Source organism: Centroberyx affinis, unplaced genomic scaffold (genome assembly GCF_046629955.1).
Source record: "Centroberyx affinis isolate AG114_WGS23_722 - 3 ecotype Tasmania unplaced genomic scaffold, CSIRO-AGI_Caff_v1 ptg004576l_1, whole genome shotgun sequence".
Taxonomy (NCBI): Eukaryota; Metazoa; Chordata; class Actinopteri; order Beryciformes; family Berycidae; genus Centroberyx; species Centroberyx affinis.
The window spans coordinates 71,392-215,570 of NW_027282199.1; the positions used below are offsets into that span (position 1 = coordinate 71,392).

A 144,179-nucleotide genomic window follows, 5' to 3' on the forward strand; every position below is an offset into this window, starting at 1 on the left:
TCGTTGTTAATGGGAATGTTGTTTGTTGTTAAATGTTGCCTGTCTTTTATTTCCTTTAATAATGAACATTTGTATATCTGAAGTTTCATTTTATCCCCTCCCCTTTCTCCCAAGAGACTAACCTCTTATCGCCCTTAATATCAAACATTTGTATATCTGAAGTTTAATTTTATCCCCTCCCCTTTCTCCCAAGAGACCAACCTCTTGCCAGGCCGTCCTTGTAAACAAGAATTTGTCCTTAAGTGACCTCAATAAAAATTTAAATCATAAAAAAAAGAATAGAGACTGTAAACTATGCTCAAATGTTTCCTGACAGCAAGATGTCTACATGACCATGGCAACAGTGCTGAGGCAACGTCTTGGGAACTTACACAGTGGCTTGGGTAAATACTTGATTCTGATTGGCTGGATGGGTGTCAATACATTTTTTCTGGTAGAGGTTGACAAAAATTTGAGAAAAGTTTGAGAAAATATGCTAGCAAGACCTCAGAATACAGTGACAAACATTGTAGTTAGTCAATTTATTTGATAGATTTAGTTATGGTCAGCTGGTCAACTGATTCTGTGTGTGTGTGTGACTGATCCAATCAGAGAGCAAGAGGCAACATGCAGTTTTCTGTACTTTCTGTACTACCATGGTATCATAACAGTCCAGTTTATTGTGAAATCCTGCTAGCAGTGTAATGTGTGTAAACATAACCATGTTTACCAAGGTTTGATAAGAAGACACACAAGAAACCATAGAGTTCCACAAACACTGAAACTCTGTTGTTTCCCTCCTATGTCTTCTAAATTGTATTTATTACATTTGAAAAGTGTACATATAATGTATTTTATTCTATTTATATATTCTATTTTATACTGTTATTTACTCTGCCACTTTTGCCAGTTTGTATTACTTCCTACTGAAGGTCACTTTACCATTTTGCACTGCTATCTTATTACTGCATTGTTTGTATACTTTATTTGTTAACTTTGTTTACATTGTTGTGGCTAGAGAATTTCATAGCTAGCATTATCTGCATCTTGCTGTTTTGCTATGCTTATGACAATAAAGAACCTTGAAATCCCTTACCACAAACTTCAACTAAAAAGTCTGTCTGATTCCTCATGTCTCCCTTTCAGATTTACTTTCTTACCAAATCCTGTCATATTATGTAACATTTTTACCACTTTTTATAGATCCTTACATCTTGTGTCACCCTAATGTTCCTCTATAACCAAATCCTATTCATAAAGGGTAATGGCTGTCTACAAAAGATGACTCGAAGCGCTCAATTCAGGCTCAGTGAGGATATCTGCTGTCCAACAGGACTTATTGCAACACAGTGCAGAATATGTTTTTACCTCAAATTGTAAAAGACTCACTGTAATGTAGCCTATCATGTGGTGGTGTGACGGCCCAAGACTATTTTATATGCAGTGCTTAGCTATAAACATAGCAGCCAACAATTATTCGTCCAACGATTTATATAAATAATTTAACATTTACCCATTTGTGGCATTTAGCTCACACTCTTATCCAGAGCTTGTCCTGTCTTCCTCCAAGACATTTCACAGGACGCATGCCTATTGATGGATAGTTCAAACCTGTGACTTTTTAATTACACAGCATCTGTTTATCAACAAGGCCACCCTGCCACAATCATATAAATCCCTGAAATGATGCATAACATTTATCATCAGGCTATTGCGTGAATGTGATCAAATTATCTTTTATGTGGGGAAGGCATTAACACACATTTCTGCGCTTGCATGTGGCACCAGACTTTGATGCTTCAGCTATTTGGAAGGGTGACATGGTGATGGAAAGCATTCATAAGTCCTAAAATGTACAATTTTGTATTACAGGTCTGTAAAAGTCATGTAAATGGAACATGCATGTCTAAAATATTTTTTGTACATTTCAGGCAAAGTTTGTTGCTTGTTTGTAACCAGTCAAGTGATTTCGCCACATCAAGAAAGATCTGGTAACCTTTGAAGGAATAATAACCCAAATAATGAATTTCCTGATTACTTAAGTCCCAGGCTAGCTAACCCAAACCTATTCAAACCAGTTATTTAATAAAATGTTGATGCCAACATGAATACTGATAAATACAAATATTAATGAATTATTGAAGTTCTCTATACGGTTTGGAATTGAATGGGAGTGAATGAGCCCAAGAGGTATGGCAAAACTGATTAAGCTGTCACAATAAACATTAAAGGGATGGAAAATGTAAAAACTGAGCAAAATATTCAAGTGATTGCATCACAGTGCATGCAAATGTTTGCAGTGAAACTTATTTATGTTTTGTGAAAGGCATGTGAGAGCTCAGACTGGGGAAGAATCCTTTCGTTACAAAAATTGTGGCAAAATATTTAATTAGACGGAGCATCAATTTAGTTTTAAGGGATATTGTAACACAAAAAGAGAAATACAATGGAGAAACCATACAACTGTTCACTTCCCGATTCACTCACCCCACTCTCACAGATGAGACCTATAGACTGAACAAACCTCCTGGATGAATGTTCCTGCTTGTTTGATAATGTCCTGAATTGTTTTTGCTGAACTTTGTACTGTCCTGAGCTTGCATGATTTTAAGATTATGTATTTCATATTTTTACATTGAATTGTGCTTTGTTTTTGCCCACAGCATTCATGGAAAAGGCCGCTTAATCTCATTATGTTTCCCCGTATAAATATATGTTGTTGAACTGAACTGAATTTAATTTAATTTTTTCACATTTTTCATGAACTAATCCTCATGTCTTATATTGCACTTTTTGACTATTTGCCCACTAGATGGCAGCAGTGAAAAGACTATCTTGACCCATGTGTTCAGTGTTGCCCTTGTCTGGGGTACAAGCACAATCTTGATTGATGGTGGTGGTGGTGATGATGATGATGATGCTGATAATGATGATACACATAGTTACTGCACAATTAGCATGGTAGAAAAAAATGCTTTTAATCAAGTTTGTAAAAATGCATGCAATGATTTAGGAACCATGCCAGTGATATTAAATAAACATTATCAACTGCCTCAAAGGGTTTCTCATTGTTTTATCACAACTCTTGTTTATCAGTGTTTTAATCATGGATGGGGGTCAAATGTCTGGGGAAACAGGGCCATTAGCCGCTTTCAGGCAGAGGCACTGAAGATATTCATCACAGGAAGTAGGCTGTACAATGGCCCTCTTTATGGTGCTTGGCCCTTCATAAATATGTAAAGGCAAGTGATACGTGCTTTATTCAAAGGTTACAGCAGCGGGAAGTGTGGGAATCACCCTCAGACACCTACAGAGTGCTTTAGATTAAACTTGTGGAGAAATTCGGTTTTGAAGCTCTTACCTTTGCCTTTCACTGCTCTGCCACCAACTGAATCCACAGATAAGAGTGATAGTGATATGTTAATGTGTCGCACTGAAACAAGAGAATAGAGCCACTTGGGTTACTGCAGTCACTCCACTACTGGCTATGTTGAAGTTCTTTTCTTTTTTTTTTAACTTTTGACTTGTGGTGAGATAGTGAATGTTCCATTATTTTAGATTCCAACAATGACTATTTCCAGTTATTGAAACCAAAACACTAATGCTTCACCCATTAAATCCTATCTACATAGTGATACATTCTTAGCAACTAAATGCCTTAACAGCCTTTGGTTAATGGTAGTATCAGTATCATACAATGTTCCATTCACAAAATAAGATACTACTATTCACCACTAATGGCCTGGAAATCTTTTTCTATCCAAGACAACAGCTATTTAAGATGTGTCAAGACCGTGGGAGTATTGATGGCTCTCTCACCTAAGAGTGTTACCCCACTTCAAGTCAAGAAAGGAAAATTCCACCCTTGCATATTCTTACACTGTTGTTATCATCAATCTGTTACTTTGACTACATTATTTTGTGATGAAGTGTTGCAATAAAACGTTTTGTTATACCCACTTGTTTACTTCTACTTCAGTTTAGTGATTCATACATTTCCCAGAATGCCCTCTGACATCGCCCAGAAAACGGGCTTGAACTTGTTCCATTCAGCTGCGACTTATATACGCGTAGGTGGAGAGAGCAATAGCGATAGCGGTAGTAAGAGCAAGAGAGCCAGTTTTTCTAGCTGAGAAAAATCGAGAGTCACGCCCCTTATGTGAAGCGCAACATGTCTTGTGGTTGCACTGCATTATGGTCTATCGAGGTTACTGTAAGTGGAGGAATTGGTCTCTCTGCCTCTTCTACGATGGATTTCTATCCTGTATGATTGTTGAACGTCAACGCAAAATAGTGAGAAAGAAGCCCTTGCTGTTTGATTCTGGGGGATTGACACCAAAACCTGACGTTTACTGTTGATGTTTTCGTTGAATACATTTCTGCCATTAAACTCCATTGTTGCTGTGCTGGAAATATCTCAAAGTGACATCACATCGTCTATGTTTGGCCAGTTATCTACAGAAATAAGAAAAATACACCAATAAGCACCAAAATGAGCCCAGAAATGCAAGGCACACCACCAATAGCTTGACCCTCTGCCATGTAGGAAGGAATACACAGGTTTTGATGACACTGTCTCTTGTGCACAGGGGTTAGCGTTAAAGGAAAGGGGTGAGAGAGAAAAGGATGCCATCAGGGTTATCATGTGGGCCCCTCCCACCACAGATGTTACATTGAGTTTGACTGACAACACCTCCAGAAGCCTCAACAGTGAATTCTGGTGTCCTAACCCCCCTCTTAAACCTGCTCTCAGCGCTGATGTCACCCTCACTCAACCACCAAATAGGCAATGTTTCCCCATTTAACCCCTCCATGTCCATTTAAAGACTGTTGTCTCTTTCTGTCGGTGGAACCGCAGGCACCTCCAATCAGCACATTGCAGCCTGAAAGATCAGGCAGAGGGAAAATGTCATTCCCTGTCCCCCAGCCGTTCCTGGTACTCTAAGCTTTTAGCACTTTAATCAATACATATAATATTTGAAAAGTTTTGTTTTAAAATGAGATATCAACACTTTGAAACCAGTGATACCTTTTTTTATAAAATGATCAATAGCACAAAATTCAGACAAATCATGGTTCTTTTTAAGGGAAAGCAGGTTAGTTAAGTCTTTGGTTGAAAAATGGTAGTACTTTTACAGATTTTATATTTCGGAGATATTGAATGATAAAATTCAGGTACTTTTTTCCAAATGGGTACATCCCAATGAGCAATTTTATATTGATATGCAATTTACAGTAAAAGATGTGTAATTGGTTACAGGTGTCCAGGCTAAAATTAGGCTATATAGGGTTTAAAAGTGAAAGTTTAGTAGACATCTACATCTTAGACTACATCCTCTGAGGCATGTGACAAAAATATGGATATGGAAAAATATGGACTTCTGTTGTGCATATATTTGATATTTACAGCTGTTTATACATTGTTTAAATATGTAATAATGTAGTTACTGCTTGGTCTAACACTGGGCTATGCATGGAAAGATTCTGGGTTATATGAGAGCTAAAGCAGAGAGGTGACGTTGAAATGACGTCTAGAGCTCAGTGGGATGAATCACCTCTGCAGATATTTGTCCTTGTGATGCTGGTGCAGAGAAATATCACCTACTGTACTAAGCTCATTAGAGCCTGAAAGACCAGGCCTCACTTTATTCCATCACACATTCAATGCTCCAGGACATTTCTCACAATTCAACAATAACGTTAGTTATAGAGCACTGTTCAGAACAAACGTCACAAAGTGCCATACAGTACAAAGCCACAGTCATAAGAGCAAAGACAAACAACAAAACAATGAGGCAAGCTGAATTTAGCAGTTCAAAGCCATCCTGTAAATGTGACTTTTGAAAGAGATTTAAACAAAGTCAGTTTGCCCACAAGCCATTCCTCGTCTTAGTTTCCATGGATGTGGCCTCAGATGCTTGTGTCACACTTGAAAGATCATTGCCACAGACTGTAATGTGCATTAGATCATACATATCACTGGTGACTGGTCCAATAGCGCAATGACTGTGGCCTCAGCTGCTTGTGTGCAAAAAGACTTCTAGGGCTCCCAGAAATTGACGTGACATATACAGTACTGTAAGTGGGACCAGTCCTGTGAATATATCCTGCTATATTAACAAAGAAGGCTTTGTAGGAGAGGGGGTCAACAGTAGCTGCTTGGTTTGTTTAGTTACCTATGAATCACAGTGACTGGTAGTTCACATAAAACTGCTGCTTCTTGTCACTGCTCTTCTCAGTAGACTGTGTATCTTTGTGCAAACCGGTGATCCATTTCATCGTACATTTTAGGCGTTTGAGCTGACATTCTCATCCAAAATGACTTAAAATAAGTATGTCCGTGGAATATACTTAAATTCTTAGATCGCCAACAATGCAAACAACTACTAGTAGTGCAAGGGTTAAAACTGCAGCCCCCAATTAGTAGATCCAACATACATTCCTGTCTCCAGATTTTCATGTGTCACAATGAAGTGCTTGAAGAGCCACACAGAAAATGTTAAGTTCCTTTTTCTCCCTACAGTTTGTGAATGAGGAGTCAGTGGTTGGTTGATACATTCAGGATTCAGAGATGTGACTATGTCTAATTTTATGAATTAGTTTAATGAATGGATCTTCCTTTTTTGACAGGATAATCATAATAATACTGTGATATGTTATTGAGCCCTGAAGGAGAAAGTTTTCGCTTGCCCCCCATACCGGGCTCTCACCCAATCCTCTTTCCTCTAACGCTCAAGCCAGGTTTTATTGGCCTTCCTCCAAGTTTAATACCACAAGGGACAGTTACATTACATCTTGCATATTGATAAATGAAAAGTCGCCACACAAAGCAGCTGACTTGCCTCTTGCACTGTCAGTTTGAAGCGGACCACCCACACATCTCCCCAATCCACCCGCCTTGTGTTTGCTTTTGTTTTTGTCTACTTGATGGCTGGAGATTAGCTTGTGGACACACCGCCGAGAAGTCCTGCACATGTCCATGGGTGTAAAGTTTGATGAGCAAACAGTAGCCAATGTACACTGTAGACTAAAGATCTTGATTGACTGTTATGTGGCAGCTCTTTCTTTGGCATGTGCTACCTCACTTTTCAGATGCAGAAGGCCATCAGCTCTATTCAGGAATTCAGTACTGCTGTGAGTGACAAACTTCCTTAAAAATGATTGTCTCTTTCCTTCAGTTCCTCATTGTATTTCCGTCTGACCCGGAGGTAGAGCTAGTAGTCTTTAAAAATGTTCTTAACGTTCATAAACCACCCTGACACCAATGCCAGTCTGCGTCTTCCTAAGACATTTTGAAATATTCTGTGATATTTCACAAGTCCACATCTTTAAGCATTACCTCCTCATCCTGGAGAGTATCAGAAACTCTGACTCAGCACTTGCTGTGCAAAAAGTCCAAGCCCTCTATTCCCCTCTCTTCCTGTTGTTTGTCACTGAACAGGAACTAGAGACAAGGAACTAGAGAGAAGCTCCAATAGATTGCCTTTACCAGATGCCATGTCTGCCTGGGACACAGAGCAGCTGACTGTTGGATGTCTTGTTTTTCTCAGTAAAAATCTCTTCAGCACATGTGCTTCTAAAATGAAAAGTTTGGGAGCACAGGAAAACAATAATAATACATTTTTTAGGAAGCATGAATTTGTTGTTAGGGAGCACATACTACTAAAATGGTAGCACTGTAGAACCTTATAATTTTTATGACAGTTTGGGGGATTTGTATGGAAACACAGCTTCTACCCAAAAAATGGTTTCGGAGCGTGTCGGAGTTGATTAAAAGGTTGAGCATGAGCATAATGCTGTCTATGGCATCTCAAAGACAGCAAAGAAGGAATTTCTGAGTAACCAGGTTATGAAGAACAAATACTCATGTCTAAAAGACACACAATTAAGCTTTAAAGTTTGTTAAGCATACAGTAGAACAGCTTGTAAAAAATGCAAGGCAAATGTCCATGTAAATGGACAATAAAATGTGATGCTATCTTAAAACAAGTAAACCTCTGTTTGACAGAGAGGATAACAACTTATTTACAACCTGGTAAATGATTTCCCCTTTGCCTCCATTTTATATCAGTCAAGGATCAGATCCTTGATCACATGAGCTCTTGAGATCTGGGACAGGAAAAAAACGTAAGTGGATGAAAAGTACATTAAAAATGTAATTTGAAAATTAGTTGATGTTATAAAATAAGGTCATCTTACAACAGTTCTATAAAACATCTAATGTCACATCAAACATCTAAACAACATTTAACGGTCCCTTTTTTCCATCAGACAATTTTAAGTAATGTCCAAAAATGAAAACTAAATTAGCAGTTGGACACATGTTGTTCCAAAGATAAATGTCACTGGTTAACAAGAACACTGGTTATTGTTTTGCAGTAGATTACAGAGAGGCAGTTGGCCAGTACATAGACCAGTAGTTGATTTTGCTGATACCAGAAGCCTCTCCACCATGGAAATGCACATTCCAAGCCAAATCATGACCTGACACTGACTCAGCCAGTTGGCAATCAAGTCCAAAGCAGCAGTGCAATGCTCTGGATGAAGCAGATAAGTCTACTTTTTCTCAAGCATATTGCTGTTGCCAGGTCAAAACCTCAGACCATGGAAGTTTTCATGTAATTACTGGAGTTTAAAGATTACATGGTCCTCTATGGGATGACATTTCTTTAATAACCCTTGGACTTGTAAAACTGTTAAAAAAAACTATATATTTTCAAAAAATATATGATTGTCAATCTAAAGATAAAGCTGTTTTTTTTACATTGCTGAAAAGTGGACATTTTGGAAATATGAGGTTTCCACATGACAGCAGCAAGCCTGCAGCCTGTGATAGCAATACATGATGTTTTGTGTCATGGTTTATCTTTACACCATAATAGCAAAAACTTTCAGATTAGTCAGATTCGTTTAATTGAAAGGCTGAAAAATAGGCAAAATGTTACAATGGATCTCCACTAGAGATCACCTCAGCTGCAGTGGCGTGCAGATATAGCCCCCCAACCAAGTTGGGGGGCTACACACACACACCTTACGCAAGATTGTGTCTTTTAGTGGCATGGACACTTTCTGAGAAGGCACTTTTTTTTAGTGTTGTAAGGGCCGTTAGTGTTTCTCTGCACTCCATTTGATGAACAAACCAAACCCTACCTCCTTTCCAGGTTAACCCTAACATGTCACATAAACACCAGTGAATAGGTTAAAATAACAGGGATGATTAATCAAATCAAAAGTTGGATACCAACCTTCTCTACGATTGTTTTATTTTTACCCTGGTTAAATAAAGGTATAATAGGGTAAATAATAAGTAAGGTAAAGTACTTCTTACAGGTTAATGCATCAATTATTTTTGTTTCTTCAAAACGAGTACTTTTACTTTTATTACTTAGGTACCGGGGTCGGCCCCAGGGTTTTGCTGTCCCTAAATAAGAAATCTGTGGCCCACACACATGTGCATGTATAGAGCTCAAACCTGGATAATAAGTCTAATTCAGTTTCTTCAGTGTCATTCAGCAACAATGTTATACTTTCTATGCCTGTTCATCATTGCGTTCCATATTGAATTTATTGATAACCTCTGGAGGCCTAGCTCTCCTGTATGATTTCACTGGAACAGTAGATCTATATACTCAGGTGGAACACTAGTAGTCATATCAATGCTGTGTAGCGAAATCACAGTATACACTGTCAATAAAATGAGATGAAGAAACATAACTTAGCCAACTAAATATAGAGAGAATATAAAATCACTAAAAGTAATCAAGTAAAAGGGTAATCAAGTATGTGATTCTTCTCAAGGTGATCTTAAGGTGCGTTCCATTTGCACTGGGAAGTCGGAATTTCCGAGTTCCCAGTCAGAAATTTCAACTGGAACGCCCCCTGAAATCGGATTTCCGACTCAGAATGTCGGAAGAACCTCACCAACCCCGACCTCAAAATCCAAGATGTCTGCTCCGCGCCTCAAGCTTATTAGCACTTCTGTCTTATTTGTGTCTCATTAAATCAGTCGTACACACAGTACTGTCCAACTTCTATCTGCGGACATGTTGCTACAGTGTTTGTATGCGCAAAATACCGCATAATGTGTTGTTATCAACTGGTATTGCTAACAATGGCTAACCTGGCTACAGCCAGGTTACCCCACTTCCCAAACCCCGTGAAATAAAAATAACTAATTGGTTTTCCGACTTGTTGTACTGGAACGCGGTCAACTCAGGTGTGACGTCATTCCCAGCTCCGACTTCTGAGGTAAATGGAACGCAGCATTATTGAGCTGTGAGTGTGTTTTACATAGCTCTGGCTGTGTGTGGCTTTATAGAAGTTCGGGTATGTGTGGGGAGGGTGGGTTTAAAATGGGTGTTAGGGTGTGTGGGGGGGATGGTGGGTTGTAAACGGGGGTTGGTGTGTGTGTGTGTGTGTGTGTGTGTGAGAGAGAGAGCACAAGTGTTAGTGTGCTCAATTTATTGAGGTAATTCAGGAAAAGTCAAATGTTGGATGTTGTTGTTAGATGTTGGATCTTCTCCTGTTTCTTCTCCCTTTTCTTCTTCCTCCCTTTTGGGATCAGAAGCGTTATCAATCTCTTCATTGTGGGAGACTTCCTGGACGTTTTTCCTCCAGCCTCTTTCTCATCTTTCCCCATGCAGACCTTGAGCTTCATGGTCTGCTCCTCCATTTCTTTGATGAGAACCTCCATCTCCTTCTCTGTCTTGAGCCTGATCGAAAGCTCCTGGATGCTCAACTCCTCTTTTTGGAGTATCTTCAGTTTCTCCATTTCTTGGAGGAGGCCCACCTTCTCTTCCTTCTCTGCCTTGAGCTTGATGGTAAGCTCTGTGCTCAATGCATTCTCTGCACTGAGCCTTTTTTTCAGCTCCTCAGTGTTTTGGTCCAGTGTCTTAAGCAGCTCCGAGCCACTGAGCATTATGGTCTCCAGCTTGCTCAAGGCCTCCTTTTTCTGAAACGAAAATAAGGTGGCTTTGAAGGATAATGACCCACAGTAAAGATATTTATTATTGCTTTTTAATCTCTGCTGAATGACCCAAGACAGAACAGAACTTAGGTGTGCAAAGATGACAAACTGTGTGATTGCAATTTGAAAAGCTTTGCTCCAAAGTCAACAATCCACCGATGGAAACAAGTGACACCAACTCTTTCAAAAATTAGCTCTACTGCAAAATTAGGGTGCTTCCTCAAGGGAAGAGCAACTTGGGTCCTTAGTGGACAAAATAATACTTTTGCAGACCGGAAATTAATTAATTTGACAGGGACATTCTTAGAAAATAATTTTAGGTTTAGATATATCACCTTATCACCTCTGGTATATAAACCTCAGCAAAAATCCCTGATTCTCATTGGTCTAGCCTGAGTAAATAACAGACTAATATGGTCCATAGTCCTCACCTGATGTAATTAATTGTAGTTTAAGCATAAATATTAACAAATGTGAAGGTATGAAAAACAGTTCACATTAACAAGACTGCCACAGTCAAAAAAAAACATGTCCTCCTTTCTGGAACAAGCTTTCTCATGCTTGTATAATATATACTACTAAATATTGTGGAAGTAAGGGAAAGAGTGACTCACAGTGAGTCAGCATCCAAGCCACAAACCTATAGTGGGATGACTGGGCGTAGATCCTCATTGGGATCGTCCGTTTTTTAATGGCTTTTCTAGGTTCTGTGTCCCTCCCTGTAATGATAGGATTGCTCTGTGGTGTTTGTTACAACACAGACACTTTTGTGTGCAAAAACTTACGGCGGAAGGATCACTGGCTGTTCGTGTGCGTGTATGTGTGTGTGTGTATAGATATGTGATGTTGCATCAAATTATAGTTTTCACTCATTTTCCCGTTGCTATACCACTTTCCTCTTTGATAAAGTTTGTTGTCAGTTAGTTTCTGTTATCCAATTCAGCTGTGTCTTAAAATCTTGATTTTATTTGTTTCTTTTGAGCTCCTTTGTTTATCTTACCTCCCCCACATTTTTCCTCATTTTCTTTCTGCTTCACCAATTTATGTGTGCAAATAATTTTATCTTGACTTGATTTGATGACAAAGCAGCTGAAATGCTTTAACTGTCCAATCCAAACAGTATAGAGCAGAACAGAATGAAACATTCCTCAGCTGTTCCTGTCTGCAAAAATACACATACTGCACATTTATTAAGTTGAAGTTTGCTTTTCAGTGAAAGGCTTTATAAAGCTGTATGTTTTGTTTATTTCTCTCTGGGAAGTTTATATCAATGAAGCAAGGCAGAAGTACAGTTATTATATCTGTAGATAGTTGACACATTTTGCAGACTTTTTTCAACTCTGTGGTATCTATATATTCATATACCTCTATATGCTCTATAGTGATACTGATATCAGCTTGGGGAGGAAATAAGGACGAACTGTCTGGATTGAGGAACTGTTTTGTATGAATGATGATATTGGATAGTCTTATTTCCAAATCCTAAAACCTTGTTAATTTATTTGAAAGCATGTTTACTGGTCATTGCACAAGGAGCCAGGGGCTTTTGGTTTGATTCCCAGGTTCATATTACATTCAGCATGATTCCCAAACACACAAACCACAGCAAATGTGTTCCAAAACCAAGTGCTTCTAAGCAAAATATCTAGTTTTAGTCAAGGTCTACCGCTTTGCCAGATAGCGTTTTTTAAGCATCTATAAGTCAAGTCTAAAATAACACGTCTGTTTTTCTCTCACAGAACAGAAGGGAGCCACAGAAACGGCATGCCTACCCACACAGTGCTGGTGTATGTTCGGTCCACACAGAGGGGTGCCTGTGTGTTTTAAATGACTGAGGAAGGCACAAAATACCTGGGTTTCTCTGACAAAGTGACCCTTCTGCTGCTATATGAACTCAGCTGAGCTTTTTGACTGCTGTTCATGTTCTTGCTGCAGTTTCTCTTCCTCCTCGTTGTGTCCATTCAAAAAGTGTGGCGATGACCTTTGAAATGTAATTGGCCAACGGACGTTAGGGAATTTACAATACTTTGAAGCTGCAAAAAGTTTCTCCCTGTCCCAGTTATTTGTGAAGAGGATCTTGGATTAAAATTCTTTGAATGGACTTGATTTAATTCACTTATTAATTGTATTTAATTTAATTATTAGTTGATTGTTAATATATTCAATTATGTTCAATAAACAATGTGAATTTTTTATGCACTTTAAATTATCTATGTCCTCTGCATATGTGTATGCGTATGTTTGTATGTTTTTATGTATGATGATATGTATGTTCGTATTTTATTTTATTATACATGTATTGCTCTTGGCCTTGTGAAGCACACTGTGTTGCTTTCTGTATGAAATGTGCTCTACAAATAAATTTGACTTGACTTGACTTGAATTTAATCATTATGATATTCTGCAGTTACCAGTGGCTATATGACTTTAATGGCCTCTAGTGAACAATATGTTGAGGATGGAGCACAAATCTGGTGTCAAATAAAACTCTGTGCAAGCATTCTGTTGGCACCAAGTATGTCATGTGAACTCACCAGGTAATGGGATAAAGATGGCATACATAAATTATACCTCTACTATGCAAAGACCACCCCAAAATGTGTCTCTGCCCCACCTTGGCCACCCCGTGGAAAGTGTCCTCAGCACATCACTGAGTCACAAACCTCTGTTTACAGATGCTGGATTTGTTGTATTGCAGCTGTTGTAATATTTTTCTCCATGAGGAGCCAAAGGGCTTTTTCTGCAATAACAAATTTGTTCTCAATGAACTCGTCCCACTTGAAATGCACCAGATGTTGCCTCATCACTGGAATGTTAACAAGTTAGGAAGGGCTTTACCGTGGTCTTGATAGCATGTGAGGCAAATAAACTGTTAATACTGTGAAGGTTATGTGGAGATTAAGCAACAACTATAGGTTGTTTTTGTAGAAAACATATGCCTGTGTGTTTTTTGTGTTTAGTTGATTGTTTATTTTAACATTTTATGTTTAGTTTATTACTTCTGCTCAAAGTTATCTGTTGTATTTACCAGAATCCCCCATCACTATATCATGAGTTGCATTAAGGGTCCTATGCAGGTCTGGAAAGTTGTTAAAAACATAAAAAATGAATTTGATTATTTAGTATTAGTCTTGAAATGTTTAGGAATTGCATATTAGTATGGAAAATATGGCATTACAGCACACTTAATGTAGTTGTAATTCCCAATGTCACATATCGTGATATTTGTTGTTGTCCTGAATAATATTTGGCTATAGGTGTAATGGCCTAGCTGATAGTCACATTTCCTAGCCAGTATCAGCATACATGTTAACACATGTTAACTGAATCTTCAAGTCCAGAAAATAAATTATGATCTGGCAAAAGTATGACATTTTGAAATGGAAGCTGTACAGGAATCTTGTGTATTGAATACAATTTGCTGAAAGGGTGATATATTCAGATATTAATTAACACTGCTCTCCACTACATACTAACTCCTATACTTTGTTTTTAAACCATCAGTATCCCAGTTTCTTATTTATCTTGCCCTGTAGTTCAGGAAAATCCATTTGAACCTTATGAAAACTCCTGGAATGACAGCCGCTGTGAACATATTTTTTTTAGCACGAGCCTATTGTCTTTACCTAACCCTAAAGGCTTTAAAACAACCCTATATCATGTTCCATGAAAAGGGTAAAATGGGTTTGCCCCTTACTGTAGGAAGATATCCATGCCTACACATGAAGTCTCAGGTGTCAGAAAAGCAGCAGGAACTCCCATGTGCCCTTTGCTCAACTAATCAAAACAAGCAGGTTAGATTTTGTGTAAAGGGAGGAGCTCCAATGTGTGAAAAGGGTTTTTGCTGGGAAACTATTCAGGATAAGTGGATTGAGAGCCATTATTCTCCCTGAGGACTAACGTCACTGCATTGCTCAGCTCAAGTTCATAATGCTAGGTGGGTCTGTGCAAAGCCAATGAATAGGTGCATAATTTACATCAGTTTGACAAAGGTCTTGTCACAAGAAATGCAGATATTCTCAATGAGCATGTCACAGTTACTCAGAACTCAAAATATGATGATTCACTAGCAGGTGCAGCATTTCCTTGTAACCTACTACTTACTTTTTCTGTTGATCTCTGTAACCCTCCAAACAGCAGGGACTTTAGGCAGTACTGTTCAGTCAACATTTCAACAAGTCTTCTTCAGGAGTGTGCTACCACATGGATATATGGACTATGGCATGATTCTACCTTTATTTAACCAGGTATTCCCATTGATATTAAAAACTTATTTTAAAGGAGTATCACAGCCTCTCTGCAGGCACTTCCACTTTCATCTAGAATTTTTTAGATTGCACTGCGACCAGGACAGTATAGTGTATATAAGACACAGATAGTTTTCTTGGTCATTTTAACCACACTGTGACAGAGGAGGGAAAGTCTCTCTAATGACTCGATGCCTTTGATCTGTGCTGCTTATACTGTAGCTGTGGTGGGACAAGAGACGAACACAGGGGATTCATTGTTAGAGAACTACCCCCCCCCCCTTCCAGCTGTCAAATATGTTTTCTCTTTTGTTTCTCAGTCCGAACTTCATAACATTTTGTTCTTAACCGAAACCATGTCCTAAAGTTTCAGTGTCTTTTGCTATGATGGCAAAATTAAAAGGAGTGGCTACAGTATGCCTATGGTCAAGTACAGCATGTTCAGCAATGAGAGCAGTAATGTCAGTCAGTTGGTTGTGAAAGAAGATGTTTTTTCTTTTCTTTTTTTCCTCAGAGAATAGATCATGGACATAATGGATCAGCAGCAATTAAATGTCACAAGGCAACAGTCCAACTGCCAGAGGTCACAGAGAAAGAGCGAGAAAGAAAAGGCCTATTCAACAAAGAAAAAGACTCAGTCAATGACCTGGAAATGTGATTCCTCTTTATCCAGTGGATGCAGTTCCCTCAGTAAAGCCCCACTCCCCTTCATTCACAAACAGAAACACTGACCTCATATTACAAGTTAGGATTGCGTTATACAACCACACAATAAATGTACAGGAATTTGTCTCGGAGGCATTGGTACACTACTTACGCAGTGGCACAGTACATACAGGACCTCACATACAGTGATAGACAGGAGACTATACATATATATGGATTCAGTATTTGATCACTATGAGCACTGAGTGATTGTAAATACAAAGCCTTCTTTTGCCTCCCAGCTCAGCTATTGGTGACTCAGCAACAGTATCTGTTGGCAATGTTGACATGCTTCAATTCTTTTCACGCAGTATGTGTTTATCAGGAGGTGGTTGACTTCTTGTGCATCTTCACCTCATTGCTACATATTTACTGTGAGTCGCTGTTAGGTTAACACATTCAGAATTGTTGTATACAACACCGATAGCTTTGTCCCTCCATTATAGCCCTTAATTGGGTGTTGTGCACAATTCTGCATAAACAAAGGAAAATAAGCCCTAATCCTACTCTTCACACTCTCTGTCTCACACACACACACACACACACACACACACACACACGCACACATACAAGCTCCTCACCCCAGAAACAAAAACACATTGTTGTGCAATAGCTCGAGGCTCTTCTTATGCAACCCATGATCACTTCTTTAACGGAGTGTACCCAAACCCTGGTTGCACAAAGGAGTCAAAGCCTTGCCACCTGATTTAACAGTTGGGAAGGCCAACATTGCATCACAGACTTGAGAAATATTCACCAGTAATCTGATGATCTGTTAGTTTGTTTAATTGCCTCTTAATCATTCATTGCTGATGTGATTCCTGACTGAATGTCGTTGTGGTGGCATGCTGTTCGAGCGCAGAGCTGCGGAAAACTGAATTTATATGAAGGATGATATGTATAGTCTTACTGTCCATAGTATGTCTTGCACTGTCCCCATTCACTGTATATGAGGCTCTGTGTATCTGTGTATCTGAAACTCTGTAAGCCGTCAACATGACTCTTCCAAGAAATCCTATATATTTACTCTGGTAACAGTTTTACACAAAACTCAAGGAGCCACTGGTCACGTGCACAGCAATGTTTTTCATCTGACATTGTGGAGTAAGAAGATATTCATGATTATCCTGTGTGGCAGACAAACTGCTGCAGTGTTGAGCATTTACAGATGCTGCATTCTCCTCAGTGGAATATGAATAGGAGTATTTGGAAACATAACAACTCAGGCAAGAAGTTAGAGCACTCAGACGTTGTCCCTTTAAACATGAATGGTGTTCAGATGTGATTCAACATGAATAATATTGGTGGAATGCTTTACTGTCCCATGAGTGCATACATTGTTTTTAGCATGGATGACCATGATGTGGGAATCTAACAAGAAATGGATGGAAATAGAGTGGAAAATGGCATACACCTTGAAAGAGTTTTATTTTGTGTATCTAGATTCATGTCCGTCTGTGTGACAAGACATCAGGAGCATCATCTGTCTCATCCCAATTCCTCATCTTTCCCCGTTTTTACCTCCTCTCAATGCAGCGATGCTTCTATTGGTCCTAAAATTCAGTTTGGTCTAATTTTGCATTGTTTGTTAAATAACACTCCTCTCTTTGCACATCATGACTTGTGCATATTGTTGCTGCTGGGTGCAAACCTCTTCATTTTTATGTTTTCACTTCACCTGAAATATTAGTTGCTCCTCTATGGGTTGAGGAAGTTCTATGACCTCTTGGGCTTTTTTGAACCCTTACAAAACCCACTGGGTAAACTCAAAACTGCACTGTCGTCAAGCTAAAAATAAGGCTGTTTTTCTTAGTTCCTGGAAAATTGACCTTTTTGAGATACAAGGTATTCATACAACAGCGACTATATGCTCTAGTTTGATGGCAGTGAAACTGCTTTTCCTCATCTCCTAAATATGTAGATTAGATGCAAATATTTGTCACATACGCCCAGAACAACTGTAAGGGCCTGAAAAAGAAAACAGTCATAGAATGGTAGTGTTAGTTGTTATGACTGACATGTGGACCTAAAACAACAATCTTCACTGCGAGGAGTTACGTCTACTTGAAATTAAGTTCTTTTTTTCAAGCAATGAACATGTATTCTGTGTGCTTTTATGGCTCACTGGAAGAATAGGCCTGGGCCCCAAATCCCAAAAATCATACAGCTGTTTACTCTGCTTGACCATAGAAAATGTGTGGAGAGTTGATGAATTCTTTTGGAAAAGGACGCAGCTGTTTCTATTAGCTTCACTCTATAAATCTAGAGCTGCTGTAAACCATCAGTCAGCCATGCAGCCCAGATTTTTATGAAGAACAACTTTTTCTCTCTTTTTGTTGGACATAAGTCACTAATTCGATGGACCAAACACTTACATACAGGACCTGCTTTGCATGTGGTCTTCTGTTTTAAGAGGACTTGCTCATGTTGCTCAGAAATAGTCAGAGTTCTTGTGGAACTGGATCTGCAGCTGGGTTATCTTTCATTTTCCATCCTTGTGGTAAATGGACAGATGTGACGTAAGAGGAAGAACTCCTTTTCAGCAACTGTTGACATGTGATCACAGTTTATCCTACAGTTCAGCATACACGACACACACTCAACACCAGTATACAGACAGCATGAACAACAACCATATAAACTAATAAGCGTCTATCACAGTTATTCCTGAGAAAGGTCTCCGGGAAATAGCACAAAATTGCTCATATCGGCACCTGTTACTTGCGTAAACCCGTGACAATTGATGTATGACTAACTGGGTGGCTCTAACCTGTTGGGTGTCTGCACTTGCTTTCATGTACTGTGTTGTGCATAGCTGCATTTGCAACCCTTTGCGGTGAAGAGGAGGAATCCTCTTTGGCCAGTGCATGTTTGTGCTCCGTGCTTTTTGTCTTGTCGGGACATGCCGCCTGACAATAGAGTACGCTCCAGGCAAACAAGGAAACTTATTGTATTCAAAGTTCAGAAGACTCCCAAGAGCCCGGCTATATGTCTGGCTTTCGACAGGCAGACATTTTTCAAAGTTGTCGTGAGCTAAGTCAATAAATAAAATAAATATCAAAGAAAAGCTGGTTTGGATTATCTATGGTCCAGACCAAAGGCTTTGTCCTACCTTTTGACTTTATTGAGAAATCCTGCGTGAAAGCCTTGTGTGTTTACTAGTCAAGCCACATATTGAGGAAAAATGTCAAGATGTTATAGGTGTTACTGCTAAGATGTCAAACAATTGTGAAAGCAAGAAGACTGGCACATTGTGTGTGTTTTTATTTGAGAAGAAATGTCACAGATTCATAAAAGGGTTAATAGAGAAATTATATTATTTTGAAGTAGTATAGAATAGAACTGTAAATGTATTGACTGTAGATGCCCTCTATCACAGCTCAAAAAGTTGTGTTTGTTCTTCAGGTCTACCATAAGGCACCTTAAATCAGTTGGACATTTATAGTTGATGCATATGGGTGCAGGGTATGAAAATGTTTTAGTCAACTGGCCATAGTGGCAAATAGATTCAGAATTTCACCAGCCAATTAAACTTTTAAAACCATGCCTGCACACATAAACAAGCATTTGAAGACAAGTTAACTCCATAGATTTAGGTCTGAGAAGGTCTGAGGTCTGGTCCACTGGTGACACGCACCAACTAGCTCCAGCTTATCTTAATTGGTGATGAGAGGCAGAGCAGGCTTGCGTAGGTCTGGAGTGATGTACAAACTTTCTGCCTGGCTCTCATTCCTTTACCTGTCACATTCACAGACTATAGATAAATATTCAACATTCTTTTGTCTGAACATTGTGGCTTTGAGCCTTGCATTTGTTCCTATTGGTTGCCTGTGATGTTGGCAGTACGGCTTAACGCTTAAAACCAGAGAACAAACTGAAAGTCAAATAGAGCCAAGTAGGACTTGTTTTCATATCACGTGGTAAAGGACATACCTACACCTCTTTTACTCTTATTTCTCCTGAAGCCCTGTGCTCTTCAGATTAGTCATAAATCACACCTACTGCATAAGTTTATAGCCTTAGAGTGACATGAGGCAAACCAGGGCCAAGTTACTATGAATGTGATGCAATATGGTCTGATGTGCAGGTAGGTGGAGATAGCTACAGCCAAATGGATGCCCTTAATTCTATATATATCCAGATTTCTTTATCACACTATAAACTCATTTATGTTCAGCCTTTGTGTCGGTTAGGGTTAGGTTAGTGTTTGGTGTTTGGTGTTTGGTGTTTGGTTGCTGATTCTGACTGCTGTTGGTCACCATCAGGCACTTATCTGATAGCTTTTTTATTATTGGTGAATCCATGAAATAACACTTAATTAATACTTCATACTTTATTTTAACCTACTATTAAGCCAATGATCAAGTCACTGAACTTTTTTCTCTTATTGGACTGCCCATAGTTCACGTCATTGTTGTTTTTTCTACATTGTTCTCTGTCTATGGTACATTATAGATGTCTTGATCTTTATAACACATGGTGACAGGAGGCAATTGTGCAATTAGAGCAGCCAATGGAGATCGAGCTCACTGACGTATTGTCCAATGAGAAAAAAGGGGGATGTTGTTGGGGTCACAGAAGGTTGCCCAGTCTATCAGCATTAATAGCATTGTCCATCTGTTGCCGTGCAGTTTCCCTAGTCAGGACATAAAACTTATCAATGAGGTGAGTTTAAAAGAGCAAAGTCAGACCTGCCTTTCAGACGCATTCTTATGTCGCTCTTACACAATAGACTCAAAACAAGGCTAGACGTGCTATAAAGAAAGCTATAAACACTTCCCATTCCTGTCCAAATTCAAAGTCACTCTGTCCTTGCTTTGTATGGTTCTCAAGATAGTCATTTTGTTTGTTTGCTTATTTTTAACGGAAATGTTTTATTAGCCCCATTGTTCTCACTCACAGAATCATTTTTTCTGTGTTTTATAAAAGTAATATGTGCAAATAAATAAACTACACTACGTGTACAGTTTTGTTCCAAAACAAAATATACATCAATGGAAAAATATAACATTATGAGAGTTATTAGTTAGCCAGAGGTGTTTGCTTTCAAAATAGCAATACTTTTCAAGATGGAATTATCTCTATTTTTGACATATTGAGTGATTAACTTTTTTCTTTTTAGAAAATGCATATGCAGCATTTTGGATGTGAGGAAAGGCTTGAAGCTCAGGAGAACAGCGGTGTGACTTCAGGATGGGTGCTTGTTTCAAGTCAAGATAATGGTCGTACTTAAGGGTGGGGTTGATGGTGCTAATCCTCACAAAAAGCACTTTACTGGCATTATTCATGTTCTTCACATGTGCAAAAACATTAAAGTGTTTACCAATAGACTTTCAACTGTGAAGAGGGTCTGAAAGAGGTGAACGCATTCTCATTTATTTAGGTTCACTTACTTACTTGTGTTTACTTAGTTCCACTGAACTTAAGCTAGAACAATAGGGAAGTGAAGGGAAACAACCACATCCAGACCCAGCACACCTTAAAGGGGAATACCGCTCAATTTGAAAAGCTTTATTACTGTGATGTGGGACAGTCCATTCAGTGTTTGTGAACATCTCTGTCCCAACCCCAGAAACTGGAAAATTAGGACTATATATTGTGATGTCAAGATTTAAATCTGACTGTGAGAGCACCCAGGAGGATTTTCTGGGTATATAGGTACATTTTCTGGTTGTGAACTGATGACACTTCGATAAAAAACAGTCTGTGGGACCGCACAATCAGTCTCCCATTGATTATCTATTCAACAGCTCTAGATTTTACAATTAAATGACAGCAGAAATAGTTCAGCTCTCTCAATCTCTGGTTTGGCTTCAAATCAGCATCCAGAGTCTAACTATTTGCTCACAGACAGTACTGTCACCAACCATATCCTCTAACTAACAGATGGAAACAGTATTTTCTCACAGATGACCAATTTTGTAAGTCATCGTACTGGATATACAAGCTTTGTGAGAAATCCGGGACTCACACTCTTAGTCATGACTCCAGGAAAGAAAGATGTGAGTGATCTGTGTGCCCCTTCCCTTACAAATACACATTTACCTGGTTCATGGTGTAACTAGAAGCTTCTGGAGACCCCGAACCTCTCATTTAATTGGGGCTATGTTGATGACATCACCACTTAGACATGAGAGGGCCGGGCCAGATGGAATAAACACTACCTATCCCCCCCCACACACACACACACACACAGGCATACCTCCTTTCGCCCAAGTTCAGACTGTTTTGAAACGTAATACCTCTTGCTGTTCCCTCAATTACTCGGACGTGGAATTATCCAAATAGTGGGGTGAAAGTTCAGCACATGCTTTCACTGTCGACCCCTGGCCTCGGCATGTTAACCAGAACAACAGCAGTGAGTGACTGGATTGATGGGAGAAAAGATTTGTAGTTGCCCTCAAGCTGTAGGCTAGAGATAGAGAGTGTGACTTAAAGCTGAAAGATTAATTCAGTCCTTAGTACTGAGTTAACTGCAGCCATTGTCGCTGTGTGTTTTGGCATTTGTGTTGATGGTATGTCGAGTCATGTGGCTTCTTTTTATTGCTTGGACTGTCATGTAGGAGGGATATGCAAAAACATAAATTACAATTACCTGACTTGAAAAAAAGATTCACTCTATAGGGATATATTAAGGCTCAAACTGTATACTAACCTCTAAGTGTGAAACTCCTCTCTATATATCAAAACTCTTCACTTTCTTTGTATTCTCATAATTGTACGGTCACAAATCTTCCCCTTCCTCTGCAGTCTTTTACTACAGCCTTGATAGAGTATCTCATTTTCCCGTCATCCAAAGGGAATATACTTGCTGAATCAATGGTGATCTTAGCACTTTTACTCAGTCCATAACTCCTCAACCTCAGGCAACATGGCTGCCAAGTCTCTGACGCATTTATGACTCTCCGTTTGGCACAGTCATGCTGACATCACCAGAGCACAGTGTTGATGACAAAAAGATGTTGGGGTCTGATACATGGAAATAAGGTCAATTACATTTACGTTTTAGGTGTTTAGTTAATGCTCTTATCCAGAACGACGTACAGTGAGTGCTACAGTAGAATGAGTTTAAATTGCTGGATCGCCAACAATGAATAGAAAAGAGTGCAAGGGTAAAAGCAATACCGCCCAGACAATAAATGTAACACATGTCCCTATAACATTTATGTAAAATAGAGGAGTGCTTGGTAAATTGGGATTTTTTTGACAAGAGATGGGGTGTAAGTAGAGGGGGAAGGTAGAGGAGAGGGGGGACAGGAAGTGTTTCTTGAGGAGAGGAGTCAACTTCGAGTTTTTTAAAGTAACAGTGACGGAGCGCTGAGTTACGAAACCTCAAAACCAGATGCAGGCAGCTGTGGGGTTGAGTTACACGTGGAGGGCGTTTAGGGATAGGATGCACGTGCTTTTGGAAAATGTTTGACATAGTTTGTACTCTGTGTCAGGTATAAGAATGTTTATATTTGTGACCATGTTTTTCTTTTCTTTATTACTTTGGCTGCACAAGCTTGAATTAGCTAGAACTGTATCCGAGAACAAAGAGAATAGGCAAAGTGAATGCTACACATTTGGAGTAATAAAAAAATTAATATGTTATTATAAATCCAAGTCTCTTCCAAGTGATCAAGCGCAAAAGAGAAAGGGAAGGAAGTAGGACAAGGAGGAACCGGAGGAGAGAGAGTTGTTACACAAAACAGAGATAAACTTGTTGTACTGAAAATGTTTTAGTAATGTTTTTGAAATACTGTATGTGAAATACATTTCTCTTAATCTGATTTTAGATAGAATTATTGATAGATAAACAGACAGATAGACAGGTTGATTGTACTCAACAAGTCAACATGATTGCTTACTGTGATTGGACATGCCTCTTTTAAGAGACTTTCAACATGAATGAGATTGATCAATTGATTGATAAAAACAAGGAATTTCTTTCCGAAATGACATATCCACTATTTACACATGTGACACCTACGCTTTCAAGATGATGGCTGACATGAAAGTAAAACACATCATGCATTATTAATGAAAATATAAAGTAAGCAAAGGACATTTGCTAACAAACCCCCCCCCAAAAAAAAACATTTTAGATGATTTCATCAACTTATATTTCTTTGACATCCCAAATAGATATATAGCATTTTGGAATGAAACTCCTCAAACAGTTCTATCGGAATAATCACACACACACAATTTCTCATTCTGGCAAAATGCTGGAAAACAACATCATAAAGGTGTAGGTTTGGTGCAACTTATTCCACGCACTGACTTTTTTCAGTTTTCTATGTGTACAGTATATATATTTTTACTTTCCAAATTGCAAGTAAAAACAACAGTCGTTTCAAATAAGAACAAATAAGTTCTTCGGGAGCTGACCAAAGGCAACAAAGGGCCAGTGCTCTCTGTTAACCAAAGAAGTGTTGTAAGTGTGGGGGCAGGGGCCAGTAGGACACACAGCTAGGTCATCCTTAATAACCACAAGTTTCCTGTGCCTTGAAGTGCCCCTTTTTTCTCTTTCTAAATGGCTGCCTTTGCTCTCCTCTCTCACATAAACATGTTTGAACTGCCGCATCAAAGATTCAAACACTGGTCTCCTGGCCCTTGTAACTTGTTTGTCAGTGGCGTGGAACTCTTTAACTTGCCGATATGTCTCTGTACTAATTTCACAAATGAGAAGAGTTGCTGTGTATTTATTGTACTGTACTTCACAATTAAAGTGATTCTGATTCTCTGAGTCTGAAGGGTGAAGAGAGCTGAAAAGTGCAGGACTTCAGATAAAAAGAGGTGCTCCTGGAAAATATTAAAGCACATTATTTCAGTACTTCAAATTCAAATAGAGAGTCAAATAATGTGATAAAGGCAATTAATTGAAATGCCAAAAGATGCAAATCAAGCACCGTTCTCAATATGATCTAAGCAATAACTCATCTTTTCCTGTAATCCACGTAGCTATTTGAAAGAATAAAGCTCATTGATCACCTCTAAACTAACCTGTCATGACATTTAATCAAAATCAGACCTAAATTTCACTGACATATCAAGTTCATAATCACGATCAGCTGATGAACTGCCCTTAATAACCCTCTCTAAGCACTTTGTTAACGTTTTCACACAGAACCAACGCACCCAATTGACCGCTGTTTGTTTTAGGAGACGCACAGAAGCTGTTGTTTCAGGAGGGAAACCTGGAAGAGATAATCATCTGTAGGTCCCGCCATCAGTACACCCAACCCCCGATACCCTCACCACCACCATCTGTTCCGGGGGTAGGGCTGTCTGTTTCCATGGTAACCCTGTGTACCCCTCCTCCCTATAAGCACTGGGGGTTCTTTTGTGTGTCCCACGTGCAGTCTGTTCCAACTGTAACCCGACCATGCTACTGAGGGGTTGGTTGGTGTCGACTGCATGGCAGAGACACACTGTAGCGCGACCATCGAGGGACCTGGGCCGGGTTTCGCAATAGCATCTTAGCATCTTTTTCACATAGTGAAACAAAGATGGTGTTTGCGATGAGATGCTTTTTGGGGAAATCCAGCCTCGGAGTGAAACTGGACAACTCTATCCCATACACATACACACGCAAACCCCATTACTAAGAACATCAGTGCCCCTCCCCCATGCTAAAGAAGGTGACCTTGCAAATTAAGCCCACCCACCCCCCTTTAACCCAATGCCTAGTCAGCTTGTCCCGCGTACAGACTGTCCCAGAAATGGGGTGATAGGCGGGAATTATGTGGAAGTGGCGCCTTTTTAGGCGCTGAAGCTGCAAGGACTCCAGTTTGCATTTGAACTCATCATGTCACCTACTGCAGCAAGGGAGAGGCAATAAATCAGAATGCATGTATTTCAGAGAGAGAGAGAAAAAATGTACATGCATTTGTCCTAAAGGGGTAAAAGTTGTTTCTGTGAAGTGCAAATATAGATGTCAGTGAGAAATCTTATCTTTGTTGGAGGGCATGTATTTGGTAACTGTTCCTCCAGACAAAACATTTGAAGGGTTTTATTCCAAAATGCAATATATACAGTATATATCCACTTTTGAAAAAAATTGCTGAAATTCCTGAGTCAATATTAAGAAACACAGAGGATTCTATCTGCAAGAACATATTCTTTTATGCAAAGGTATTAAGATGATATAATCATAACTTTTTTAATAACCAATAATGTTTACTTTCATGCTAGCAATCATTTTGTTTAAGTAGGAGTCAGTTCGTTCAAATGGTGGATATCTTGCTTTGAAGTGACACTCTTCAAATATTGGCTGTTTTACTTGTAAACTCTTGATAAGAGTATGCGTTGAGGGTTGATGGCCGTTGGAAAGTATCTCCGAAGCAGCATTAAGCAAAATGTAGGTTTCTGTAACAGGTTTTTAGAGTGTCAGTTGCTCTACAGAGCCCCAGTCAAAAAACACAGATCTGCAAAGATAACGCTTGCTCCTCTATTACAAAAGCTCTTCAGGATCATAGTTATGAATTGCTCTGATTTTGTTTGACACGTACTGCACATAGACCTATCCACAGTTCTGCACTTCAATCCTAAACTTCATAATACGGCTGATTTTTTCTAAATTTAGGAGACTAGTGATGATATACTTAATTAGCCTAATCCACAAGTAGCTATAGAATATTTAATGTTGAATGTATAGGCTATCTGTAGACAGGCGTATATTTTATTGTCCATAGTGTGTGTTGTTCTGTTGTACTGTACTGAGATCATATTGCCCTTGTACCACGTGTGTCAGTATGTGGTGTGAAACTCAGTATGCTGCCAATATGTCTCTACCAATGACACCAAGTCAAATCCTTCTACATCTAGTAGCCTATACTTTGGGGTTATTCTGATCTGAGGCAGAACCTTTTAGGAACTGTGCAGGATACACAGACTACTAAACAACACACAGATGGAAAGCATTAGTCTTGCTGGCAGGAAACTCAACTTCCCTGTAGTACTGTGAATGAAAATGTAACAGTGTGGGCTAAGTTTACTGCTGAACTTAATTGCTCTTGTATGTTCCATGGTATAATTGCCAAAAACCTTACAGGTGCAAGTGATATTTGCTACCTGACATTATGAAAGACATACCGAAGATTTCACCGGTTTCTACATTCACCTTGCCTTTGTAGCTGAAGGCAACGGTGCCTTCAAGTTCACAGAGGCATGGGTGGTTGATAAGAGGATTTTGTAAAGAATAAAAAAACAACAGGAGTGGACAAATGAATAGAAACAAGTTTCATAACCGACAAACAAGCTGCAAGAGAAAATAATTCCATTCTGGTCTGCAGCGATGACTTGGCTGGTCATTTTTCTAAAGTCATTTTGGAACGTTGCCAGGTTAAACTTGTGCATAGTGCCATTCAACAAAATGGCTCTCACCCCTGCTCATTTTTCTTGGTGTGTTGGCAGGGAGATCGCCTCAAGAATGCGAGGGAAAAGATTGGAACCAGCAAGAGTATGCAGCAAGCATCCGCTCTGCTAACTCAAAGACCCAAATATGACTGTAGCTTGGCAGGTGTGTGCATGCACATGTGTTTCCAGCCAGACAATGGAGATGTGACTAATGCTGAGGGAAAGGCGTTGGATGTGTTACATGGTGATGAATACAGACATCGTCTCATACAAAAGGCAGCTGAGAAAATGTGAACAGCTGGGTGGTATTTATCTCTTTTTGCAGTAGATAAGATCTCAGTAAAAGATGAAAATACACTGCAATGCTTGCCACTGCAATAACCAGAAATTGTGCTTGTGCGTGTGCGTGTGCGTGTACTGCATGCAAACAATGTCATCCTTTGTCATGTTATCATAAATGCCAGAGATTGAGTTCTGGACTCTGGGACACATTTTTCCTTTTCCATGGCTCTCTCAAGCAGTTCAGCTCCTCCCGCTGACCATAACTGCCTGAAGGGAAACCATGGTGGCACTCCCAGCAGAACTTGCACAAGCGACAGGCACAAACCAGTTGTAGGGTGACTCTTTCATCAACAGATTGTGTGTTTGTGTGTGTGTGTGTGTGTGTGTGTGTGTGTGTGTGCCTGAGAGGAAAGCAAACATCACGAGGGGATGATTCACTGCGGGTCAGGTTCTGTAAGGGGCGACTCTTGAGTAAAGCCCTTTCACCTCTTTAGAAATGTTGCAACATCATATTAGTAGAGCTGTGAATAGAAACTGAGAAAAACCTAGGTTAGGAGGCAGTCATAAACGAGGGAGATTCACAGTTCAACATCAGTGGCTTAGACATGATGACATAAACTCTGTTAGTAATGGTGACAAAAAACGTTCACCTTCCATGCAGTATGATTCGGCCAGTCCAGACTGTGGTAAAGAGAACAAAGCAGAGAAATGAAGAGTGATAACTGGGTCAAACAAGGAGTGTTATACTACTAGTACATCAACAATCTAGACAAGCAAAACCGGGTGTGGTGTTTTTCCTCTGAGTGTGTTCACATGCAAAAAGCTTATTCAGGATAAGCTGTTATTGTGCATCTTGATATGTGACACAGCACATCTTGGGACTCAAACAGCATTTGGCAGATGAAGAGCTGTTATATTTACTTATTTTTTTATTCAGTTGGTATATTGTTTAATTTATTGTGTATTAGTCTATCACTATTGTCATTATTGATAACCTTACTGTGTTTAACTTGTGTTGATTTGTTTTTCACTGTCTATGTCATTCAACTGCTGGCTACAGCTGAAGTTCCCTTCTGGGAAAATAAAAGTCTATTCTATATCATGATCCTGAATACTCCTCTCTGGAAGAATAAACATAATATTCTGTGCAAAACAGTTTTCAAGATGTATGCCTCAATATGCCCAGCCTCCATATTAAGGATTATATGAGCCTGCCTGGGTGATTTTAGATTAATTTACTTGCTCGAAATCACAAACAGAATGCTTCAGTGTCAAGAATAACTGCACAATGGTCTTGAAGAACCATGAGTCTGTGTTGCTCAGGGTTTCCAGAAATCTCTGTCTCAGCAGGACATTGGGGTTTGCAGTGTGGTTAACCAGCGCACCCCAAATTACACCCTATGAATGAAAGCACGCTTGTAGCTCACAATAGAGCCTCCCTGCTCCCTGAGAAGGGGGGAAGGGCATCGCATTCCTCCACTGACCCCCTGTTTGCAGCAGATATTAAACAATAACTGGTGCTTTTATGGGCTTTTTCGACAGCCTTGGCCAGATATCAAAAAAAGATGAGACAAAGCCCAAGCCGTCCCTGATCTCTGCAAAGTCCTTTCAGAAGCAATTTGTGAAATTATAATAGATCTGCTTTGCTCGCATTTTTCTGTCCGGAGAGGTGGTTAAGCAATGAAGAAGCACTGGAGCTTCGCATTTTAGGGGATCTGGGAAAAACAATGTGATTATTCAACTTGAGTGACAACCACAGGAGAGCGGTCCAGACTGTTTGGATGCCTGCAACATTTCATCTGGGCACTGGACAGAACTCATTTAAGCCTCTAGGAAAAGTGCAGAGTAAGCCTATACTGGAAGTTAAACTGCTTAGAGGAATTCTCACCTTTGATTGAGTGTGAGGGCTGATATCATGGTGCAGATGGTAAATGCTGCCATTTTCCCCCACATTAATAGGAACCTGCAATTTAGCAGCTCCATACAATGCTGAGTTCAGACTATTAAGTGGACGTGATTAACTCGGTGAGTGTGGCAATTCATACCACTGCTGGATCCCTTTTATCCCTTAAGTGGGGACATAAATCACGGCCTAAAGATATAGAGCACACTTCCCTTTGTCTTTATGTGATGAATCTTTTAACTATACGTGCATCCTCTGGAGCGTGGCCACTATACTGGCAGAGGACACAGTGCCACAGCTATGGCTCTATATGTTCAAACAGGGGATAAGGCTTACATGAGGAAAAGCATATACTCGCCTGCCATTTCCGAAGAAAGTGTGACATGGAGGAAGGGTCTCAAATAGCAACAACTTCCGAACATCCACCTCAGCAGGAAGGCGACGCTCACTGAGGTGCCACTTATCAGCAAGGGGCATGTTGTTTCACATAAGCAAAGACAAAGGGTTATGGTGATAGGGCTACTGCCAAACACAACACACAAGCAAAGCATGACTCCTCTGTGACTGCTGGTATCTTTACCTGCTCTATGAAAATGGCAAGCAGCTGTAGATGACACCATACAGGTTACACAAGAGTATGAAAAAAGTTGTAATGTTCTAATGGGTTGTTGGTAACACAAAAATATATTCCCTCACATAAATTAAAAAACTTTCAAGTAGTTTGTGTGGTTTGAAGGTGTGTTATAGTGTAGTTAGGTGTAATTGTCTGTTTATTTCCAATAGCCTGAAATCTTGGACAGAAAATGGGATTCTTCTTCTTGCTTCCTACGCCCTAATAATGTCCTGGATTCAGTGACTGTGTGAGTTATAGTCGGCATCTGCAGAGGTTAAAGTTGTTAACAAAATACGAGGCAAGGATTGCATCAGGAATGTTGGGAGTTCTTCGTTTTTTTTCCTCCTTTCTGCGCAGATAGGGGGTGGGGTGCCCGGCTGAAACGGGGAGGAGAAAGGGGGTGTGGGAGGGGGGGATTTGGGAATATTCTTTGTCTTCATCCCGCATTACAACCCAGAACTGGAGGAGGACACAGGCGTCTCACAAAAACTGAATGGGTTGATAGGAACGCGGGGGCTTTTTTGTAAAGGAGGAAACGAAGGAAAAGCTGTCGGAAAGGACAACTTTTTGGAGCGGTCGGACGAAACCGAGGATCTAGATTGCACTTGAAGGTAAAAGCCCTCTCTCTAACAAAGCGTGCTAAGAAGAGACGTCAGTCCAGCATCACCACATAGCTTTTTCTTTTAGCCTCTGTTAGCAGCGTTAGCGTAAGTTTTATCTGTAACTGCTACACCTCTTATCGTCTGTAAACCTACACTTTATAATTTCAGTGTTTTAATGACATAACGGCCACGAAACCAGGGTAGAAAATGCTTGTTTAATGCTAAGTTTGTTCAGTGTTTTCGCGCCCTAGCCCGCAGGAGGCTATGTTAATCAAAGCACGCGAATTGACATTCTTGTATGGATTTACAATTACCTCACACGTACAATCTAATCCCATATAGCAACAGACGCTGAAACTATTTTGTAGTTTCAGTGTTTTTTTTGTTTAAGGGACATTGTGACGTGATTGTCGGCTGGGTTTGGTGATGGAGGAACGCACAAGGAGCCCCGAGACATGGATGGTGTCATATTTTTCCAAGTTTTTTTTTTTTTTTATCTGGGAAGTGACCCCCAAATCTCAGATTCACAATAGTTTAATGTAACTTAATTTTTTTTGTCATTTTGCCATCCCTTCACCATGGTATTCCCGTTAGCCTAATACTCGTCCATCGTTATGGGGCTTGTGAAGCATGTGGAGCACCGCGTTGTGCCCCGTTAAGCCACCAGGAGGATTTGTTGTTTTCTTATTCTCTGGAGCAAATTAAATTAGTTTTTCCATTTTAGAGATGGGGTATGATTGGAGTGCTTTGAACTAGGCCATCACCCTATTTTTTTTTATAAAGCTCAACCCATTTTCTTTTTTGCACTGCATGTCAATGTAGATTACAAACAACTTTATACTGAGTTTTATGTGATCAAGCACAATGCCAGGTGATATGGCGGACAGATTGGTTGACTTGGATGTTTTTTTTCCCCGCTGGGTTACAACACCACAGCTCACAAACCAAGTCACTTCTCAGTTTGACTGGGATATTGTGGTCCTGGCCGTTTCCCCAAGCCCAGGGCCTCCCAGCCGGAGGGCTTTGGGATGGAGCAGCGATAACTAGTCTCCCAGATGTGAGATCCACAAAGCCTCTCTGTTCTGCAGGCTTCAGTCAGTGTTGAAACTGGCTGCCAACCTCTCTCTCTCTTTTTGCTCTACTTTGCTCATTTCTTGGAAGCAGGGTTGTGTTTGAAGTGCCACAGATAAAGGGAGGCCAGGGCCCCTTCAGGAGATAGGACGTGGAAACACACAAGAAATGCAATCCTCAAGTTTCATGTATGTTTAGGCCTAGTTTCAGACAATGTAAGGACATATTTTAGTAGCTAGAGGCATTTTTTTTTATATCTCAGGGTATTGATGTTTGTTAACTTTGAAAAGATGAACACTGACATAATTTGGTAATATACTAACTTAATTAAGGCATTATAAGACTATATGAATAATTTGTGCTCAATACACATCAATCAAGTGTTCTTTTATGAGATCGTCTGAATTGGATCCATCTGTATCCACTGTAAAATTATATATATATAGTGCAAACTGATTTCTATTATGAACCATGCTGATTTGGTGCCTCTGGCCAGCTGCATGGGGGGCCTCTTGAACCACTGTGTGAGAGACACACACACACACACACACACACACACACACACACACACACACACACACACAGTGATAAGGCGGTTGCATGGGAGAAGGCTTTTCATAGCACATGGGTGCAGTGGCTCTTTGCTTGGGGCAACTCCTACTCATTAACCTACATTACATACTACATATGATGTAGCCTAGTATGGTATATAGTGATGTATTATGTATATGATGGTATGTTAAGCCCTTTGAGACATGCTTGTGATAAAGGGCTGTATAAATGACTAGACATTACAAATGACAGGGCTGTTGATTTCTGTTCCTTTTACATGTCTGCCTCGGTGTGAAAGGAGAGCCATAGTTATTTCACATTTCAGGCATTTGGCCTATTTGATCATGTTGAAATTATAAAATGTAACTGATTATACAGATCTATGATGGCTCAAAAAAGTTGTATTCCCTTTTACAACACGTAGACTGAACTGGTGGTAAATATTCCTCCAGATGAGGGCTGGGCGATAATTCAACATTATCGTTTATCGTCTTTCAGTGGAATCATATCGTGATGATATGAAGATATTTTGATATCGTGACACACTTTTCTGCTGTCTAAATTGATGATGACATGCAAATTTTACTTAAAAACTCTGATAAAATGAGGTATGGTAGGAATATTATTTGAATATTTCTGTTTTGTTTGACATCACACCTAACATCACCATTCGGTTCAATGAGATGAACATTAATTTGATTATTTAACATGATTTTGCATACATGAAGCATATCGTGATATATATTGATATCGAGAAAAATCCGTATGATTATCATGATATTGATTTCAACCATATCGCCCAGCCCTACTCCAGATGCATTTTCAGCTTGAAACCACAAGCTCCCGTTGAAGCTGTAGTGTTATCTTGCCCTAAGAAGTGGAAACCTGTGAGTGCAGCTGTTAAAACTGCGGCTTTCAGGTGTTTTAAACTGGTTGAACGCAAGGAGCAGCTGGGTACGAATAGGCAGCACTACAGAAGTCCCCATTTCATTGTTCCAGATTAAAAATAATCATAGTGGTCGTCACTGTGTAGTAGGCCTAATTAATCAAATAAGAGATCAGAATCACTTAATCAGTGGGGCGTGCTGGTGGCTTGGTTGGCTGGAGTGCATGCTGTGTGGCCACGGCCTCTTGGCTTTGTTTTTTGTTTGTTTTTTCTGAAACAATTCTATGGGTTTGGATCTGCCCTGGGACCTTTGCCACTTCTACTATTTCCTGTCTATCTCTACTGAGACACAGGAATTAGAGGCACCCCCCCAAAAAAAAAAAATCCAATTAAAAAAAGAATTACTCAGCCTAATTAATCAGGCTAGTAGTCAATGAATAAATGAAGGCTATAGGAAATTGTGTAGGAGACATTTGTGCAGAGGCATATTGACAATTAGCTTCACTGTACATACTGACACATGGTATAAGGACTATAGGACCTCACATGCAGTCAAGACATACTATGGATAGTAGAGTCTACGGTCCATACATGATCACTCACTATACAATCCCTTTCTCTATGCACTCAACATTTTCTTTTTTATGTGCATATTAGTTGTGCTTCACTCTTGATGTTGGCACCCTATGACACTCTATGACACCCATAGACTCAAAATCAATAAGCTCTTCTAAAAATCTGATAGAGTAACCATTTAGCCAATCAAGGAAGTGATTTTCTATGCAAGTCCGTCCTAATAAGCTAATCAGTCATCAGACTCTCCTGAGTGCCTTGAACTTAATTGCTGCAGCATAATGGAAACTCTGTGCCCTACTGCTAAGAGTGCTTTATTTATTCCAACCTTTATTTATCTAGGGATGGTTCCCTCAGAAGAACACACACTCTTTCTCAGTAACGCTCCGCTTCACATTCATACAGTTACACACACACATTCCCAGTAGAACCAGTTCTGTTGGCCACTAAGCATCTCCACTGGTGATGTTGGAGGTGAAGTGCTTTGTCAGCTCTATCACTGACTCTATAGAGCACCACTCTCTCACTTTCCCCTTATTTTTTGAACTGTTTGACTTCTCAGACTTGCAGCTCCTCCTTCCTCTTCTCCAGACTACAGAGGGGCATGTGCATTAAGGATTTTGTCATAACAGAAGTTAATTACAACCGGTTTGTCCGTTTTCTAGTGTCGGTGGTGTTAATGTATGTTCAGAAGCTTACAACAGCAGTAGAATTATAGGAGTAGTAGAGTATCAGGGTTAGATGTGGCAAGTAGATGTTTGCCTGAAGCTTTATGTGTGATGGTAGTGGGAAGCATATTTTGTAGTCATAAATTATGTTACATTCAGTTCCTCTAGGTTTTAGATCCCCGGTGTAGAGCGGTGTAGGAATAATTATGCAGAGGAAAGTATACTACCGCACCACTGATTTCATATCTTCAATATTTGTTTGGAGCAGTGGTGTCCAATCATGTGCCATGGAGGTTCAAGAGAGTATGCAGGTTTTCCTTCCAACCAATCACTGCACCAGGAGATTTCACTAATAAGTTGCTCCATCTCTGCTTGTAGTGTTTTGATTGGAAGGAAAATATGCTGACTCCTGGTCCTCCAGGGCATATGATGCGACACAACTGGTTTACAGCAACAAAAGGGCAAATCTGAAAAGGCCAGGAGGCAAATCCGTTATGCGATTTGCGTGCAACTTGTTGCTGTAAAAGACAGACGTGAAAGTAATTGGTCTGAAGTCTTCAAGTGAGTGGTAGAATGCTGTGATTTTTGTAAGTTACAATACATGTTGCATCGAGCCTGTTTACTAGGCACAAGTCCGGTAGCATAGTTTTATAGTTGTGGATAATTACTCTTCAAACACTGGTAAGAGGTTGGTCACAGATGGTGTTAAACCACAGGAGTTCTTCTCTGGTTGTAAATTGTTTCACTCTGTCAAGTCATCCTCTTGGCCATCTGACTCAGATTATTACACCATGACTTCCAGCAATTGAACATGACTTGCTTTTTCAGTGGTTGTAATTAACACATTCAAGCAGGGTTTCTACACAGGTCTGTTTTGATGAAACTTGAACCTTGCAGCTGTTCAATAACAATCCTCACATGGCTGCGTGCTTTAGTGATGGCAGCTATTCAAACCTTGCCGGGGGTCCTTGCCTGAGCATGCTGTCTTTGGCAGACATGGAACAGCCTGCTCCATATGGGATTTCTCAGTTTTACTAGACTGAAACGACGTCTCCACCTAGCGGCAATAAGTTGCAATTGCTATGGCCAGTTCTTTTTTTGCAGCCCTGTTCTATGTTTTCAGTAGCATTTTCTAACCTGGTTTGATCATGCTTAAAGCAATAGAAGAGAATAGATGAAAATACCCTGCAACTGCCCTGGCCTACATTGTCAGTCTATTTCATGCAGTGCAATATTTAGGGTGTATATTTGCATGCCTATCACCTTGGTTGTGATCAAGTCCACCTATGTGTTATGACTCTTCAAATCACTACTCAGAATTGTTGTTTTTCAAGCCACCCGTGCATATCAATGTGTTTCCATGACCCAATATCCTATTCTTTCGTCTGCTCAAAATCACAACCAAATCTGAAAGTTGTCTCTCCTCTTCCCACACAGATTTGAGAGGCCTCTCCCCACCCCAGAGGCACAATGAGCTGGAGCTTCCTTACACGTCTGCTAGACGAGATTTCTAATCACTCTACGTTTGTGGGCAAAATCTGGCTCACACTGCTCATCGTCTTCCGCATCGTGCTGACAGCCGTCGGGGGAGAGTCCATCTACTACGATGAACAGAGTAAATTTGCATGCAACACGCAGCAACCTGGTTGTGAGAATGTGTGCTACGATGCCTTTGCGCCGCTCTCGCACATTCGTTTCTGGGTCTTTCAGGTGATTATGATCACCACTCCCACCATCATGTACCTAGGCTTCGCCATGCATAAGATTGCCCGCATGGAGGACGATGAATACCGACCTCGGAGCAGGAAGAGGATGCCTATAGTGAGCCGCGGCGCCAATCGGGACTACGAGGAAGCGGAGGATAATGGTGAGGAGGACCCCATGATCCTGGAGGAGATTGAGCCAGACAAGGAGAAGGAAGCTGCGGAGAAGCCGAGCAAAAAGCACGACGGGCGCCGGCGCATCAAGCGTGATGGCCTCATGAAGGTGTACGTCTTTCAGCTGCTGTCACGTGCCACCTTCGAGGCATCGTTCTTGTTTGGCCAGTACATCCTGTATGGGCTGGAAGTGTCGCCATCATATGTGTGCACACGCTCACCTTGCCCACACACGGTGGACTGTTTCATCTCACGCCCTACAGAGAAGACAATCTTCCTGCTCATCATGTACGCCGTCAGCGCCCTGTGTCTGCTCTTTACCGTGTTCGAGATCCTCCACCTTGGCATCAGCGGCATTCGGGACTGCTTCTGCGCACCGCGGCCTCGGCCTCCCACCCCCCGCCACGTGGCCCTGGCCAGCCAGCGGCCCTCCATCTGCCGCCAGCCGTCCGCCCCTCCGGGCTACCACACGGCTCTGAAGAAGGACCCGTCGGGAAAGATGGGCTTCAGGGACAACCTGGGCGACTCTGGCCGTGAGTCATTCGGGGACGAGTCCTCATCGCGGGAGCTGGAGAGGCTGCGGAGACACCTGAAGCTGGCCCAGCAGCACCTGGATATGGCTTACCAGAACGAGGAGGGCAGCCCGTCACGCAGCAGCAGCCCTGAGTCCAATGGCACCGCTGTGGAACAGAACAGACTAAACTTTGCCCAGGAGAAGCAGAGCAGCACATGCGAGAAAGGTGAGAATTCCAGCTTTTCATACAAGATAGATCTGATTTTTTTTTTTTCAATCCTACTATTTTGAGAAGTCAGTTCCCTGATAACAATAATTAAGGCTTTTATCTTCACCCTGTAGCCATGACCAAACAATGTTTTCCCAAAACATTCTTTCTGTGATTTAAATATTTTTGTGTTAGAGATTTTGAGCTGGGCTATAGTTTCAAATAAAATACTACAATTTCGAGGTGGCCTTGACTAGGTGCTGCACAATTAATTGGACAAAAATTGAAAATTGAAAATTTCCTAATCACGTGAAGCTGCAATTATTTAGTATTATATAGTGGTGGGTGCCCAAAATGGATTCCTAAGCATCCTATTCTGGTGCTGTGCACAATTTCTAGCCTAAATTGCACTACACTGATTGTATTCAAACAGAACAAATCTTAAGCAGTAACATCTGTTTTTTTATTAAATGTTTCTTGTTTGCTGAAAAATGTAAAATATTGAAAAGCCTGTATTGCAATTTATATCGCAATTGCAATATCGAGGGAAATGATTGCAATATGATGGTTTGTCAATATTGTGCTTCTTCAGCCTTGACCCGGTTTCAGCCTGCCATGTAAAAGTAAGTCCTGTGTTCTCAGTTCTTGGGTGTATTAAACCAAAAAGCCTTACTGACATAAACGCACTACTGACACAATACTCGTCTCTTCCCAGGTCTCCGAGCATAGAACTCATCAGCCCAGCTGACACTGTGGATAAAACTTCACATCAGGGACAGTGAGCGGACATAAGGGAATATCATGTGGAGATATGTGTGGGTGTGTGAATGTGTCTGTGATCTTGTGAATTTGCTTGAGGAGGCTGAACTCAGCCCAAGCCTTTCAGTATTACGGCCAGCGATGGTCAAGGATCGAACAAGGAGAACGGCGTTTCAACCAATCCAGCTATACTTGACCCACTAGCCTGTCTAAAGATCCAAAGTGCTTACAAACTTTTTATTTTGAGAGTTAGGATTATTAGTGGTTCCATTTTTGTGAGTTTGTCCGCTGTTGGAAGTTCAGAGGGGGTGCATCTCAAGTTTGCCTTAGACCTAAACTGGAAGTCCATTTTCAGCAATACCGATAAGGTAAGGCCAGGCCAATTTTCGTGCAAAAAATCACATGTAAAACTGTAAGGTATGAGTCTTTTGTTTTGTGAGGAAGTGAACTACAGTTGAGCCAGTGCTTGTACATATGAACTGGCAGGCTAATGGACAAGGCACCACTCATAAAAGAACAAAGAAGGTACTGGAGTCATTGTAATACTTACACAGACTTTGGGAGGTGTCAATTTTCTTACAAAGCTTTCTTCCAGGTGTGTCCACTGACATTTTCAAACAGTTTGGACAATGTCCTCAGCTTGTAATGACTGATGTAAGCTGTGCAGTTGTGACATACCCATATTTCTGTATTTTTTTTTAGGATCATGTTAGCACTGCACCAGTCACTGCTCCCAAGTCTGGTGCCAGGTATGGTAACTGGAACACGCTTGTGGTGCCTTTGTCCAAAGGAATAAAAACCTGGTTAATGCTTGAAATACATGTAAATTGTGACCTTGTCTTGTATTGTTTTTAAAAGGAATTTCATACTGTGTTTTTTTTTTAAGTGTATGTTAGTTTTGAGTATTTTGTCATTGAAAAGAGGCTTTTGTCACTGTGGCCAACAATATTGTTCAGTTTGAAAAGAATGGCGTTCACTACTGTCTTAGCTCCCTAAAAGCCTAATTTTACCCAGAGACTGTTGCATCTTTAAACCGGTTCATGACAATTTGAGGACAAGTGCAACAGTTCAGCCCATGACTCATTTTGTTTCTTTAAAAAGATCAGCATATGAATATTTTATTCCTTATTATTTGCATGTTGACCAGCAGATGCTGCTGTTGTCACTCGGGACCTATACTTATTTGAGCTGTTGGTTTCTGTGAAAAGACAGAACATGCCATGTCTGAAAGTGCTGGTTTTTGGATTATAATGTTATACTGTTCCCCCTCAGAGTCTCAATGAAAGTTATAAACATGTTGTCATTTTGATGGTAGGACCATACAATGCCTTGAATGCTCTATACCACGATGCCACCATTTGTATTCTGAATCATGCCCACAGTGCCAACGCAAATGTCATCTCAAGTTTTTTTTTTTTTTAAAAATGCGTTTTGTACTTTTTATACTTTTTGTATTGATAGTATTTTTGTGGTTAGTTTCTAAAATAAACCTTTTCAACAAATACCAGTTTTGACAAGTGGTTTGTTAAGTGTGATGCTTATGTAACTGCACTGTGTGATAGTGAAGTTGTTTGCATCCCAATTCACAGATTTACTCTGGTGACAGATCATATTAAGCGTCATGCCCTTGCACCCTGTTAGCTCACTTGTAGAAGAAAAAACTGAAAATTAATGCAGCATTTCTGGACATGCAAATGGATACAAAACTAACCTTGTTACATTTGGAAAAAGTTGTATTTTTGGAGTTGATGCTATTTCCTTTGTGTTGAGGCCAGGCCAAGGTCTGGTTGGGGCTGAAACTGAAGGGGACTAACCATTCCCTTTGCATGAAAATCCTGCAGAAAGTTAACATTTGAAATTCAAGAAAAAAATTGGTAACTGTCTCATGTTATGTTGAAAATGATTCATGACCCTGGGGCCAAACCAAACCACTGATAATGCATTCTAGTAAATACAATGCCATAACCGTGAAAGTCAACCAGATTTTCAAATGTTTCTTGGCAAATTTACTTTTTTGGAGATGCATGCCTCCGCAATATACAATCCCAGTATTTCCTGTATGGTGTAATATCTTTTGTTTCACAACATTATAACTACATATGTGTGTCTGTCATGCACTGACAGAAAAAGAAAGTGACAAGTAGCGCCCTTCCTTTCCAAGAAAATCCCAGTGATGAAGGACTAGCTACTTTATGACACTGAATGTGGACAATAAATTGAACAGGTGCTATTTCTGTGCATTCAAAATGAGTTTTTGATGTACATTGGCCTTCTCTGCATGCTGTTTTGAAAATATTTGGGATATACTACACTAAAAAGAACACTGTTGTTTATTTAATACCCTATTCCCACATTAGGAGCAGTGGTGGGGTTTCTTCCCTCCCAGAGCCTATAAAGAACCTGTCTAGGTCTCTTGTGAGTGTTGGTAAATTTCCGTTGTAGCTTCAAACGTTTTTCTCCTAAATCGGCGCTCTTCGAAGCGACCAGCCAGTGATCGGAGGTTTCCATTCTATAAATGATATTTGTGTGGTAAAAACCAGTGAAAGTGGCAAGTGAATTTTGGAATCCACCAGCCACTGTGGCGGTGCATAACACTTTTCTGGCTGGGTGGGAGGCTGGCTTACAGGTGAGTGTACTGCTGATTTCTTGGCACCTAACACGGTGGAAACTGGAAAGATTTTTGGTGAGCGTCCACTGGGTGGCTCTCCACAGCGTTGCGTCTTTTCTACTTATTTTCAATTTAAAAACGTCCCGATGCAGCCTATTGTCCTGACGATACTGGCAGTTTAGTAGGTTTTTGGCGTTACAAATATTTTAACTTTTAGCCAAAAAGTGCTAAGCTCTAAACAGGTTTTCAATAGTTGCTTTTAGTCATTCCTGGGTAGGCGTGTACTTTGGGTAAAAGTGTTCATGAAGGGGCACCCCGGTGGCTCAACGAGTAGCAGCGACCGGGTTCCGAATCCGGCCCATGGTCATTTGCTGCATGTCCTCCCCTCTCTCTCTCTCCCATACCTTCCTGTCTCTCTCTCTCACACTGTATCTATCAATAAAGCATAAAAATGCCTAATATAAATCTTAAAAAAAAAAAAAAAGTGAAAATGAAATGGCATAATTATGTCACATGCTAGTTGCAACTATTGCGACAGTGGTCACAGTTGTACCTCTGTGGAGCTGCTGGTGCAGTTTGAAAGCAAACACACTGCACTGTTCACAGTGGTAGGGTTTCACTCCTGTGTGTATACCTATTAGAGACCCGAGCATGAAAGAAAGCTTTTTCTTAAAATGAGATATCCACCATTTGGAAAAAGGTGACACATGTCTTACAAAAAGATGATTAAATGCAAAAAAAATGGCAGTACTTTTTAAAGGATAGTAATTAAAGTAAATATTTGGTTGTCAAAAGGATATTAATGATGACACAATACTATATTTTACAAAATTGCCTAAAATAGACCTCTTCAATTTTCCCCACACTGATTACAGCAGTAGAGCCCATGCCCTGTGTGTTGAGGAATTATTTAATAACTTGCCTGAGTGAAACTGCAGCAAGGCCATCTTTGAAAAGTGAAACAAGTACAAAATAAGTATTTTTTTTTCCAGTATTCAATGATTAAAAGTCCCCAGGAGAAAAAAGGAAGCTCTTTAGAACACTATTTGAACCCAGAAGAGAGCTCTAATATAATACAAAGGCAGATCTTCTGGGATTCGTGGTGGTTCATGTTACATGGAACAGTTACTGTTTTAAATGTGTGATGGACTTATGGCAGCAAATGTTCTGCTTTGAGTAAAATAATTGTGTACCTCTTGCATTACTGGTGGAATCAGTGCAATCAGTAAATGAAATGAAATGGATCATGGGCAAAATGCAGATTTATTTGATCAGAAACTGAGATGTGGATATAACACATATTGCATACAAGAACACAAACATCAACACAACTTTGGATCTTGATCTTGGAACAGGAATTCAGTATTTCACCCTCCAAAAACTTGTCTTATAAAAAATGTTGTTTAAACTTCAGCTTTCTTGAGATGCAGTGAATTGATTTAGGTACTACATGGGTTTTTTTTTTAAAGATCCAGCTCCTACTGCTTTCTAATTTTTTTATACATTCATTGAGATAATTCAGTCTATGTCCTTTCAGACTTCTACTGAAACTCTATATTTTCACACTTAGAATTTGCTCCCCATTTTCATAGATTCTACAGAGGGTTTTTTCTTGGAATTTTTCTTTGCCTTCACGAAACAACAGGATGCACAAATAACCCCAAAGGTTGCAACAATGAGCAGAGCGAATGTGCTGTTAAGTCCAGTCTCGGCATCGCTGGGGGAGAGCTTCATACCCAGGAAGTTCACAGTGTTGTCAGAGGAAGGGGGGGTGGTTGGTGCACTTGTTCCTGTGACAAAGGCACAGAAGAGATCATCTGCATTTGAACAGACTGCTTAACTGCTTAACCTAATGTTGCTTAACTGCAACATTAGGGTTTTTTTTCCAAATCCAAAGTATGCATACAGAAACATCTGCTAGTCAACAAACTCCGAATACAAGTTCCACTATGACTGTATATGTTTTTTCTGGAATTTACTATGTGCTACCAAGAACATCTACAATATGCAGCAATAATATCAAGCTATTTGGTAAGTGCCCAAGTTTTTTGTGAATAATGATTCATACGTTTTTTTCTTGAGTAATGAAATTGCAAACAAACATTAAAGACATAAAGTATTTAGAAACACACAAATTCATTAATTAGAGCAGGTTTGCTATAAACTGTGCGACTCTGTGTCACTTTACCTTCAGGCTCAGGGTTCAAACACTCATGAGGTCCTGAGGCGGGATCTGGGAATCCGTTACAGTTGATGATCGTGGAGTAGAAGGCAGCAGAGTTCTTGGCCAGGCGAGGAAGTTTAGGGTCAGAGCGATTGATGTAGAAAAGGCCGAATCTCTCTGAAAACCCAGTGGCCCACTCTAGATTGTCCATCAGTGACCAAGCCGTGTATCCACGAATATCGACATCATCTAGTAAGTAAGCTGCAACAAGACAATTAACATCCTTACTACCTGGAAAAACTGATTCAGGAAATAGCTGCTGAAATATTGTGTTGTTCACTGCACAGAAAATTGGGAATATCTTGGTCTCAACATGCAAATAATAGCACAAAATACATACTATGAAGGAGCAAAATCATCACAAACTATTATCCTGGTTGCACTGTACAAAGGTATAGGTGGTTACTTTACAGTGGATGCTGTCATCTGATAAGCTGATAAGCTGCTTTAGGCAAATTTTCTCCCTCTGAATATAAAGGTCTTCATAAAATATGAAAGCTCTGATACCTTTAAGCACCTGGTTGATGTATTTTTCGTAGTAGTGGCTCCTGTGGATGTCTTTGAGGTCTACAGGCCCTCGCTCTGAGATGCCATTCTCTGTGATGATGATGGGTGGGTTTCCATATTCTTCCTTAATAAAGTTTAGAATCCTCCGGAATCCAAACGGCGATACCTTCAGCCAGGAGGAGCCTGAATCCAACCAGGTACGATCAGCAATCGTTCCTGCGCCCCTGAGGAACATCAAGGCCCAAAACGTTTCAAATAAGATTTCAGTGATCGAATTGGGTTAAATCTGAAAATAGGGCATTTCAAAACTGTTAAATGAGATATTTATCGTTCAGATTTGGATTGGGTAATCCAATCCAACCTATAATCAATCTTAAATGTTGTTTCTGCATTCTCAGAGGCAGAGGTTAGGATAGTTTTGATGCCAAAAATCAGCATTATACTGGATGATTGGAAGGGTGATTCACAGTGGATTGAGAAACATAATGGGTATTATGTAACCAAGACATTTGGTGAGGATGTGGGGAAAGAACAGCCTATACAACTTAAATATAGATCAAAAATAGTTTCTAATGTTTACATTTTTTTAAATGAACAAATTATTCAAAACAAAATCTCATACCAACCGCCATTTTGTAGGTTTTGAATCATTTTTTCCATCCAATGAATGTCATCAACTTTGAATTTTGTCTTTAACTTCTTATGCATTGGATACTTGTGCAGAAAAGTAAATACCGTAAAACTTCAATTAAACGCCGAGTCCCTTTTACTGGCCGGGTGTGGCTACACAATTATTAGCCGGTTGCCATTGACGCTGCGAAGCAGTTTATTTTATTTTTTTTACTTGCATTCAAACGTCAGTCACATTTGCTGATCGCCATGGCGGCACAGAGAAAAAAGTACGACCTTAAATTCAAGCTGTCAGTTGTCAAATTTGCTGAACAAAACTCAGGAGAAGCAGCAGCAAGACATTTCTCCATTGATCCCAAGAGAGTGAGAGAATGGCGAAAAAATAAAGTTGAACTTCAACGTCTGTCCGAGGAAGACGGTAAAAGGGCCAGAGTGCGTGGTGGGGGGAGGAAGAAACAACACAAATGAAAAGTACAATCTCTTGCTGCCATAAACTTTTTTCGGCTTTCATCCTTTCTAAGGTAGGCTCCTGGTATTTTGATATGGGGCTCGCTCTCTCTCTCTCTCTCTCTCTCTCTCTCTCTCTCCCTCTCTCTCTCTCAGTGCATGAGGTTGGCCTAGATGTGCTGTCCCTCGGAGCGAGATCAAATGAGTGATTCATAATTGATGTTATTCGATAGCCTAATTTTTATACAAGTAATATTCATACTGGTTTAAATAAACAATTTGATAGTATTTCCCATCTTTGCTGAGCAAGAGTTTTGTGCGAAAGGAATTAAAGGCCTGTCCCATATATATATAAGTTTCCATCCAGGATCAGAAAATAATTTGCAGCTAATTATATACAATTGCAAATATCGCCTATGCACTAGATAGACTGGGCTATGAAACAGGCTATGTTGTTCTTCCTGTTTGGTTAGGTTTTGTGGTTCTTGCTTACCTATCGGCATCATAGTGCTGAAGGTTTCCGTAGTCCACAGGGAAAGCCAGGACAGTGGTGTAATGGTTGAAGCCAAAGTAATCATAGGTACCTTTAACCCTCTTAATCTGCTCAGGGGTGAACTCAGGCAGCCTGGAGAGATTGATGGACTGAATTTACTTTATGAATTTAAAATGCAATGTGCCATTGGTCTTCAACCATGTGCCATCCTGACCTAAGAGTATGCCGGTTTTCATTCCAACCAAACACTACATCAGCTGATTTCACGTATTTGTTCCTCTCTGGTGTCTCTGGTTGAAGGTGCTGATCAGTGGAATCAGCTGCTGCAGTGTTTGGTTGGAATGAAAACACTGTGATATACCAATAAACACATACCATTATAACTATGTCTAAATCATATAATGTTATTTCCATGTAGTCCTTGATGGGTTTGGAAGGCAAGTGTACAGAAAATGCTTACTAACTCATAATGTTGCAGATCAAACTGCCATTATTTCTATGTTTTTTCTCTATTTCTATTCTTGCAATGTTCTCTATACTGAGTATTAAAACTAAGAAGCCATTATCAAAATGTTAGCATTTTTTCAAAATGTAGCAAAATGTACACACATCTGAAAGATCTGAAAGTTGTGCAGTGAGCTCTACTTTTTAAGAATCTATATTGTGGATCAACACAGATAAATTATATAAATTTGTAATTTTTGTGTGTTGGGTTAGGGTTATATATCCCAGACATTATACACACTATACATAGAGGCTGGATGACAAAGGCTTCAGTTTCAGGTTTTTGTCTTACATTGTTTTATATCTTACCTAGATTTTGACAGACCAGCAGCTAAGCTTCTCTCACGAATGATCGTCTTCATTATATTGCTGTAGTCTCCATTGAATATAGGATGGGCGAACCAGCCAATGTAGAACTGCACCAAGAGAGAGACACCCGGCACATTTTTACCATAAGGAAACTTACAGACTTCAACTATTGCCCTGCATGTCCATTTAAATCCAGACTTCTTAAAAGGAGTTTGCATGCAAAACAAGAAGCTACGTGACCAGTAAAACGTGGAGGGGTTTCTTGTTGTGTATCTGATAATACCTGCACCACACGTCTTGCAGCATCAATGTCCTCCTGCTTGTGTGGATTTCTTGGCTCTGACCAGTCCGAGTTGATGGTGATGGAGATGATTCCTTTCTGTTTTGCCCGATACTTGTCATTGTAGAGGTGCCAGGCCTCAGCATGGGCCTTGATCAGGTTGTGACCCACAATGTAGGGCAGAGTTCCTGGTCTGAAACTGATCCCTGGACAGAGATGAGGTAATTCAATGACTGGGCATAATTAAAAGATGCATGTTGCTGCCCTTTTGCTGATTTGCTTAGCTAATTGTTTTTGTCATTGCGGATCATAAAGGTCTATCTTAAGGAGAGCTTTATGCAAAATGATTAGATTATTTGAGTGTAATCAGAGTCACTCTCCTTTGAAAGATCCTTGTACCTTAGCAGTTAAGCCACAACTTTAAAAGAAAGAAACAGTAGAAAGAAAAAACAGTAATGCAGTGCTGTTTTGCTGAAATTCAGCCTTTCCAGATTTTACCTGGGGCAGCTGCTCCATAGCCATGGCCCACATTGGCTATATTATAGGGCTCATTAATGGTGATCCAGAATTTCACTTTGTGGCCAAGACGGCTAAAGATGAGATCGGCGTAATCCCTGAATCTGACAATAATAGTGTCATTCTCCCAGCCCCTGACATCCTGGAGAGCTTGTGGAAGGTCCCAGTGGTAGAGAGTAATCTGACAGTGAAGGCAATGATAAATCATTAAGGAATACTATGTGCACAAATTGATCAACCTTTCCACTGCATATAATTTTTTGCGATGCTGAAAGCAGCTACACATACATGAGGTTGAATGTTTGCAGCGAGCAGCGCATCTACGAGTCTGTGGTAGTAGTTGAGTCCAGCCTCATTGATGTGCTTGTTGGTGCCATCAGGAAGCACCCTGGACCAGGATATGGAAAAACGATAGTGAGTCACCTTAAGTTGCTTCAACATGGCAACATCTTCTTCAACCTTGTTGTAACTGTCACAGGCAATGTCCCCAGTGTCGTCATTGAACACTCGGAGGGGAGTGTGAGCAAACTTATCCCAGATACTGAGACCCTTTCCATCTGCTCTCCAGCCTCCTTCAATCTGAAAGCAGTTTAATATGATGTTAAGACCGCAGTAACTAATACAGATAACCAGTTGAAAAATCTGAGCAAAGCATGCATGCAATTCACTAATTCAAAAAGGGATCTTTTAAATGGCTTTTAGGCATTTCTGTTATCATAACAATAATGATGTGATACTTAATTGGTCCTGTAAGAAAATTATCTTTCTGGTGGTGCCGGGTAGGTTAGGCTATGTACAATAAGTAGGCTGTTATGTCTTGCTAAAATAAGCTTTTATGTGTCTTGCTCTCGATGTTTGTCCTAAATCATTCTGTTGTATGGCTGATTGTTGATCAGTTAGATCTAGTTAGGCTCATTCTCTGTAAAGTCCTTTGAGACATGCTTGTGATAAAGGGCTATATAAAACTATAAAACTATAAAATAACAAACTTGAACTTGAAAAAAGTATATAGTGGAGTATATTCAATATAATAAAAAAATATTATATTGTATATAGAGCAGGATGACAGGGCAGATGTTAACAAGAGGGGGGTGATGTGACAGAAGTCATGAGCTAGATTCTATCCCACAACATTGTACGTGCCCCAGTCTGCTAAACCAAAGAGACACCCCAACAATGGGAAAAGTTTATAAAACATAGATAGATTGGCTTCTATTTCCATAAGGATACCATCAAAAGATTAAACAGCTGACATGTTATTCCACTAAGCAGTTACCTGGTATGATGCTGTTGCTGTACTCCAGATGAAGTTCTTGCGGAAGTGTCCATAAAATAGCTTTTCATCATCTGGTTTAGGGAAGCCATTGTCCTTTATGACTTGGTAGTAGTAATGAGCTGAATATTTGGGTGTCCTTGGTCGGTTTGGGTTAGTGAAGTCCACATGATGAAGCCCAAATCCTACTGTGTAACCATTGAGCCACTCAAAAGAATCCATGACAGATGCTGCTATGTATCCTCTCACCTTTACACCATCCAGGTCATAGGCTATAGAAACACAAACAAGAATTAACAAAATATTAAGACATTCTGAGACTGAAATTCAAGACTTAGGATGAATTATCTAAAAGCAATACAGATATTACAGTCATTATGATCATTATTAGCAATTACATTTAAGAACTCAACAATGCGTTTATGCTGACCTTTCAGAGCCTCATCAGTATATGTCTTGTAGTAGAATACTCTGCCAGAGTCATCAACTGTGGTCTTTGTGTCTGTAGCTACTCCATTCTCTGTAATGTAAATCTCTGGATCTCCATACTCCTCTTTGATCCAGTTGAGAAGCCTTCTCAAGCCCCATGCTACAGCTCTCTGGTTACTGATGGCAGTGGTTGGTGAATCACCCTCCTCTGCTTCTGACAAGTCCCGATCATAGTCATAGGACTGTGGGGTGAGCCGAGCTGTGACATGGCTTGCTATCTTTGTAGTGTAGTGATTTATGCAGAAGATGTCAGCAGTTCCCCTGATGTAGGCCTTTTCTTCTTCAGTGAAGGCAGGCAGTCTGGACTCCGAAAGACCTTGGAGTTCACTCTTGTTTCCAACTTGCCACTTCATTGCATCAGGATAGTCTCCATTTTTGAAAATGGGATGTGCAAACCAACCAAGTTGGAACTGCAGAGCGCGGTCAGCAGCCACCACTTCCCGAGGGATGTTGATTTCTTTGGGTTCAATCCAATCAGCATTGAGGGCAATGGATACCAAACCACCTTGGGATTTGCGATACTTCTCATCATATGTGTGGTAGGCCTTGGCATGTGCTTTTATAAGGTTGTGAGCAACTCTGTATGGTGCATCTCCCGGCTTCTTAACATTTGGTGGGATCTGCCCGAGTCCATATCCTGACCATGCGATTGTATGAGGCTGGTTGAAGGTCATCCAAAACTTCACTCTGTCCCCAAAGGTGGCAAAGCAGAAGTCACAGTAGTCATTGAAGTTGTCAATCATGTTAGCGTTGTCCCAGCCATTAAGATTTTGCAAAGCTTGAGGAAGGTCCCAATGGTAGAGTGTCACCATGGGTGTGATGTTATTTGCTAGGAGGCCATCAATGAGCCTATTGTAGTAGTCAACACCTTTCTGGTTTAGGGAAGTACGCTGACCATTGGGAAAGATCCTGGACCAGGATAGAGAGAATCTGTAGGACTTTACCCTCAGTGCCCGAAGCATGTACAGGTCCTCTTCCAGTCTGTGGTAGCTGTCACAGGCTACATCTCCATTGGCATTAGCAGGAATAGTGCCAGGTTTCTGGGTGAATGTATCCCAGACACTAGGTCCTTTACCATCAGCATTCCAGCCACCCTCAATCTGGTAAGCAGAAGATGACACTCCCCAAAGGAAACTGGAAGGGAAGGTACCATAATGGTACAGTTTCCTCTCAAATTTGGACTGGTGTGAGAATTTCTCCCAGACAACCATGGATTTAGATGGAACTTCAGAGGGTGGTAAAGCAGGTGTACGCCTGGTCAGTTGCAATTCTACCCCTTTAAAGTCGCCACCATTTTTTGAACCAAATCCATTATGCTTGATAACCTGAGAGTAGAAATACGCAGATTGCTTTGCCGTTCTTGGTCTGTCAGCATCTTCAAAGTTGACATGGTGAAGGCCAAACCTTTCACTGTAGCCATGTTGTCCCTCAAACCCATCCATGAGTGACTGCACTGTGAATCGCTGCACATCCACTCCATCCAAGCGTATTGCTAAAATTGGAAATAGAAAATGAAACATTCAATTTCTTAAACAAAAAAAAAAAAACTGTGTATGAATATGGTTTGCTATCACACCAATGCCAGACACTAACCTTTCAGTGCTTCATTGATGTAGCTCCTCATATACTCTATTCGACTGGTATCATTGAGAGAGTCCCCACTGTACTCAGTGGGCATTCCGTTCCCAGTTATGTGAACAGGCACCTTGGTAACATTCAGGTACTCTGCAGAGATGTAGTTGAGAAGTCTTCTAAGGCCCCAAGGTGCAGAATGGATCCAATCAGATGCTGTAGAAGACCAGGAAGGGTCCACATGGGCCTGGAAGTCACCCACCCCCTGAGGGCCAGGGATGCAGCCACCATCACTGTTGTTGACCAAACGGGAGGTATAGTGGTTTAATCCCAAAAAGTCAGCTGTTCCACGTATCCTCTGGCTCTCTTCTACAGTGAAGACTGGAAGAATGGCAGGCTCAGAGAGGGGACATTCATTTGTTTTCTGTTCAATCTGAGTCTTGAGTGTTGCAGGATAATCCCCATCTACAAATATGGGATGGGCAAACCAGCCCAGCATGAACTGCAGGTAGCGATCAGCAGCTGCTACGTCTTCAGGTCTGGAGGGGTCCATGGGCTCAGCCCAGTCTGAGTTCAGGGCAATGCCCACTTTCCCTCCTTGCTTCTTCCTGTGTTTATCATTGTAGACATGCCAAGCCTCAGCATGGGACTTAAGCATATTGTGAGTGACCTGCAAAGGCCACAGAAATGGTAAGCTAATGAATAAAGATGACAGTATAACAGCATGTATTTTTGCTAAAGTAATAACATCACTCTCACCTGGTAGGAGGCAACCACATAGTCCTTCACTCCAGGGGGATGCTCACCAGTTCCATAGCCAGCATGGCTCACCACCCAGGGGCTACTGAAAGTGTTCCAGGTCTTGACCCTGTCTCCAAACCTGGAGAAGCAGAAGTCTGCATAGTCCTTAAAAGCTTCAACAATGGAATCGTTAGTCCATCCACCATAGTCCTGGAGAGCCTGGGGCAGATCCCAGTGGTACAAGGTGACAACAGGTTGTATGCCAGACTCAATGAGAGCATTGATCAGCTTGTCATGGTAAAGAGCCCCTTTCTCAGAATGGCTCCCCTGGTGGCCAGAGGGGAAAATACGGGCCCAGGAGATGGAAAATTGATAGGAGTTGACATTTAGACCTCGAAGAAGATACACATCGTAATCCACCTTGTGGTAGCTGTCGCAAGCCAGATCAGCTGTCTGATTTGCAAAGACTTGGCCTTCATGACCAAAATGGTCCCAAATTGTCTCTCCCTTCCCATCTTCCTTCCAGCCACCTTCAACCTTGAAGGACTCAGTGGATGTGGCCCACTGGAAGCCAGAGGGGAATGATTCATTGAGAAAAAGATCTCGCTCTGTTGTGATCTGGGCCCCAAACTTATCCCACACACTCTGGTAACTGTTTCTAAAGCCTGTATTTTCAATGTAGTCTGGGATACTGTGAAAAAGAAGAGGACATAAAACTATGTAAGTACAGGTAAAACAATCACAGCCATATTAGACTAACACAACATATATTTCCCATGTTCAGAAACAATGTATTTTACAAAGGTGAACTGTTACCTGTTCGGAGTGTCAGCCATATCCAGCTTACCAAACATATCCACCATGTCACACCCCACAATATTCAGGTCATTGTTGTTCAGAACTGTAATAATTTTAGGATAGAGTTATCAGATTAGCGCAGTGCGGTAACAGTGGATCCTCATTTAACTTCAGACATCTGGTTACATGGTGGACATGAATGAATGAATGGATGACTGACTGACTGACTGAATGAATGAATGAATGAATGAATGAATGAACGAATGAATGAAAGAAATATGCAGAGATTAAAAAAATACGTTCTCGTAATGGTAGACCATTTTTGGGAATTCCCTTGTTCATATATGTATACAGATGCACCTTTAACATTTTGAAGAAACCTTTACAGACATTACAAAGACATTACAGTTTATTTCATTACAAGAGTTTCAATAGAGGTTGTACTTTGTACACATACATATTATGGTAGGAGCAAAGGATGTTGCACTACTCATAGATGTGTATCTGTAAAGGCTGTGGGGTATTACAACATGGTTATATTGTACTAAATTAATCCATTGTTAGCCACATACTGCCCTGATTAATATTTATGGAGGACATTGTTGCCTTTGAATTTGTGAAAAGAGAGATTTTATTGACTTCTGTGATTAAGCTGACATTATTCACTAAAACATCTAACTTCTTCTATTGTTTTAATGAATAAATTCACTTCAACCAAAATCTGCAAAAGACAGAAAAGACAGATAATTCAAGCAACCACCCTAAAGCCAATGTTTTTCAGCTAAGGATTTCCACCAATCACCTTTTGAAATCTCCCTGCCACAGTCCTGTAACATTGGTGGTTTACTTCATTTCAAACAATATGTACTGACCACTGGGTAGATTGTTTGATAATCTGTGTGTGTTCCATCAAGTGATAATTGGAAAAGCATGGCATACAGCTGTACTCCACCATGCACATGATTTTCCTTGTAACTTTTACGGGGGAGATACCAAGAAAGAATTTGTGCTAATCACTGCTTTGTGATAACAGTCCCAAGACACAGCACTTTTGTGATTATTATGCTGTAAAAGTTTCTAAGATTGTAAAAGTTAATTACAAATGGGCTATAATTGGTGGCAAATCGCAGCTTGGTTTATTGATTCCACTATCTATATCTCCAGTCAACAAAGTCCTAATCTCTTTTGGTCATTGAAATCACCCAGGATTGACCGTGCTGGTGCCTGTTTTAATGTTGCTGTTATTTAATGTTAATGTTTGAATGTCTTTAAATTGTCTTGCTTATTGCAGAGTGTGTGTAAATTCTCTTGAACATTTGCATTTTCATTTTATCATTTTGATGGGGTGGCAGCAAGATATTCAGTGGTAGAAGAAACACAGGCATACACAAATGGAAGTTCTTAAAGGAAAATACTCACCACCACCCACAATCATCAAGCTACAAAGAGTAATATCCATCCATTCATCTGTAATTAAATTTACCTTGCAAGACATTGCCAAGGAGCTGGAATTGATCGGAGGAACAACCCTGAATATTTATCTTGTATATCAGGATAGGTATCTCCCCACTGGATCTCTATAATATGACATGACATGACATGACATAACATAACATATCATTATTATATATCAAATCATATACTGATACATAAATAAATATAGTGTAATATTAGCAGCACAAAATATGTAATGAAAAGGACAAAGAAAAACATTGTAATGATTACTGTACCTGTAAGTTCCTCAGCTCCTCTGCAAAGTTTGATTTAGAGGCACAGTTATATTCAATTTGCACTGACAAGAAATCCATCTGTTCCAAAATAGGAGATACGGCAAGTATATTATTATACACATGTAGTATATTAGACAAACACAAGGGCATCAAATGAAGCAAAGTCCCTTTTGTAATATTCCAATAGCAAAACCTATAGACAGTTGTATAGTCAACCAAAATAATCTTAAGTGTGAATTCTGCAAATCACCAGAAAGTACACAGCCTCCGTGTTTAACTATGACTGAGGCACTTAAATTTAGATTTAGATATAGGTATTTGATACCTAGATACTCTGATTTGAGACTTACTGTGGATATCAAAATCTCTGGGTTTTATTGTGGTGGGGTTTAATACCTTCTCAGAAATGGGCAACCTTTTGTTTTTACCTTGATTTTGCTGGTTACTATTTCCAAAGGAAAGTGAAAAATTCAAATTTAACGTTTTTTTATTTAAGGCCTCAGTGCGATAAAACCTAGACAATTTGAAAGCGTCTGTAGACTTTTGATGTCCACTGTATGTGGTTCTTCATATAAAGGATTCAAGAGTCCACAAGGGCAAGATACAGCTTACTGTAGTTGGAACTTTGATCTGGGAAAGAATAGCGACATCACTAGCTCTGAACCCAACTGACAGACGTCTCCCTGAGAAGAGATGAAAGCAAAAGAGCACTCTTATCACAATGACCTTCAAGGAGTGTGTGTGTTTGTGTGCACACATATTCATATTTCATATTTTCACCAGACCAGGCATATTTGACAGATTTATTTTCTCTCCCCAGCTCAGATATTAATCAGGTGCAGTCTGCAGCCCCATGGTGAGAAGGAAGTTTACAACCTTTGTGATGTTTTCACCTTGGACTTCACCTGGATTAAACTGCTCAGATAAGCAAAATAATCTACACATATCATCTGTGCCATAAATGATAGGGTGAAGGGTTTCAGATATAAGAAAAGATAGTAATTTGGTTATAAAAGAGTCATACTGACAATTGACCAAGTGGCAACATATTATATTGAATAACTGAATGTGAAATCAATTAAAATCTGAAGTGACAGTTGGAAAATAAAGAATCCAACTTCTTTTCATTTTTGCTGAATATAAACCATTTGACAGATTGTTTTAAAATATCTAAATGTATGCATTTTGAGTAGATACCATTTATAGTTATTGATTGTTGAGAGTAAAAATATAGCTTCAATATACATCAAGGTTAAACATTAGTTACATATGACCAATCCTTGAATCAGAAGCTCAGTCAATCAGTCTTAGAGTAAATATCTTTAATCCTCTCCTTCTTTTCACTCAGTCTTAAGCACTTACTTTTGTCAGGGAACCGGTGATGATACAGCTGGTAAATGTTCCTGTTGACCTGGAGGATATTGTGGAGCGGATTGGGAGCATCTCCAGGCTGTCTTTCATGCCAAATGTCATCCAAGTGGCTCAGCATCACCCAGGAGTTTGCCAGCTCTCCAAATTCCATGAAAGCAAACTCTGCATACTGCTCAAACACCTCTAACAGCTGTGGACTCTCCCAGCCTCCAAACCTTGATCTGAGGGCTTCTGGTACTGTGGATCCATGAAGGACAACCAGAGGCTGAAGGCCCACCTCCACTAGCTGTTTCAGCAGAGTCTGGTAGCAGGTCACTACAGCCTGTTGGGGCTGGCTGGAGAGGCCTGTAGGCAGGAGCTGAGCCCATGACAAAGGCACTTTGAAGTGGGTTACCCCCCTGCTCTGGAGATACTCAAAGTAGACTCTGGATCCTGAAGGTATGGGATGAGTACAGTCAAAGGCATCATTCACCCCATTGTCTGAGTTTCTGGCCGACTGCTTCATCAAAGGGCCCGCAAGAAGCATGAAGTCCTCTTGTCCGTTCACCTCATCACTCTGGCAACCATGCAGACACAAAAGCCACAGAGAAAGCGCCCACAGTGAGTGCTTCATAGTGGCTTCAGTAGGATGAACTGATATTATCCACCGATAGGCAAGGTCTTAAAAAGCAATAATATTTTCCTGCTTGAACTATTGCATCATTACATAATCATGATAGATATCACATTGAAGTGGAGTCAATTTCAGTGTTTTATTGCAGTTGTGTTGATGATTATGGTCATAAAGACTCTGGACTCACGTGTCAACAGATAATTGCATCCTTCTTCTATGTTCTTATGTTTGAAGCCCATGAAATATATAGTTGCAACACTGAACAGCAAGGTTTAATGTATTATATTGACTCAGGTTTCTTTTGAAGATTGTTTGGGTGCAATTCTGCTTATTTATATACTGTATGCTTTATTAGTACAGTGGAGCATGCAGGAAAGGTGGGAGAGAAAGAGAGAGTATGACAGGGGACAAAGGTAGTGAGACAGATTTGAACCCACAAAATTGTTAAGTGTGTCATATGTGCCTTAGCTCACAGAGCGATCAGAGTTATGTTCTTATTTATTAATGGGAAGATTCACTGTAATAATTAACTAAATACTGCTAACCAATATATGCTACAGAAAGATGTTTCAATTCTACAGAAGCCTCCCACACTAGAGCAACCTATAGTCACTTGTGTGACTTAACAAATAATGTGAAATAATATGGACAAATAATTACAATGACAGGGGGTGATAATTTTGTGCATGGGAAACCTATCCCTCTGAAGTGTTTTGAAACTTTATTTAACAAAACTAATGAGGTGGAAAATGACAGGCGAGATGCCATCACAATAGAGAAAGTAGCTCTGGAGTTTTGTCTCTCTCAGTCTCAGGTCCTGAATAGAGGAACTTGTCATTTGCAGGGTGGGGATGTCATCTCACCTACCAGCTGCATTACACTTCAGAATTTCAGACCAAGTCAAGGCTGTGACCACTATTACTGCAAGCACCATAAACTCAGCAAGAGGTAATATTGTATTGTCATGGTTATGAAACTCAGGGTCTGAATGTGAGAGTTCAAGATGGTAAACAACACCACTATAAAAGGTTAACCATCCAAGCATTCAGTGAATTCCCCTACTCAGACAATATGGCATTCCTGGGGAAGGTTCTCTCTCTTTATTTCATAAGTGTCTATGGGTGTTTGTGCCAGGAAGACAATGATCAACACAAGGCCATACTTCTCGCTGGTCCCATGACCAACCAACAGGTGAAGGAACTGAATGGCAAGGCTTATGAAGGAACTGCACTGGACACCTTTGACTGTACTCACCCCTTACCTGCAGGATCCAGAGTCTACTTTGAGTACCTCCAGAGCAGGGGGGTAACCCGCTTCAAAGTGCCCCTGTCATGGGCTCAGCTCCTGCCTACAGGCCTCTCCAGCCAGCCCCAACAGGCTGTAGTGACCTGCTACCAGACTCTGCTGAAACAGCTAGTGGAGGTGGGCCTTCAGCCTCTGGTTGTCCTTCATGGATCCACAGTACCAGAAGCCCTCAGATCAAGGTTTGGATGCTGGGAGAGTCCACAACTGTTAGAGGTGTTTGAGCAGTATGCAGAGCTGAGGGATGCTGAGATACATAAAGCCCTCCATGCACATGTCGATATCTACCACCGTTACCATCAGCTGTTTCCTGGAAAAGGTAAGAGCCAGTAGGACAGTAGTTAAGACAGTAGTTGATCTTGCAGTTTCATTAAGACAAATGGCGAAAACATATTGCTTGAAAAGTTGGTACTATAGGAAATGAGGATATAAGTAAAACTGATTTGTAATATAAAATTTGAAAAAAGCATCCTCCGCAGGTTACATAGCTATACTTTTCAGCAAAGGAAAAAACATATCCTAATTCACAGAAAGGCTTTTTGAGATGTTTTTTCCTGTCTTAAAAGTGATACACACATTAATTTGAATTAATCTTTCAATTATTATTATTATTATTATTTAAATTGTATTTGAATACATTAAAATATAATTCAAAATTCTAATTTCCTTTATTTTACCAATGCCCTTTGGTGTGTCACATTTTGGAAACTAAAATTTTTATCCTCATTTACAACTGTCAACCTTGCCATTATATGTACAGTAATTACTTTGGTGATGTATATATATTTATATTTCTTCCATATATGATCACCATGTGCAAAAAAGGTCATGGTGATGTTTTCATGGTCATGGTGACTTTTCTGTTACTTTGTCTCTGTTAAGAGTGGAAAAGATTTAGAATTGAATAAACGCATCTTATGTTTCAGATGGAAAAGTATCAGTTGGTGTAAAAGCAAACACTGTTCCAACTATCTACCAAAGTGATGCTCCATTTTGGTAAGATCATGATGAGAAAATATTAAATGTGAAAATAAGCATCATTTTAGTGCGCTAGGTGAAAAATCAAGACTACTACTACTTTAATATAAAAATTACACACATTCATTCAGCACAGTGCTGAATAAGCATACAAGGATAATGTGACTTCTGTGATAAACATGCACGTCTGTTACAGAAATCCTTAGATTACCTATTGGTAAAAATTCAATATGACTGCACCACCAGAGAAAACTTAGCAGAGGAGCTGCAAATCTTTAAGGTATGTATCTATTTATTCCAAGTTGAAATGATTAATCTCATTTTTTTTTTTTTATTAAAATGTAGTGAACCCCAACTCTGAATTCTATTGTATGTTTATGTTTTCTTACAGAAAATCATTGGCGACAAACCGCTTCTCTTTCATGAGGTGAACATCAGAGATTGTTCTTTGGGACAGTTCTTGGGTCTTACCAAAGTCCTACAAGGTAAAGCCACTAGAACACATTAATCAACAAAGTTAGAATAACATATTGTGAATTAGTGGCACTATTTACAGTTTAAGATAAATTGAGTTTTAAAACAGTTCTCTACAGCTCTCCCATTGTGCATATATACAAATGAAGGTGAAGGACACGACTGGAAAGAATGGGAAGGCAGACACAATAGGGGATTCCCCATTAGTGCAAATATTACAGTTTTGCTTTGTCTCTCCATTCCATTTCTATGTGGTGCTGATGTATAATTCTTTCTGAATATGCAAAGAAGGTTAAATGTACAGCTAATGAGTGAAGATTTTAGTGTTAACGTTACATACTGTGATATATGCAATATTGAATAATTGCACTTGATCCACAAGTGCTCATTTCTTTTAATGATGAGTATGAGGAGATGAAGTACACTGAATAATGATTTGTATAATTGAAAATAGCATTATGAATTCATGGACTCCATAACCATTTGTAGATATGTAATTGTCTTATTCAGCTAATTAAATTCTTCCAGCTCTGGGAAATGATGACCTGCAGGTTCTTGGATTTGATGTTGTGGATCTGTTTGAAATGCTTAATGCTGAGACTACACCTAAAAGGTACATACTGAAAACTAAAATTGACTTGAATTTCGAAACTGAAAAATACAACCAGAATCTACCTGAACATAGAAAGTTTGTTTGTGTGTGTTACTACAAGGGTGCTCGTAAACCTCTACTTTGATTAAATAATTTTCATGAACAATACAACATTTTGGAAGATGATATGCAATTGTCTGTAAATGTTATAATAAATTAAATAATAAAAAGTTCTTTCTCATTCTTTAAAGGTTCTTCCATAACCTACCACAAAATCTGGAGCAAGTTTGCCACCATGACCTCATCTGAAAGAGATTCCTTCCCGATGATTTCCAGTGGGCCACTTCCAGTGAGTCCTTCAAGGTTGAAGGTGGCTGGAAGGAAGATGGGAAGGGGGAGACAATTTGGGACCATTTTGGCCATGAAAACAAAGTTTTTGATAATCAAACAGCTGATCTGGCTTGCGACAGCTACCACAAGGTTGATTACGATGTCTACCTCCTTCGAGGTCTCCATGTCAACACCTACCAGTTTTCTATCTCCTGGGCCCGTATTTTCCCCTCTGGCCACCAGGAGAGCCATTCTGAGAAAGGGGCTCTTTACTATGACAAGCTGATCAATGCTCTCATTGAGTCTGGCATACAACCTGTTGTCACCTTGTACCACTGGGATCTGCCCCAGGCTCTCCAGGACTATGGTGGATGGACTAACGATTCCATTGTTGAAGCTTTTAAGGACTATGCAGACTTCTGCTTCTCCAGGTTTGGAGACAGGGTCAAGACCTGGAACACTTTCAGTAGCCCCTGGGTGGTGAGCTATGCTGGCTATGGAACTGGTGAGCATCGCCCTGGAGTGAAGGACTATGTGGTTGCCTCCTACCAGGTGAGAGTGATGTTATTACTTTAGCAAAAAATACTTGCTGTCATACTGTCATCCTTATTCATTAGCTTACCATTTCTGTGGCCTTTGCAGGTCACTCACAATATGCTTAAGTCCCATGCTGAAGCTTGGCATGTCTACAATGATAAACACGGGAAGAAGCAGGGAGGGAAAGTGGGCATTGCCCTGAACTCAGACTGGGCTGAGCCCATGGACCCCTCCAGACCTGAAGACGTAGCAGCTGCTGATCGCTACCTGCAGTTCATGCTGGGCTGGTTTGCCCATCCCATATTTGTAGATGGGGATTATCCTGCAACACTCAAGACTCAGATTGAACAGAAAATAAATGAATGTCCCCTCTCTGAGCCTGCCAGTCTTCCAGTCTTCACTGTAGAAGAGAGCCACAGGATAAATGGAACAGCTGATTTCTTTGGATTAAACCACCATACCTCCTGTTTGGTCAACAACAGTGATGGTGGCTGCATCCCTGGCCCTCAGGGGGTGGGTGACTTCAGGCCCATGTGGAACCTTCCTGGTCTTCTACAGCATCTGACTGGATCCATTCTGCACCTTGGGGCCTTAGAAGACTTCTCAACTACATCTCTGCAGAGTACCTGAATGTTACCAAGGTGCCTGTTCACATAACTGGGAACGGAATGCCCACTGAGTACAGTGGGGACTCTCTCAATGATACCAGTCGAATAGAGTATATGAGGAGCTACATCAATGAAGCACTGAAAGGTAGGTTATTGCCAAGATACGATTCCATTTTGCCAAGATATCCTTATTCCTATGTTATACTGTATTTGCCTATATTTCAGTGGTCGAATAGAACATGACTTTGCTTTTCTCTAAATAGCAATCAATTTGGATGGAATAGATGTGCAGCGGTTCACTGTCCAATCTCTCATGGATGGTTTTGAGGGCCCACAAGGCTACAGTGAACATTTTGGATTGCACCATGTCAACTTTGACCTGCCTGACAGACCACGGACTCCAAAGAAGTCTGCCTATTTTTACTCAAATGTTATTGAGAAAAATGGGTTTGCTACGGCAAGAAAAAGTATCTCTTCACAGACTTCACAAAGTTTGAAATACAATGAATCTGTAAAGCGATCTTTTCTTCCCCCATCTGATGTCCCGTCCAAATCCAAGATTGTTTGGGAGTGGTTCTCACACCAGTCCAAATTTGAGAGGAAACTGTACCACTATGGTACCTTCCCTTACAGTTTCCTTAGGGGAGTGTCATCTTCTGCTTACCAGATTGAGGGTGGCTGGAATGCTGATGGTAAAGGACCTAGTGTTTGGGATACATTCAGTCAGAAACCTTGCACTATTCCTGGTAACACCAATGGTGATGTAGTCTGTGACAGCTACCACAGACTGGAAGAGGACCTGTACATGCTTCGGGCACTGAGGGTAAAGTCCTACAGATTCTCTCTATCCTGGTCCAGGATCTTTCCCAATGGTCAGCACACTTCCTTGAACCCAAAAGGTGTTGACTACTACAATAGGCTCATTGATGGTCTACTATCATCACATAACATCACACCCATGGTGACACTCTACCATTGGGACCTTCCTCAAGCTTTGCAAAACCTCAACGGTTGGGACAACGTAAACATGATTGACATATTCACTGACTTCTGCAACTTCTGCTTTGCCACCTTTGGGGACAGAGTGAAGTTTTGGATGACCTTCAACCAGCCTCATACAATCGCGTGGTCAGGATATGGACTCGGGCAGATCCCACCAAATGTTAAGAAACCAGGAGATGCACCATACAGAGTTGCTCACAACCTTATAAAAGCACATGCCAAGACCTACCACACTTATGATGAGAAGTATCGCAAATCCCAAGGTGGTTTGGTATCCATTGCCCTCAATGCTGACTGGATTGAACCCAAAGATATCAACATCCCTCGGGAAGTGGTGGCTGCTGACTGCGCTCTGCAGTTCCAACTTGGTTGGTTTGCACATCCCATTTTCAAAAATGGAGACTATCCTGATGCAATGAAGTGGCAAGTTGGAAACAAGAGTGAACTCCAAGGTCTTTCAGAGTCCAGACTACCTGCCTTCACTGAAGAAGAAAAGGCCTACATCAGGGGAACTGCTGACATATTCTGCATAAATCGTTACACTACAAAGATAGCAAGCCATATCACAGCTCAGCTCACCCCACAGTCCTATGACTATGATCGGGACTTGTCAGAAGCAGAGGAGGGTGATTCACCAACCACTGCCATCAGTAACCAGAGAGCTGTAGCATGGGGCTTGAGAAGGCTTCTCAACTGGATCAAAGAGGAGTATGGAGATCCAGAGATTTACATTACAGAGAATGGAGTAGCTACAGATACAAAGACCACAGTTGATGACACTGACAGAGTTTTTTTACTACAAAACCTATGTTGATGAAGCTCTAAAGGGTGAGTTGCACCACACAATAGTGAATGTTATATACACAGTTACGATACATGTGTTTATATGAGCACGGCCCCTCTTTCATGATGATATCAACAATAATGACAAATCTTTACTCATGTATCATGAGATAATTACGTAGGCGAAATTATCTATTATTACAAAAAGGCAAGACAAATCTGGTGTTCCCACAGCTTATAACCTGGATGGTGTAAAGGTGAGAGGATACACAGCATCATCTCTCATGGATTCTTTTGAGTGGCTCAATGGTTACACAGTAGGATTTGGGCTCCACCATATCGACTTCACAAACTCAAACCGGCCAAGGACACCCAAACACTCAGCTCACTACTACTATCGAGTCATGAAAGACAACGGATTCCGTATACCAGATGAGGAGAAGCCAATTCATGTACACTTTCCAATGGGCTTCAACTGGAGCACTGCCAGTTCCTCCTATCAGGTGACATCAGTTTTCCTACTTTCCCTACCTTAAGGAAACCTGAAACCACGGAAAACATTTTTAAGAAATTATCTGTTTTATACTTTTGGGGCCTCAGAATTCAGCTGAAATTTATTGTCTTGGTTAACACATCAGCTTTTAAATGCAAACCAACAGACAAGCAAAGGTTGTTTAAAATCCTTTCTTCTTGCATCAGATTGAAGGGAACTGGAGAGCCCAGGGAAAGGGATTGAGTATCTGGGATGAATTTGCCCATACTCCTGGGAAAATTGCCAACAACGACAACGGTGACATTGGTTGTGACAGCTACAACAAAATAAAGATTTGGAGGTGCTCAAGAAGTTGAAGGTGACCCACTATCGTTTTTCCATATCCTGGCCGAGGGTGCTGCCTGATGGGACCAACAAACACATCAGTGAGGCTGGACTCAACTACTACAGCAGACTGATTGATGCCCTGCATGCAGCCAATATTCAACCTCAGGTAAGATCAGTGCCCATAAACCTATGGGAGGACAATATCCTATATCAACCAATCATTAATTTTCTCTCTACCACTGGGACTTGCCTTTGGCTCTACAGAAAGTGGGCGGCTGGGAGAATGAAACCATCATTGAATGATTCAGAGATTATGCTGATGTTCTTTTCAGTCGCCTTGGGGACAGAGTTAAGTTGTGGATCAGTCATAACGAGCCATTCATAGTAGCCAACCTTGGCTATGGATATGGAAACTTTGCTCCAGGTACTGTATGATTTAGTTAAATCAGAGTCTTTTACAGATCACAGGCTGTCATATGAGTTAAATACAGACATTTTATGTTCAGGGCTCTTTTCCTGCATTAGTAATAATCCTTAACATTGCACACACAGTCAAACAAGATTTTTTTTTTTCTTATTTTGGTTGGTCAAACATTTTTGCTGAAAAAAATGGGTCTACATTTTAGGCATTGTGGGCAAGCAATATATTGCAGGTCACAACCTGATTAAGTCCCATGCTGATGCCTGGCACCTCTACAATGAGAAATACCGTGCCACACAGAAGGGAATAATTTCCATTACCATCAATTCAGACTGGGTGGAGCCACGGAACCCACATAAGCAGGAGGATGTGGAGGCAGCGAGAAGGGTCATGCAGGTAAGGAGCTCATTAGTATAACCATAGAAAATCTAGTGCACCTCTTGTTTTCTTTACTGTTGAATTTTCTGTAAGATTTTAAAGGATTGTAGTGGCCTAATTAAGTTTTTGCCCTTCTCTAGTGGCTAGCAATGACTTTCTATTTGCACATGAGAATTTTCGCTTTTGATACAGGCTTATAGTTTTGTGTGTTCCGATACTCTTTTGGATTTTTTTTTCCAGAAAAATAATAACATGGGTATGATTATCGGATTGCAGCCGTAAGTCAGCTACTTAAGGTTTATGAGTGGAGGATAGAGTTCAACTCCCAGTTTTAGTCACACTTTCCACTACCATTGGTACTAGCATTAGCAAATGCTAAAGCTAGCCATAACTTACTGTCTAAACCAAAGATGCTCTATACACACAAGATGACGCATTACAAGCTGCGCCAATGGTATGAAATGGTATACACTTCCTGTCTCCTAAGTGGGCGTGGTCACCTCTCCCCCCATCCCTCCTATGTAGGCTATTTATATTTTCTTTTGCTAACATTAGATATTTACACAGCTAACAGCCATATTTAGCATTACGAAAATTAGTTAGCTAGGGCGTTCACGAAAGTTAGTTGACATTAGTTTAACATTTTAACACAGTTTGGCTAACGTTATCTTGCGAGTTAAACAATCTCAGATCCCAGATCTCGCGAGAGTGTGTTGCTGAGACAGAGACAGGTCTCGAACAAAGTTAATTTTCTCCTGATATGTCTGTCTAAAAAATGCCATTTTAGTGTCAGAATGTTCGGAAGATATGTGGCTTGTGAAAAATGGGTCCAATATTTACTTCGGTGACAATGGGGCGAAAGAATCGGTCATAATCTGTGCTCACGTTCACTTCTCCCATTGGAGTGAATAGACTCAGGACCTGCCGCTAGTCTCCTAAAGGTGCGGGGCAGTAGCGAAACCCACGTGGTACAGGAAATGACTCGCAGTTGCGCCGTCTCGTTTCTAAACCATCTCTGTCTAAACTTAACCTTTTATGCCCATTACCCAAACTCAAGCGTGTCCTTAGCTTGCCATTCTTGTCTTAACTGAGTCTTTTCTATCCATTACTGAACTTGATCATAACCTTAACTGTAAATAGCCTAAGTAGTTTTTACAATTTAAGATGTTGTACACACAGACAATATTGGACTTGAAGATGTCTGCTCTAATTAATTGCCTTAATTTAAAGGGCAAAAAATATTTAAAGATTTAAAAAGTTGTAGCACTGCCCCATAGCACATAATGACCTTAATATCATGTATGTTAGAGGGATTGATAGGCTTATTGATCAATACCAATGACTCAACAATTACTTGGCCAGGTGCTAATGTAGTGGACATGAAAAAGGGTCATGTGAAAACATACATTTCATCTGTTTAATTTAGTGAAGCCATCTTTTAATACAGTTAATTTAATACAGTTAGTTATTTTAATACAGTTTAATAAAGTTATAAGTTGTATAGAATTGATATAAAGAAAGGGTTGTGAAAATGTACAACAAGATGTATATGTTATTTTCATATGGGTTCTTTTAAGTTATTCTGTTTATCTGTTGCTTTGGTCTGAGTAGGTGATTGATTTGTCTATGCAAGGAACGTCCTGTAGGGGGAACCAAGGAGGTTCCCTGCGCCTCATTCATTATACAGACATGAGAGAAGCAGCGTGTCCTGTCTTTTTACCTTTTCCCCCTATTCAGGTAAGAAAGTTGGTAAATGCATTTTTGTTAATTTGCTCATTTTCTACATGTTACGATGCTTGTGAAAACGCCAATAACATGCTATTTATGTTGTTAAAAGGAGTGTTACACGGTTAGACAAAATATCAAAATGTTAGCGATCGATGCAGGCTCTGTTAGCTAGCATGAAGCAGGGAAACCGTGATAGGGCTGTGTCGAGTAGATTGGAGCAAGGGGAGCGAGCGGTTTTTCTTTTGTGTAACCTGAAAAATGTTGAAGTTATGTATATCTATTTTTGATGTTACATGCTCACAAGTATAATATACAGTATAATGTGTTTGAAGCATTAGGATAACTGCTTAAAATACGACGTAGAGGTGAATAATAATATATATCTATATTTGTTATTTTTCATGGTTAAAGCAGATAAAAAACAGTTGATGTAATATGAATGCTTCACAGGTGGAAATGGTAAAAGAACGTGTAGAAATATGTTTTATTCTGATATGGATAATGATGTTCTGATATATTTGGTTGTTTCCTAACTGCTTTGACTGAAACAATTGTATTGAAATGCAAAGCTTCATTCATTATACAGACGTGAGAGCAGCAGCGTGTCCTGTCTTTTTACCTTTTTACATTTTCCCCCTATTCAGAGGGGCGCAACACTAAGATTTCTGTCTTGCTGGACTCCTACTCAACAAAAGCCCCCTGCACATTGGAATTTCAAGGATTTTAATGCTGCCTGGCCGGTTAACTAGCTAGCATTACAACACACTCAAAATGAAGACTGTGGGTGATAAGGTGAATTTTAGATGCACTTTGTAATCTTTATTGCAGCCAGTTGGAGCTGTATAAGATAAGCATAACCCAAAACTAAAATACTAATTAACTGACTGAAATGGTGAACAGAAGATATTTATGTAAGCTAACAGGTGAACATGATGAGGAATTAACCACACTGCCATACTCCTTTAAATGAGCACTTTGTATAGAATGTATGAATATTCTTTTATACTGTGTTCATTTTTCATACACAAATCAAGCATCATGTTCCTTCGTATTTCTTAAAAAGTTGACTATTTCTTGTCTACTGTTGTAATTTGCATTTTCTTGCAGTTCTTCATTGGTTGGTTTGCACATCCTATTTTCAATGGAGACTACAGTGACACAATGAAGACTATCATTCGAGAGAGGAGTATTGCTGCAGGTCTTCCTGAATCACGGTAAGATATAACATCACCCCAAATTTCAGCTACACTTTCCTTAGAAGGTACTAGACATGTGGCCTTAAAATAAGGACAGTCATCGATTAATATCCCTGAATGAGAGATTCATCAGTTTCAATCACTTTGCTTTCAAGTGTAAGATTAGGTGGAAATGTTGTGGCCTGTTTTTCGAAAAACTTCCAAAAATGTAGATTGGCAGCACTCATAATACAGGTTGTACATTTACAAAGGCTTTGACAAAGTTTGCAGCACAGCAATAAATAATCATGTCACCAACACAGACATCAAGATTTGCACTTACACATTTTGGTCAAGATCATTAATATAGTAAATAAGAGACAGACAAGTACAGAGCCCTGAGGCACTTTTTTATTGGTAATGTGAAACCTGTGACAGGATTAAGTAGGTCTACATACTATAATGGCTACTTTAATCAGCCATGCCAAATCTGTTTTACCTACAGTTAACGGCGTCTCATCCACAGGCTTCCTGAGTTTACTCCTGAAGCGATCAAGAGGATTAAAGGCACTCATGATTACTTTGGACTTAATCACTACACCTCGGTCCTGGCATTTCCTGTAGACTATGGGGAGGAGCAAAGCTACGATGCTGATAGGTGACTTTTGCTTACATACTCAATGGTGCAATTAAAAATATAAAAGTTTCATATCATCAGAATGCATTGCTATGTTAGGTTCAGGAATAATTCAAGAATAATTGTATCCCTTCTTAGATAATTTTTGAATTTTTGCTATCTCCAGGGGTGCAGGAACCATCTCTGATTGAACCTGGATTGAGACAGGCTCTTCTTGGCTGAAGATTGCTCCGTTTGGATTCAGAAAACTCCTCAAATTTATCAAGGATGAATATGGAAACCCACCCATCTATGTTACTGAGAATGGAGTCTCAGAACAAGGAGTAGTAGACTTTGACGATATCCACAGGAAGCACTATTATGAGAACTATATCAATCAAGCCCTTAAAGGTATAACAACACAACACAAAAGTAAACATAAATGCTCCCACCAGAGCCACTTTTTGGACAAATATGTTTCTTCTTAAATCATTTCTCACTTCATGACAACAAATTTGCATATGTTCCCCCTCTCCTCTATCCAAAAAGTCACCCAAACACAATTTCTTTTCAGAAAGAAAGACTCCTGTCTGTGTATTTACAGCTGTATCTCTTGTGTGTCTCTGTGTTTTAAAAGCCTGCTTGATAGACGGGATGGACCCGAGAGGGTATACTGCCTGGTCATTGATGGATAACTTTGAGTGGGCCGTGGGCTACGCTGAGAGATTTGGTCTTTTCTATGTGAACCGTTCTGACCCCACTCTTCCTCGCATACCGAAGAACTCAGCTTCCCACTACACCACCATAGTCACCTGCAACGGTTTTCCAGACCCAGCCCTTTGGCCACATGAATGTTTGAACCCAGAACCCGAAGGTGAGTCACATATAAGCGGTTCCCAGAGAGCAGGAATTTGTTACACAACTCTTTATATTGCTTTTATGTTATATCCCCAAAACTGATGATTGCATCATCTCTTACCATCAAAATTCGGGATAACTCAAATGCCTCACCTGTGTGCTTTTGTGTGAATGATCATGGTAACCAAATTGTGTTTATATCCAATGTTCTTCTGTTACTTGATAAAATCAAAGCTGAGCAAATACTTCCAAAAAAAAGTGTTTTCTCTCATTTCTTGTGAGTGTGTGCTCACATCAATTGAGAGGATGACTAATATTTACGGGGGGTGACAGCAAACGTCTCAACTTATTTTTTTAAAATGAAATAAAAATGAAACTGTAATTAATGGCAAAAGTAATAACATTACTGTGACGCGAGTAACAGTAATTACCACCCAACACAACATACAAGTGACTCCAGTACTTTTTTGTGTATGTGGTATTCAAACGTTTTTTCTGGTTTCTTGCCACTTTATCACCACAGGTACGAGCACACCCACCATCACAACTACCTTTGAGAACATCACAAGTACGAGCATGTACAACATGAGTTTCCTTGGCATGCAACTCTCTGATGATGCAGAGGTTGCTCTCTACGTTATCTTTGTATTCCTTATTGTGAGTGCTGTCAGCATAATCTTTTCATTATGGCGGATCATGAAGGCTAAAAAGGTCATTAAAAAGTTAAAAACTACATCTGGGGAAGTGTTGAAGATGGGGAGGATGTAAGTACAGCTGGCAGGAGTAGTGAAGAATTGGATGGATCGGACAATAATACAATCACTTATTTCACAAGCAATACTGTGCACATCTTAACCAACTGCAGGTGGCTCATGTGATCACACAACCCTATAATATGTTTCCTTTAACTCCTGTAACCATATCTTACCTTGACATACTTGTTTTTATGTTTCAACAAAGCAAACCCAAAAATAATTTCATGTTTAAAGTAAACTGATTAAACTGACTGACTAACCTGACTTTAATGTTGAATGCTCACAATGCTAAAATTCTAAAATGTGACGAGACTGGTGGACAAAAATAATAACCTAAAATTAAGAATGACCTCAAATCCCTGTAAAGAAATAGAGGGCTGATGTACAGTAACATAGACTGAATGTATATAGTATTTCTTGTGACTGTAAGCTTTAAAACCACTGAAGTGAATTATTGCAGCTTTATATATATATATTTAAAATAAAGTGTTTTATTGCACTATGTTGTTGATTGCTTTGCAACATTTGATAAAATGTGATTTTCAGTGTAAAATGTATGGAATTGATATTTATATTTATATAGGATATTAACATCAGATATTAGATTATTGTAACTTACAGATATGATTCAAGTGCATCTACAAAGTTATTAATGCATGGATCTGATATGTACAATGGTTGATTTATGTGAAATTCTGCCTTCGAATAAAAAATATTCAATGTATGATTAATTATTGTACTTTGCATGAGTAAAGGAAAAAAATATACAATGTTTATTACATTACACATGTTATATACAAATATCACAATAGATTTTTGAACTGAAAACGGTTAGTGCCATGCTATCATAGTTATCTTTTTGTTTCCTGAAAAAATTGAAATTATGCTTTTTACACTATGAACAATGTGCAATTCTTACTTTAGATTATTAATAGTGTTATGAGGTTTACCAATTTAGTTAAGTTAAAATACAATTCAGGAGTAATACACATACCAGCGTAAAGGCCCTCCTTGGACATTAATATACCACTTCTCATACACAATAGTCGGCTTTATTTTTTCTAATCATTTCTTTGTGACCTGTGCCCAGATATTTGGTAGCTTTCATCATAAAACTCCTCTGCCCGCTGTTTGACCCTTCGTATTTTATCACAGCCATTCAAGGCTGTGACCACTATCACCACACACACCCTAAGGTATCACATCAGTGGCGACCCCACTATACAGTAGTGATGGTTATGAAACTCAGGGTCTGAGTGTGAGAGTTCAAATCGGTAAACAACACCACTATAAATGGTTAGCCATCCAAGGACTCTGTGAATTCCCCTACTCAGACAATATGGTGTTCCTGGGGAAGGTTCTCTCTCTTTATTTCATAAGTGTCTATGGGTGTTTGTGCCAGGAAGACAATGATCAACATAAGGCCATACTTCTCACCGGTCCCATGACCAACCAACAGGTGAATGGCAAGGCTTCTGAAGGAACTGCACTGGACACCTTTGACTGTACTCGTCCCTTACCTTTAGGATCCAGAGTCTACCTTGAGTACCTCCAGAGCCGGGGGATAACCCACTTCAAAGTGCCTCTTTCATGGGCTCAGCTCCTGCCTACAGGCCTCTCCAGCCAGCCCCAACAGGCTGTAGTGACCTGCTACCAGACTCTGCTGAAACAGCTAGTGGAGGTGGGCCTTCAGCCTCTGGTTGTCCTTCATGGATCCACAGTACCAGAAGCCCTCAGATCAAGGTTTGGAGGCTGGGAGAGTCCACAGCTGTTAGAGGTGTTTAAGCAGTATGCAGAGTTTGCTTTCCAAGAGTTTGGAGAGCTGGCAAACTCCTGGGTGACGCTGAGCCACCTAGATGAGCTGAGGGATGCTGAGATACATAAAGCCCTCCATGCACATATCAATATCTACCACCATTACCATCAGCTGTTTCCTGGGAGAGGTAGGAGCTGAATATTTTATTGGAGTGTACCCTGATCTTGTGCAACTTCATTATAAAGCTAAAGACTCAAGATTGCCCATTTTAAACCTGTAGGTGTAGGAAATAGAGAATGGTTTATCTGTCTGAAATATTCAGAACTCTCTAAAAAGTGAAATATCTAGTCAGCCATTATTCCAAAATGTGCAAGTGTGCTGAATCTGATCTGATTTTCAATATAAATTGTTCTTAAATGCCAGTATCAATCACTGAATCCTGATAAATATGCAAAGCTGCCATACAGGCAGTGGCAAAAGGGTATTGGGATCGTTGGTCTTTTTCAAGCCTAAGGCTGGCACAGTGAGATAAAATTGAGCTGATATTGTCATTTAAACATGGACACCAGTAAAGATCTAGAATAAAGCTGTCTGTTATTGGCATTGCCTATTTTCGCCTGTTTTCACTGTAAATATGTCAGGAGCAAAGCAGAGTTTCTTTAGTTTACTGTCCTGATACTTGTGCCAATGATAATATTTTTACACTGCCACAATTTATGGTCATACAATACACTGATGAGTTATGAAGTCTGAGGATCTGATTATTATAATTTTATAATTTTCTCACCCCAAGTAAATGGCTTGATGTCTGCGTATGCTAGTGTGATGACATTACCAACCTCCTTGGGTCTCACCTAATCATCATGGTAGACTTTCTCAGTCCACTGATATTGCAAAAATCTATTTTTAATTAATTTGAATTTTAATTAACCGTTAGGTTGTTCATACGTTAAGTTATGTATTAAAGTACTGACTTCTGTATTCTATTAATTCTGCATTTTGAAAACGATTGAAACAATCATACTTTGGAAACTAGCTTTCTTATCTTCTGTTGTAGCTGTCAACCTTGACTGTGTGTGCACAGTAATGATGGCAGTGATTGAGGAGATATTGGTTTCCATATCTGATCACCATGTATAACAAAGGTCATGACAAGTGAATGCAGTAATGCAGGGGAAAAGACACTGTATTCTCTCTGTCTAATAGGAGAGGAAAAGTATAAATTAATATCATGTGTTTCAGATGGAGGTATATCAGTTGGGGTAAAGGCCAACACAGTTCCAATTATCTGTGACACTCAACTAGTGGTAAGATCATGCTGTAATAGAAGTTTGCTGCTTTTCCAGTATGGCAATATGACAATGAATTGATGTAACATCCAGACTTCTCCTAACAGCATAAACCTGTTTGGATACACATGTAAGGATACTTACACTTTCCACATCTAGCTACACTATCACCTGCACCTCTGTTTCAGAAATATTTTGATTTCCTGTCTGTACAAATTCAATATGACTGCACCACCAGAGAAAACCTAGAAGAGGGACTGCAAAGCCTAATGGTATGTATCTTTTTCAAGATACAGTTATCAATCTCATACCTATATAAATAATAATGTAATAAACCCTAACTTTAAGCATCATTTCACTTATTCTGGGAATTTTGTTGCATGCACTTGTATTGCATATGTATTCTTGTAGGGGAAGAGCGGAGACAATCCCATTCTCTTTTATGAGCTGAACATCAATGACTGCTCTCCTGGCCAGTTACTGTCTCTTACGGAAATCTTAAAAGGTAATCTTCCATATACTCATTAATCAATAGAGTTACAATCTAAGATAAATAAGTTCTTCTTAGTACTCAGTTACTATTGCCTGCTATGTGCATTGTACGTGTGCATTTTCAATACAGATGTTTTGCAAAATAAGAACTGAAAACTAAATTGTATATGTAACAAATCAATATTTTTATTTGCCTGTTTAAATCACAAATGGATTACTGAACTAATCCTAATATACAATAATATAAGAAATGTTGAGTGGTTAGATTAATCCACGTCTATAATTACTTCATGGCCTGTATGAAAAGTTAGATTGCACTATTTAATTAAATTTATAATGAAGAATGGCAGGGTGGATTCATGGATTGCATAATCACTTGAGGATAAATCAATGCTTAATTACACTCATGAAATTTTCACAGAGCTGAGAAATGAAGATGAAAATGTTCTTGGATTTGATGTTGTGGACTTGTTTGAAATACCCACAGCTGACGCTATCCCTAAAAGGTATGCTGGTGCATATAAAAAAATATGATTTACTCAACAATACAACCTGATTCATCCAAACAGCATCTTTGTGTAGATATATGAAAATGATCATTTCAGGTCTTGGTGGACAACTTTTGGCAGTGTAGGTAAGTTGAGGGGCTAGTTAAGTCAAAAACAATCAGTTAATGCAGGAGATTTTTGACCAAATGAGATTACTTCTTTTGAAAACATTTGCTTTTGCATTTGCACTTAATTTTCCTCCTCACCCACCATACCTAAATTTAAATATGGTGATTTCTATTCAACGTTATATCACTTGACTGTAATTTTGCAGGCACAGCATTTCTAGCTTTCTCTGGTCCTGCACCCCAATAACTTACATCCTGCTATGTGGTAGTTTTAATGTAGGTGATGCCACCATGACACTCAGTTCAGTCAAGGGGAATACACCTGTAGATGCCAGTTTCATAAGAGCTTCAGAAACTGACACTCCCTTTGACAGAGATGGTATTTATATGTATGATACCAAAATAGTATGTTGCCTGTTTGGTCCTATCTGTTAACTCTTCAACACTAATTTAATATTTTTACTGAAAAGCATCTGTTCAGCTGTCGTGAAGTAATTTTATTTTCTAAAATATTATTCCACTTTCTTTCTTAAAGTCATTCACACCAACCTGATGTTGTATACAGCAGTCTTCAAACATCACCATCTTCCCCAACATACCACAACATTTGGAGCAAGTTTGCCACCATGACCACATCTGAGCGCGATGTCTTCCTAAATGAATCGTTTCCAATTGGCTTCCACTGGGCTACTTCCAGTGAGTCCTTCAAGGTTGAAGGAGGATGGTCAGAAGATGGGAAGGGAGAGACAATTTGGGACTGTTTTGGCCATGAAAACAAGGTTTTTGATAATCAAACAGCTGATCTGGCTTGTGACAGCTACCACAAGGTGGATTATGATGTCTACCTCCTTCGAGGTCTCCATGTCAATACCTACCAGTTTTCTATCTCCTGGGCCCGTATTTTCCCCTCTGGCCACCAGGGGAGCCATTCTGAGAAAGGGGTGCTTTACTATGACAAGCTGATCAATGCTCTCATTGAGTCTGGCATACAACCTGTTGTCACCTTGTACCACTGGGATCTGCCCCAGGCACTCCAGGACTATGGTGGATGGACCAATGCTTCCATTGTTGAAGCATTTAAGGACTATGCAGACTTCTGCTTCTCCAGGTTTGGAGACAGGGTCAAGATCTGGAACACTTTCAGTAGCCCCTGGGTGGTGAGCCATGCTGGCTATGGAACTGGTGAGCATCCCCCTGGAGTAAAGGACTATGTGGTTGCCTCCTACCAGGTGAGAGTGATATTTTTACTTTAGCAAAAATACATTCTGTTATAATGTCACCCTTATTCATTAGTTTACCATTTCTGTGGCCTTTGCAGGTCACTCACAATATGCTTAAGTCCCATGCTGAGGCTTGGCATGTCTACAATGATAAACACAGGAAGAAGCAGGGAGGGAAAGTGGGCATTGCCCTGAACTCAGACTGGGCTGAGCCCATGGACCCCTCCAGACCTGAAGACGTAGCAGCTGCTGATCGCTACCTGCAGTTCATGCTGGGCTGGTTTGCCCATCCCATATTTGTAGATGGGGATTATCCTACAACACTCAAGACTCAGATTGAACAGAAAACAAATGAATGTCCCCTCTCTGAGCCTGCCATTCTTCCAGTCTTCACTGTAGAAGAGAGCCAGAGGATACATGGAACAGCTGACTTTTTGGGATTAAACCACTATACCTCCCGTTTGGTCAACAACAGTGATGGTGGCTGCATCCCTGGCCCTCAGGGGGTGGGTGACTTCCAGGCCCATGTGGACCCTTCCTGGTCTTCTACAGCATCTGACTGGATCCATTCTGCACCTTGGGGCCTTAGAAGACTTCTCAACTACATCTCTGCAGAGTACCTGAATGTTACCAAGGTGCCTGTTCACATAACTGGGAATGGAATGCCCACTGAGTACAGTGGGGACTCTCTCAATGATACCAGTCGAATAGAGTATATGAGGAGCTACATCAATGAAGCACTGAAAGGTATGTTGGTGGGAAATTGTTGATCAATCCAAATTTAATATACAATATCATGCTTAATGGAGTTAAATGGCTGAATGTCTTTATTCTCTAAATAGCAATCCATTTGGATGGAATAGATGTGCAGCGTTTCACTGTCCAATCACTCATGGATGGCTTTGAAGGTCCACAAGGCTACAGTGAACGTTTTGGATTACACCATGTCAACTTTGACCTGCCTGACAGGCCCAGGACTCCAAAGCAATCTGCCTATTTTTACGCTGAGGTTATTGAGAAAAATGGGTTTGCTTCCACAAAAGATTTTTTTTATGTACAGGGTTTGAAAAACTTGGAACCAAAAAAGTTGTATTCAATGCCCCCTTCCAAAGTCCCATCCCAAGCAAAAGTTGTATGGAAGAAATTCTCAAGCCAAACCAATTTTCAAAGGAAACTCTACCACTATGGTATTTTCCCACAAGGCTTCCACTGGGGAGTGTCATCTTCTGCTTACCAGATTGAGGGTGGCTGGAATGCTGATGGTAAAGGACCTAGTGTCTGGGATACATTCAGTCAGAAACCTGGCACTATTCCTGCTAATGCCAATGGAGATGTAGCCTGTGACAGCTACAGTAGACTGGAAGAGGACCTGTACATGCTTCGGGCTCTGAGGATAAAGTCCTACAGATTCTCTCTATCCTGGTCCAGGATCTTTTCCAATGGTCAGCACACTTCCTTGAACCAAAAAGGTGTTGACTACTACAATAGGCTCATTGATGGCCTCCTTGCATATAACATCACACCCATGGTGACACTCTACCATTGGGACCTTCCTCAAGCTTTGCAAAACCTCAATGGTTGGGACAATGTAAACATGATTGACATTTTCAATGACTTCTGCGACTTCTGCTTTGCCACCTTTGGGGACAGAGTGAAGTTTTGGATGACCTTCAACCAGCCTCATACAATCGCATGGTCAGGATATGGACTCGGGCAGATCCCACCAAATGTTAAGAAGCCAGGAGATGCACCATACAGAGTTGCTCACAACCTTATAAAAGCACATGCCAAGACCTACCACACTTATGATGAGAAGTATCGCAAATCCCAAGGTGGTTTGGTATCCATTGCCCTCAATGCTGACTGGATTGAACCCAAAGATATCAACATCCCTCGGGAAGTGGTAGCTGCTGACCGCGCTCTGCAGTTCCAACTTGGTTGGTTTGCACATCCCATTTTCAAAAATGGAGACTATCCTGATGCAATGAAGTGGCAAGTTGGAAACAAGAGTGAACTCCAAGGTCTTTCAGAGTCCAGACTACCTGCCTTCACTGAAGAAGAAAAGGCCTACATCAGGGGAACTGCTGACATATTCTGCATAAATCATTACACTACAAAGATAGCAAGCCATATCACAGCTCGGCTCACCCCACAGTCCTATGACTATGATCGGGACTTGTCAGAAGCAGAGGAGGGTGATTCACCAACCACTGCCATCAGTAACCAGAGAGCTGTAGCATGGGGCTTGAGAAGGCTCCTCAACTGGATCAAGGAGGAGTATGGAGATCCAGAGATTTACATTACAGAGAATGGAGTAGCTACAGACACAAAGAGCACAGTTGATGACACTGACAGAATATTCTACTATAAAACCTACATTGATGAGGCTCTAAAAGGTCAGTGTGCACACCAATTATTGCAGTTTCATATCTCAAACTTACAATGTGTTGGATTTTCTCATTTAATTTCTGTTTTTCATGTGACCTTCCTATGGTTCTTTGGCCTAAGGGCTGTTTTAAGCATAAAATGAAACTGGAAAGAAATGTATTTCTCTGGTAATCACTACTTAAATATCAGCAAGATTTAGCCAGCACTAACAAATGAGTCAGTCTACTTTATATTTCTATCTTAAATCAATTAATAAATTACTGAAAATTGAAAACTGAAATTGTTAATTACTATGCAAAATATTATTTTACAAAAATATTGAAATTTTACGTTTTTGTATAAAATATATGTTAATTATGCTATGTTAAAATATATCCTTTTTTATTGGTAATTATGTTATTTATATCCTAATATCATATTCCATAGCTCATAATCTAGATGGTGTGAAGGTGAGAGGATACATAGCATCATCTCTTATGGATTCTTTTGAGTGGCTCAGTGGGTACAAAGTAGGATTTGGGCTCCATCACATCGACTTCACAAACCCAAACCGGCCAAGGACACCCAAACACTCAGCCCATTACTACTACCAAGTCATCAAGGACAATGGCTTCCCTAAACCAGATGATGAAAAGATACTTTATGGACAGTTTCCCAAAGGCTTTAGCTGGAGCACTGCCAGCGCCTCTTACCAGGTAAGCATGGTCCAACACATTTCCTTTTGTTAAAAGGCAGAGTGTACTTCAGGCATACTGGCACGGTATGAGGTGGTTTGATCCTTGCAATGTGTTCACTGTTGAAGTACCCTTGAACAAGATACTGAAACCCTGCCTGCTCCAGGGATGAAACTCCTGGCTGTCCATGCACTCTCACCTCTCTGGTGTAATGACAACATATAACTGTGCATGTATGAAAGAAATTTTAAATTCCTAAAATAAAAAAGGAAATAGATACATTCAATAGTTTATTCCCCTGTTTCCTTACTTAGTTGAGTTACAAATTCTAAAAACATCTGGCATCTAGACACCAGATGTAATTTTCTTATCATTGTAGTGTGATATTTGAGATTTGATATTATGAGACCACTTCGCTGTGTATCCACATATCCAAAATATGTCCATTGTGCATCTCTCATATTTCCATTCCATACTTATACTGTATGTGTATTGTGGCTGGATCATTTCTAGACTATGTTAAATTCTGATCATAATGTTTGCCTGACTACCTCCAAATTAGATGTGGATGATGTGACAGCAATACCAACAAAGCATGTTTTCTGTTCATTTACACCTGACTGAATATCATGATCAAACAACAAAAGTTGTGTCCCATCTAACTGGGATGTAACAGGCCATGTACAGATAAAACTGCCATGGACTTCCTACTTTTTACTAAATGCAGGGACCATGGGCGAGAAGGATGGAGGAACTTTTGCCATTGCTACCGCGTATATTACTTTCCTTTTATTCCAGATTGAAGGGAGCTGGAGAGCCCATGGAAAGGGACTGAGCATCTGGGACAAGTTTACCCATACTCCTCTGAGAGTGGGCAACAATGACAACGGCGATATTGCTTGTGATAGCTACAACAAGATTGACAAGGATGTGGAGGTGCTGAAGAAGTTAAAGGTGACCCACTATCGTTTCTCCATATCCTGGACCAGGGTGCTTCCTGATGGCACCAATAAACACATCAATGAGGCTGGGCTCAACTACTACCATAGATTACTGGATGCCTTGGAAGCTGCCAATATTCAGCCTCAGGTAGGTAGTGTTGCCTTTGTAATATTCTTTCCTTTACAAGGCGTCAGTTACTTAACTGAATTCCATTTTTTAGATTTTATTTTTGTAACAAAGACAGTATATCAGGATCAGATTTATATTATTAATCTAGTGTAGAGGATTTGAGATAAAAGTATACATTTTTTTTCATAGAATATTTTAATACACAGTGAAATTATAATGCATGGTTATCACAACACAAACATCAGCATTCATATTTACATTCACGTGCCATTGATATTTAATGCATGGTAATCATGCAGGTGCAACATCATTTTTAATGGGTTTTTAAACTACCTCAAATCAACTTCTTTCAACAAGCAACACCATGTGAGACACAAATTTGGGCTTCCGGGAATAAATTCACCTGTGGGGAGACAGTGCACTGTTTCAACCTCTTACCAATTTTCTCCATTCTTCAGGTCACTCTGTACCACTGGGACCTTCCTCTGGCTCTGCAGAAAGTGGGGGGCTGGGAGAATGAAACCACTGTCCAGAGATTCAGAGATTATGCCGATGTGGTATTCAGCCGACTCGGAGACAGAGTGAAGTTCTGGATCACGCTCAATGAACCCTACATTGTGGCCAACCTTGGCTATGGATATGGTACCTTTGCTCCAGGTAAACAAACAACATTCTCTTGAAATGCTTTCTGCTTTAATCACTTTTTACCATTCAATATAGGAATATATGTGTGCTCAGTGCTGTCTAATCAGTATTTGTGATCATCTGTTACTCAGACTCAGTTCTCCAATTTGTTGTGTCATGCCAATATATCACTTGGAGACTCCATTGACAATGTATAGTATGGGACTTTGTGGACTCATTCAATGATAATTTTTTAACTTTTACATCAAATTAGCTGATCCAAACCACAAAATGTATTCTTAATGCCAAGTAAATCATCCTTGATTCTTTCACAGTAATTATTTCCATCTTTTGCATTAATTCTCTAAGAGACTATACATTTGTATGCCATCACAGATGTAGGATGTAGGAGACAGTAATGCATATTTAATTTAATTTAATTTAATTTAATTTAATTTAATTTAATTTAATTTAATTTAATTTAATTTAATTTAATGAATGACTGTATATCTTATTTAAAAATAAGTAGTAGGTTCTGTAGGTTCTATATGTTGTAGTTGTCCTGTGCACAGTTGTTATCTTCAGAGTGGAAATAATTAATCTATATACAGATGAAACAATTCCACTGCACATTGAAAAGTGGAAATTGGTATGTAAGGACATATTCTAGCCATGTTGTCTGATGATGAATATGCTTAACGACCCTTTTAATAACACCTCATGTGTATCAGGCATTGTGGGTAAGCAGTATATTGCTGGTCACAACCTGATCAAGGCCCATGCTGAGGCCTGGCACGTGTACAACGACAAGTACCGTGCAAAGCAGGGTGGCCTCATCTCCATCACCATCAATTCTGACTGGGTGGAGCCACGGAACCCACATAAACAGGAGGATGTGGATGCAGCCAGACGCATCCTGCAGGTAGATATGTCTGGATACCAGACCTGGGTCTAATAGTATTTGCAAATAATGTGTAGTGTTTATTTTAATCGCCATGGAGTACCAGATGAAGAGGGGCTTTGTGCATCAGGGAAGTTCAGTTAGTGTCAGATAAGTTGAAAATCACAGAAAAGCTTACTAAATGCAGATTCAAATGCATTTCATTGAAACCTTCTGGCATTCATTGTATTGTGCTATGTGGTAAACCCCACCCATCTGGTATCCCAAGCAGGTTACAACAAAAACTAAGAATTATGTGGATATATGAATTTTCCATGTCAGTGGACTAAATGTATGGACTATACTATCAGGATTAAGGTTGGCTTGGTTGAGCCCTGGATGTTCTGAATATCATCAGCTGTGATTTTTCCATAGTTCTTCATTGGCTGGTTTGCCCACCCAATTTTCAATGGAGATTATAATGACGTAATGAAAACCATCATTCGTGAGAGAAGCCTTGCTGCAGGTCTGCCTAAATCACGGTAAATGAGAGATAGTTCATACCATTAAAAGCATAAAAATCAAAGTGGTTTGATATATAATATTAATATGGCTTAGCCAGTATTTGCAGTACCCTCTGTGTTAAACTCCCCGATCTGTAAATTCATTATGGCATGCTCTATTGACACACTGTCGCCCCACTGCCAGCTTTGTTTATGTTTTGATTCACTAAAATGAAAAATGTTTCACTCTCGAATTTATTGGTGCAACTTAGAAGCCTAGACTGACAGTATCTGGCAGTTAAGCATGAGTCTAAGATGTATTTTGAGGCTGTTCACAATGCATATACATACTGTATGTATTGTTATATGTACACCTAAAATTTAAATGGACAGAAAATTCTGGATTGGTCTTTGAAAAACACTTTTCTCTTAAACTAAGGCTTCCTGAGTTCAAACCCGAGGAAATCAAGAGGATCAAAGGGACTCATGATTACTTTGGCTTCAACCATTACACCACAATTCTGGCATTTCCTGTTGACTTTGGAGATCGACAGGATTATGAAGGCGACAGGTAAGCTTAGATTTGAAAAAGACACTGAGCCAACATAAGACATTTGGTGGATGTTTTTATGTGCATGATGTGTGGTCCCAGTGGGAATCAAACGATCACATACAGTAGGTGCCAGAGTGAAGTTAATATATTTACATAGATGTATCTAGTTTATGTGCGTTGGATTGATCATGAGTTGATGTCCAATCCAACATCCAGGGGTGCTGGAAGCATCCAGGACCGCAGCTGGATTGAGTCAGGCTCCTTCTGGCTGAAGATCACTCCATTTGGATTCAGGAGGATCCTCAATTTTATCAAGGATGAGTATGGAAACCCACCCATCTACGTCACAGAGAATGGGATCTCAGAACGAGGAGCAGTAGACCTGAATGACCTCCACAGAAAGCATTACTATGAGAGCTACATCAACCAGGCCCTGAAAGGTACATCAACAGTCAGTGTTGGATGGATTGATGGAAATTAATTGATTTGTATGATCTCATTATTTATAATTAAGAAATTGTGCAATTGAGAATTTGGAAAAGATTATGGAAAAAAATTAACTTGATGTTTCACTTCATTGCCACAACTTGTTTGCATGCATTCCTTTTAATTTTAGAGGTGAATTAGAGAATAGGACACTTTGTTTTAGTAGCTCAAGCAACTGAGCAGGAAAGAATGAGTCATCGACTCTTCAATCATATGTACATACATGATCATGCTAGTTAATGTTGACCTTTCAGCCCTTCGTCTGGATGGAGTTGATTTGAGAGGCTACACAGCCTGGTCATTGATGGATAATTTTGAGTGGGCTGCTGGCTTCGCCGAGCGATTTGGACTTTTCTTTGTGAACCGGTCCGACCCCACCCTTCCTCGCATCTCTAAAGGCTCAGCTTCTCGCTATGCCACCATTATCACTTGCAATGGCTTCCCAGACCCAGCGCTTGGGCCCCATGAGTGTTTGAACCCTGAACCTGAAGGTAACGTAATGCAAAAATCTACTGATTTAAAGCCACTATCATCATGTTATTCTTGGCAGAGTGGAAACACCCTTGAAACAGCCTTCAGGCCATGTGCCACTAAAACTAATACTAATGTAATTCTTTGAAGCAGACTTTATCCCATGTCTAAATGCAGAACGGTTGCAATAAAATAGTTGGAATTAATGATGGAATTTTTGCTTGTGTCTTGTCTCTCTCTTACCACAGCTACAAGTGCCCCCACTGTGACCACACCTGTCCCTGTCCTCCCCCTGAACATGGTGGACTTCTTGGGTCTGGAGCTCTCAGCTCATGATGCTGAATTGGCACTCTATGTTATCTTTGTACTTCTTCTTTTAAGTGTAATTGGGGTCATATTTGTGGTCTACCGGCTCTTGAGGGCTAAAAGGAAGTTAAAGACAACAACTGTGGAATCCCTCAGGATGGAGAGAATGTGAGGACAGTTCTGGAGTTGTATGAAAACATTTATTGCAAGCTACTCTATCTGTTATACACACCTGGGTTAAATAGTATTTGCTAATACTTGTATGGTTTTCAGATGCCTATTTAGGTGCCATTTAGCTTTATTTTCAGCCTTGTGTTACTCTTCTATGAACACCTATACTACCTATGTAAACTAAACTAAACCTTAAAACAGACTCAGCAATAGTATCACCAAGTGTAGCTTTTGTCTACTATAAAAGATACTGGAACCAAAATGTTGTTGGACTCCTGTGCATGTTTGAAAACTTTTGCGTACACATTATTTCATATAGAAGTTTCCAGGTTGTTAGGACAGTGATTTCACATTTTGCCAGGTTATGATAGCAATGTGGCGGTATGCTTCTGAAAGCATGCAGCTGAGTTGTGCAGCGTATTGAACAGTGTCCTGTCAGCTGTCAGCTTTTGGAGATCAGCTGAAGTTGATTCCTATAGTTTGGATCTTGGCTGACAGAGGCCCAGGATCTGTTGGGAGAGGTTTGTTTCAAAATGATATATCCACCTTTTAAAGCAACTTCAAATGTGATTTTGTGATTATTGCTACTACAATGCTACCAATTTATTTTTTAGAAATAAAAGCTATACCTGGAAGCTTTTGGCATGTCTGATGTCATTGTCACCAATTGACCACTGGATGGCGCCACTACATCATTTTCTTCAGACGTGGACTCTGGATGGAGTATTCTTTCTAAACCTGGTTTGCTACAGTATGTGACAGTTTCATATCTGTTAAACAGTATCACAGAGAGGAAAAATAGGAAAATGATGGATGGTGGCTCAGTGGTTAGCACTGTTGCCTCACAGCAAGAAGGTCCTGGGTTCGAACCCTGGTCTGTCCCAGGTCCGTTCTGTGTGGAGTTTGCATGTTCTCCCCGTGTTTGTGTGGGTTTCCACCGGGTGCTCCGGTTTCCTCCCACCATCAAAGACATGTATGTTAGGGTTAATACTCCTGTCAGTGCCCCTGACCAAGGCACTGGCAATAGAACTGGAGTTGGTCCCTGGGCGCTGTACTGCCCACTGCTCCTAGTGTGTGTATAGGATGGGTCAAATGCAGAGGACAAATTTCCCCACGGGGATAATAAAGTATACAAATACAAATACAAAGTTACTTTGTGGGCATAAGTTGGTGGGGGAAATAATTTCCTCTTGCTTACAAGAAAACATGATAAATTATTATATTATCATAAGGTGGGATGTACATTCATTTTGTTGTAAATAATGTAAAAAAAAAATTGGTCAAGATCAATGCAATTGTAAGTATAGATTCTGAAAATTGAAGATGAAACTAATGACAGTTGGGCATTTACGTCAACAAAACTAAACTAGCGAGCAATTCATCAAACATATCAAAATACTTGTGACATCCACTCAAGATGAAAAAGTCCTAAAATGAATTTGATAATGATTAAAGTTAGACCCATTGCAAACACCAGGTATATCCAAGGTAAACAAATTATTAAAAAGTTGCCTTTTTAGGCCTATGTAAATACTCCCCAAAACAATCCCCTAAACTTTTACATTTACATTTTGCTTTTTCAATACCGTTATTTTTTGCTGCCATTGATCTAAGGTCGTGATGAGGAATACATTTACTTCATCAGAGACCTATTTTTGTCTGCTGTGTAATTTGCTGCTCCCAGTGACTTGCTCACAATTGCCTTGACCCCATTAAATATCCAGAGAAGGTTTTCTGAGCCCTGGCACCATAACCTGCCTCATGTTGATGTAGTTATATTCACACTTGAAAGCTTGTCAGTACAACTACAGACTTCTACTGTTGGCCACTGATTATTTCTGCTGGAGCATTTGTGGTTTTCAGTGTCTTGCTAAAGGGCACCTCAACAGGAGTTGTTGAGGGAGGGAAAGGCGTTATTCTTTGGAGCCAGTCAAACATGCACCTGCATGTCTTTCCCACTCAATAACTTGATCCATATAAACCAGTTCTTGCTTGACAAGCTGCTGGGAGGGGAAAGATGCAGCTTCTCTGGACTCCCACCAGGATGCCTGCCTCTGGTCTCCAGGACGACCTGCTTTCTCAACAGGATGTACGCATTAACACACGGCGGGTGTCTCTTCTGCATGATCTCCCCTCCCTGCTCCTCCACAGCTCTGACCAACAAGGGGTCCGCTCAATACCTGAACCCCCAGAGTCAGCCAGGATGGAGCATGAGCCAGGCTGGAGAAAAAAAATAATCTCTTGCAGTTCCATGAAATGTTTTTAGGTCACTTTGATTAAGTTAAATGAAAATTTGATGAGTTTGTAATTGCAGTGTATGGTTTGATTTGACACATTGTGTGCTGCTGAGCTAACTGTTTATACACACAAGAAACCAGTTAGACTGAGGAGCTGTACTGCAATTAAAATTAATTGTTAAGTGTTTGGGATAATGTGCATTAAATAAAAACAATGGTGGGCTGGATGCAATATATCTTTGTGATTTTCAAGTTGAATTCAAGTGCTCAAATTGTTTTCAAAGAGAAGACCCAGTGTCAATAGGTACCACTACACAACTAATACATTATGATTTGCCCATGTGTGTTTGTGTGAGTGAATGTTTTCAGCAGTATATTTGAGTGGAGTGTAGTAGTGGATGTATTTCTGAGAATCACGCCTGATAAACCTAACAATATATCCAAATCACTTACATCTGGAGTATCACCCCTCGTCCGTCTTGTGTTGTCACGGTAGTCATCATTGGCCCCAAGAGACCTGTTCTTTTTTCTGTGTCCATGACAACCTCACACTGAATCTACAGCAACTAAACAAGGAGCAACAGAAATATACAACAGCTGTGGTGCACAACACAAACAAAGGACACCATTCCTCCACGCCTTTCATGCCATTGCCATGAACAAGGAAGATGAGGCTTGATCTTCTTCTGTTGTTGTTTTAATCAAATGCTTGCTGGGTGGAAGTGTCCCCTCTGTGTCATGGAGGCAGAGTGATGGTGATTGCAAACTGCTACATGCCAGCTTTGCTCCCTAGTAGGCCCTCTGCATTTACGAGCATGAGATGGAACAGCTATTCTTGTCGGGTGTGTTTTTTTGTGTGTGTGGTATTAATAAGGAAAAAGAAAGAAAAAGGTAGCACTTTGTACTCGTGTTGCTGATTCATTGTTATTTCACATCCTAGGTACAGTGCACTTACATTTTACATTTACATTTTAGGCATTTTGCTGATGTTCTTAGCCAGTGTGATGTAAAGTACAATGAGTGCAACAATAGAATAAGGGTAAATTGCACTTTACCAAAGCAAAGGAGTCTTTGTGAAAAGTGAGTTTTCCACTCAGACTTGGGTGTCTCTCTCACTCCCTTTCCAGGAAAGAAGCTGAGGTCTTCGTAGTTGAAACACTAGAGCAGGAAAACATTATTGTTAAGGAATCGTGTGGGATGGGACGCTGGAATGGGAGCCTCCCAAAATGGAGTGGGAATATTTTCACTCCAATAATGGCAATGTGATACTGCAAGAATGTTTCCAGCTGGGCCAAGGCTATTGAATCCACCACCCTCTGCAATAACACATCTTTAGGTTATACAGTAACCTTCTGCGCTCCGAAGCTCTGGGCTTTCTTCACTGGGTGTCACTCTTTCAAAGATCCATTTTTGTTTCTGAAAAAAAAAAAAAAAAAAGGTAGGAGCACTGCACAATATAAATAGCACCACAAATGAGCATCCTTTTGGGCCTTTTGAGCATCCATTTTTAACAGTTGTATAAAAATCAATTTAAGAGTCAATTCTGTGAATCTAGACATAAACAAATCCAGTCGTTGGGTGACAGTATTTCAGCAAAAATGAGGGTGCAACAAAAAGTGGGAAATTGTTAATTCCAGTAGTCAAAAACATAACATCTGTTAAGAATTAGACTAATAAATGATCGTGGAGTGTTGTTGTGTCTGTTCCCCATGGCAACCTTAGATGTTGAAATCCAGGTTGGTTAACATGCTGCTGTGTGTTACTTTTATGAGGCTAATTAGTGAAGCACATGCTCGCTCTCTCTCTCTCTCTCTCTCTCTCTCTCTCTCTCTCTCTCTCTCTCTCTGTTGTACCGACTTTTAGCTGAGGGAGGCTTATAAGACCATATCTAAAAATTCAATGTGCAAAAGTCATGTATTTCATTGCACTTGGCAAATTCAAAACAAAGACTTTGAAATTGAGTCGTTGCACCTCTGACTGCCTTGGAGATTTGTCTTATACTTTATTACTGCAACATTTTGAACTTAAGATCCTTGAAAGTGTTCAGCATTCATCAACTGAGGGTTAGGGTTAGGGTTAGGTGAGTATGGATACAATTCAGGAGATACACAGTATACATATAGACTTCCATTGGCGTAAGATGTCAAGACAATCAGATTTGCCACCCAGACCCATGGCTTAAACAGTATTTGGAAATAATTACAGTTTAAAGATCCTTTGTTTAACCTACAAGGAGTAGCAAATGGGTTTACTGCATCAGGAAAATTCTGTGTCCCTCACAGATACATACTAATTTGAATTTTTAAAAATTGTCTTGTGACTGTTTAAACTTTCTACTACTTTTCTACTACTGTAAGAAGGCTAAATCAAGCTGTGAACGGTTATTGTCAATACTGTTTAACCCAGGACTGCAACTACCCTTCTATAATAAGCGGATAAGAATATGAAATACGCTTCAGGTAACAGACCAGTAGTAAGCCTGAAATGTACAGCACTCCCTTTAATGCCGGTGTGAGACCACTGCTGTGTTAAGAATCAGCTCTACTGAGGGAATCCTGCTAACTCCGTTTGAAATCACCCTATGTTTTTATTGAGATCATTATCACAAATATTGCCTTTGACAGAATCAATTTCCTTGTTTTGCGCTCTGTGGTACCATATCGGCTAAATGCTGCATTCTTCCTTTGTGATTCCCACTTTACAGGTCCCTGCACGAAATAAAGCAGGAGTGGAAACTGGAGCAGGAAATTGAAAAGAGGGGTCCTGTTGTGTTGTGGAGACCGCTGTGCCTACCGCTATTTCCTCTGAACATGCCAGTCTCATCCACTCACCAGATGTATGCCCTGTCTAATAACCCTCTTAGACCTTGAGGAAAAATTCTGTTCAGACATGTTATGCAATGTTACCCATAACACTGTTGCTGTTTCAAAGATTGTGGTTATGTTTTATTGTCGGGGCACTGACATGGAAGTACTACGCCATTTGGCACGTCCAATCCGTCTTGGCTCATTCCTCATGCAGCTTGGTTGGCGGTGCACAGTGGCTGTAGCACTACAAAGGACATGCAGCATGGCACACAACAGCTGGCATACAGCTTGGTGGTTCTTTGTGGCTTACTGCTCACTACTGTTTGCTGAGGGTCAAAGCCAACTTGGAGTATCTGCAGATTATGGTACTTTTAAATTTAAGAATTTTGTTAAAAGTAAGAAAAAGTCAAAGATGTTCTGCACTCTGCCAAAAATTAGCTGGACAAAAATTTACTTGTGGACTCAGAATGCTTTGGGGTATTCATTGTCAGAATTTTGCTGTTACTACTTTTTTGTTGTTGGTATTTCTGCTTTATTAGATAGTATACAGTGAAGATAGACATTACAGATGGGAGAGAGAGGGGACGACATAAGACAGTTGGTGAGTTAGACTCAAATCCATGACATAGTGAGCACATGGTTTATGCTTGAGTCTACTGGGGCATCAGTGCAACCTGTTGTTACCAAGTTTTGAGGTAGCCACTTTCAACAGAAAACAACAAAAATGTGAAGGTTTCATTTTCATGCAACTTAATCAATCAACTGCATGTTTATCTGTCTTCTTTACTAGTTGGTCTAACAGAATGTTATGCTGGTGCTTTAAAAAATACTTTTGTGTCTCATCCAAAAAGAGAAAATCTTCTCATTAAAAATCCCACGTGTCTGATAACAGCAACTCGACTTCGACTCTATGTCTTTTTAACGAACAGTGCTCATTTATTACAAAAAATGGAAAACGGTCAGGGCTTTTTTTGTACAGTGTGTGACATTTGTATAAAGGTATAACAATACATTTCTGACAAGATCATTGCAAAGTCATTCTCCTCCACAGCTCCAAAGTGCCTCCGCTCAGAGTGGGTTTGAACAACCTTGTCTGGCAGGTTGGATTGTTTCAGAATCCTAATTAGCTCTGGCTGTCTGGTGTGCCACTGGTCTCCGGGAAACAATTAGCAACAGCCCCACCATGACAGGATGTAGCCCGCCATTCCCCTGCCAGGCTCCCTCACCCCGCTGAGCAGAGCCTGTGGTACTGTCTCCTCACTCAAAAAAAAAGCCAGTTGGTGACTCATGCAGGTGCCACAATGCCATCCATGCAAAGAGAAGCTTTAGAACTTTAGCGGTATCAGGGAGCAGAGCGACTGAATTAGTTTTATGTGAGCCATGTTGCATGTTACATGAAATAAATCAATATACCGTTTCCACTTTATTTTTTTCCTTTCAGTATTGCATTTGTTGTGATTTTGCACTGTATAGCACATTGTAAATTTTATTATGAAAATTTTTCTTTGAATAAAGTTACTATTATCAAATCTAAGCATATGTGTTATTTCAAGCTGCTACTTTGCATCTCCAAATGCCAGCATGAGGTAACTGAACTTACCCAGAAATCAGGTAGTGTGATGACAGTAAACTGCACACAGCATGCTCATGTTTACCAGCCCGGCTGGTCTGAGATGCTTTATACCAAAGGAAACCAAAGGGATGAGAGAGAAAAAGATCTGGTGAGTCCAGCTTTCTCTGGACAGAGAGCTTGCTCGCTGCTGTTTAGGAGACAGTTTGGATTTCACTGTTAAGTTTCGATTCATCACTTTCTGTGGTGCAGAAAAGTTTACATACCTGACACCAACATTTCAATTGCGTAAATAGGGTGAATCTATGGGGTCTCACTTAGGGGGGTTGAGATCCTCTTCTCTGTTGCAGTCCCATTTTGTGATTGAAGCTGAGAAGATGGGTGTATTTTTACATAACAATCTTTCCTAATCTTGCTTTAATCTAATAATTTTTGCTGTGATTTGAAAATTGCTGTTAACTCATGATCCCCATCCAAGCGGATGGAGCTTGAGTAACTTTGCTGAGGACTATCCACATACAGTACAAACTCAATAAAGTGTTATCCAAATAGTGTCAAGGTTGTAATTGCTGCTAAAGGTTCTTCTGGTAAATATTGAGTCAAGGATAATCCATTATTTTCTGTAGCATATTTCTGTAGCAACGGGATGATCTTAACAAAGTTGGAGGATATTTTTTTCATTTCATTTTTTTTCATTTCATCAATATAGATAGAGGATTTTTATTTTGGAGATCCTCTTGATAAAACAAATCCTCTGAATTAATTTCGTACAGGCCCTGTATTATAACTTTCTAATAGTAACTGTTCAGCCTAATATAGTGCAGACATGTTATTTTGTGCACTGTGACTACATTCAGTTGGTGTCTCTAGGAAAGAGTGAAACTGATTATCGAAGTGGATTCTTATTTTGGAGACGCCTCTAGAGTCCAAATGAGTCGACGGCTGACTCATATGCCATTCACCGCCTACACCGCCTTGCACAAGTGAGACAAAGTCAAATGCAGATTGACTGGGTTGTGACAGCGTTTTTGTTAATGGGATTCAATCAGTTCAATCAGTTCATGTGCCAATCCACATTGTGGTTCTACATTGGTATCTCAATAAGCCAGTAAAACGTCACATGTGCTTTTTGGACATATAATGGTTTTCATATGAGAATATGTGAAATTTCACATTTCCCATGTGAAAATGACATTTTCACCTGTGAATTGTCTCTTTGACATTAAGTTTCACATGTGAAACAAACGTTGTCATATGAAATTACAGGTGAAAAAAAAACACTTTCCCTCTATGAATTGAAATTTTCACATCTGAAGTAAAATCTGTCACGTGATGTCAGAATACAACGCAAAAAAAAAATGTTCACATATGAAAACCAACATGTGTCCAAATAGCAAATGTACTTTGAATTCACATTTTCTTTTCACGTGACTTACCCTGGAATTGGTATGATGACTTCAATGCATACAGCACCGTTTTGTTTCTATTTTTGCCAAAAGCATATTGACAAATCCAACTTGTTTTCAATTAGAAAAGTAAGAAACCTGATTGTGGCAAGTCAGAGATTTAGTCGTGTATCAAAGCAAACGGATTACTGTAGCTGAGCAGCCACTTCTCAATTTTGTGCTTAGTTCAAGTACCCACGGAAGCAGGAACGTGATAAAGGGCTATGTATATTCCATCTATTTAAGGTTACAGACTGAATATGCCTGATACTTTTATACTCATAATTGGCTCAATCAGAAGGAAGGCGCCACCGGAAGGAAAATTAAGGTCCTACACATAGTTGCCCAGAGAAGAACACAGCCTCAAGCCTCTTCAGTTTCTCTTCTCTGTTTCTCAATGCCAGAGCTGAGTGTAAGAATCTGAGCTAATCTGCTAGCATTAACAGGAAAATCTGGATCCAGCTGCGTGAATTTCTCATTTTCATACTTGTTATTGCTTATCGAATACATGGCCATTTGGGGCTGCTTTCCTGAAGTCATCTTCGCCCACCCTCCTTTCCTCTGACATACAAGCTAGGTTTCTACATAAGCCCTTGCTCTAACAGCACACAGGATAGTTACATCAGACTCGGTGTATGTTCATCTATCTCATTTCAGTCCTTAGCCTCAATAATTTCTGAGCAGTCACAGGAGGAGGTGCTTTACTCACATGGTTACATGTAAAAACAGGCTAAAGATCTCCAGCCCACAAATTGCCTCCGCAGAGGGAACCTGTACCAGTATGCTGTTCCGCTGATCTTAGCCCTTTCTAGATTTGTAAATATGAGAAAGTCTCTCCGAAGGGCAAGGGAGCAATCAATGTCTCTGCTTTGTGATGCTACCAAGAAATACAGCCTAAATATCATCACACTGGTAATACAGCAATAATACCCAAGAGGGTGTTCTTTACTGTGATTATGGAAATAATGGTGATGCAACTGAGTACTGTCAGCAGCACCGAAGTACCACCATCACACATGCATGAAAGTATTCTTCAAAGTAGTATGCAGTATATAAGAATGAAAAAAGCGTGGGTAAAGCAAGAAAGATAGATAACTAGCTCCCTGGTTACTGCAGGAGTTGGCATTGCAACTAATAAAGCGCGGCTAGCTGTGCTTTATGGGAATTATCAGCACAGCTGGAAAGCATCTTTGACCAATCAGATTGCTTAGCTGAAACTACCAGTTGTGGGGATTGCCATCAACCCCCCCTGTATATATCAGTTCTCTGCTTAATTGCACCGCTTTTCTTGGTTCGAAAACACAATCGTAATGTTTCAAGACGCCCTCCTTTAACAGTGCATTCAGGGAACAAAAGGAACAAATGAGTTGAAATGTCACCGGGGAACACAGTAATTAGGAGTGAAAGGTACACTTGGCCTGGTGAATTTCACTATTGGCTGGAGTGCACACAGTGAAATTCCCTGTTGTGCCTCGCTGCTTGGCTCCCTGTGTACTGATGTGTACACAACATGGGTTACAGTAAAGGCCCCCTTCAGTGGATTTATCAGCCCCTTCAAATGATTTCTGTCAAAACAGCCCTTCTCAAATAGTGATGTATGAATATTTCCACCCATTAGAATCCCAGTCTAAATGAGGTTCAGATGTGCAACAGATAAATCAGGGCAAGGATGTACCTTTTAACTTTGATCTCTCTTTTCCCATCTAATCTATTCTACTTTTCCAACACACCTGCACCTAACACACCAATTTCTTCCCTTAAACCCTTCTTTACCTCTAAAATTACTACCCTGTCTATCACTTCCATCCGATGTACAGTTCTTGGTGTCAGTGTTTTTTGTTCTGATTAGACTCCATGTCTGGTTAGACTGTGATCTCCTTTCCCCCACATGCATCTGTGCTTTGTCAATTTCTCAGCTCATGCTCCTCAGACCGACACTTGGTAATGAGCCAGTGTTAATGTTATTTCAGCGTTATTTTGGGACGGGGATGTTGGAGGAAGAGGGGGAGAGATGGGGGAGGGATTTTGTGTGTGTGTGTGTGTGTGTGTGTGTGTGTACAACCTTTGCAGTTGTATACTGTATTAATTTTGTACGTACAGTATGTGTGCCCATGTCTTGTGTGCTTAGATTTGTGTATGCCACTTGTGTTCATTATTGTAGCTGTGCAGATGAACCATGCAGGCCATGTGTTTAAATCAGTTGTCTGGGGCTTGTTTTAAAAGCCCCCCCCCCAAGACAAGCAGGCACTGATGTATAGTCAGAGCGCCAGCTCCAAGTGAAGCAACGCTGCAGGGCGGTGTGTGTAGGAGTTTGTCTGTACTTCACATTTAGGAACAGTTTTAGCTCTGCTCAGAGTGACAGAACTTCAACACCATGTCACACGCCCACTTCTAAGTTGGAATCGGTACTTTCTTGACACTGACGTGATAGTTGGCTGGCAGAAAACATTTTAATAAATTTTCAAATACAGTAGAGGCACATATAGCATACATGTCAATTGTAATTAATAGGTTGTGGCAATTCTAGAGTAATAGGTATCAAACACTCATATCATTATAGTTACAGGTTGGCCTAGAGAGGCGGTCTAAAGGCTGAAAGGCTGCTAGTTTAGTCTCTGGCATTGACAAGAAGCTGTACTCCAGCTATGAGCCACAGCCTTGAGAATGGCTGGTCTATCTTGTCCACCAACACTGACAAAGTTCCCCTGAGCAAGGCACTGAACCCCAAACTGCTCAGGAGCGCGGCATTACAGGTGACCCTACACTCTGACTCTCTGTTGTAATGCATAGCTGTAGGGAGCTGTGTGCGTGTATCTATTGCCCAGTAGAATCGGCAAGGAACACATGTTGAAGTATGTTCAGTCTTGGGTTATCCAATTGTTCTCTTGATATTCATATGATGGTCTCTTGGCCTGATGATGTGCCAAGTTTTTACGATGATAGCATACCTCTGACAGATCAGAGGTACTTGAGATTACAGACACTTACTGAGGTGTGACTACAGAGCTTAAGTGGAAGAATTGAGAATCCTTTTATATGTACCACTACATTTATGCAATTGGTTTGCATTTCCCTATTATTCTCCTTTCACCTTGCTTAACCACCAGATGAATTAATGAACTGGTGCAGTCATTTGCAGGGTTATTGCTTACTTTTGCGTGTCTGATACTAATGTATTACTCCCACTCTCTCCTTTGACTCACGGGAGCATTAAAGCAGTCGGGTGGAGAAGAGCAACTATGTACGGCTCCTCAGGAACAGTTTGTGCCAATCAACTTTTTGTTTTTTTGGCTCCATTGAAGAGCCATCTTTAAAATGGTTGAAATTTATTATCAGTACGAGGCCATAACCAAGACTGGGTTTAATAATAATAAGTGTCCAGGCAGCCTTGTGCATATTAAGCTCAAATACTCACAGATCCCTTATAAATCCCTTATAATCTCTGTACTTTTTATTAGCATATACAAGACATATTAGATAGTTGTAGTCTAGTCTAATCTAGTCGTACATGTTTTATCTTTCAATTGTAAAATGCAATTATGTTAACTGCACTATCCCTCTCATATAAAATACTAAATAAAATAAAATAAATAAATTCAGTTAGTCAAACTAGGACTCCCAATGAGCCCATGTTGACCGATAAGTACCATCCATACAAGCAGTACGCATGACAGCCTGCTAGGAGTGCTCATTACAAAACCAACACAGTGTGGCTCTTTATCCAAAGGGTTTAAATGCACAGCCCCAGTTATGTAAGGGGATGTTAATCCGCTGTTACCATGGTGACGCCACTCACAACTGGCGTGGAGTTTGTGCCTTAGTGAAAGTAATCAAAGCTCCTTTGCCACCTCTCTGTCTTTCCTCAAGCCCTTTTTCCGTGTACTACCAGAGTGTTGGTGTTAGGGCCGCATTCTGTTTGTCACACTATCACAGGACTTGGACTCTGCTGGAAGTGTACTCCACGCCTGCTCGCCTCTCAGTGCCTTTCAAATGTTCCTGAGGAGCATGCTTGTTGCGGGCTCATGAACAAGCTTGCAATCTGGAGCTTGCACCGGGAAGCTTTGACGTGAGAATCCCCATATAAAATGTACTGTGACTCTCGTTTCAGGTTCCGCGTAGGTGTGCAGAACCGGGGGGGACCAAAATTTGCCGCAACAAAACAAGGGATTGTTCTACTCTGGAAACAAGCGTACAGCTAATCCATTAAAGGAGCCACTTTTCATCTTCAGATGTTGAACTCTTAAGCCAAATCTAATGAAAAACATGGGGTAAAGCAAACTGAGCGAAAAGTGATAAGCAAACTGCTCCAGCATTAGCTGTAAATCTAGGAAGGATTTGTTGGATGTGCTATGAATTGAGCGCCTGTGTGGCCAGTGAAGCAGAGGGGATGTAATAGTCCCATCAGTGATTTCTTATTATCACAGAGGGTCAGCATTAGTGATGTGGGAGAGAGGTAGGCTGCCGTTAGTGTTGGTATGATTGGAGATTGATGGAGGGCCAACTAGAGTGAGATAGACAGAGTGTGTGTGTGTGAAAGAGAGAGAGAGAGAGAGAGAGAGAGAGAGAGAGAGAGAGAGGAGGGGGGTGTGTGTACAAGAAAGAGAAAGAAAAGAAAAAGAAAGATAAAGAGTGTGTGTACATGAAGTTTGAGAAGTTCGTACATGCACATCTTAAAACTAAATCCCAGATGACTAGCAGGCTATTGCTTGGCAAAATGGATGGATTAGGGCTGGATTCAGAAGTCCAATATTCAGGATATCAGGGAGAGAGTTACCATGTAAGACAGTTTTCTATTTAGCTCAAATGAATCCAAACCATCCTCACTCTGCTCACTCAGTTACTTCAAATTGGGGGTTTGAAATCATCATCATTAGGACCAAAACTTGCTTTCAACACAAGGCTTTCAATATGTTGTTTCGATAATCTCTCCTACGACACGTCTCATCCCTGTTCTGCCATTTGGTCTCCGTTCGCCCCCTTTGCAATGAAGCTAATTATGAGCTCTACTGATACTGACTGATGCCTCCACAGAAAGGAGTGCAGGAAATCCAATTGATATTGAAGAAGGGAACAAGATGAGAGTGGAGGAATAAGGTTGGCAGGGCAAGAGTGAAAAAAAGAAAGGGAAGAGAGAGAGAGGGAGAAAGTAAGAGCAACTGGCCATGGGATAAAATGCAGAAAGGACTAACAAGAGGAGAATCAGAGAATTAGCTTGGCGAGGGGAGAGAGAGAGAGAGAGAGAGAGAGAGAGAGAGAGAGAGAAGCAGGAGATGAGGGGATCAGAGGCGTATTGTAAGCACACAGGCAGGACGAACACAGTCATCTGAGGCGTCCTCGGTGCCAGGAGACCCCGTCCCTCTTTGAGCCCATTCTCCGTGAGGGATCGCTAAAGTGGTACATGTCTGAACCGCTGCCACCGTGCCTGGCTTGGCTTAACAGGATTGGCTGGTGGGTTTGTGGTCTGGATGCCATTAATCCCTCCTATCCACTTACTGCACCTTATACTGTGGAGGAAGGATAGCGAGTTGCCGCTATCGTCAGGTGGTTATCCTCCCCCTGTGAACCAGCGGCTGAGGACACGCTGCATAGCCAAATCACATACCAACCGCCTATAAGTGCACAGGTTTTGGATTACACTCCTTAGCTCCATTCATTTGTATTGCTGTCCTTTGGCTAAATGATTTCTTTGATCCATTCGTTGTAAGTGTCTAGTGTATTACTGTCAGTTTTCTGTAATGGGTGAGACAAATGAATTTCTTCAGGATGATAAATTTCTATTCTATTCAAAAAGGTTAGCATGTGTTCAGCAACCGTTCACAGTGACTGACGTGCAAAAACATTCTTGAAAAGCATCCCTGACACCCCTGAATCCCCCTATTCCTTGTTGACTTGATGACATTTATTCTTTTATCCGTTTCTCTTTCATTCTTCTCCCAACTCAGATCCTGTAAAACCAGGCGTTTACTGGGTTTTACAGTCCTTTGAGCCTCTGTTGCCATGAATCTTCTCATCAGCACCTGGGATCAGTGTTTCCTGTACATTCATTTAGCTGTGGTGGTCCTTTACAAATGGAAAATTGCCTCCACAGCTAGAAAAATGTAAATAGAGTGAAATCATCTGCCTTTATTGATCGTCACGCCCTAAAAAAAAAAAAAATTATTAAATTACAGCACAGTTGTCCATATACCACGGTAATACATTTTCAAATAAGAGCCATTCTTAAACAGTCAGTTTCATGGGAAGCAAAATCCTTTCCATCTTCAAAAATCAACTTGTTTATAGTCCAGTAATGTTCAGGATCACATAATTAATCTTAGCCTCATTTGAGCCTTATACTGCAGCAAATAAGGGAGAGAAACAACAGGAGTTGTGAGCCTTGGAAATGTTTGTGGTTCAGTACATAACTGCAACTGCATGTGTTAAGGTTGATGATACATAAACTCCTCGATGACTATTTATAATTTTCCCTATATGCTTTATCCATATTTATAATTACCATGTTTTGCTCTGATAACTGAGTTGAGAGAAGAACAAATTATAGCCCATGTTGACATGTAAGCCTGCCTCCCAGTGAGCAGTATTTATGAAAATATCAGTAGTCCAATAACAATTATTATAATGTCATGCAGATCTTCCATACTGTAACCCCCACCTAGAGTCTTCAAGTCGGAATATTTGCTTTTCACCATCTTGGATAAAAATCGCTTGAGAGGAAGAGGATAAGAGCATAACACAAGCTGTAGCCCAAGTCGAAAAGTAACTGGGCTGTGTGCTGGACCAGTGGGCCAAATCAATGAGCTGAGCTTTCATGACAGAAAGGACTAAAACCCTGTGCCTTAATTGAGTTAGCCAGATGCACAAACACACGCCCTGTTAGCCTTTTTCCCTTCTTCTGTGGGTGGCTGAAATCTTGAAATTAAATAAGATAATGGAAAAGAGGAACATTATTAGATTATTCCTGAAGGGTTACAAGTAAAACCCTGTTCTTTCAGGGCCATAATCCACAGTGGTTTATAGCGGTGCCAGCGATTTCCCCTGTTAATCATGTGTGCCACATTTGCATGCGCCGGCATCTCCCGTCTGCTCCTCTCTTCCCAGTTTGAATTGCATTAACTTACAGTGTACAAATGTGCCAACATTAACTTATCTCCTGAAAGATAATGCTCCGCTCTCTAGAGAATGCTCTGCTATCGGGGGTTTGGAAGGATTGATCTTCCCGTCAGAACAGGCAGGAAATCCAGCCACTGATGTCAAAGCAATATTACAATAAAGGGGTACAGTGCATTTTCCCTGCACATCTTGGATGATTTGGGAGCTCAAATAGAATTACCAGTCATGTTTGGAAGAAAAGCAGCCACATTTGATGAAGCAGGTGTTTTTAGAGGCCTGTATTGGCATTTCTAGTGTGCTGTTGACAGCAATGGGGTGTACAAGCTGTTCCTGTAAGCAGAGAGGCATTATATGACTTATTAAGACTTTGGGAGTGATGAAGACAAAATTGTTTTTATTGACAAATAACTTACTGTAAAAGTAGGGTGTGAGGCCTAAAAGAAGGCATTGGCTCTCATCTTAGCTTTTGATATTATGGTCCTGTGAGTCACCATGGGCAGATTATGGCTCTATCTCTGCCTCGGTTAGGTGTTCTATTCTATTCTCTATTCTCTTTCTATTTTCTACCAGTGGGTAGAGTATGGCTCTAACTCTGAAAGGGTTTGGGATCCCATTACCTGTGTAACTCAATGGATAGACTAAAACTACGGCACAAACACTGACAGAGTTTAGGGTTCAAATTACACTGGGGCCCCCAATACTAAAAGTGTTGCACTATTGACACTCAAGGCATTTTGAACAAAAGAGACATCAAATGATCAGCTTATGTTAAATTCATCTCCTAAAATAGTAGTCCTAGGTTTACTTGATGATTCCCAATACAGGTCACATAACATGACCCACTAATCCCATTATTTCATGACATAATTGATAAATTCAGTAAATGGAACTTGAATGTTGTGAGGTGGGGTCATGTTGTTGTGATATGGTCTACCAGACCATGGTTTACCATACAGTAAAAATCGTATCTTTACATACAAAGTTTAGGTGCAGTTTCTTTAAACTTGGATTCATGAAATCTACAGATAAATAACTTAGACATTTTCTGTTTCCCATGGCAAGGTAGCTCCTACCCTAAGAAACCAAAACCTGAGAGGAAAGAAAGCCAATCAACCTATCTTGTCAGGAAAATTCTAAATTTCACAGTTCACATAACCATCTTCACTGAAATTCTAATTTTCACCAAGCAAAATTAAGTTAACTTGTATGTTAAAGCCACAGTATGTATGTTTGAAGAAAAACAGTGAGACAAACAGCCCTAGCTCCCCCTTTCCCCTCCCTCCTCTACCTATCCAGCCAGTGGCAATGAGCGACAGGTGATTGACAGCTCGGAGCAAAGCCCCTCCTGCTCCAGAGTTTGCTTCAATTGCTCTGATGTCTGAGCCACAAATTTACTTTGAAAGCAAACAGCAGAGTAACGGTGCTATCAATACTACCGACACTCTGACATATCTTATTCATTTATGTTCACCCAACATGTCAACTTATGAAACAATACCTACGAGGCCTTTAATAAAGACAACGTCTGCGCTTATATTGTTTAAGTTATTCACCTGTCTCAAATTGTCAGCAATTTTGACAAGACTGACAAGACTAAAACCTCTGTTTGCTGAAAACACAGTGGGAAAAAAGTCTCCCTAGACATTTTCTTGTCTTTAAACTTTTAGAAAAGTCACTTATGTCACTCTTCTGTGTCAAATGATGCCAGGACAAGTTGCCACTCTTGACATTTTATACCTGCAAAACTTTCAGATTGAGAGACCCGAGATAGAATATCTAAAGCATTCAGCAGTTAGCATTTATGGGCACATGATTGTTTTCACTCTCTTTATAAAATCATGACACTTACCTGCCGTTATCCACTGTGAGTAAAAAAAATTGTCTCTCTCCCTCGGATAAAAAAAATAGTTCAGTTCAGAAGCCACTATTAAGTCTGGCCTGTAAACACAATTTTAAGCCTAGACCTACATCTATTTCACTCCATTTAATCCACTTAATTTTCACACCATTACCTGTGTGATTACTTTCAGCCATATTTCTAAAATAGCATGCCAAACTATCAGTGAAATTATCCTCAAAATGCAGTCTTCACTTAAGGGCCTGCAGAGCCCGAAAAGATTTGTGCAATGACTTTTATTTCTAGATAGTACAACGTGCGGATGAAAGTGGAAATTTTGATTCCTGAATACAAACACTGTCTGTTTTGTATAAACCAAGTCATATAACACAGAAATATTAATACTGAACAAATACTTGAAAGGTTATGTACATGTCATTGTGCAAAACTCTCAAGAAAAGAGTTTTTAAAAGCAGATTTTCAAAAACGTCTTCATGGGGGGGAACATCATGAACCCAGACCCTCTTAGTACTTCTGGGGAAGCGCACTCTTAGAGGTTTTTGAGGTTTTCTTTTAGAGTCTGTGCACAACACCGGTGACATCAATGAAGAACAGTTGCTGTGTGAAATTTTGATATTTTGATAAATCACACCTAGAGGATTACAAGAGAGACCAGCAGAGAGAGTGAGAGAGAGAGGGAGAGAGAGAGAGAGAGAGAATGAGTCGGCAGGCCTGAGCATGCTCTCTCTCTCCTTCCCCTTCACTCGCCTGTCAGCTATGAGTCTGACCAATTAGCTGCTGGATTGAAGTATTGCCTCTCATCTTCCCTACTAATTGGCTGAGTTACATAACACAGTTCTCAGGTGAAAACCTTGTATCTTCCAAAAAACTTTCCAGGAATATAGAGAAAAAACACTTCTAATTTAAAATTTATGGGCATCCATTTTTGACCATTTCACCATGGGTTTTGAATTGGTTTCATAGACACTAGGGTCATGAAAAGTGCTATAAAGCATCATGTAAGCCTTCAGTTAAAGTCAAACTATGGAAATAACCAAAACTGCAATTACAAGACTTTTCCGTGTCAGCAGCAGTAAGCAGAACATGTGGGTATGGAGTCTTTGATGGTTAGATATGACAGAGAAGGGCAAACCCACCTGATGGCTCCAAAACATAGAAGGACTGGAGGTACAGAGGAGCAAAGTTTAGAGGTTAAAGGAAGTCACATAGAGTAGATAGATGAAATGTTCACTGAATTACATTTTGCATGTATCCTGTTAAATGATCAATCAAATCACCTCCCTCCTCAGGAATGTGGTTTCCTATTGAGTCCACTTCATGGGGCATCTCACCTGCTCAGTGTGAACACCATGATCTCCAAGCTCAGGTGTATTCAAGCCATTTATCACTCAAATAAAAGGCACAGGTCCAGTGACATTAGTGGTCAATATCTCCTGTGAAATTACTGCACCAAATTCATGTTGGGTGCCAAATTGGGCCTCCTTTCACCACTAGGTAAAAAGCACCTGGTGATTTTAGTACATAACCAAGCTATAGATGAGTAATTGACTAGAATGGCTCTGCCAAATAATTCAGATTTATTAACAAATAGGTTAGACTATGATTACTCAATTCAGGCCTTGATTAGCCTGATCAAATTCAATAACAGGCCTATCTGTTTTATGTCTATGTGACTTGAATATTGCCTCCTTCTCACATAAAGCAGCATGAGAATTACTGTCCAGATGCAGACCAAGTTCAAAGATAAAAGTTTTAATGGAAACTGAACAGGGATCTTATCAGAACTGAAGCGAAGCAGATAAGTATCGTAATACAATCTTCTCTAATCGCTGACTGTGTATGGTATGGCATCGTGTGGAAGCTGTATCAGTTTCCATCATGGCGGATCCATCCTGGACGTGTCCATTTTACACTGATGGCTGGCTGAGCTACATCTTTGAGTTTTTTGCGGTTTATAACGCACTGACGTGGACAGAGAAGTTTCAGCGGATACTTATTATGCTGTCAATGGTTTCCTTTAAGAGAAGAGTGTAGCCGGGTGGAGTTGTCCCATTTCTGTTCAAATCAGCCTTCACTGCACGCTGATGTGGACAGGCAAGTTTGAGTGGATGCTTATTACGCTGTCAATGTTACTCTTTAGAGAACAGCTCCACTGGGTTGAGCTGCTCCATTTCTGTTCAAATGAGCCTCCACTATTAAATCTAGAGTACCAGTGTTAGCATAATCCCAATCCCACGGCAGCTCTATATTTGTGGCAACGTCAAGTGTCTTTTTCACTGACGTTATTATTTTTTTTTTTTTGCAGTAATATAGTCTACTGGTATGCTGTATTTACACCAGTGCTTTGGATCACTGATGGTGAGCACATGCCCTGCTGATGGTCAGTGATTTAGGGACACAGTTACCATACCTAACTGCAATCCATCACCTCTCTTTGTCAGTTTGTGTATATAACAAGTGTCTTCCCCTCTGCTCTCCTTCCCTCTTCTCCTCCATTTGTCTCCTCCAGTCCACACGTGTCTCCCGTGTTTTTCAAGGATGGCTCGCGCAGGGTCTGCTTTGATCATGAAAGAAAGTCCTTCGTTATCAACTGCTGTCCAATCCCTTTTATCAGCTCACAGCAGAGTGTTTTCTTATGCGGATAAGTGCGTTTTGGAGATTCTCAGGACAGGAAAACAACTAGCTGAGATAGCTGTTTCAAGAGGGAAGAAGAGAGGAGATTCACAACTCGGTTTTCTATTTCAGCCAGCTAATAAAGCTCTTTTCCCACTGAGCATTGTTTTTGTTTTCACTGATATTGTGTCATTTTTGTTTTTTTTCCAGCGCCTGTCGGTGATGCCTTCGCCGATTGTTTCAGCTACGAGGCTCGTGTCACTACTCCCCATGGTGATGGCGGTTCATTAAATTAGTTGGGGGTAGATGTGACTTGTCAGACTGCTATGATAAAAGGCTTTCTTCAGGGCACATCACATCGCCCATATGAAAGAGCCTTGTTCCAAAATGAGATATCCAACATTTGAAATCATGATACCAACTCTTATTAACTCTTAACTCAAATGATTGAGAAACACAAATTAAAACAAAATGGTCATTTTCTCAAAATAGTAAATTTAAGTCCTTGATGAACAAAATGATTGGTTGATTTGGTTGTTTATATATATTATATATATATAATGTAGAACTCGTCACATGCAGAGCCAAGAACCCACTTCTGATCGGTATCACAGTGGCCAAGGATTTACAGTTATCTGTTCACAGCCACTTTGTTACAACAAAGAGTAATGGGGATAAAAGCAAGGAAAAATAAATCCAGTGGCAACTCACTTTCAACTGACATCACATAATGAGCCGGCCGTTGTGTAACAACACTGTTCGGAGGGCTTGCCCACATCAAAAAACTCCAGTTTGTTGGAGGAAGTTCACGCTCAAGTTTCTCTTCTTTTTATCGCAGCTAGTTTGGTGTTTGGGCAGTGTTTTAAATCCTGCGACTTTGCTGGGAACAATGTTCCTTTGGTTTCTCACATTATCAGCAGATGCTTTGACACCCTGATGCTATTAAGATTTGGTGCCTTGACACCAGTGTTCCCCTCACCTGTCTAGTGAAAAGAATAAGTGTGGCGGATGATGCAAAGGAGAAACTCCTCTATAGATCTGTCTAAAGTTACTTTGTACCTGAAGCAAGACATTTTATAGCACTTCAAGTAGCACACATAGGAATTTACATCCTACATATATGTACACATTTGACCAGAGGGGTCAGAGTGCAGGGAAACCAGAAGCAGCAACCCATGGAGCAGGTGCTTTTGCTTTAACTTCAACAATATGGGAGCTCATGACCATCTCTTATGTAGGTAACATTACTTTATCCTTACTAACAAGGAAGTAACCTAAAATCTAATATCTAATAGACAAAAGTTCACTCAAAAAATAGAGAGAGTGAAAGAAAATAGTATCTGTAAGCAGAGTAATTACGCAAAGGCCAACTAATGTTTCAAACACACTGACCTGCTGGAAGCCGGCACCTATTTGTAAAGGCAACAGCATTTTAAGGGGATTATAAACATTACTGGTAAATCCACACTGTTTTTTTCTGCATAGTAAAGGTATGAGCTGGCAGATAATGAACAATGTTGGGGTGTCCAGATAATAAAGGAAGGGCTTGCATGTTTAAATCTTGGTCTTTGTCTAGTTATTATCACTACAATCATTGATGATCCTACATGAGCTGACAGGAAAGCAGGGATACATATTTTGTACCTTTTTTTTTTTTTTTTTTTACTGTAATTTGGTTACAAAATTGAACGTCAAACAGGAGTCTGCATGTATAATTCTAGCCACATTATAATCACGTATTGTTGTAATTACTAAATTCTCTCAGGAGTATTATTTTCAGCTGCTCCTGACGTCATCATCATCATCATCATCATCATCATCATCATCATCTATTTAGAGTATGATTTTGAATAATTGTTGGATCGCAGCATAAACACCTACCATCAACTACCAGAAAAAAGTCAAAACTCACTTAATACTTAATACGTACTTAATAATCCTACAGTAATGTAAAAATCACTATAATATTCCTATTATATTCTTATAGATATTCATAGTGTCTGTGGTATTCAGTAGGCCTAGTGAGTGACCTTATCGTAATTTTATATAGCTTTTTAATCTCCTATGCTTTTCTTATGATATTCCTATAATATTCCTATAGGAACTCATAGTTTCGCTGTGAATTTTGTATGTATCATAGGATTACTGTAGTTCTTTGTAGGTCCCTCCCCAGACTATATCCACCTTCTCAACTACCATCTAATGGAGAAGACACAAAAGTAAAACAATGAGTCTACAAACATTTTTAAAGCTATCTAAAATTAAAATGTTTGCTTCATTCGTTGTGACTCAGACGGTGTAAAATTCACTAATAAACCTACAGTACCAAAACATCCATTACAAAAAGACCTATAGTAATCCTATCGTACATTTCAGAAGGATTGTATATGAATATCACAGTGAAACTATAAACAATAAATATAAATAAACTATAGGCTATATATCCTACAGGAATATTAAAGGAATATTGTAGTGATTCCTAATAGATAAAAATACCATAAAGGTCAGACCACAGACACACTATAAATCCATATAGGAATACTAAAGGAATATTATAGTGATAGCCTACCATAGGAGATGAAAAATAATAATAATAATAATGAACTCACAATTGACTACCATAGACACCCCATAGACCTCTTCAGGAATAGTATAGTAATATTATAGTGGTGCCATAGGAGATGAAAAAAATCCCATAAAGCCTGATAAGGCCACTGTAAACTCATTAGAGTTCCAGAGACAAACTATAAGTCCCTAGAGGAATATTATAGGAATATTATAGTAATACCATAAGAGATAAAGAAAAAAAAAACAGCCATAAAGTAAACTCACTATTGAGTACTACAGACTAACTATAAGTCCCTATAATATTACAGGACTACTTCTCGTGAGGGCCCAAAACATCCAAAACTGACTTGAAGGAAGGGGACACAGATGATATATGCACACTGTTCCTGTGTATAGGCTACCACTTTACACAAAACTTCATTCAAGTTTACGGCAAACTTCACTCATGGATCCCACATCGTTTCATTTCCCCCTCAGATGTCAGTCACCCTGTCCTCCAGACCCCGCCTCCCAAGGAAATGCAGGAGGGCGTCCGACACGTGATTTATTTGCCAAAATCCAGTATGGCGGACCTGTTTCGTGAATGATTTCCAGTGGCTCTCTTCTTACCGACGGGTCCTAAAACCCCGTACTGTAGATGCTCGGGGAGACTGGGAGAAACCCGCACGTTTGCGCCCAAGGGTGCTCGTTCAGGTAGTGTTTACTTACTTATTTATTTATTTTTACAAAGCACAGTCACACAGCCCTGTCTTTCGCTCGGAGATATACAGAGTGGAGCGAGTCAAAAATTATGTTTATCTAGTAGTTGGTTGCTGCGCTTTTTCACTTCGGAGTCAAACAGGGTTGAACTTGTTTATTCTACTTTTACTGTTTTTTCTGTTTTCTCAGCATGATTGAAGTGTAGATGTTGCGTAATGCCGCTGTTGTTATTCAATAATAACAAATTGGAGTGGATGTAAAAACCTATCCAGTATTAAGTGTTGTGCAACATTGTTACTCTGCGACCTGAACTGCTCGATTCAAGCAGGACTATTGATCTTATGAGAGCCACTATTATATTGTTTCAAACCAGGCTGTACACGCTGCCGTTTGAAAAAAAAAAAAAAAAAAAAAGGATTTAGGAACAGTGCACGAAGTTATGTTTTTGGTCAAACTTTTCATATCACTTTTTTTAAGAGTTGTGCTGCAGCACAGCGCCATAGAGTTTCATATTGTTTTCCTTGCAGAATGACTGACTGTAGGTTAGTGTAAACAGTTCCCAGATGTAGTGTTGAGTTTCTGTCAACCGCAGTTAGGAGTCCTTTTTCATACCGTGAATAACACCGCACATTTTAGAGGAACTGCTAAAGTCCAGTAAAAAGTTGTCAGACAATGTAGCTATGCTCAAATCAACCCTAGGGACATTTATATTTTGAAATACTATAACTACTTCTTCTTTGGTCGTGTGTTCGTGTGAGAGCGTTTGTATGTGTGCATGTGAGGAGAAATCAGTGTTTGTATGATGGAGGTTTTTGCTGAGGTTGAACCACCGCTGCCACAGCTTTGGGTGTGAACTTGTGTCTTCATAATGTGTAAACACAAGGCTCCAACAGCAGCAGCAGCAGCAGCAGCAGCAGCAGCAGCAGTGGGGCCGTGTCTGTGTCTGTCTGTGCTCTGCTCCCCGGCTCCTCTAGCCTCCACTAGTGGAAACTATTCCCTCAGCATTCCTGCTCCCAAGGACTGCTGTTCCGCACTTGTAAAACCCAGGCCTCACAGGAAGAAGGTCACAGCAGCCTTCCAGAAAACTTGGCACGGAGCACCGTTCCTAAAGGATGACTCCGCTAAGGGTAATGCCCTGATTGGAGGAGAAGTCAAACGGGGACTCGGGGAATTTTTGCTGTTGTTGTTGTTGAGCCAAACATCTCAGTCGCACAACAGACAACCAGTTAGTCGCCTAGGATGAGCCTCAGCTACATGCCTAAAAATAAATTGGATTTTATATTTTAGACATTTAGCTGATAATCTTATCCAGAGTGACTTAGTGAGCAGGTAGGGGTTCAGTGTGGCTGTTGAGGAATATATTGGCTTTTTACGAAGAGGGCCGTACCTCAGACCTTCTGGTTACGGGAAAGTCTGTCTAACCACCGGGCCACCCTACTGCCTCCAGAATGACTAAAATGCTTTAGAGCATTGCATAAATAGCAGTATGTAAATGAACAGAATATATTGATGCCAATACACACACATAAAAGCTTATTAAAGGAAAAATCCACCCTAAAAAACAGCTTTTGGCGTTGTACCTTGCATTTCTGGGCCCATTTTGTTATTTGGTGGTGTATTTTTCTTATTCCTGTGGATAACTGGCCAAGCATAGATGACATGACATCGCATCGAGATATTTCCAGTGCAGCTACAATGGAGTTTCATAGAAGAAAAAAAACAATAGCTAAAACATCAGCAGTGAACATGCATCACTCAATCAAAGAGCAAGGGCTTCTTTACAGATTCACCATTTGACTTTCAACAATCATACAGGGAGAAATCCATTGTAGAAGAGGAAGAGATACCAATTTCTCCACACACAGAAGCCTCAATAGACCAGAATGCAATGCAGCCACGAGACATGTTGTGTTTTGAGTAAGGGGCACGACTCTCACTTCTTCTCAACTGGAAAACCTCTCACTCTGCTATTACTATTACTCTCTCCACCTACACGCACAACGCACAGCTGAATGCAGCAGTGCAATAAATCACTAACCGTAGTAGAAGTAGGTGAGGCAGGTTGAGGGAAAGTGGGTACAGCAAAAAGTAAATACAGCACTTGATCACAAAATAACTCCGGGAATGTATTGAACATCACAGATGGATGATATATTACACTGTGAGAGCATCCACAGAATTTTCCTTTAAGGAAAAATCTATTTAAGGAAAAATGATTGCTGAACATCAGTGCAAAATTGTGAGTCCAGAAAGAAGCCCTTGCTTTTTAATTCTGAGGGACTGACACCAAAACCTGCTGTTTACCGTTGGAATGTTGGATGTTAGACAGTTGAAAATTTGTCTCCTATTAAACTCTTTCTACTCTTTCTCTTTCTACTCTTTGGCTACATTTGGGCAATTATCTGTGGGAATAAGAAAAATACACCACCAAACAGAAGAACAAACCTCTCATGGGTGTGCATGTGTGTACGCACACATGTATGCAGCTCCAACATCTGCTGATTACGTTTTGCGTGACTATGATGCACACAGAGAAAACAGTAGAAGGAAATGGGAATGTCTGCAATGTCTACGATCAATTTCACATAGCCAGGTATAGAAAGATCCCTGGGGCCCTGAATTATTTACACCCTGATTTTCCACGTACATCATGTAGCCCCCCAAATAATTGTCAAAAGCTGGCTGTGTGTTGTGTTGTGTTGTGTTGTATGGATGGAGTTTTTATGGTCCCACCTAACACAAAAATCACACAGCCTGCCCCTTCCAAAACAAGAAATCATTAAACTTCAGCACTGACCTTACCTGACCAAACAATTTGTACGATTTCAGCACCTTCCCATAATGGTAGCTTGCCGTAAGCAATTGAAAAATTGGATCTCCCGCCACCTGGGACTGTCTAGTGTACCTCACGCACAACAAAGCCAAAAAGGTCAATGCTGCTTTCATCATCTTTTAATGCTTCACCAAGTCTTTGGGAATTAAATTTCTCTTTTGTCCCTCCTTTTTCTTACTTTTACTTCTCCATCCTCCGTTTCTCCTTGTGACAGAGATTATTTAGCCAGAGATTCATTTTGCAGCGAGAGCTGTTTTTAATCACTCAACAAGTGATAAATATTGCAATTAGTGGCATATGAAATGCTGTTCTAAGAGCATCAGAGCGGTTGTAATTGGAAAGTTGGTAGGAGCCATAAGTACACATTTACATTTTAAAGATTTAAATGATGCTCTTATCCAGAGCGACTTACAGTGAGTGCAATAATAGAACAAGCTTCAATTCCCAGGTGGCTGACATTACAAGCAGTCAATCGTGCAATGGTTAAAGTCACAGCGCCCAGTCAAAAGACAGTAAATAGTCATGAATGTTCCTGTGTCCACACTGTACACTACAGCTTTTAGCTGTTAAACAGTAGTCAGCACAGCTTCCTAAACAAAACTGATCAACATTTGTGCCTTGGTGAGGTGGGGAGTGTTCATGATTTTGACAAATGGTGAGCTCAGATACTTTACTGAATTTGGCTTCAATGCACAGGGCACTAAGGAATGGAGTGGTCTAACATTCCCTTCACTACTCCTCCATTATAGTCATTTAATTGGTTGAAAAAGATGAATAAAGCTTGGACAAAAGCATGATTTTGGTAGGATTTGCTGGCACATTATTTTGTCCCTGTGTCCCACTATTCAACAGATGCTTTCTGAGTGTAATCCAGCCTGAGCAGACTTTAAGGTCATGGGCCATCCCAGGGCATCACTACCTTACCAGAGTTTGGAAACACTGAATTGTTCTGGACTCATCCACACTGTTGCCTCTTGTGACCCCATTAATAAGCTCATTTAGCTCCATTCCACTGTGCCTTGTTAGGGCCTTGGCCTGACTTTCCAACCCCCTCCCACCTAAAATCATTTAGTAAGAGTTGGCATTGGGGAAGCTTGCTTGTTTGTGGACATTTTGTGGATGTTGTCACGCTAATGGATACTAATGGGGTCTATTAATGCCACTGTTTTGCTTGGGGACAAACAAGGTGACAGGACCCTGTGGTGCACAGGCACGCTCAACCAGCAGGAATTGGTAAACTGCTTGGCAGGGTCTTCCCTTCAGCCCCCTGCCATCTAGCATTTTTTGTTCCCAGTTTCCGTTTGTTTGTTCTTTTGTTCGTTCGTTTGTCTGTCTGTCCATCACACATGACATCTTGGACACCACTGATGGGATTTTGACAAAACTTGGGGGAATGATGCATTTCACCATTGCATTCTGGCATTTTCAAAATCATACTGATTATCCCAGGAGGGACACTACATTGTTTGTTCCCTCACCCGTCTGTCCATGTGTCAATGTAATATTTCAGACAATACTGATTAGATTTTGACAAAACTTGGGAAAATGATGCATCCCACCACTGTGTAACGCCATTTTCAAAACTACACTGATCGGTTTGAGGAGAGTGCTACAGTATCAGGTCAAAACAAGGACACATATTTGTTACTGATTGGCCTGAGAGGGACTGCACTTTTTGTGGGTGATGACATGTTTACTATTGCTTGTAAATTTGATATGATATGATTAATCATAAACAGGGCTCCGGTTTCAGCTAGATCTGCATCACACTCAGACCTATAGAATAACAGGCCAAGCTCTTCACTGCCAAACACCTAAACCAATCAAATTGCTTGACACAGAAGGCAACTGCTAACTCTAGGCACTAGAGTGGGGCCACTTAATTCAAAGATATTGGCGACACAAACCACCTTCACTTTCACATGGCCAGTTTGAGTTTTATTTTTTCACTTTTGGAAAAAGTCAGTACAGTCAAACTCCACATAATTGGAGTTTACTGGTTACATAGCTGTTTTTCAGCAGGTTTCATGTTTTGCAGCTTAAAAGAAGAAAGGAGGAAGACTATTGGAGCTATACAAACATTGAGGAGGGACAAGAGTAAATGTGGACAAGATGAAGACAGAAAGCTGTAAAGGGGACAGAGCTACTATACAACTATACAGACGCTCTCAGCCTCAACTGATGTGATTTGAGGCCTGATGAATCCTTGATGTGGATTCTGGTGGTCAGGCGTTGAGTTCATAGCTCCGAATCATTGTCCCGGGTTCACCCCATGTACCCCGCTGCCCCTCACCACTCCATTAATAAGCCCATTTTAGCTCCATTGTTCTTTGTTAGTGCCTTGGCCTGACTTTGAACCCACCACCCCACCCTGCCTCCCCAAACTCAATTAGCAAGGGTTGGAGAGGTTGGCAAGTGGGGAAGGCGTCCTTGTTTGTGGACGTCTTGTGGATGTTGTCACACTAATGGATACTAATGGGGTCTATTAATGGCGCTGTCGTGGTTGGGTACAAACATGGTGACAGGACCCTGCGGTGCACAGGCATGCTCTACCAGCAGGACTGTGTAAACCGTCCGGCTATCACCCCACTCCCTCCCCCCACCCCCCACCCCCCTCCTTTCCCATCCTTGCACCCCAACAGGCCATACCGAGCCTCTGTCATATTGCAATCTTTTTCCCTTAATATTGTGAATGTGATAACTTGTTCATATGCCCATAGCATATTCAATTTTAATGGCAAATTAAAAATTACCCACATTCTGACAGTTTTTTTTTCTTTCTAACTTCTTTGCAGAGCTTGAAAAATGATTAAAAATTTTGTCTTTGTGTGCGGGGGTGGGTGAGGGGGATGCTCATGCTTAAAGCAACTGTAGACTGCTGCAGTTTAGAAATTGCTTTAGTCAATATTGCAAATTCAAAATATATTTTTGGTGGTTAACACTCAACCAAACCCCGCCAACACACGCTTTTGTAACTGTTAGGGGGACAAGGAGATGAGAGTGAGGGCAAGGTGAGTCGGTTGACTGGGGAAAAACAGGAATGGAGTCAGCTGGCTCTTACTGGCTGGTAGCAGCTGTTTTGCTATAATGAATTTATAATAATTCACAAGGTAAATCTTTCTCTTCAACAAGAATACCAGGATGTAATACTGTTATAGGGGTTTGACGGGGTAGGCATCAGAAAAACAGTAGAGTCAGCATTTATGTTCCAGTATGGTTTGAATATAGCATGTTGAGATTGTCATTTTGTATGTGGAAGATATTTTTTCAGAGCCTGCATCTTGTAGTATATAATGAGGGGCAATTACTATTTGGACTGTGGAAGCTCTAAATACTTTTCACAAATGGCAACTGATAATAGAGCAGAAAGAAAGGAAAGGTGTGTTTCAGCAGACTCACTAAGATCATGAATGTGAAAAGGATTTTTTTCTTGCTCTGTGCAGAATGTGGTAAAGAGGTATGATGAGGTCAAGGGAGAGCGGGATAAATAATAGTATAGGTGGGTGATGCTGAGAGTGAGCGAGAGAGATGCGTGGGTTAAGGAGTGAGAGTGACAATGAAAGAGAGGGAGTGATAAAGAGAGGGAAGTTGAGTGGGTTTCTGTCATTCAGAAAGCTTAGCAGACGGCATGGAAAGAGGCTACTTCCTGCTTTTTGTTTGACTCAGAATAGATGGCCTTTTGTCGTCAGGCGAACAAGGCGGGGGCATCTGAGCCCTCTTCATCATCAACACAGACTCATGAGTCTATTATGGATGGTGAGTAAAGCACTGTACTTTTCATCACGCTCTGAGGTTACACGTGACACGCAGACTGCTCGTCCTTCTCCAAGCCCAGATGAGACTACAGGACTGTTCAGATCTCGCCCGACAAGGGTAGCACAGAATAAATGACTGGTCTTGAGTAAATGCTTGGGAAGCCATGCTCATGATTTTCTCTGCTGCTTTGCCGTTCACTGGGATTTGGTGCTATGATACAATGCAGCCTGATTTAGAATAATATGGTATTGAGTAGGGCTGCAACTAACGATTATTTTCATTGTTGATTAATCTGTCGATTATTTTCTCGATTAATCGATTAGTTGTTTGGTCTATAAAATAACAGAAAATGGTGAAAAATGTTGATCAGTGTTTCCCAAAGCCCAAGATGACGTCCTCAAATGTCTTGTTTTGTCCACAATCCAAAGATATTCAGTTTACTGTCATAGAGGAGTAAAGAAACCAGAAAATATTCACATTTAAGAAGCTGGAATCAAGAGAATTTTGACTTATTTTTCTTAAAAAATTACTAAAATCGATTAATCGATTATCAAAATAGTTGCCGATTAATAGTTGACAACTAATCAATTAATCGATTAATCGTTGCAGCTCTAGTATTGAATCATCCAAAGTCCTCCATTATGATATTCCATTGTATTCTAGCAAAAAACACAGAAAGTTAAGGTTGTTATCCATTCAATGGCAAGCGATGCATAACTGTCCGCTGGCTGCAGCAGCTCCATATCAACAACAAGAAACATGATCTCCCCTCGCCACTCGATGCCTGCGCTCCTCAGCCTGTCCCTTTTCAGCAAACAGCTGATTGATGTGATGTCCTGCGGCCGCAGCTCGTCGTGTTCTCTTTTTAGCAAACATGAACGAGCCGCGGCCAGTATTGTGTCAACACGAGGAAGACGTCCTTTCATGCCAGACAGGGTGTCACTTTCCCTTTCCCTGCAAACTTGTGCCCCCCCCCCTTCCCACATGTACGCTTATAACTTTTCCTCCCCTCTGTCACACTGACTTTAAAGTGTCCCTCCTATCAAGGAAGATGGGTTCAGATTCAGACAGTCATTCCTTCAAATGAACCAGGACAGGCTACGCATGTCCCAATATTCTGCCTCTGTCCTTGGTAGCAGTCAGAAACAATGCATGTCTTTCTGGGCCTTCAGGTTCTAGTGGTCTTTGGCCGCATGCTTTCTTGTCTATTTTTCAAGCTGAACTAAGCTCTTTCTGATACCTCTCGTTGTAAAGTCTCATTGCAGCCAGCTCTACCAACCCCCCTCCCACCCCACCACCATTTTTGCCGCTGTTAGACAAGCGAGTAAAAGTTGGCTTCTGACGACAACAAGAATAACAACAACAAAAAAACACAAGCGCGTCAATCAACAGCACACTGGCGCTGCCGCTAATCCTGCTCGCCAACTGAATTATTCATAGTCAATTAGGGCTGAGAGGCTGAAGCTGTCTTCGTGGCACAAGTGCATTTTCAATGATTCATTTCACGAGCTTTGCAAGGGGTCTCTAATTGTTGTTTACTGCTCGCTACCCAACCACATGTTATTTTTATGCTGTCGTGATTACTCCCGGCAGCGCTCGGAGTGCTTGGGAAATGAAGTCCATTAAGGAGTCCTGAGAGCTGTTTTCCTGTCAAGTGCCATGAAACGTTTCCAGATTCATACTTTGCTGCATGCGAACTATGAATCTCGTCCAATCTTAAGTGTCAGTCAGTGGAAATGAGACGCGTGAAGAGGTGCAGGTGGTGTGTTTTTACAGTTCCACGGTGCGGTAAAAATACCTGCAGGTCTTGTACAAAGATCAGGTCTGTTTTTAATACGGTCCCCAAAGAATTGTTTGATTTGTAGAAAAAGGTGAATTCACATGAATAGAACGTTAACAAATGCACAGCCGGTAACTGACCAATGCGAGAGAGAGTGAGAGAGAGAGAGTGTGATGGAGAGAGAGAAAGAATGTGTGAGTAATGGAGAGAGAAAGACTAAATGTCTGAGTTCATTGCTAACGCAGTGTGACATGCTGTAAAAGCACAGTCCAAATTCTTATGTGACAGACAGCCCCTCTGACAAAAATAGGAGTCTGGGTCTGAGAATAGCTGTGCTGCGGCGTGGTCGACACATTGAGGGCTTTTCTGCGATGCCTCATGCCTCGGCAGATCCGTCAACACCCACTTTGATTATCCCTCCAGGTCATCGATGCGTTGCCCATCATGCACACACAGCTATCAAACGCACACACACGCCAGAGATTCAGACTCAGATCATGCATGTAGGACCCTTATGGGCAGAAATATGTGTCACTAGAAACTGAAATTGAATTATTTATATTTGAATTTGAATTGCTCAACTTGAATAATTGCATTAAAAACTGAACTTGAATCACATAATTTGAATTTGTATTGTTTAACTTGAATAATTGCAATGAAAAACTGAATCTAATAAATTCAATTTCAAATTATGCTATTCAGTTTGAAACTGAATTCCAATAAACTTGAAACTGAATGTAATATTATGAAATTGAATTAATTTGCTCTGAAACTGTATTCAGTTCTCACAATTCAAATTCAGTTATCATAATTCAAATTCAGTTCTTGCAATTCAATTTCAGTTTCTAGTGACACATATCTCTGCCCATAGGACCCTCATGCCAACACACATTTAAACCTCCCCTGTGTGGCTATTTATTCTCCAGGCCTTGAGGATGTTGATGCTGTTTTAACTGTCGTCTGGTGTCTGAAGCCACCAGCTGGCTGTGTGCAGCGCTCTTGCTGTACCAGTAGCCTTAAAGCCTTTCAGTGCATCAAAGATTTTTCCCAATTATCCTGACACTGCACTCAAATTTCAGAATGAATGACCTTAAAGCTCAGCAAGTACTTGCACAGTGACGCAGCAACACATTGTTTGATGTTTTGGCAAATTATTTTAATGTTTGTTTTTGCAAACCCTGAGATTAAAGCAGACAGTTTGCACTTGAACCTCATTATCATTGTATCAAGAATATGGGGCCAAAACAATGTTACATTGTGTAAATATTTATGGAGCTCACTGTTGCATTGTTAATTAGTAGATTAATAACTTAAATACATCTTAATAATACTCAAATACCAGATCCTTACTTTATTTTTAGCACATGGAATGCCATGCTAATGCATAATTTGGGGATCCATTAAATTTGGACTCTGGAGTGAGTCATTTCCTTAAGGGACTGTTTTTTGTTCTATGATAATTCCTGATGAATGAAGTAAGACCCTGGAGAATCCTGGCAGTAAGGTGTTTCCATTAGGTTTTATTTGGGCATGCAAGGCTTGCACCTTCTTTCCAGTGAACTCATTCATTTGACGGTAATTGAGTTCAAATGCTACGCAGTAACAGGGACAGCTGAGAGACTCTGTGTGTGTGTGTGTGAGTGTGTGTGTGAGAGAGAGAGAGAGAGAGAGAGAGAGCATGCACAGTCAAATATGACCTCTGTGTAGTGTTTACTGTGATTGCAACTCTCATTAATACTTGTTTGTTTGCAGCACTGGTGTTGACACCTGTTAGATGTGATAGGGGTGAGTTTTGGCCTTCCTCAGCCAGAGTTTAATAGCCAGAGGCCAAGCTCTGTTTTTGTGTGTGTGTGCCCACTCCTGACGGTGTGTAGTCATTGGACAAGATGGACACACATGAAAATCAGACAGTATGAAAGGTTCACTCCTCCTTTCTCTTCTTCTGTTGACTGTAATGTAACAGGCCCAGTACCAAGCCTAAGCTTTTAGGAAGCTTCTGTTTGCGTTTCAGTCTAGACTCTGCTCCAGGGAAGGGTATTAGACTTGGAGTGTCAATCTAAAGTTTCACGTTTATTGAGGCACTGACTGACTTTGTACCCCAGTTGACCATGTAAGCTGTAAACTGGCGGTTAAGGTTTTGTAATGTAGCTCAAAGCTGTTTTTTGTTTGAAACTTTTAAAAAACTTTTGAAACTATTCATTTTGTTCATAGCTCTCTTTCTTTCTTTCATTTCTTCATAACATCAGATTTCTTCATATACAGCTCTGGAAAAAATTAAGAGACCACTGCAAAATTATCAGTTTCTCTGGTTTTACTATTTATAGGTATGTGTTTGAGTAAAATGAACATTTTTGTTTTATTCTATAAACTACTGGCAACATTTCTCCCAATTTCCAAATAAAAATATTGTCATTTAGAGCATTTATTTGCAGAAAATGACAGCTGGTCAAAATAACAAAAAAGATGCAGCGTTTTCAGACCTTGAATAATGCAAAGAAAACAAATTCATATTCATTTTTCAACAACACAATACTAATGTTTTAACTTAAGAAGAGTTCAGAAATCAATATTTGGTGGAATAACCCTGATTTTCAATCACAGCTTTCATGCGTCTTGGCATGCTCTCCACCAGTCTTTCACATTGCTGTTGGGTGACTTAATGCCAGTCCTGGTGCAAAAATACAAGCAGCTCGGCTTTGTTTGATGGCTTGTGACCATCCACTTTCCTCTTGATCACATTCCAGAGGTTTTTCAATGGGGTTCAGGTCTGGAGATTGGGCTGGCCATGACAGGGTCTTGATCTGGTGGTCCTCCATCCACACCTTGATTGACCTGGCTGTGTGGCATGGAGCATTGTCCTGCTGGATAAACTAATCCTCAGAGTTGGGGAACATTGTCAGAGCAGAAGGAAGCAAGTTTTCTTCCAGGACAACCTTGTACGGGACTTGAGTCATGCGTCCTTCACAAAGACAAATCTGCCCGATTCCAGCCTTGCTGAAGCACCCCCACATCAACACCGATCCTCCACCAAATTTCACAGTGGGTGCGAGACACTGTGGCTTGTAGGCCTCTCCAGGTCTCCGTCTAACCATTAGACGACCAGGTGTTGGGCAAAGCTGAAAATTGGACTCATCAGAGAAGATGACCTTACTCCAGTCCTCTACGGTCCAATCGTTATGGTCTTTTGCAAACCTCAGCCTGGCTCTTCTTTGCTTCTGAACTCTTCCTAAGTAAAAACATCAGTGAATATGAACTTGTTTTCTTTGCTTTATTCAAGGTCTGAAAACACTGCATCTTTTTTGTTATTTTGACTTGTCATTTTCTGCAAATAAATGCTCTAAATGACAATATTTTTATTTGGAATTTGGGAGAAATGTTGTCAGTAGTTTATAGAATAAAACAAAAATTTTAATTTTACTCATTTTACCCAAACACATACCTATAAATAGTAAAACCAGAGAAACTGATAATTTTGCAGTGGTCTCTTAATTTTTTCCAGAGCTGTATATATTTTTTATTGTCATTTTGATAAGTTATAGAGTTATTCTTTTTATATTTATAGACCAAAAACCAAATCATAAACTTGGCTTCACTGGGTGTGGCAACAGCGCTGGACAATGATTGGCAGAGAGTACTAGCTGTCTCATTCAAATGATGTAAACGTGGTGTGATTTTGGTGGAACACAGATGGTTCAAATGAAAGCAAATAAATTTAACAGAAAGCAGACAAATTTAACCAATACATCTTTGGCCGATTGGATGCTTACATCACTACATCTTCTGTAGCCCCGCCCGAACAACCCCAAAATATTTTTTGGGACATTCCAAATGAGCTATAGGACAAATTTCTCTTACTTCTAAACTGGTCAATGTGTGCAGCACCAAACAGGAGCAAACATTTACTTTTAAGTGCTTTCCAGTTTTCAATGGCTTTAATTGTTAGGCGTACGTTAAAAATTACATGCCTGTGTCCCAGTAAAGCCTAGAATGGAATTAAATGGTCTATGAAAAGTGTAAGAGGCCACAGATTCAGATCAAGACAGTGTTTCAATTAGTGCATCTGCATGTATCAAACTCTAATATTATTTTGGATACTCAAGCAATATGAATGAATATGAGTGTTGGGTTCTGAGCTGGGATACTGAGACATGTAAACACCTTATCCAGTTTACTAATTTTTGTTCCCTGTCTAAATTCCATTTCTGTATTCAGAATATTCAGTTAATGCATGCAGGAATATTTGTGAACAGTGTGAAGTTGCAAGTAAAGAGCTTACCCCAAATATAACCTTAAAGCTACAATATGCAACTTTTCGCATTGAGTCAGCCAAGTATTGTTACTCCCACTATCTGTTGTTCAAGTTCCTGCCGCAGCACTTGTCACTCATCTTGATAAGCTGTCTACTTTGAATTGGCGTCTAGCCTGAGGCTGAGGTAACCGGCAACCGTAAAGCCACCACAGGTGTTGAAGAAGCAACCAGAGACAGGCAATCTGCAATAACAAAAAAAAGCCAATGCTGATTTTCACCGTGTTTTTGAATGGTTCTTACCTGCTGCACATTGAGCTTTGCTGTTGTTTTGTTTCTTACTGCTTTCCTACATTGTTGCTGCTTTGACCTCCTTGCTTTGACCTCCTTGCTCACCTTGATAGTCACAACCCAGCTTACTGCTCGCCACTCCTATACAACACTCGCCCACAGCAAATGGTATCCGCCCCAAAACATCTTGAACATTACAGGGCATATTGTAAATGATCAGTCTGTCTGTTCATACCTATTCATTTATTTATTGTTAATTTAATAAAAAAAAAAATACTTGCAGCTTTAACTGGTATATGAGCTATTTTCTGGAATACTTTTCTAAAAACACTCATTGTATGTATCCACCTCTCACAGCTTGACCGTTTGGCAGCATAGGAGGGAATCCTGCCACAACACACTTCTGAGGTCTCCACCATCCACCTGTGGCTTGGTGTCATGAGGCCTCGATAGACAACCGCCCTCTGTCTCTCCTCGTCTCGGCGCCTCCCCCTGGCAGCACCGACTTGGCTGGGCAGCAGATGGTGGTCACTCCGCCTCCCACGGAGGGGCACTGACACCCTCGGCCGCTCACCTCTTCTCCCCCGTCCCCCCTCCTCCTCCTGTTCCTCCCCCCTCCTCCTCTCTCAAGTCTGTGCCGGCACCGACCGCCATAACCATGAGCTCTCACAGTCGACCAGGTAAGACGTTAAAAATGTGCAGCGACCTTCTGTCCTTTTCTGTGCATGTGTAGTCGCTTTGACCAGGGAAAGCTCCAAGATGACTGGCAAGGGGTTGTGATCATGGTGATGTCTTGTTGTGTAGCAACTAGGACTTTACTACAACTTTATACTTTTGTTCTTTTGTGGTTGTGATGATTTGTAGGATGGTGATTAGGATGAGATTGTTAATTTGGAAGATGGATTCTGGCTGCTACCCTGCCTTATTTTTCTCACCAAGATGCATATGTATTCTGTCATTGTATGCTTTGAATGTACTTTGTAGCTGCTGATTGTCATGTGAATTGCCCCCTGGGGATACTGAAGGTCTCCTCTGCTCTGCTGTCTCTACTCTGTTCTAGTCTGTTCTTCTGTACTCCTCATTCAAAGCTGTGGATTGGTTTTGTTTTAGTCACTTCAAGGTTGCATCATCAACAGGGTGTTTACAGCTGCTCTTGAGAAAACGGGTTCATCTCATTGTAATTTTTCCCCATGGTGACTCATGGTGTCTGGGTTGCTGCCACTATTTCAGCAGTACAGAAACAACCTTAAAATCTTATCTCACAAGAATGTTATTTAGCATTTCTGCCATTACAGAAGAACTGTTCGCAGATAGGGCAGGTTGAGTAAAACCTGCTTCTGTGATAGCAAATGTTTTTTTCTTCTTCTCTTTGAGCTAAGATATGATGGCTAAATTAGGACTTTATATAATGTGTCCTCAGAAGTCTGACATTTGAACACTGTGATATTTACAGTTGAGTCTGACAGCAGGGATGGAAGGAATGAAGTTGGACTGTAGCCCATACCAAACCAGACATTTCTCTGTTGCCAAAGCCAAGACAGTGTTTTGGTTTATGGAGAACGGTAATGTTTGAAGTATGGCATTGTAGCTTCTGGCTAGGTAGATAATAATTGATTACACCTCAGTGCACGGACCAAGCTGGCTTTTTCAATTTAGCATTTCCTACTACAGCTCTTCAATCTTCTTAGGAATATGTGAATATGGTCTGGCTGACAGCTGGCAAAACCAAAACTCCAGCATGCCCCATTGTTTAAACAGTAATTACACAGTATGGTGTCTAAGAGAGTACGTGTGTGTTTGTCTAACTATTTTTTTTCTTGTGGTCTGTTGATTGATATGCGCTCATACTGATGCAAGAAAACAATGGCTCCAAGAAAGCAAATTGATCTGGGAAAATGTGATTGTAGTTCCGAAAAGTGTTTTCCACTTGTCATTTTTCATCAAGGATTCATTCACTGAAGTTGTGGAGTAACATGGGTGGGAACAGACAGAGCGCTATAAAGTACTTCCTGGTTTTCCTGAATAAGACAAACGGTAATAATCTCTCTCTCTCTCTCTCTCTCTCTCTGTGTCTCTGTCTCTCTCTCACTGTTGTACGCACCGCTTTGGATCAAGTGAATAGTGCAGAAAGGGAAACCACAGCAGCTACAGCTAATCTTCCCTGAACATCAGTGGACAAGTACAGTCTGAAAAGTGCCGAGTCATTTTTCAACACGACTGCAGACTACGCACATCTTGTTATGTTTCAACGCAACATGTGTTAGAGATGTGTTATTAGCAGGAAAACATGACACTACATTTGTTGCTGCAACATATGGGATATGTTGCCCCCAACTAGATGCCTATGTGGGGTGAAAAATCGTATCAAGTAAATACACTCATCAGCAGTGCATCCCCTATATTCACATATATAGGGGTATTTTACAATATGTATTTGTGGTTCCATAGACAAGATTTAGTTGGTTGACACAAAATGCATAAAACACTGGCACCCCCTAGCTTAGGTCTCCTTCATATTATCTCAATTTCTTCCTTGACAGTTTCCTGAAGGCAGCAGTAGGATCGTTACTTTAAAGATTACACACCGTTTATCTGCACATTATATTGGTTTCCTAGAAGGGAGGAAGTTATCAAGTAGTCATTTTTACTACTGCCTAGATCCTTTAGATGTAATCTCACCATGTTTACTCTCTGTGAATGATAGTGTGTGCTCAGGGTTTTCTGCCGCAGAGCATGTGCTCTCATGGTTACTTATATAGACCTTACTCAGACACACGTTGTTGTTTATATTAGGTGCTACATCACGAGTGTCTTCCTCTACAAATGTGTTTCACAGTTTTGGGTCAACCAAAGGTTATAGAACACAGAGCCAAGTCATTTAACTTGGAAGCTGTTGTTAAAAATATAACCATGGGGTTTCTTGTTGTACTCTGCTCCTCGTTTACTCTGAGGGCTGTAATTTTGATAAATATCATGTTTGGATATGTTGGTATTAGATAATGATGTAGTACTATTTTGTTTGCTTGTTTGCTTTTTGAGCTTGCACTTTCTGTCTTGTATTATGACTCATGAGCTGCTGAACAGCAGACTGAGGTCAGTGCACATTGATCTAAGTGTCGAGGCTTTCATCTCTTTGCCATGTGGCCTCTCGTTTGGTCCGGGCAGAATTTGTGACTGTGGATTTATCAAAGAGGCAGTGGGCCACAAATTCAAGCTCCAAATTCAAGATGTATGGAATCAGACATTGTATTTTATTCCACATTAAACCTTATAGAGGGAAAACAGAACCATTTTAAAGGCCAAGTTAGGGCTGGGCAATATATCAATATTATAGTGATATCGTGATATGAGACTAGATATTGTCTTAGATTTTGGATATCGTAATATTGTGATATGGCATAAGTGTCTTTTCCTGGTTTTAAAGGCTGCATTATAGTACAAGTGATGTAATTTTCTGAACTTACCAGACTGTTCTAGCTGTTCTATTATTTGCCTTTACCCACTTAGTCATTATATCCACATTACTGATGATTATTTATCAAAAATCTCATTGTGTAAATATTTTGTGAAAGCACCAATAGTCATCCCTACAATATTGTCGCAATACCGATATCGAGGTATTTGGTTAAAAATATTGTGATATTTGATTTTGTCCATATCACCCAGCCCGACTTACAACTGAACATTTAGCCCACTTCGTAGAAAATACCGAGATATATATCGTGTATCGCTATTCAGCCTAAAAATACCGAGATATGATTTTTGGTCCATATCGCCCAGCCCTAGGCCAAGTACAATAAACATATAGGAATTTGTCTTGGTGATATTGTTTTTAGATACACAATAAAAGAAAAGCAGAGCTTCACATACAGTGCAAAGGGACAGTACAAGACATACAGTGAGTGAGTACAATATAGACATCTATATAAATGATTGTATTACAAAATGGTTTCAGCTGTACAGGGTGTGTCTTGTGCTTTTCCTGATGTTTGTCCCATATCATTCTGTTCTATGGTTGATTGTTGATCAGTTAGATCTAGTTAGGCTCATTCTGTATAAGATTCTTTGCATGCAAACTTGTGTACTAGGAGAAAGTTCAACTGAAAAGAACGAGATGTATGAATTAAATTATGAGGGTTGGAGAGAGAAGGAGCCTGAGCCGTAGAGAGATCCCTCAAGCTGTCATAGGAGAAGACAGCATTCCTCCTAGCTTTCATTTGTGCATGGCCAAACACTGTGGTGGTCCAAACCAAACTCAGAGAGTATGCAAATCAAGCACAAACCATAAATAAAGGATATGGCAGATCTCAAATAGGGCATGTTTTGGATTTTCCTCTCAATTGCTGAAACCACATCTTCATAAGTGAGATTTCTCAATGGATCGGAGGAAGAGTGGACGATAAACAGTGGTTGATACATGCTGATGATACGTGATAGATATTTTCCTGGGACTCATTCCTGTGGGGCCTGGATTCATTCAGTTGCTTTTGAAGTGTCTTTTGGTCAAATGCGCCAGCATGACAGTTAGTCCATACAGGGACTCAATTTGGACCCATGTCAATTGAGCGACCCCTCACATGACAGATTCATATGATGTTTTTAGTGGTTATGAATTTAGTTTTTTCACTTTTGGTTTCTCTCTGCGTACTTAAAAGATGTAGTCCCTGGTGTGCTTGACCTCAGCCAATGGGAGCTAACCGTGCGGCCTACGCAAATGCTTTTTCCTGAATCACGACCATGGAGCGGATCTGGCTTTTCCTCTTTCTCAGTTGCATCCACTGCTACAGCTTGGCCGGCTAAGGCAGACCAAAGCTGACAAAAGGCCGATTGTATCCTCCGCTCCTCAGAATACTTTGGCCTTCGTGGCCGTGTTCAATGCGATGTTGTCACAGCCATTGATTAATTGTTGTCGCGCTATTGGCCCACTGCAGGCCGATTTTGGTTGCTGGCAAAACCTTCCCTTCTCTGGCTCTGCGAGTGGAGAACTGGCTTCCCCAGCCAAGGGCCTGTGCGTCAAACTGGATGCGGCAGTCTCTTTTAGGCTGTCCAGATAGCTATGAACGCTGGCACGGGCCGAAGCTATCTGTTACTTTCTCGCCCTGCAATGGGGGATTCACAATTCTTTTTCTTCTCTTCTTTTTATTGTACATTGTGTTATGTAAATGGAACATTGGAGTAGGCTATATTTCCCTCTTTTATTTTCCTTCTATTCTGATCAGTCCCATGGTCTGTTTATTCTCAGGTCCTGTAAGACTTGCTTTTTTCTTTTTTCCCCTCAAGATTTTGAAAGTTTTCGAAAAGAACTCCAAGGGGGTAGGATTAGAATTTCACTGTCGTCAATTTTGAGGTATGTGTGTCATTTTCTGGTTATTTCAGTTACATCATCTGACTTACTTGTGCACCCATGGCCAAGAATGCACTCTCAGGGCAAATGGAACAAATTGTCACAACTTGAATCCCTCCGAAGTTGTCAGAGTAATCGCCAGTGTTCATGGAAATCATTTAGTTTTGCTTGTCGTTGGGATGTTTGTCTCAATGAGGGAGAGATGGTTTTAAATCCTATTCGTTCATGTGATGGATAAATTGAATCCCCCATAGGAGAGACAATGTACTTACGACTTATGGCTCAATGACAAAGCCAGATATTCCATACAGAATTTTCCTGAGCAATGCTCAAAATAGTTTTGTTGAAATTATTTATTAAGCAAAAACATTTTGACTTCCAGACTTCTCTCCACCTTGAAAAGCTCTGGAAATAAGAACAAGGCGTTTGTGATGATCCAACGTCAGTTTGACACAGGCCACACCTCCTGTTAGCAGCTCATTTTCCCCTTGTCGCCCTCCAGTCTGCGTAGCATTGCTAACCCCTTTTCCATATATGACAGATCATCATTTCCCATTCTCCAACCACCATCCTTGGAGCACTGAAGGGCCTTTTGTCCGACTTATACTTGGGTGGCAAAGGCTGGCATGTTGACATGCTACTTGGCATTTTGGAACTGGGCTACAGCCTTGGAGCCAGATCTAGCACACACAAGTGCGCGAACGCACACACATACACACACACACACACACACACACACACACACACACACACCAACATACACAAACTCTCTCATCCCAACCAGGCCCCCCTCTCCTCTCTCCAGCGGCGGTAATTGGTGGCAGGTCCAGGCTGAGGGGGATCTTGCGTCAATAAATCGTCATGCAGGGCGACTCCCCCGCCTGGAACACAAACAGAGAGAGGGGCCGTCTGCTGCTGAAGGCTTCGTATAGCTTGTTAAAAGCCTTTCAGGCCCAAACAGTCTGCCAAAAAGAATGCTCATGCTGGGTTTAGGAGGTGTTGGTACATTGTGTAGTAGCCTTAGTCTTTTATTTTCCTTTTTGGGGGAAGATATGTATCCCAACCTCCTCTTCCTCTGGTCTTATCCGTGACGTTTATGCAAATACAGTTCTTTTTGCTGGCCGGTAGATGGGTCAGTGCTACACGTTGGCAGCATGTAGAGAATGGAGGATGTTTTTTTCCTGCTTGTTTGTGTGTGTTTGAGAATGAGACCTGGAAGACTCTGTCCTCCCAGTGCATCTTTCATTCATAGCTCAATGTGCCTGTGGATTTACCTTTTTCAGCTTCCACTTCTGCTATCATTGTTGCATCCCGTGTATAAAGATGCATTGTGTTCACTAGGGCTGGGTGATATGGTTGAAATCAATATCATGATAATCATAAGGATTTTTCTCTATCAATATATATCACGATTTCATGTATGCAAAATGACGTTAAATAATCAAATTAATGTTCACCTCATTGAATCTAATGGTAATGTTAGGTGTGATGTCAAACAAAACAGAAATATTCAAATAATATTCCTACCATACCTCATTTTATGTTTTTAACCTCTGGTGTTTTTAAGTAAAATTTGCTTGTCATCATCAATTTAGACAGCAGAAATGTGTGTCACGATATCAAAATATCTTCATATAATCACGATATGATTCCACTGAAAGACGATAAACGATAATATTGAATTATCGCCCAGCCCTAGTGTTCACTGTATTTTCTGCATATGTGTGTGTGTTTTGTATGTGTCGATCCTCCAATATTAATTCACACCTTTTTAACGTCATGCCTTGAAACTATTAGGAGAGTGGGACAACAGGGGAATCTGTGATCTTAACCTAGAAGGGCTTAGGTATAGTGGTGAAAGAATTAGTTGATTAATCGATTAGTCGATTAACAGAAAATGTATCTATTAGAATTTTGATAAGCAATTTCATTGTTTTAGTCATTTATCAAGTAAAACACCAAAAATTTGCTGGTTACAGCTTCACAAATGCTAACATTTGCTGCATTTCTCTGTTTCATGTCATAAAATTAATACTTTGGGGGTTTTTTGGCTGCTGGTAAGACTAAGTAAGCAATTTTAAGAATCACTTTGGGCTCTGGTAACTTGTGATTGTGGCATTTGTCGTTTTGTAGACTAAGTGCTTAATCGATTAATCGTACAAAACCAGCAGCAGAGGATTACCAGGTATGGAGAGGCGAGGTCACTTTGAGGAGACCGTTTTAAAATAAACAAGAGAATTGCAGCTCCTAAGCTTTCCTGAGTCCTCTTCAAACCGCTGATCCACGGCAGATGGTTGTGAATTATTCATGTCAAGTTTGTGGGAAGTGCATGGCCAAGTTTAGATTTTTTATCCCAGAGATTATTCCATATCAGAGAGGAGAGGAAAAATGATTGAGAGGGTTGACAGAAGAATAAGCGTCTTACAAGAAACAGTAGAGTAGAACAACTGATACCCAACAAGACTCTAGTAATCCTTCTCTCCATTTTGACCGGTGGAACGAGCGCGTCTTGATTACCTAGGATTTAAGGTGCTTTCTTTTACAGCTGTGATAGCAACTGTTTTGTTTTTCCCAGTTAGTTTGTGGGCTATTTCTGATTCTAGTTTTTTGTTAATAGTGGTTTGAGGAAGACAACAACACTTGAAGTGCAGGGATGTGATTTGTGTCAGGTTTGTCTCCTTTTCATTTCAAATAGATAAATCTCCTCAGTTATTTGGTGTTTTTGTGTTTGTTTTTAAGAACTTTTTTAAGCAAATTAGTTTTACTCAAGCTCAAGTAAAGTGACAGTTTTCACATATGTGTGTATTGAGTAACCAAATTTAAGCTTAAGCCACTGAGGTTTATATTTTGAGAAAATCTAAATCAGCTGCTACATATATTTGAGGCTCCTGCATTTGAAATAGGAGAGGCTCTTAATTCTCTCATTTGCCCTTCCTTCTCTTATGTCACTGTAATTTCCTATCTCTTTCTTTCTCTCTGTCTCTCAGTTTTAATCGCCAACTGTAATAAGGACTCGCAGTGGGAGCTATCAAAAGCCTGCAGCGCTGGATTAGGAGGGACTGGCTAGTGTCTGGGCCAGGCCACTGGAAAGTGAAGCGTAATCTTCAAAAGAGGAGCTTAACCCCTGCTGGCCCACACTGATGCTTCCTCGTTTATAGGGGCCGCCGTCGCAAAAGGAAAAGGCCTGGGGTGTTAATTGATATGTTTCATTCTCAAGGTTTAAAAAGTTGTCTAAAGATGATTGAAGTCAACCGAGGCAGGAGGCGTAGTGAAGTCGGGTCTTGCAGCTTTTTTCAGAGAAAGTTCTTAAAAGAGAGAAGTTTTACAGAGCGATGCTACTCACTTGATCTATGCCTCTGTCAGCTTGCAGCCGCGCTCATAGTCACCGCTGCTATCTTGTGATTGTCCAAACTGCCAGACGGATACAAAAGCACTCCGTCATATCTGCGCTTGATGCAGTTGAGCGTCACAGAAATGTTATTGTTCTCATTCATCCTCGGCTCTGCAAAATTTTCCTCAATGGAAAGATGGATGCGAATGAGAGTGGGACCAGACTAAACAGAAGCCTTTTAGAGAACAATGGAAGCCACTGTGGAGAAATAAGATTACCGCCTCATTATTGTCTTTCTCTCTACAGTTTTCCAGAATATTCCATTCAAGTAATCTCATTGCCAGATGAAACAAGTATGCATTTAGTCTTTGGAAGAATTTATTAAGCATTCAAAGCTTTGCTCGCCGGAAGGGAAATTCACAATTGAATTAGGGTTTTGTGCACAAAATTATGTGTGCTGTTCTTTCAAATAGACAAAGATCCAGTAATCTTCTTCTTGTGCACTTTAATTATTAATTATTCTGTGATTTCATGGTTGATTTGGTAGCTAAATTAGGCTTTATGTCAGTTGATTTTAGAATTACCTAAATAAAGGACTGATAAATTACCTTTTTTTCCTACCTTTTTTCTTGTTTACTCTGTTCATCTGGCCTCCAGCCTGTACGTCAGTGAAGCTGGTTGCATTGAAGCTTTAACATACCACATGTGCTCTTGTATTGTGGAAAGAACTTGTAATTACATCTCAGTGGGTTTTATAGCAGTGGCAAACGTATGATTGTAGCTTAGAAGTGAGGCCAGAGGCAGGCAGTCAGCTATAGCATTTGTGGTAGAGCCAACACCATGCACAGATACAGCTATTGACTGGTAAGCCATGGGCTAGAATGCCAGATGTATGCTGACAGTATAGCATACAGCGCTTAGAATAGCCCAGATGTTCAGTCTATGCAATAGATATGGAGATTAAGAACATGCAAGACCTTGAAGATTAACCCATAAGGATTCACATCTGCTACCAAGCTTATGAGCAAAGCGCAGGAGGGTCAAGTTGACTCTCATTCCCTGTCCGGGAGTCCACTCTGTCTTGTTGAGCAAAGAAATAGCAGTGTGGTAAGGAAGGAGAATCCCTGCAGTACTGTAGTTTCCATCTGGCTGAGAGGTGGAATCCTCTGTATGGGTTCAACCGGGGACAGCAGGGCAGAGGGAGTCAGGTCAGGTGGGTCTCTGAGGATGTAATCCTCCTGCCTCTCTGCACAAAACAAAATCAAAAGTTCCCGGCGGTTACACAATCCCTGTTAGGAAGGGCTCAGCGCACCCTGGGTCTCCCAGGGCAGAATGAACTTTTCCAGGCACTAATCCGTGGATAAGCCCCGAAACAGAGACCTTCAAACTCTGCTGTGTACTGAAAATGCATGAAATGCCCCGTAGAGCTGTTGTAGCTGTTGTGTTCACGATGACCGGCATCCCTTGCAGTTTTTTACACACGGTACCAATGTGGTGGTTTAAAGATGCAGGTCCTAGCCTGCATGTTAACATCATGAAGTTGTTAGGAAAAGGACAAGTTGTATCTGTCAGTTTAAATATTCAATGTAGATATTCTTTAGAAGAAATGAATGATTAGTTAATACAGAAAAAATAATATAAAATAAAATAATATATTTAGACGTGTTAGGAAAGTGACACAAGAGGGAAGTACTGCTCCTTGGAACGTCATTGGCAAACAAGTCCACTGGTCTGAGTTGAGCTAATCAACTTGGCTACTTCAAATGCTGCAACATAAAAACAGCCCAAACATTACAGTTTTACATGAAGGATTTAATGGACACTCACGGCCACTTATCTTCCATGAGTACTCTGAGTGCAGTCACAGTCTCTTGGTGCTATCTTGCTGCTTAGATAATGCAGCAGGACTGCAATATTTATCTCTGCAAACAAACCTCCTTACAAGCCAGCTGGTTGCAAAAAGTCAACTAGAGTGAACCGCCTGCTTATCTTTTGTGGGGAGATGGAGATTGTATCCAAATTTCTAGAAGATCAGCAAGACAATTTCCCGTGCATTTATTGTACTTGGCTATTAAAGTGAACCGACTTCTGAAAACTGCAGTATTTCACAAGATAGTTGGCATCAAATGCCCTTCCTTGCACATACAGTATGTGTTAATGTTGGTGCACGTGTCCTGTCGGGCAGTTTATGAGGAAAGGCAACTGTGATGCAGCTAAAACAACATCACCAGCCAGTGGAGGGGAAATGGTGAAAAAGCTGTCAGTGTTGGCCATTGTCACTGTGTTGTATCCCATTTCCTGTCGAGGCAGTGCAAACTAGTACGTGACACACAGTGACCTCGATGAACATGCAAACTCTCACTGACATAACAGAAAAAATCACCGAATGGGAAAATACGTCACTTTGGGTTATTTGAATTAGCAGATGTTAGGCAATGACAATGCTTCATTTAGTCATGGTTAGTATTAAACTTTATGCTCAACGTCAAGAGTTCACTATGCATGCTAGTTAAGGCTAGCTAAGACAACATTAACCATACAAAGTTGATTTGAGTGAGTTGAGTAGCCTACTTTCAGTATTCTGTGTGTGTGTGTGTGTGTGTGTGTGTGTGTGTGTGTGTGTGTGTGGTGGCCCTGTGGTTCTTAAGGCCGTCCTATAATCAGAAGGTCACAGGTTCAAGTCCCACAACAGCCAATCTGTCCATTCCTGTCGAACTGGCCCTGAACCTCTGGTAAAATGTGTATGTTTGTATCACAGGGACTGTGTGTGTGTGTGTGTGTGTGTGTGTGTGTGTGGAGGGGTTGGCTGCTAGGTTCTGTAGGGAGAACAGCTGTTGGCCGTATGGCTGCTGTGGTGGCCTCACATTCCTCTGCCATCCGGCACAGACGCACATCTTTTCTAAGGGCAACTTTCTCAGCACCTGAGTCTTGTTTCTCCCAGTTTGGACCTCATCACCCAGCCAGCACCGTCAGTAATACAAAGGTAGCTGTCTTCTCGTCTTTCCTTCATGCAGAATATTGACGTTAAATATTTGGAGCTTGAAGTATGCATCCTGATTCTCATGTTGAATGGAGTTTTGCTGTCTCTAAGGTGGTTAATTGTAGTTACAGCACATAAAGGAGGACAGTTCACTTCTCTTTTTTTTTTTAAACTTGTAATGTCTTTTTTTTTTATCCGTTTTCTTCAGCCTTTATAAGATGAGCTTCATTTTCATTTTATTTTCCTAAGGGGAAATTTGGCTGGGACATATCATAGTTCACTGTTCTTCATGGATTTTCTTATGTCCTCTCCTCATTCCTCTCACCCTTCGTTCTTGTCAAACAGCAGTGTGTTTGTGTTGCCAGTGCCAGCAGGCAGCGGTAGTGTGCTGTGCCATGGCCCTGCTTTACTAATGTGCTTTCTGTAACCCATTGAAACTAGAAAACTGCCCACTTTGCAGTCTTTGCTTACCATGGTTTCTGAAATGTATCTAAGGCTGCTTATTGTAACTTTAAAAATAGTTAAAACAAGAAAGGTAACCAGTGTAACTACTTTTTTTTGTGTGTGGTTTCATGTGTGCACATACTTTATACACACACAGTCTCCAGAGTATGTGTGTTAGCAGTAGATGTACTGTCTGCTGTTGCTGACACATGCGTACTCCTTATTCTCACTCACACACAGCATTAGTCAGTAGTAGTAGTTAGGGGCTTGTCTAGTGTCATTGAATCAGTAAAGTGATCTGTGGCAGTCCCATTAGGTAGAGAGTTAATACCTGATCGTCCATCTTCCAGTGTTAAAGAAGAAGAACCAGACTGTAGCAAGAGACTGAGGCTGGTAGCACAACAGATCTCAGCATAATGTTGCTGTATAGGTGGCTTGCCTAAAGGTAAAATAAGTGGATTTGTGACCAGAAGTTTGCCGGTTTGAAACCCTGCACCAGCTGGGAAAATCTGGGTGGTGAATGTGTAACGTTCTTCCCTCCTCAACAACTACTGTAGAGCCTTCTATTCAGCGAGGCATTTGAAGCCTAACTGCTCCACTGGAGCTGCTCAGTTGCCAACAGTAGAAGGCTGCGGTTGTACTTGGCAGCTTCCAGGTGTGAATGTGTGTAATGTGAAGGCTGTTGCTGAAAAAGCATGAATGCTTAGTAAACATCCCCTGGATAAATAAAAGGTAAAAGCTCCCAATCCCCTTCTAGACTTTCTAGGTAGCTTATCGTAACCTGAAAAGGTTTTTCAGTTTTCTTTTCTCCAGGATTTCAGGGTTAGGGTTTTTTCAATTTAGTTTTTATTCATTTCTCGTGGGACATGATTGGGTTTCTGTTGTTGTCCAGATTTGTATATGCCTTATTACATCCCTCATAATACAGTTGGTATCAACAACGAGTTATACAGTGTGCCACAGTAATATTGGGACAGAACACAATGTTTTGACTAATCATGCATACTACTTTAATTGCAGGGTATTTTGTTTAGCTTTATAAGAGGAACAATTAAAAACTACAGAACTGCTACTTTTTAGGAAATCAAATGAGGAGACCATGAAGGAGGATGGGCAGTCCACTCACCTTAAGCATTTTTAGAGAGGGAGGCAGAGGGGAAACGCAGAAGAGGGAAAGCTCTGATGGGGTTTGACCATGTGGTTCCAGAGGTGGGGGATTAACCACTCGGATATCTTTGGCCACAAAGCTCTTTACCTTGTCATTATATATGGCTGAAATTAGCCCATTAACAGGCATAGTGGCTCATAGTGGTATTTATCAGTTATCAGATTAAATAGCCAGGAGGGTCAGCTATTTGCTTCAAGAGACGTAACCTATGATAAACACATTATAAGAGTTTATAATGACTCTCTACATTAATATGTCACACATTATTATCCATTATAGCTGTATGCCTTAGGTAAAATGTTACTGTACCACCGTTCCCATCAGCCAACTGTGTACATGCAGAATTTCCAGCGGTGCACCCACGATCCCCGGCTCAGAAATATATGCAAGAGCACTGAGTTCACCAGCGCTCATCATCAGTCAAATCGCATGAAACAGAGGTTTGTCATCCTCCCACATTCTTAATTTACCAGACTCCTCTTTCTTCCATTAGCATAACACAGCAAGCTCATTCGTTTAGCTATCAGAGGCTGTTGCCTATTAGATGAATGAAACAGCAAGGGTATGCTAGCAGCTCGGCTCTTAGCTAGATAAATGAGCTGGTGGGAACTCGCTTGCAGAGTTGAATGAAAAATATAGCTCAGGGGGACGTGGGATTCTGTGAGCTTGTTGCTTAAGTTTATTGTCAAGAAAGGGTTGTCAGTATCTTGATGAATGAGTAGCGATGGGGTTGAATGAATGTGAGAGCACGTCATTGGTTTTGTCATTCTGTGTGCATGTCATTTACGTTTTGTAACTGCTTCAGTGGAGCTGTGTGTTAACGAGCAGTAGACTTGGGCAGCTCCCATGTGTGATTGTGTGAATGTGAAGCTGAGTAGTGCTGAAATACAGCATCTAAACTCCATAAACCTTCTCTGGATAAATAAAGATTTTAAAAAACAAAAGTTTTGTTATCAGAGTAGAGTTGATGAATGAGTGATGATGGAATTGAATGAATTTGAGAGTAAAATCACGGGTGGGAGGGATGAGACGCTATGCTTATCTCACATTACGATTCAATATGCTAAATGGGGTACATGATTCGACACAACCATGATAAGATGTAATAAATAAAAGTTCAGTGACAACAAAGTCTGACTGCAGAATTATGTTTATTTCTGACCCACAAATCTTTCTAACAGTGGCATTGGCTTCCTAGAATGTAAACAACAATTTAGAAGGCCATTACAATGTGCAAATAATATAATTTGGATGGAGAGCTAGCTTGTGAAATTGTGATGGGCAAGCCGTCTCATTTGTGATTACTACAGCAGAATAAAATGTAGCTAATATCACAATTCATTTTTTCTGCCCCATGATGCATTTTGGCACATTTTTGTATTGCGATATATTGAATTTCGACATAATCTAAACTCTATTGTTATGAACACAGGTGGGACCCAAACGCAGGACACGGACAGGGTGGTGTTGGTAAGGAAAGGTTTTATTGTAAGGGAGGATCTGGATGAGGGGCTGATGGCAGGGAATGGGAATCCGGTGGCTGCAAGGGGGAGTGATGGTGAGGAGGATCGGGCTAGGCGTGAGTGTGGGATGAGGGGAAGTGTGGCAGGTAGGTAGCTCGGAGGCTAGGAGGTTGCTAGCAGGCAGGCAGGGAGACAAGCAGGAAGACAGGCAGGCTGGTGATGATCCTGGGATACAAGAAAGGCTGGTTAGTCACAGGAAACACGAAGGGACAAAGTCGCTAGAAATTCTAACTAGATTTGGCCTTGAAGCGTAACTACCACTGTGGTTGAGAGGTAGAGGGGCAGGTGAGAGGCAGGTAGATGAGCTGATGAGAGGCAGGTGAGCAGACTGGAAGAGGTGATGAGCCGATTGCAGATAGGTGTGCAGGATGAGCAGAGCCGGGAGCCAGGAGAAAGGGAGACCACGCACACACCAATACACACACAAACAAAACATAGACAGCGAGAGAGACAGACAGGGGAGCACTGGGAACACAGGGAAGGGGAAACACAAGGAAACACTTGGGGGTACGGGTAATAAGTTTTGTTGTCAGAGTAGAGTTCATGAATGAATGATGATGGAACTGAATGAATGTGAGAGTAAAATCACTGGTGTTTCCTATCATTTCTCCTGCTGTTGTTCTCTTGCTTCAGCTCATTCGAACCTTTCTCATGCTTAATCATCTCATGCTGTCTTTGTCGCTCTCTGACTCTTTTCTGTCGTCTTTGTGTCGGGGTCTGCCAGGCTCTGCGTGTCACTCTCACACGCCTGCTCCGGGAGCTAACACTCTAATGAGGATCCATACAATGACGAGCTGCACAGCGAGCATTTCACTCGCATGAGACTGCAGTTGAACATGCTGAGGCACCGTGTACTACACGCAAACACCGGCCCGCCAGTGGGAATGTTTATTTGACCTGACAAAGACGCATTCTCAGAGGGGTGTGTGGGTCGAACAATCACAGTTTGTCTGAAGCACATTTGGTGCAGAATGCGACACTTGGATCCTGAGGGTTTCATGCTAGCCATGGCCAACCTCAAGCAAGGGCCATATAGGCAGGAAACATCTCTCTACTGGGGCATCAAAATTAGTGATACCTCTTGATTTTTCAATTAATTTCTGATGTGTCATGTTTCGATTCCTTATGCTTGTGTATGAAAGTCTTTTACTCAATTCATCAGTCTGTATTTGAAAAACACAAAAATAACTAAACATAACTATATTGTAAGTATCTTTAGGTGACTCAAAACTTGAATAGTAAACCCATAGTGAGCTTTACCCTGAAGCCAGTAGTCAGTTTAGGTGTAGGTAGGAGAAGATGTCATCAGGAAGAGTTTTTCTGAGAATGGATATCTCTTTTTGGAATTAAACTCTTGATTTTGTATTGTTGTAACTTTCAGATGAAGTCAGGATTTAGTGACGTTTGTGACCGTTATTGATTTCCTCACCCTGTCTCAACCACATCATCTTTTGACTTTCTGTGTCAGCTCTGTCAAAGTATAATATAACCAGGTACCAAAATATTAAGGAGTTTTTTGAAGACGTCAGAGTCTTTTGCAATGATTTTACTGTCTTTTTCACTTTGTTCAAGATACACTAGCTCATTTCACTAGACTACTTATTAGCTTAACATGACAACAAGGTCTGAATAAGACAATGCATGGGAAGTTTTTGTAAATAAAGGTTAAGATCCAGTCACAACAGTAGTTCCCAGCAAAAAAAAAACACTCCAAGGTGCTCTGTCTCATTGCAAAAAGTAAAATGTATTTAGTTCACATGACAAGACCGTTGTGAGGCTTGTATGGGAAAAACATGTATCTCATGCATTGCTGATGGGTGAATTTTCCCTTGTTCAGCCCCAGATTTTCTCCCTTTTTATACATGGAAAGATGTTAGACCTTTGTAATGATCCATATGGATTATATCTTTTGTCCACCAATGCCTAACGAATGGTCTAAAGCTCTATTCGAATGGGATTAGCTTTTCAGGGGGAGTTCGGGTAATGTAATCATTACCGGAGCATGTCATTTTAGTCCCGTCCGAATTTGCCATGTCAGTAATTTTTATGGCCTGCACCAGTAAAAATTCTAGCCTCTTTTACCTTCTGTAAAATGGCCAGTAGAAATACCTGAGGTAAAACTAATCCTGTTCAAATTGACATCCCCGAGGTTGTTGGCCAGTACTGTGTCATTTCCTTGGGGAATGGACCATCTGTTCAAATTGCACCTGAAAGCGGCATTCACCCCAAACTGTCTTTGTTCTGCCATGCTGTATTCAGCACGTCTACAGTACTTGTGGAAGTTATGTATGATACATAGTACATTTTTGATGTGATGAAAATAAGTAAATGGAATAGACACTCTCATCTTTGTAATTTTGGAGACTGATTCTAGAGATCTCTTATCCCGAGCAAATTCGCCATTAACATTTAAGATGTACTTTACACACTGTCCTGAAAACTAATCCTGTCTGAATAGGGCTTCAGTCAGTGTTTAGTAACAGAATGGATTGGGTTGCTGCTCAGTGTTGGCTAGTATTTAGTTTAGTACTCAGAAATTACTATCGGCACTGATAAAGGGATGTCAGCACAACCTTAATGGCCCAAAGGGAATGCAGAAGGGGATGTTAAAGATTATCATCGACTGGACAGAGAAAAAAGAGAGAGAAGGGGAAGATGGGTATGCTCGTGATCTATTTATAGACACAATGACTTTTCAGTTATCCACTCCCTCCAAACTCTTCCTCTCTCACACACTTATTCACACATTCATTTTGAGCACAGAGGGCATTTTGTTGCAAGCACGGATCTAATGGGGCCCCTGCATCCCCTTTTGTCTATACCAGCCTTACAGTAGCCACATGCCAACACACAAGGGAACAAAGCCCATCATAGTACCACCTCAGCAGTGGAGCCTCACTTTACCCTAATAGTATTGCAATGGTTCCCAACTCCAGAGGACTGCTGCTTTTCTATCCTACCAGGTAGTTAATTGCATTTACCTGGCATCCCTGGTCTAAATTAGTGCCAATTAGATGGCTAGAGTGAAAACCAGCAGGGCTCTGGATCCCGAGGAATGGAGTTGGGAACCACTGACCTACTGGATGATCTCAAAATACTCCCAGTTCATGATAAATCAGGCTTTTTAAAAACCTGGACTGTCCCTTTAAGCTCCATGTGCATGGTGTCATCCTTGATCTGCCCATTGATGTTATGACCTAGGTATTACGTCTGCAGAGGATCAGGCAGCGCACTGCATTACCTAATGAACTAAAGGCTGACAATGACCTCGCTAAAGGCAGCCCTAGATTACAGTGCCTGCATCGTGTAATTACCTGGGCCTTGGTGGCCCATGTAATGTCACCTAATGTACTGTTGATATACAGTGTTGTTTCACTGTGTTTGAACTCCGGAATTATACTTTCAGCAGGAGGGGGGCAAGTGAAAAGAGAATTTCTCTATGGGGATCCTTAAAGCATCACATTATTATTTCATAATTACCAAAGGTGACAGTTTTCAGTCCTGTCCTTCATCAGACAAATACAATTTAAAAATCAATGCCACTAAGTATCCACACTTGCTAAAGGCTAGGTCATGTGACTAACCACAGGACCCCAATCGGGTATCACGCTAAGTGCCAGCACAAAAAAAATATACAGAAAATGAAATTTGACCATAAAGAGAAATGTAATACTAAATGAAGAGACTACAAAGAGTGTGCACACTGTATTAAAGCCTAAAATAGGAAAACAACAAAGTATATACAGTATACAGTACATATTTACATACAATATATACAAACAACACCTTTTATAATGTCATGCAATTAAGTAAATTAAACCCATAATGGGCAAAGACGGTACAATGAAACAAAAGAATAGAAACATAAAGATATACAATATCAGATATACAATAAAATACAGTACAATTTCCATAGACAGACAAGTGAACAGTTCAGTCAGAATGTAGTTATACCCAAGTCTTCATTACATTTGTCATCACCACTACCGTTTTTAGAGAAAAGACAAATGACAAAGTTCCATTAAATCCCTTAGATGCAAGTGTGTCAAGTGGATAAATCCAAAAGGCAAGAAATCACTCCCTTTAGAGTCATTGGGTCTTACTAATCCATGGATGGGTAAAGGTTTTTGTTTTGAAGGTGAAGTTACGTTGTTGATGGTTTGAACATCTATAGTTGCCTTGGGGCAAGAAGATGGTAGCAGGTTGGGGTAGGTCCCCCCTCCAGGTGGGGATTTTTATATATTTTTATATACACCACACTTGGTGGTTTGTCAAGGCACTGTTTTAATGCTGGGCCACTTTCTGCTAGTGTCATTTGATTATGCTCTACAGCTCCTTCCCCCGAGGTAAGTATTGAATGGAACATATGACCATTTTGCAAGCCAATGCCCTTTGTGTTGTATCAGTATTTTTAGCTAATCTTAACTTGTCTCCAGTACCCATCCTTAGAGTAGGCTGGTACATATGTATTGGTGCCTTATTTATTTGCCCTTTACAATAGGGGGCACTGTATGCACTGGGGATTGAACCCGCAACCTTTTGACGACTAGATGCTTCCCTACCCAGCCTGTTAATTTGCTGTGTAGAGAAAGAGAAGAGCTTGTATCTCATGATGGGGATAGGCCCCAGCCAGTGAAGGCCCTATTGTCAGCAGCACCACAATAAACAAGCAAGCCATTCTCAGAATGCTGCCTATGAGCGTGCTTATGCGGCATGAAAGCAAGCGTGCTGATTTTAATTGTAATTAGAGGGAGAAAATTGGTGTAGGGACTGAGCTAGTCATATGAAACGAATGGCTATTTTGTCTCTGTGTCTGTCGGTGCATATGGATATTTGACTATGTGTGTCTTTGCGAGCGCAGTCATGGGTTTTCATAATTCTTTTGATGTGAATAGTGCAGCTGACACGACCCGACACTTCATGGAATGGCTCTTTGAAAGCTAGTGGTCAAAGGCCGGAATTGTAGCATGTTTAGTCATACCGTTAATACACTAGTTACTGTGGAAGCGCTCCAGAGGGGTTTATTCTACCTTTATTTAACTGCTGCTTCATTAGGATGACTCACATCCTGACATTTCAGTGCGTCTGTGTCATCTCATTGTCATCTCGTTCACTTTAAATGCACTGCAAGCTCAGCCGCTCAATGAGGCTTTCAGCAGCATTTTTTCCCACTACACCAAGGCTTTCAGAAGGCCAGTATGTGAATGCTTTCAGAAATATTGGACGAGACCAATTAGATTGCTTTCCTTGAAGAATAAAAATCGACTTACTTGCTTACTTTTATTTTAGAATTTCCGTTGAATATGCTTGTAAACAGAGTAATAACCTTGGAAGTTCACAGTGGTTGTTTCACCAGGAAACAAAAGAATATTATTCTCACCCATGCCACCGACAAAGCCTGATCCCACCAGAACACCCCCACTCCCACCCACCCACCCCCGTTTGCATCAGTCAAACGATACATGCCTAATTACCGGTTTTAAGCTCTCCACTTCCTCTGAAAGGCTCCATATTAGAAACCAAATCTTATAATTAACCCATCCTCTCACATGAAAGTAATGGCAGTGCCCTGCCTTGTCAGAGGCCTGTGTTGACAGTTCTATCATCTCAGCCCAGCCCTCCACAGCACTGCCTTCCCAAATATCACAGTGTTTTTAAAAAGAAAGAGGAGCTGGCTAATGGACTGCTGTATTGGACAGGGCTAACACTTCAGCCTACCAGTGGAGAGGAGTGAAGAGATCGACCTTGTAGGTATTGCTAGTTTTGTTGTCTGAAGTGTCCACCAAAATAGATAGTAAAGGCTTCTTGTTTGGCTCTGTGGGGTTCCTCCACATCTGCAGTTGAATCCCTCAGACTAAGAATCATTTAAGTCTGTTTTATATTTTCAGATTACTGACATGTTCAAAACTTATCTTAAGCTAATAGCTTTGACTGTACTGTGAATTCATGGTTAAAGAAAGTAGAGGATGTGTACTTTCAGACGCTGCTGACTGACTATGTAACTGCTGGTATGTTAGCTTTTGAAAAATGTTCATATACTGGACTTTGTCTGAAGGCATCCATTGTTCAGTCATTTGCCATGTGTTTAGAATTGAGACTTTAAGTAGGTATGCACAGACACACTTTTGAAATTGACAATACCTCAAATTTAATTTTCAGCTGATATCGAATGCTTATTGAATCTGTTGTTGAACATTTTAGACTTAGACCATATGGCATGGAGGCAAGTCCAACTGTGATATACTGTAAAACTTCCAATAAAGACCAGGTCTTAAATAGTTGCTGGATTTCATAATAAACAGGGAGTGTTGTGAGTATACGTAAAAAAAGCTGAAAAAAAATACAGCAGAATTATGAAAAAGGAGACTAAATTAATACAATACTTTTTTTGGCTTAAAATATAATTAAAATTACTCAAGTGTCACAAAATATATTATTGCCAAAAGGAAACTTTGCATGTAGTGGAACACACTGACATGTTTATCTCGTTGCCATGGATACAGATACAGCATTCAGCATTGCACCAATTTGTTAGTTCACTTTTTTGGCTTTCGCAGTTTTTGTTTGATTCTGTTTTGATGCATTGATGCTTTGTTTGCAAGCCTGCATATAATAGTAGCCTGTAGCGACAGGCTATTATTAGACGGCGGCCGTTATTGGATGTTTTATGATAAACAATTTAGAGACCAGACATCCTTCTGTGTGTGTAAAATGCTGACAATCAGTGTCTGACCTGTTACACATTGCTCTCAGTGTTGTATTTGAATATTGGAAAAAAACTTGTACTGAAACTTTATTTTGTAGCATACAGTCAAAGATGTCTGATGCCAGTATTGGTGCATCATTAATTTTTTGCGAGAGGTGATTTCTTTGAGGCTTAAACCACACTTGGCTGGAAGTTTGGCTTGCCTGCACATCAGTGCCACTGCTGACTGATCTGGGGGAGTTTCGGGAGTGGATTAGTGCTGCTGAGGGAACTTGTTGACATCAGATGGCATGGGAACTTTGAGTCCACACACAGGGCTCAACGAAAAAGCTCAACCAAGCCTGCGTTGGGCACGTAGAGAGGAGGAAAAACAAACAAACTAAGCCCAAATCAAGTATCCCCACAGTTGGCATGTTCCCATAGACATGTGGTGGAGAGAGTGGATGGATACAAGAGCATTCTGGTTATCAGCGAAGGGAAATTATCAGTGTTATCTTTGGTAATGGGCAAAGAATATATTCGACATGTGTAACACTTAAAAATGAATGTTATTTTTAAATAAATTCAGCAATGTTTAATTCAGATGTGTTTACTATGATAATTCTTTAGTGTAGTAAGGCTTGCACAAATGTGTTTGAATATGGTTTCAGATATTTTAACCAGTTGTGGTGCGTTTGACTTGTCCTCCCAGAATATCACCATAACAGCACCCAAAAGAAGTAGACACCTCTCTTGAAAATTTGACAAATATGGTAATGCCCTCCTCATCTTTGTTTAATTAAATTTCATTCAATTACTTGTTTGCCCGGGCCTGCTCCTCAAGTATAGTTTTGTAATGGATGTTCTTGTAAACATGACACTTGGTAAAAGAAAAAACACAAATCACAGAGCCCACTATTACGGATGATAGTCATAATCATAATGACAGTGCAATCCACTCAGCATCAGATGGCTAGGTAATCCCACAGCAAACTCCTGCTAAAACCTGAGTGAGTGAGTATTATTACAGATAATCCCCTTTCCTGGTTTACGTGACATCAGTGCTGCAGAACGCAGGCCTAAACCACACACACACACACATACACACACATCCATACACCACTGTAATCGCACATTGATTGCATTTTAGCTATTGTCTCAATTTCAACAGCTACAAAGAGCGCACTACAAGGCAGATGGCTGCTGCATATATAGGCTGTTTCAGCTTATTGGTATAGTGCTGCTGGCTAAATGCTGTCAAAGGACTAAGTAGTGTTTTTTGATCATCAACTGAAGGCATGGTCCAGTGTTTTGACTTATGGTTGTTTGACATTGTGTTTCATAGTGCAGCAGCATTGATATAAAATAGTCAGTGCCTTTAATTGAGAGATTGCCTGAATTTAAGAGATTATAAGAGATTTTTTCCGAACTGGAACCTGTAACACAGTTTCCCGTATTTTCCATGTGAAACTCATTTTTAGAAGTAAAAATGTTAATGTGTTATGACAACAATAGTTCAACATCTGCTCTTTCTTGGTAATTAAACAAGATTGTGAGAAGTGGACTGTTGACACTGTTTCTATGATTTATGAAATAATCTGAATCAAATCCATACAGCAGTGTTGCAGGACTCCCATCTGGACTCTGTGCCCCATTAAGTCCTGTTCACCCTGAGGATGCAGGGACATGCAGTTCAGTTATTGTTTTTTATGATTCTGGCATTTTGGCTTTATTAGATAGTGCACATTGTCTAATAAATGGAGTGAGACGGGAAAGACGGGACACAGAGGGGATGACATGCCTGGTTGCCTGTGGGGTTTGTTTCTACTGGACTGTGAGTAGGTTTCAACAGGATTTCTGCATTCCATCTATTTTTATGAAAAGCAGTGAGCACTTCACATGACCTGAGCCAGGAGATTGTTGTACCACTCTGCACTCACCAGTGACTTAGCCTAGTCACTAAGCATTGGACTTTGATTTGATCAAGATACTGTATATTAATGAACTTGACAGATATTGTATTTGAAGTTTTTTGATTGAATGTTCAGTCATTTAGCCGCTACACTTAATACTGAACCATCAAGAGTTCACTCAGTCTGTAAACACACACAAACTCTTACAAACCTGTCAAATGGTTCTTGCAAATGATTCTTAGTTTGTCTCAATTTATATGTAGTAGGTAGATTACTTCACCAGGACAATCCATAATTTGCCACTTATACTGTCACTTGCAAAAAAACTATACTGCACTCACTTTCAAATACTTTACTGTGATTATTATGTAAACTCTTTGACACTCATTTTATCTGACAAACTCCACTCATCTGGCAATTAAGTAGGCTAAAACAAACATTAAAAGTCTGCAAATACTGGCCTGATACATGCGCACACACACACACACACACACACACACACAGCAGCAGAGAGTCAAACGCTGGGACTGAGGCTGCCATGCTCTTCCCTGCTTGCCTTTTAAACAAGCAAAGAAACCCCACCCGCTCCCAAAACTCTCCTAGCACCCAAGTCCAGGATCTCTGCCAAGAGCAGCCTTACGCTAAACATTCACTGTGCCGGGGAAGAGAAAGCAAACTCTGGGAAGGTACAGGATTGACGTCAGAGAGAGCCACATGTAAGAGATTCCTGCCTAATTACTGGGAATGTGCTGGCTTATTGTATAAAAAAAAAAAAAGAGAGGAAAAAATGTTCCGGTTCACATCCATCGTTCCAAAGGTAGCTCTTTGTTTTATAGGTTGTAGTTTGGCTACCTTTCAGCCTCCTCTTCCTCCTCTCCATTCTTCCTCTCCAGCCATCCCTATTTCTTCCTCCTCCTCCTCCCCTATTTTCTCTCCTTCCCCTCCACTCCCAGTATCTCCCTCCTCCTCTTCAATCCTCCCTGCTTCTCCTACTCCTCCGCCTCCTCCTTTCCTCTTCCACGCCATACTCGCAAAACAGCTTTGTGGTAGATAATTTGAAATTGGCGATGGACACAGAGCTACTCCCACTTCTTCAACTGTTTTTTTTTGTTTTTTTTTCCTTGTGTGCAAAGGCTGATGTGTTTGGATTTCTTTTTGCTGACCCACTGGTCTCAGTGCTGCACCTGTCATCCTACACCACATTCTAGGAATGTGTTAGCAGTTCCTGACTGTTATAATATCAGGAGGGCAAGGGTTAGGCTAGTATTTTGGCTTATATAGTAAGTAGAACAGCTATTGTAAGCAGTATGTACACTTCACCTCCTGTAAATCAAATAACATGTACATGCTGAAATAAAGAAAATTAAAGAAAAGTAAGAAGTGGGGTTATCCACGATGCAGATATTGTTGGGTAAGACTTCTTAAGGCATGACAACAAATAGATTCGGAGTGAAGCGGAGGGGAAATACAGTTGCACGGTTAAATATAGTTGCCGAAGCAGGCATTCCCCCTCAATCCCCACAATCAACTCCACACAATCCCAAATCAGTCAAGATAGCGACGGAGCTGAAAGTGGAACAGGGCGACTCCAAAATCAGTCACTTTTAAGGTTTTCGCCTCAGAAATGTAGTGCTTTAATGGTAGGGGAAAGGGGGGTTGGGGTGCGTGTAGAGAGTATGTTTTCCCCCTCTGGATGCATTTTATTAGCGGGGGAGAGCTAGTGATCGAACAGGTTCTGGCAAACGGAAAGAGAGAGGTGTTGGCAGAGGAGGAGAAGTAGGACATCAGCTGTTGAACTGCTAGGATGTTAGCAGCCCTGCTCAGTTAATACAGGCAGTCTGGGTGTCAGCGCCCATTAGGATGGTCAGAGACAGGAGGATGATGTTCGGCCACCATTATCCACGAAGAAGAAATGATCTGCTTAAAATTTGTGCTGCTGACCACGTAATGTGATTTATTGGAATTCATGTTTTTATTTATTTATTTGGTATTATTGCAGAAACAGTCAGGATGTGACAACTAAACATGAGTCTTGGAGAAACTCTTAGTTTGTCTCAACTTATATGTAGTAGGTAGACTTCACCAGGACAATCCATAATTTGCCACTTATACTGTCACTTACAAAAAAAACTATTCTGCACTCACTTTCAAGTACTTTACTGTGATTATTATGTAAACTCTTTGACACTCAAGCAAGAGTTTCCTTGCTTTATAGTATGATGATGACGGGCTAAGAAAGTTCTAAAAAGGTTATTTTTCCATCTACAAGTCAAAGTCTTAAAGAACATAGATGAATGTGCCAAATATTTTATTTGGTCAAATAAAACCTGGTTTTTATTATATCTAAACTTATTAAAACACAAGCTTTCAATTGAGAATAGAGCCAACTTAATCTGCAGGGTCTTGTAGATCTGCGCTCCGACAGTCTGGCTTTATTATGCAGTCTCATGAGGATGACTGACCAGGAATAAGGAGAAGGATCAGACCGATATGGGGTTTTGGGTTGAAGCTGCTGATAGCAAAAATTCTGTAGATTATTTAAATTTGACCACGTTAATGCCAAAAATTATAAAGATTCAGTGTTTCCTCCCTGAATTCTTTGCAGGGTGGAAAAGCCCCTGAAACATCTTTTAGACCATCAGTGAACACAAAAAGTCTCCATTAAATGCGAATGAAATTCTTAGGTTGTTAGCTAGCAGCTCCTTAAGGTAGGGTTTTTATTTTTTTTTATTTAGCCTTTATTTTACCAGGAAGTCCCATTGAGATTCAAATACAAAAATTGTAAAATGTGCAATAAAAAAAGATGAAAAAAAAAGACAAAGACAATTTAGATCAGAAGCACACATCTTGAAGACTGTGGATAATTAGTTTGAACTGATTTAGGGGAATAAAATGGTCAAGCTGGAGCTTTGACTGGAGATTGTTCCAGGACCAAGGTGCAAAATAATCAAATGCCTTTTCACCAAAAACAGTTCTGATTCTGGGAACTTTAAGAAGAATGCAGGACTGTGATCTTAGTCTATATAGGCATTGCTGGATATTTGGAGAGTGGTCAAATACAAGGGCAGTTTGCCAGTAATAGTGGGGTGAGTAAAGTTTCAATGAAGATTTTACTGACGGCCACTCCTGAAGCCGGTTAAGTAAAATCATCCTGTATTCACCTCCAACACATCAGCGGTGGGCAGTGACTGGACGTTTTATATCGGCCCAATATATCGGCAAGCCAATATATCGGTCAACCCAGAGTCCCGACCCTGACAGCCCGTCT

General features: G+C 40.4%; 3 protein-coding genes and 1 pseudogene across 4 annotated transcripts; 3 read left to right on the top strand and 1 right to left on the bottom strand.

Annotated features, from left to right (window-relative positions):
* Positions 1 to 30,496: 30,496 nt before the first annotated feature.
* LOC139665428 (gap junction gamma-1 protein-like) lies at positions 30,497 to 39,233 on the top strand. 2 transcript variants are annotated; one of them, XM_071544437.1, is made up of 4 exons: positions 30,497 to 30,649; positions 35,828 to 37,007; positions 37,582 to 37,612; positions 37,705 to 39,233. In XM_071544437.1, exons 2-3 carry the CDS (start codon positions 35,861 to 35,863, stop codon positions 37,608 to 37,610), a joined length of 1,176 nt encoding a protein of 391 aa, XP_071400538.1. In that variant the 5' UTR covers positions 30,497 to 30,649; positions 35,828 to 35,860; the 3' UTR covers positions 37,611 to 37,612; positions 37,705 to 39,233. The 2 variants fall into 2 exon arrangements, with proteins under 2 accessions (XP_071400538.1, XP_071400539.1); XM_071544438.1 differs by lacking the exon at positions 37,582 to 37,612.
* A 2,689-nt stretch (positions 39,234 to 41,922) lies between these two features.
* On the bottom strand, positions 41,923 to 54,853 carry LOC139665423 (lactase/phlorizin hydrolase-like). Its single transcript, XM_071544431.1, has 17 exons — positions 54,232 to 54,853; positions 53,482 to 53,552; positions 52,870 to 52,947; positions 52,623 to 52,716; positions 51,158 to 51,242; positions 50,360 to 51,032; positions 49,622 to 50,270; positions 47,970 to 49,520; positions 47,543 to 47,811; positions 46,555 to 46,845; positions 46,249 to 46,447; positions 45,754 to 45,956; positions 45,471 to 45,577; positions 44,658 to 44,789; positions 43,088 to 43,311; positions 42,545 to 42,781; positions 41,923 to 42,146 (listed from the first exon to the last, which is right to left on the bottom strand). Exons 1-17 carry the CDS (start codon positions 54,851 to 54,853, stop codon positions 41,923 to 41,925), a joined length of 5,709 nt encoding a protein of 1,902 aa, XP_071400532.1.
* Positions 54,854 to 55,924: 1,071 nt separating this feature from the next.
* LOC139665424 (lactase/phlorizin hydrolase-like) lies at positions 55,925 to 69,440 on the top strand (annotated as a pseudogene).
* A 109-nt stretch (positions 69,441 to 69,549) lies between these two features.
* On the top strand, positions 69,550 to 81,711 carry LOC139665425 (lactase/phlorizin hydrolase-like). The gene is made up of 17 exons (XM_071544432.1): positions 69,550 to 70,153; positions 71,209 to 71,277; positions 71,442 to 71,527; positions 71,667 to 71,760; positions 72,169 to 72,253; positions 72,929 to 73,592; positions 73,682 to 74,330; positions 74,426 to 75,979; positions 76,398 to 76,666; positions 77,444 to 77,734; positions 78,175 to 78,373; positions 79,072 to 79,262; positions 79,656 to 79,762; positions 80,163 to 80,294; positions 80,493 to 80,716; positions 81,017 to 81,253; positions 81,482 to 81,711. Exons 1-17 carry the CDS (start codon positions 69,550 to 69,552, stop codon positions 81,709 to 81,711), a joined length of 5,685 nt encoding a protein of 1,894 aa, XP_071400533.1.
* The last annotated feature ends 62,468 nt before the right edge of the window (positions 81,712 to 144,179 follow it).

What these genes read in the sequence shown, in the direction of transcription:
- LOC139665428 (XM_071544437.1), top strand. Translation starts at nt 35,861, where the DNA reads ATGAGCTGGAGCTTCCTTACACGTCTGCTAGACGAGATTTCTAATCAC. An exon ending in GAGCAGCACATGCGAGAAAG is followed by an intron (nt 37,008 to 37,581) that starts GTGAGAATTCCA and finishes GTGCTTCTTCAG; the next exon opens with CCTTGACCCGGTTTCAGCCT.
- LOC139665423 (XM_071544431.1), bottom strand. Translation starts at nt 54,853, where the DNA reads ATGAAGCACTCACTGTGGGCGCTTTCTCTGTGGCTTTTGTGTCTGCAT. An exon ending in AGATCAAAGTTCCAACTACA is followed by an intron (nt 52,948 to 53,481) that starts GTAAGCTGTATC and finishes ATTTTGGAACAG; the next exon opens with ATGGATTTCTTGTCAGTGCA. An exon ending in CAGCAACAGCATCATACCAG is followed by an intron (nt 46,846 to 47,542) that starts GTAACTGCTTAG and finishes AACTGCTTTCAG; the next exon opens with ATTGAAGGAGGCTGGAGAGC.
- LOC139665425 (XM_071544432.1), top strand. Translation starts at nt 69,550, where the DNA reads ATGGTGTTCCTGGGGAAGGTTCTCTCTCTTTATTTCATAAGTGTCTAT. An exon ending in ATATGGTACCTTTGCTCCAG is followed by an intron (nt 78,374 to 79,071) that starts GTAAACAAACAA and finishes CATGTGTATCAG; the next exon opens with GCATTGTGGGTAAGCAGTAT. An exon ending in TTTGAACCCTGAACCTGAAG is followed by an intron (nt 81,254 to 81,481) that starts GTAACGTAATGC and finishes CTCTTACCACAG; the next exon opens with CTACAAGTGCCCCCACTGTG.